The sequence below is a fragment of the Styela clava genome, chromosome 7 (assembly GCF_964204865.1).
Source record: "Styela clava chromosome 7, kaStyClav1.hap1.2, whole genome shotgun sequence".
Lineage (NCBI taxonomy): Eukaryota > Metazoa > Chordata > Ascidiacea > Stolidobranchia > Styelidae > Styela > Styela clava.
In genome coordinates, this window is record NC_135256.1 from 8,758,691 (window position 1) to 8,876,417 (window position 117,727).

General features: G+C 34.8%; 12 protein-coding genes and 2 long non-coding RNA genes across 21 annotated transcripts in view; 7 read left to right on the top strand and 7 right to left on the bottom strand.

Annotated features, from left to right (window-relative positions):
* LOC120327914 (uncharacterized) overlaps window positions 1-1,061 on the top strand; it is an 8,664-nt gene extending 7,603 nt beyond the window's left edge. Inside the window, exons 6-7 of the mRNA XM_039394285.2 lie at window positions 1-89; window positions 241-1,061. The exon at window positions 1-89 is cut by the window's left edge and continues 148 nt beyond it. Coding sequence (XP_039250219.2) covers window positions 1-89; window positions 241-484 — 333 coding nt within the window. The 3' untranslated portion in view covers window positions 485-1,061. The remainder of the gene's footprint in view (window positions 90-240) is intronic.
* Window positions 1,062-4,456: 3,395 nt separating this feature from the next.
* On the top strand, window positions 4,457-8,749 carry LOC120347269 (uncharacterized). Of its 3 annotated transcripts, XR_013477343.1 has the most exons (6): window positions 4,457-4,721; window positions 5,016-5,069; window positions 5,246-5,346; window positions 5,663-5,754; window positions 6,692-6,760; window positions 8,374-8,749. It is a non-coding gene; the product is annotated as an uncharacterized LOC120347269 (long non-coding RNA). The 3 variants fall into 3 exon arrangements; XR_013477344.1 differs by lacking the exon at window positions 5,016-5,069 and having other exon boundaries at window positions 5,246-5,350; XR_013477342.1 differs by lacking the exon at window positions 5,016-5,069.
* Window positions 8,750-12,789: 4,040 nt separating this feature from the next.
* On the bottom strand, window positions 12,790-48,811 carry LOC120327640 (condensin complex subunit 1-like). Of its 3 annotated transcripts, none has more exons than XM_078114160.1 (29): window positions 48,674-48,811; window positions 48,093-48,227; window positions 46,632-46,886; window positions 45,802-45,913; window positions 42,770-42,874; window positions 33,910-34,050; window positions 33,414-33,561; window positions 33,045-33,142; window positions 32,302-32,421; window positions 31,485-31,602; window positions 30,694-30,772; window positions 30,197-30,369; window positions 29,399-29,673; window positions 28,742-28,874; window positions 28,300-28,412; window positions 27,688-27,929; window positions 27,079-27,225; window positions 26,631-26,745; window positions 26,148-26,241; window positions 25,829-26,059; window positions 25,237-25,397; window positions 23,671-23,848; window positions 22,957-23,135; window positions 22,030-22,213; window positions 21,082-21,185; window positions 20,521-20,609; window positions 14,881-14,993; window positions 13,880-14,012; window positions 12,790-13,503 (listed from the first exon to the last, which is right to left on the bottom strand). In XM_078114160.1, exons 1-29 carry the CDS (start codon window positions 48,789-48,791, stop codon window positions 13,370-13,372), a joined length of 4,227 nt encoding a protein of 1,408 aa, XP_077970286.1. In that variant the 5' UTR covers window positions 48,792-48,811; the 3' UTR covers window positions 12,790-13,369. The 3 variants fall into 3 exon arrangements, with proteins under 3 accessions (XP_077970286.1, XP_077970285.1, XP_077970287.1); XM_078114159.1 differs by having other exon boundaries at window positions 30,197-30,372; XM_078114161.1 differs by lacking the exons at window positions 12,790-13,503; window positions 13,880-14,012; window positions 14,881-14,993 and adding exons at window positions 15,386-17,593; window positions 18,389-18,528; window positions 18,838-18,930 and having other exon boundaries at window positions 30,197-30,372.
* Window positions 35,568-42,737, top strand: LOC120325402 (uncharacterized). The gene is made up of 2 exons (XM_078114333.1): window positions 35,568-42,150; window positions 42,437-42,737. The coding sequence occupies exon 1, from the start codon at window positions 35,568-35,570 to the stop codon at window positions 41,847-41,849; it is 6,282 nt and encodes a 2,093-aa protein (XP_077970459.1). The 3' UTR covers window positions 41,850-42,150; window positions 42,437-42,737.
* Window positions 48,812-48,814: 3 nt separating the features above from the next.
* On the bottom strand, window positions 48,815-52,456 carry LOC144425034 (uncharacterized). The gene is made up of 2 exons (XM_078114162.1): window positions 51,072-52,456; window positions 48,815-50,489 (listed from the first exon to the last, which is right to left on the bottom strand). The coding sequence occupies exon 2, from the start codon at window positions 50,451-50,453 to the stop codon at window positions 49,527-49,529; it is 927 nt and encodes a 308-aa protein (XP_077970288.1). The 5' UTR covers window positions 50,454-50,489; window positions 51,072-52,456; the 3' UTR covers window positions 48,815-49,526.
* A 2,589-nt stretch (window positions 52,457-55,045) lies between these two features.
* On the top strand, window positions 55,046-58,392 carry LOC120327829 (DNA repair protein RAD51 homolog 4-like). 2 transcript variants are annotated; one of them, XM_039394190.2, is made up of 2 exons: window positions 55,046-55,409; window positions 57,110-58,392. In XM_039394190.2, exon 2 carries the CDS (start codon window positions 57,138-57,140, stop codon window positions 58,107-58,109), a length of 972 nt encoding a protein of 323 aa, XP_039250124.2. In that variant the 5' UTR covers window positions 55,046-55,409; window positions 57,110-57,137; the 3' UTR covers window positions 58,110-58,392. The 2 variants fall into 2 exon arrangements, with proteins under 2 accessions (XP_039250124.2, XP_077970298.1); XM_078114172.1 differs by having other exon boundaries at window positions 55,047-55,409; window positions 56,163-58,392.
* Window positions 58,393-58,539: 147 nt separating this feature from the next.
* LOC120327859 (dnaJ homolog subfamily C member 9-like) lies at window positions 58,540-59,938 on the top strand. Its single transcript, XM_078114174.1, has one exon. It carries the CDS (start codon window positions 58,817-58,819, stop codon window positions 59,603-59,605), a length of 789 nt encoding a protein of 262 aa, XP_077970300.1. The 5' UTR covers window positions 58,540-58,816; the 3' UTR covers window positions 59,606-59,938.
* Window positions 59,939-59,981: 43 nt separating this feature from the next.
* On the top strand, window positions 59,982-64,998 carry LOC120327827 (serine/threonine-protein kinase Chk1-like). Its single transcript, XM_039394187.2, has 9 exons — window positions 59,982-60,169; window positions 60,472-60,667; window positions 60,744-60,869; window positions 61,355-61,489; window positions 61,870-62,047; window positions 62,566-62,689; window positions 63,146-63,244; window positions 63,551-63,714; window positions 64,189-64,998. Exons 1-9 carry the CDS (start codon window positions 60,002-60,004, stop codon window positions 64,442-64,444), a joined length of 1,446 nt encoding a protein of 481 aa, XP_039250121.2. The 5' UTR covers window positions 59,982-60,001; the 3' UTR covers window positions 64,445-64,998.
* A 422-nt stretch (window positions 64,999-65,420) lies between these two features.
* On the bottom strand, window positions 65,421-66,870 carry LOC120327828 (store-operated calcium entry-associated regulatory factor-like). Its single transcript, XM_039394188.2, has one exon. It carries the CDS (start codon window positions 66,781-66,783, stop codon window positions 65,734-65,736), a length of 1,050 nt encoding a protein of 349 aa, XP_039250122.2. The 5' UTR covers window positions 66,784-66,870; the 3' UTR covers window positions 65,421-65,733.
* Window positions 66,871-70,777: 3,907 nt separating this feature from the next.
* Window positions 70,778-71,999, top strand: LOC144425038 (uncharacterized). Its single transcript, XM_078114173.1, has 2 exons — window positions 70,778-70,974; window positions 71,182-71,999. Exons 1-2 carry the CDS (start codon window positions 70,927-70,929, stop codon window positions 71,971-71,973), a joined length of 840 nt encoding a protein of 279 aa, XP_077970299.1. The 5' UTR covers window positions 70,778-70,926; the 3' UTR covers window positions 71,974-71,999.
* A 16-nt stretch (window positions 72,000-72,015) lies between these two features.
* Window positions 72,016-76,364, bottom strand: LOC144425037 (uncharacterized). Its single transcript, XM_078114171.1, has 10 exons — window positions 76,209-76,364; window positions 75,341-75,972; window positions 75,029-75,247; window positions 74,775-74,951; window positions 74,398-74,627; window positions 74,118-74,246; window positions 73,798-73,938; window positions 73,189-73,315; window positions 72,998-73,118; window positions 72,016-72,918 (listed from the first exon to the last, which is right to left on the bottom strand). The coding sequence occupies exons 1-8, from the start codon at window positions 76,362-76,364 to the stop codon at window positions 73,278-73,280; spliced, it is 1,722 nt and encodes a 573-aa protein (XP_077970297.1). The 3' UTR covers window positions 72,016-72,918; window positions 72,998-73,118; window positions 73,189-73,277.
* Window positions 76,365-86,714: 10,350 nt separating this feature from the next.
* LOC144425254 (uncharacterized) lies at window positions 86,715-88,815 on the bottom strand. Its single transcript, XR_013477407.1, has 3 exons — window positions 88,605-88,815; window positions 87,998-88,069; window positions 86,715-87,909 (listed from the first exon to the last, which is right to left on the bottom strand). It is a non-coding gene; the product is annotated as an uncharacterized LOC144425254 (long non-coding RNA).
* Window positions 88,816-92,242: 3,427 nt separating this feature from the next.
* LOC120328739 (proteasome subunit alpha type-3-like) lies at window positions 92,243-93,249 on the bottom strand. Its single transcript, XM_039395269.2, has one exon. It carries the CDS (start codon window positions 93,200-93,202, stop codon window positions 92,447-92,449), a length of 756 nt encoding a protein of 251 aa, XP_039251203.2. The 5' UTR covers window positions 93,203-93,249; the 3' UTR covers window positions 92,243-92,446.
* Window positions 93,250-97,855: 4,606 nt separating this feature from the next.
* LOC120327755 (SH2/SH3 adapter protein NCK1-like) lies at window positions 97,856-114,514 on the bottom strand. 3 transcript variants are annotated; one of them, XM_039394112.2, is made up of 5 exons: window positions 114,313-114,514; window positions 113,814-113,895; window positions 101,724-102,397; window positions 100,680-100,817; window positions 97,856-99,956 (listed from the first exon to the last, which is right to left on the bottom strand). In XM_039394112.2, the coding sequence occupies exons 1-5, from the start codon at window positions 114,436-114,438 to the stop codon at window positions 99,759-99,761; spliced, it is 1,218 nt and encodes a 405-aa protein (XP_039250046.1). In that variant the 5' UTR covers window positions 114,439-114,514; the 3' UTR covers window positions 97,856-99,758. The 3 variants fall into 3 exon arrangements, with proteins under 3 accessions (XP_039250046.1, XP_077970319.1, XP_039250045.2); XM_078114193.1 differs by lacking the exons at window positions 113,814-113,895; window positions 114,313-114,514 and adding an exon at window positions 111,061-111,196; XM_039394111.2 differs by lacking the exons at window positions 113,814-113,895; window positions 114,313-114,514 and adding an exon at window positions 109,099-109,429.
* Window positions 114,515-117,727: the final 3,213 nt, after the last annotated feature.

Sequence of the window (117,727 nt, forward strand, 5' to 3'; positions counted from 1 at the left end):
TCGTTTTTTAGTGGTGTTTACCATGCTCACCATGTTGTTGCTGGTGGTTTAGATCTCATACATCTCGACATCACTGATATTGAAACAAGGTGCTTTTCACATATTTGAATTAATATATATATATATTACTAAATTACCACTGTTATGTATAATTTTACAAGGATATTCTTTTAGCAAATGCTAAGTAGCAATTGTGTTCTCTGCGTAAACAACCAATAACTTCTCTTTTTTTTCTAACAGTCGATTGTTTCCCGCAGAAGGAATTTCTGAGCGATACATGTTTCAGTCGCCACAAAAAGAAGAATTGTATGTAGGTCATGACAGTCGGACTGTAAAACTGACTGCTAAAAGTCATGCTACCTGGTGGGAACCAAAATTAATGCGTATGTCATATGTGGGAAAAACCTTCCTCGTACATTATTACCCGCCGCTTCATAAAACAGATCTTCCATCTCATCCTCAACCATGCACCGTTAATATTTAACCCCCAATCAATTCATGTAATAGATAATACAAATTTTCAACCCTAGAGAAGCACGCTCACTCACATTGTTACCCCCATGATTTTTTCAAAATTTTAGCTGCATACAATTATGTATTTTATATTTAATGGACATGTATCTGAGTTCTAGCGCGCCATAGGCCACTGGTGGGATTCAAGGGGTTCACGCTAAACCGTTGGCGCTCCTGAAGTATGCTTATCGAAATGGCGGACACTGGAACGTAGTATGTGTACCAGGTTAGGGTTAGGCCATAATTTTAGATACAATTACTACGGGAGTCACTTGGCTAGTCCAAGAATTTGTAATAGAACTGAAATAAGGAAAATTGGAATAAAATTATGGCCCAACCCTAACCTGGTACACATACTACGTTCCGATGTCCGCCATCTTGATACGCATACTTCAGGAGTAATAAACCGTTCTTGAAATAATGTCATTATTGGCGAACCCGTTCCTGTTTTAGGCGTAGTTCGGCAGCAGAAAATGGGTAACGTGCTTTACAGCTGACGATTTATATTTATGTAAAGCGATTCATGTTAATGTAGCTTTCGTATAGTGACATATATATATATTTTTTTTTTTCCAAAATATGGAAACCCATTCTGAAAATATTTAATTCCAACGCTGATCATAGCCCAAGATGTGTTGCCCATCATTAAAAAAGTATGAAATTCAAAAAAAAAAAAAATTTGTGTTCCATCTGTGTTCTGATATTATGGGGATCTATCTTCGTCTCATATAGCGATTGCAGCACCGATGTACAAAGATAGCGTGTTATTCTAGTTAATGATAAAGAAGAGCGTGATAAAAATTTGATGGTATCAAAATTTCACCATTCGGCCAAAAGGGTTAGACCACCCTGCACTAAAGAATGCGTTTCACTTACTTAACATCTTCTGAATAGCGTTTCATCTCTTCAAGACATTCTCATAGAATTCGGTTCCTAACTAAAAGAATGAAAAACCAGTGTAAATTACATTCTAAAATGGGTATTCTTCCTGATATTTTACATAATTCTTGTAGACCTTATTCATACGAAAACATTTAAGCTCAATTTTGATATGATTGCTTTTTTATACCTACTCTGTTGCTTCGAACTTTAACACTCGAACAACTTAATTATTGCAATGACGTTTTAATGCCCCTATATAGACGTTACTTTGAGTCATCCACCATTTACATGTTTTAAGTAACCAATGCCATACACTCACATAAAAACTTTTTGTTGGTATTTTAGTCATCAATCAAAAATGTCAAGTTCGTTATTATCATCATCACATATCTTTTCACATCTAAAGCCCTTGTCTTTCACGTTATAAATATTAAGTGGTACTGGTAATTCAATTTTTAGGGAGCTCGTATTTGGAGCTTTTCAGTTTGTGAAAACCAGAGGGTGACAACATTCAGCGAATTGTGGGCCAAAAATCGAATCTACAACGCGGACAGAAATGATTTTCCTCAGAGAAACCTTTTCCATTTGGCATTGATAGAATGTTGCTACTCGACATATTGTCTCAATTATATTTTAAACATACGAACCCAATAACTAGGGGTGTGTGGCTTATCTAGGGTGTGGCAAGCATGGCTCGTGCCATAGTCACTGTTTGGACAGGGGCGCAAAAAGAGCGGAAAGTTTTAATCGTAAAATGTTTTAATAGAATAATTTCAAATAGGAAATAACTGAAACTCGTATTTCTACACAAATAATACCGCACATGTATCTCATTTAAATAACAGTCATTATAAATTGTCAACTAACTGTCAAGGGAGGCGCATTTTAAACTTTGCCATGGGCGCCATAGATTCGCCCTTGCTAGGGGTAGAAAAATTGCATTTTTTCATCGAATATTTTCAACGAATACGGAATAGTTCTAATCTACAATCGACCAGGACGTGGCGGGTCGATGATAGATCCAGAAATTAAACTTAATTAAAAGTAACTCATATCGTGGGGTATCTGTGGATGCTAGCGTATGGTCTTGTTTGAAGCGACAAGTATTGAATGGGGATCATTATGAAAAAAAATCGTCTGATTTTGTTATAATCGCTGTATATGTTTGGTCAGCGAGATTTTTTCTGCTGTCCACACCATAACGTCGGTAGAATATTTTTCTGCCAATTTTTTTTTTTTTTAAATGTAGCATATTAAATATTGTCTAGAATAAAATTTATCTAGAATATTATATGGCTGTAGTGGTGGAAGGTTAATGCGACAAACAGCATGTTCCATCATTTATTTGTTGTTTCGCTATTTTCTTACGTTGCCTAGACATGTGATTCCTATCAACGAATGAAAAAGCATCTTCATTTTGCGGTCTCCTTCACCCTCTTTGTTTCTTTATTATAATCACGCTTTTTTCTTGCCACGTCAAAATTTGTCTGCGCTCAGGCGGTCTTTTCAAAGTTGACGCCATCGGGTGAGCACTGATTTCATGTTTGTGAATTTTTAGGATTAATGGTTTATGTGCATAATTGTGTCGCTAATTTTTTCATAATTCAACACTTGTATCTTTAGCCATTTCTCATAGCTGTACTAATGCAGTTAAACTAAGCTTTGCCCTACAATTATTGATTCAAATGTCTACAAAGTGGAATTGTGATTACAAGATCTGAAATTGGTGAGATAATCTAAATCGGCAATGATTATTGGAGATAATTTTATTCTTTCAGTTAGTTAGCCCATGGCGTAATACTGAATGATTCCTAGTGTGTAATTATTGAATCAAAGACGACGGCATAAACAAATGGAGGCGATCGAGAACAATGAAATGTTCAAGTTAGAACATGTTAGAAACCCAAAACCTTATTCAAATGTACGCTTTAGATATATTCCATATATACAAATTGCCCTATTCTTGCTTTTAGTTTTTGTTATCTTTTTTTCAACCTATATAGTGCATCTTAGCCATGTTACATATTTCAGATCGTGTTTATGCAAACTGACTGAACGTAAATAAGCTGCGAAAACTGCTTGAGTGGAACAAAAACTACGGTTAAACAAATATTCATTATATTATGAATTACAGTTAGGCCATTTATATTATTATATTTAGCAATATTTATATTATTTCCGGTTTATAGCATCGGCGCAGTAATTAAGGTCAAATGTATTGTAAATATATAGCAAAATAGATTGGAATAGCATAGATTTCGTGGGAATGTCAATGATCTCATTGTTTTAGGAACATGAGATCATTGTTTTATGCAGGTGGAAAAATACCTGTGTTCCTTTAAAGGTTGAAGTCCACAATCAAAAATTAATTCTGCATATTCGATGATTTTTGCAAAGTAACAATTGAAAATTTGTTACAATTCAATTGTCTATCAAGTGGCAAGTGGGACTGTCGAAGTGGAATGAAAACGAAAGATACATGAACTAATAGCTAAAGATAAACTGAATAATAATACAGTTTGGCCATAACATAGTATTAAAGTGACGATGGTTGCAAAATTCCTGACTCGAAGACTCGCAGAAGTTTAGTTGAAGAGAGGCGATCAAGGATTAATAAGGTAACTGTTAATTTATTTACATTTATAAGTGCACAACCGCATGGCAATACAGTATACAATATTGGTCAAACCAAGTGTTAGGATTCCGTCAGTGTCATTGTATTGTCTTCTTATATTACCCTTAACGTGAATCTGATTACATATGGAGATTTTATACTACTGGGCTCTTGCGCTGAGAAACGTATATTTGGGGGGCTCCCGAAGTATGCGAACCAAGATGGCGGACATCGGAATGTAATATGTGTAGGGTTAGGCCATAGGTTAGGGTTAGGCCATAATTTTAGGTATAAATACTACGGGAGGCTCTTGGCTAGTCTTCGAACTGATAATAGGACTAAAATAAGGAAAACTGGAAAAAAATTATCGCCTAACCCCAACCTATTACCCATGTTACGTTCCGATGTCCGCCATCTTGGTTCGCATACTTCGGGAGCACCATATTTGGAATGGTCGTCCAATTATTTGTCGTTTCGGCTGTTTGACAAATTCGTTTATTCTAACGGCAATTATGAATGATTTGGCTTCATTTACAGCTTTCTCGTTTCTTTGCAGGCAATTTATATGTTTTTACAGATATATGTTTACTAATGCAGTTAGACTAATATTAGGCCTAAAATTATTGATCTGGGGTGGAATTGGATCACAAATTCTGGAATTGTTGGCATCGGGATCGGCTGGAGGAAATGCGGTTGAATGAACATTTATTCAGTTAAGTATGAATATAATTGATGACTGCGCATCTGCAGTCCGGCTTAAAGTCGTTTCATTCTTTGTAACTTTCGTATTTTGTAAAACCAATACCCTTGTAAGATTTCTGTCAACCATTGCGAGTGTTTTTGTTAATGAAGGCAATAAGTAGGATAAAAACCTGTCATACGCAATAAGTAATTCACCCTTTGTAAGAAGTATGCCAGGTCCTATTTTTTTTGTCTTGTATAGCAATTAAAATTGCGAAGTTTTCCACCACTGGACTACCCTTCCAATTTTCTTTTGCACATGCAGACAAAAGTGGATAGTAGACGGAATCTTCGGCATAGCTGTACATGGTAGCTACAAGTGAGTTTTTATCAACACAGTCATTAAATATAGCCCATGTGACGACTGATAGAGACGGGGTAATTACTTGTTATTGGACACAAACTGTACACATCGTTATGCTCTATTATGTTGTTGTTTTTTTGTTCATGTTCATTTCCTTGTTAGTATCTTCTTTCTGTTTATATATATTTCAGAAATTAGAAATCGGTGATTGAATTTCTTCAAACGAAAAAGGAAACGTTTTCATTTGGAAAGCAAAAGGAGTGACTTTCTGATACGTCTCAAATATAAGAAAGTATGTAAGTAAATATATTTTTTGCAATTCGAATCCTGATTTATTTTTAAAACAAACTTAAAGATTCAATTTTTTTAATAATACTTAACGGGCATAATCAGAATCCGATGTTTGTGTTACCGAAATTGTAGTGTGCAATTAGACGTTAATGTATTTAGTGGAAGCTGAAAACTGTTTATGAAATTTATGTAGTATTTCCACTGCGTCTGAGACAAAAACAAGTATGGATTAAACAATTTAATTAAAAGAAAATTGAAATTATCTTCAAAAATTTTCAACGTACAGTGTTTTCTACAGTGGTTTTATTTTGGTTCAGAAATTGGCAATCAGTGCTTGAAAGTATTGAATGTAAGTGAAAAACATGTGGAGCAATTTACGGCTTTCCGGCGTTTCTCAAGCATAAGCCGGGTAGGTTAACTTTTTATCATAGACTCTTTTGAATTTATTTCCCTCAGCGTTCCGGGACGAGGAGAATTTTGCTCAGTATTTGCCGAAATACAGCTACTAATACTCTGAATTTCTTTATTATTAATAATACTATATTGAATTATTATAACACAGTTAAATTGTACAAAAGTGTGAGTGCGCATGATCTTTAAGTCAAAAAATAATAAAAAAGTTCCAAAATAAGCGAAGGGAGTTTAATTTAACGATAAAGGTTGGAACACTGCTCTAAAATTACTCTTACTCTTTGCCAGTGGCCGTGTTTCATAAATTGCATTCAATTCACACTGAAATTAATTCCTATCATTATTCCAATCCGAAACATTCTATCTGTACCGTCATAGGCATACATGTGTTGAGTGAAATAAAAATGAATACAAAATAACATTGGCGGAGGTCATTACTTATCGATCTTAAGATCGGTAAGTATATTGATAGGTATTTGTCTGTATGTATGTCTGTCTGTCTGTCTGTCTGTCTGTCTGTCGGTGTGTCTGTTAGATGAACGCGATATCTCGCGAATGCGAGGTTGAATCTGCTCCAAATTTTGCATGTGCATTCATCTTATCTCGGACCAGAAACCTATTGATTTTGGGCGAATTATGTCGTATAATTAGCGAGTTATCAATCAATTATTGATATAGTGATCTAGATTTTTGTAAAGCGAGAGAATTTTGAGACCCGCCGAGTGTGTGTGTGCGATGCGCAGTGCGCAAGTTACAAGAGCGGATGAATCGAAACTGCAGTTTCTGTTTTGGGGGATCCCCTAACTATCGATCGATAAGTCTTCGGTTTCCAACCGATATTCTCGTTTCTTTTTTGCTAAAATCATAAAGGCGTTTTTAATTGAGCTGGAATATTTCGGATTCGATAGTTTCTTAACTTGTATTTTATCATGCAGGTTATGTCCCGATTACGAGGATAAGCGAATAAGGTGAAAGCGAATCTCACAAATCGAGAGATTGTTCAAGTAAGTGTAGATATATTTGTCTTTCCATATTTATCACAGTGGAGAGGAAATTCGTAAGACGACTTGATTACGGGGTCATTACGGCTTCTCGTCCGGTGATCAGTCCATATCGTCTATCGGGATTAGTTAGCTAGTTATTATTAGTCTTGGATGCATGAACTCAATGGTGGAGTTATGACGGAACAGTTGTACGTAAATCACCTCCAGGAGTCCAAGAGGGAAACCAGGAGTCCAACAATCCTCTTCCACATAATTTAACCCCACATGATTCAAACCTACACCAGAGTATTTAAAGATTCCCATGACTTACTCGTTATCATGTTGAAACCCTGCTGGAGACGCGCGCGTGCTTCAGCTTAAGGTCCACAATCATCAAATACTTCTTCCTTTTGCCTATTTCTTCTTGTTATGCGTAAACAACTCTGGTTTCAGTTTTCTTCAGGTTTATCAGATAGTTGCGCACAACTCGCTCTCTAGCGTTCAAGGTTTAAGTAGTTGTGTACTTTAATACCACGTACAATAACGCTAAATAAGTAAATTTTAAAGTAAGTACTATCCACATATAGAAGTTTCCTTCTCTGAAACAATAAAATAATAAAAAAACATTTATAGTGCTTATCAGTTACCAGCACGTTCTTAGTCAAATGCGTTCCTTATTTTGAGTATTATCGTTTGTGAGTCTCGTGACCAAATTCGGTTAGTGGTCCATATTATTGTGTAGATTTGAATATATATGCTTTATTTCAAGGGTTATCAAACTTTATTTTCTATTTCAGTCCTATTTTTTCCCAATTTTGTAAACTTGCCACAAGAACTTCAAGGTGCAGAATGTATTGAATGTAGAAATGTGCGATGTTTACATTAAAGCTCTTAGCTAGTTTGTAACCAAGAAACATGGTCTACCTCCGTAGTGAGAGCATAATAACTCGTATTACACAAATCCTAAAGCTCGGAAATGCCCGCGGTGACAGATTTTACCACCAAATAAACACTTGATGATAGCGTGTATAAAACTCAAATATATACGATTGTCAAAATAAGTTCTCTGTCAGCGCTGCTTCCTCTCGCTACTCGTTTTGTGTATCTTGGTGGGTTAAATCAAATTTTCGACGTTAAAATTCCTTGATTGCTAATTTACCCTGTTCACCCCCAGGGGCTAATTTTATACTATACTGAGAACCCCAGTTTTTATTTCATAACTAATCCACAAGATGGATTAGAGAAATTGAATTGCAAATCAGTAGTTACTCATTACCCAAGCATATAATATTCTTCAAACGAAACTCTATAGCAGTGGTTCTCAAACATTTTAAGCGGGGCCTTTTTTAGAAGTTTCGCGCCCACCTCAAAAATAACTTGCTAACAAACTACAAATAACGGATAGTTGAACGAAAGTGTGCTTTATTCAAATATACATGTTAAAATACGTAAAAAGAAAGTGAATATCCAAAATAAGACGGGAAAGATCAATCTAACAAATCTTTATATTTTTAATTAGCTAAACGCAATCTAAAAAATTGTCTACGCCCCGCTTGTGCGCGATCGCCACTGCTGTTTACGATCAGCAACTATTCCTATTGAAGACCGATATCTAACTTTATTTTATCATGCAGATTCTGTCCGGATTGCGGAACAAGTAGATCGAGGCGACAACGGACGCGGCAACTGTCTATTCAACATAGGTATTTTTATAATTGCGCATTGTTTCAGCTAGAATATTTGATAATATTGTTTTATAGTCTTTTATAGTTGTAGCTGTGAAGTCGGGACGTCGTTTCATTTAATAACCAGCCTTGTGTGCCTGAAAGTGTTAACTAGGGCGCATTTGTCATTGTTGGGCTAAAATCCAATTTAGTTAATTAGTGAGTTATTGATGAAACATGATTTTTATTGTGAGTGACGACTTAGCGAACTGACTGAATGATGGATTCTATGTTTTCAGTAATTTATATGCCTTGAGGACTTATTAAAATAAAAGTTTGCATACAATCATGTTTAAATATGAAAATATCTTAGTAATCAAGATTCGATTATTAAGTTATTAGGTATTCCCGGCTTTAGTATTTAATGCCAGTTTAGCAGGTGCTCCCAAAGTATGTGCACCAAGATGGCGCACAACCTGAACATAGTATGTGTACCAGATTAGGGTTTATCAGTTGTGCGCTATCTTGGTGCACATACTTCTGGAGCGCCGTTTAGAACGACCCAGCACGCATTGAAACGGATCTGTGGCCATTTGACGTAGTGGGCCGTTATTAGTGATGAACAGACGACTATTTTCTTCCCAGTGACTAGTGGAGTTATTGATAAAACCTGATTCATATTGCAATGACATCTCGGCGCGAACTGACTGAGTGACGAAATTAGCAAGTATTCAAAAATCCCCAGCTTTAGTAGTTAATGTCAGTTCGGCATCGGCATAGCAGTCTAGCATTATACTCAAACCTTTACAATTGTAATATGCAACAATATTGTGATGTAAAAAGTTAACAGAGATGTACACAACTACGTTAGCATAACCACAAAATCAGAACTTATTAAGGTATCATACGTGTGTTTATGTAGAACAAATTATGATCACAATCGTTCATTTAACTTTTAATTTATTTTTTACGGTAAGTGCATTCACATTTTGGTGAAAAATAAACTACTGACTGACCTTCCCCGTAAAACTGTAAACATCATTTTCTTGTAATTTGTGTTCGTGATTTTTTACTTGCTGAAAAATAAACTAAAATAATTCGTGAGCGACGTTAGTTCGTTATTTCGCAAAATTTCATACGGTCGGTAGTCGAGTCAATAACAGTAGTTTATAAATTCTGAAAATTTTAATTTTTAAATTCGATATTGGAATCTTGGAAGTCGCCGCTCGATAACCAGTTTCCTCAGTAAAACCGTAATTATCATTTTCCCGTTGTGTACTACGTTTTTTACTGTTTGGAAAAAATAAACTTGACAAAGAATGCGATGCACATATAATGTTATACAGTGTTTTGGTATCTTGGCTGATTGCGACTAGGGTTAGGATTTCGGGACCACTTTTTGAAATCCCGGTATCGGGATATCCGGGGATTGAGCCGTATAATCCCGGGATTTTTCGGGATCAAGTAAAGGATTGAAACAACTTGTGCATGACAATAAAATCACCTATTTATTTTATGTAATATCGGCGCAGAAATATTAAATCATCTATCAGTAATCAGTAGTTTATTTTTCACCATACTTACATACTTAATACGCACAAACATACAAATTGCAATAAATTATAAATAGGCCATATTTCAAGGTGAAGGAGACGCAGGAAAACAGTACTGGTTATCGAGCACCGGCACCCATTAAATAAGTCTGTTACTATATTTTAAAGAACAAAAAGTAAGTACCGGTAGATGTAAATTGAAAAAAATCTAGGTCGGTGGTTCCCAATCTTTTTATATCGCGGCACACTATTTAGTAACTAACAGTTGGGGTTTCGTGAAACTAACTACCGTTCCTTGCTCTATGTTATCGCGCTGGTGGATCCGTATGCGTAGAACGCAAGGATGCTGTAGCAAGAGTGAAAATGATATTTTATTCCATTCAAGAGTCTTGCTGTTAGTGTTAGTGTGCAGCAAGACTCTTGAATTGAAAAGAATAGTCTACTTTTTCATTAGGGCTGTTTTATTTTCGTATTTAAAGTCATTGCGTGAAGGCGTGAGTCTTGAATGCTATTTTGAGTTCATTCCCATAGCAAATATGCCTGTCCCATCGCATGGAGGATTCCATTGGATTAAAATTCAATAAAAATTGTTAAATTTAGGTTTAGCGTCTACTAAATAGGACTACATGTACGAATAGACATGCAAAACAACAAAATTAACGGTCTTGTTAACTTTATATTCATAACTATTATACACGTGTTTATAACCCCCTCACGGCGTATATATATTTTTAATGCTGAATATATTTTGCTTTTTATAACTAACAAGAGAGCTATGCTTGAATATATGAACTTGAAAGCCATAACAAAATGTTTTACCATCATTTCATACGAAATCATACGGTTTTCGTGTCCCATGTAGGGCTGCTAACCGTCCCGGAATGGCCGGGACAGTCCCTAAATTGACGTATGGCGTCCCGTGTCCCGCGCTGGGCTACGTGTGTCCCGGAATTTACTGACAACCACAGCGTTCTAAGATAGAAGGCTATGTAAGGTTGCTGACTTCGTTTAAAAGTGGAAACGGATGTAATTCACGCGAATATCTGTATGGGTCATCCAAATAGGACTGAGTTGAAACTTGTCGACAAGACATGTTTCGCCAACTGTGACTTCCTGGTGACATAACAATCAAATAATTAAAACAATTGCAAGATGGATTGCATATATACATAAGTCACCTTAATTTGAGAGCATCATTGCAATTGGGTATATCAATTGAAAAAAACGCAGGTAGTTTTAAAGCGGTTCTGTAGCTGTAAACGGTTGAAGGCAGGTAAAGAAGGAAAGTTGAAAGTAAAGGTGAACATAGGATTTGATAAGTGGTTCTCAAACGGTGATGCGCCCCGCAAGGGAGGCGTAGACAATTTTTTGAGGGGGCGTGAAGCTAATTAGCAATAAAAATATTCGTTAGATTTGATCTTGCCCGCCCTATTTTGGAAATTTACATTTCTTATTATGTCAGCCAAAAACAATTATTTACGTTCGCAGTACTATCTGTTATTTGTATCTTATTGTGAGCAAGTTATTTTCGAGGTGGGGCGCGAGACTTGCTAAATTATTATGAAGGGTCGCGGCTTAAAAAGTTCGAGATCTACTTGATTCGTTTGTATTTATGCCTCAACGATTCAACATTCAATTTTTTTGATCAAGGTAAAATTATTGAGAGGCTTCAAATCATGAAAATAACTCCGCGGGATGATCACTCTTCGACGCCCAGCGCTTCTTTTGATGTCTTTCGTGGTTCACAAGCTTTTGTTTCATCAGTTTTCAAATTCTAGTCCTTAAGGTGTCCCGGAATGTTTTAACACAAAGTTGGCAACCCTAGTCCCATGAGAAATACAAATGTGTGCTGTCCCATCACATGTACAAGCCTGCATATAACAATTCCTTGGTAAAATTTTGCACAATAATTCCACTTAGTCTGACTTACTAAAACTGTAAGCGTGGATGTTTTTTGTTTCTCAAAATAAGTATTAAATAAAATGGTATATATATATAATCCATTTGTATATGGGGATTTTTAGGAAATAATTGCGGAATCGGGATTGAGAAAATAACGGTCCAAATCCTGGGGTCCCAACCCCAATTGCGACGACGCGTGCATGTAACGGCTTATGTTACTCATTCACTTATTTAAATCACTTTTTAATATCGAGCTCTTTCTCCTTGCAATCTACTACCAGGTTTATAATATCACATAAACCATATCACTTACCGCTAAACGATGTTCAGACGAAAGTGAAATGCATATCATACTCGGATCAAAAGTACATTTTGCACAAATATATTTATTTACAACATAACTCTCAAAAAATCCATCAAAAGCAGTCCCACTTTAATAAACAGCCTTAACAATTGTTTTTTTTTTCGAAAATTCCTCTAGTTGAAAACTATTATAAATTATATTGTTCCAAAAAAGTTTGAAGTTGGCTATCACTCACTCCTACAAGACATTTTCAAAAGACTTAACTTTCATTTTTAACTACTACACCACAGAGGAGTCAAAGTCGTAATTTCAAATTTCGAGAGAATTTAAAATCTGTGAGTATCCGGGTAAAAATTTTATACAGAAACTCAAAATGCCAAAGTGTTTGTCAAAATCTCCACAGAGTTCGGCGCTGGAGTCAAAAATTTCCATCAACCTGGAGTCTTGAGTACCCAATTGGTGAGCTCAAGAGTTGAAGTTGATCATAAATTTTCCCAGAATCCACAGACCTGCACAAGACTAAAGAAACTGTATGGCATTGCATGTCAATTGAGAACAAGTGGGCAATAGAAGAGTTATTCAAATTGTTGTGACATTCTACAGATTTCTCAGCACTCTGAAGAGATGAATAAATCATTATCTGTGTAATACATTTAGAAAAACAAATGCACGAGTTTGGCGACTGATTGAAAAATGAAATACAAATTATAGATAAACAAGTAATATAAAGAAGGTATCAAATGCAGCTAATTGTGAAAAAATGAAAATGGCAGTGAATCAACAGCGCTCCAGAAGTATGTGTACCAATATGGAGGTAACTAATTTTGTTCGCCTACTTTACATCAGGTTGAGTAAAAGGACAGAAACCTATGGGCAGGGGGCCACTTGGCCAACAAAGACATTCCCCGTCACTCCCGAAGTATGTGCACCAAGATGGCACACAACCTGAACGCTGACCTGGTACACATACTACAGGAGTACCGAATCAACTAGGTTGGACTTAGGAATTTTCTCTATGCACCAGCAATAAGTTTATGATTGTCATAAGTAAACACATATGGTGAACAAAACCAATATACAGATAAATATTTTTTTTTTCAATTTCTACTTTCCATTAATTTCCTGATAATATCTATATACATTTACAGTTTAGTACAAATTTTAATTCTTCTTGATTTGAACGAAACCAACTGATTTTTCAACATTATTAAGCACGCAACATTGAGCGAGTCATTCTTCGCTTTGGTGTTTTCTTCCTTCTTATCGGAGTACTGTTTTGACTATCTATATCTGATGCTTCCTCCAGATCTACGGCAGGTGGTTCAACAACGGCAATATTTTCTGAAATAAAGAAGCAATGCACACATATATAGCATGGTTAGCCGTAGAAAAAGTTACCCAAGGTCAAGCTTATATAATCAGCATTTGGTTTTCAAAATAGATGAAATTTGGGTTAAAACAATGGCTAAGCTTACTTACATAGGAAATCTGCCAAACAACACAACTCTTTAACTTTCTAGATTTATGATTTTGTCTTTTGGTAATATCCTGAGTAATACGATGACAACTATTCAGCCTGATATCTTCAAGCAGTGTTTCTAATGGAAATATGTAGTTTGGTGGACATGTAGAGAACATTCGATTAAATTTAAATAGTTAAATACAGCAGATTAAAGTTAGAACTTAATATTAAAAATTTCATGTCTAGAAAAAATACCCTTGACATCATCTTCTATTTCCTCATTGTCATCATCAGCTTCATCATCGCTTGAAAAATTGATGACAACCCTCGTCTCAGTTCTTGTTGATCTTCTCACTGCTCTTCTTGTTACTCTAGCAGGTCGAGATTCCTATAAGAAACAATGATATATTTGAACGGACCTCCTGAATTATGCGCACCAAGATGGCGCACAACCTAAACTCAGGTTGTGTACCAGGTTAAGGTTCAGCCGTTCAGGTTGTGCGACATCTTGGTGCGCATACTTCAGGAGTACCATCTGAACTGCCATCACCGTAGCCTTGAGAGCCTCCACAATACCAAGGTTGATGAATATCGAGATAAAGTCTAAAGTAGCGTTTCTCAAACTGTGTAAAGTGAAAAATTCTCAGGTATGCCGTGGAGCTTTTCAGAATTTTAAAAAATAAGCTCGTATTACACAACGGGCAAGCTTGTGAGACTTTAGTGCGCACTATCCATTATTAGACTGATAATATTGTTGCATATTGTAATGTATTTGTAAACAAGACCTTCCACCATGTTAACCTACCACGTTTAGTTAGGCAACTCGGCCCCGCTGACTGTATCCAACCACACTCTGTAATGTGGTCCGACACAACATTCTTGAAAGTTGAAGGGTTGCCAATTGCCTTGGTGAACAAACAATTGCGTTAGCACACTTGTCAAACAAACAATATACGCTCAAAGCAGAGAGCGTTGTAAACATTCCCAACTACTGTTATCAGTTATATTTAGACTCTAAATATAAATACATTTTAGAAATTGATTATATATTAAGTTTTATCAAACATGGAATATCCCAAGAAACGTAAAGTTGACAGAGATTGGATACCGAAGTATATTTTGTAATAATCCGGCCCGCAGAGGACTTCATCTTCCCACATCTGGCCCGCAGACTAGAGAAGTTGCCCACCCCTGGGCCGTATGTTGTCCACCCTTGCTCTACTATGTACAACTGATGAATTTAATGCTTTACCCACCACATTTTGTTGAGTTTCCTGTTCATCTCCAGAACTTTTTGAATCATCAACAGACTCTTCTTCACTAGATGACCGAACTGTTCGTTTCTTGCGTCCAGTTTGAGCAGGTTTTGCTGAAATATTAATTTAAAGTTTATAAACGAGAAATAAGACTAGTAAGAAAGGGTAAACGTGATTGGATATGAGAAAACAGGAAATTATGTATTTGAGGCATATTATTTGATCATGTTCAAACAAAAGTTGGCAATATGAAGTAATTGAATAGGATTTTTTCTATTTTATGAGAGAGCTTGATCATGTAATTGGTCGAAAGTCGTTTCTTTTGTTCCGCTTGTATGAAAATCTCTATACCATTGCTTTTGAAATTCATTTTCAGTTGAATTTATGACTATAATTCACCATTGAAGTATGCTAGCCAACGCAAAAATATTTCTATATCTAAGTTGCCCTGATGAAGAAGTTAGTCTGGGCAGCATCCATCATAACACAGCAGACATCTACAATGTATATTTTTTACAATGTTTATTGAAATTCAAAGTGATCTGAGAATAGAATATCGTAAGAAATTGAAAGAAAACAGCAACAGCAAAATTGTACAAACAGAAAGAAATAAGTAAAAATCAGAACAACAATAAGCACAGTATCCAATATGTATTTAGAAAAGATTCAATGAGGGCCAAAGTTGTACCATTTTCAGTCATCAATATTTTCCATACATATATTAATCCATTTCCCAAAAACTACTTCCTATTGCCAAAAAATAATATGAAATTAACATTGAGAGAAGTATGAATGGTGATGTCGGACATTCAGCCATAAAATGATAGTTGCTCACAAAATAAGTTCGCATTGATTATTACACATAGTATAAATCTTTTTATTGCCGTACTTTAATTTTAATTTATTTTTCAATGCATTATTATTTGAATTACATAAACCATATGGTTGGGAGCTATTGGACTCGCTAACCAGGAAACCATACTAAAGTTATAGATACCTCCAAAAATCAAGATCATGTTCGCTGAATAGCATGACATTCCAAAAAGGGATTCGAGTGAACCACTTGAATACAACCACTGATTGGGGGTTTGTGAAATTTGGGATCCTCTGCTTTAGAGCTCAACAATTCATCAAATCAGACAAATTACAATAGATCACCATTAACCACTCATTTTGAAAGTGTTGATTTTACAATGATTAAATAATTGGGAAACTTGTGAGACTACATTTCACTTATGGTGTGCTCACAGGTACAAGATTGGTGATATTTTTAAAATGGCCAGTGACAATTAAACCAAGCAGTTTATCTTCATTAAATACAAATTAACACAGCAAGATGTCAGTAAGACACATCTGGTAATATAAACGCGTATTCTAATATTCTGAATACAGTCTAAAATAATACCTTCAAACATGGATTATATTTAAATTGGATGATGTTTAACATAAACAAGTAGAAGTCAGTATATTCAATCAAAGAGTTTTCAACTGAGAAATACAGAAGGGTTGGAACAAACTGTGATTTTATTGTCTCTGCCTTTTTAGAGTTTCAATAAAATGATTGAAAGGTATTTTTTGGTCGTCACCATTTTGATCATGAATTATTCCTAAAACCACAAATTTCAAAATTTGAATATAATTTCGTATTGATTTGGGATCTTTCGTAGACGCCTCTGCCACCGCTCAAAATAAAAAATTAGTAAATATCTAGTTAGGGCTGAAAATTCCAATTTTCAAATCATTCCTGATCGGATAATTGCCAATTCTTTATTTTGATTACTTGAAACGTGGCGAGCGCAATCTGCAGCACTCAAAATATGCTGGCGGGGTATTTTTCTCAAATCTGACATTTTCGCATTAGTGGCATGGGCTTTCTACACAAGGTACTTGATTTGTTCTGAACTGCTGAGAATCCCTGTTTTAATCATTCACGCATCAGAACCACCTTTTCGAAAGGAGTGGCTATCAGATTCGATATTATTTTTGCTAAATTTTTTCAGAAGTACAATTGAAAACTACAATTAACATAATATTATACTCTTAACCTTGTATGATATACATGAAACCAACAATGGCAACAACAAAGAAATTTTATGAGAAATAACACAAAAAAATTTCCAGATCCAAAATCTTTAAAAACATGTATTTATGTAAAACCTTATTTTAAAATTGTTATTCAATGTTTTCTGAATATTTGTAGCCAACGATTGGCAAGAAATACACGCTTGTTATTAATAAACGAAGTGAAAACGAATAAAAAATTGAGAAAATGATAAGGGCAACCTGCACCATTATTCCTAAAATGGTAGTGCCAAGTAATATCAATCACTAGGGTGTAGCACGTTCTTCTCCAGTACCAACTAGAATGCACAAATCGAAATAGATATATATTCTAGAATCGAATGATAACAAAAAATTCCGATTTTGAATACAATATTATATGATGTGCCAAATTTGGACAACATGACCCAAATCTGATATTTCCTAATTTTGATACAAACTGAGCAGTGTTGTTAATTACAGACCATGTACATTAATGCATAGTTCAAAAGAGTGTTTTTTGATAAAAACGAACTGAAAATCAAATTTTGCTGAAGAAAATGCAGAAAAGTAAGAATTCTTTATTGTTTTGTCGATATCAAATTCTAATCCATCTTGACTTGCAACAGAATCCTTCAGCATGACAGGTGCAACAGATATGGCCTGGTATATCCTAAAAAAAAATGAATAAATGAGTGGCAAATAAAATAGGATTTACATTTTAATCCTGGGGGAGCCGAAGTCACAAACCATACAAGCTACTGGTTAAGCAAATCTTAGCAATCGCTAGCCATGAGAAGCTGTTTGAAACAATGAAACAAAATGGCTATGCTCAAATATATAGAACGTAGGCCGAAACAGCGTTTCAAAGACATTTTTCACAACACCAATACAACAGAACAAACAAGAACAACAATTTCCACTTCGTGTGAAATGAAAAATGAAGTTTACTTATAATTTTGTAGATTCGTTTCCAGTGATCTTTTTACCAAGTTTCTGAAAATAGTTTTACAATAATTTCTATTTTTAATATAAGCTTCATTAGAATAATGAAAAAAAGAATATGACTAAAGTATACACATGGAATAGGGTTTTCATATTATCCTGGGGCAAGAAAAGCCGACGAGACAATCGTATGACGAAACACGGTCTCTCCTCCTGTTAACAGTCCATGTGCTGTATGAGAATAAATAGCCAGTCATTTGTTCGAGATGTATGAACTTGATAATCTAAGAAGCCGTAACTGACCTATGGTTACACAAACCACCCCCTGTGACAGTGCGAATCCAGCCATACATAATGATCCCCCATTCCCCCACAGGATTCAAGTCTGCGGAGCCATGCTAAGTAGCCAGAGGCTATGGCAAGCATGTCCCTAACGCTTAGAACCAGGTGCCATCAATTATCATTATTATTCCATTGAATTGACATAGTAGCTGTGAAAGATTAAATTTAACGACATTACTACCTGAATTTGACACGATGGTGTGTAGCCAAAAAATTCAGTTCTTTTGCACTTAATGGTTAAAGAAGAATTGGAATCCGTTGACATTGTACGTTTCCGTGGTGATGAAGGTGTGAACTGGCTAGATGCGGTTGATGAGATACCTGGATACATAAATTTGTTTTGATTTTTTCTGCTTTTTTTTAAAGGAAATAAAGTTATCTTAAAATCACATTTGAGGGATAACAATGGAGTGGGACGCATGCCTGCAGAGTTGAAAATGGGAAAAGGTCAACATTTATTACTGGGGTAATTACTGGTGACAGATATAAATCATCATGTTTATTCAATTTTGTTGTTTTATTTATTTAAACTTTCAAACAGCAAATCGATATCCAACTTTGAAACCAGCGTTGATAATTGTAAAATTTATATTCCATAAGTTCCAAGATAATTAAAACTAGAATATTTACCAGGTGACGGAGGTACAAAGTTCGAATATTTTGCTCTAATTACTTCTTGTAATGATGTTAAATCGAGAAGATCTTTCATTCCTGAAGTATGGCCTGGTATGGTTGAAGAATGTTTATAAAAAATATATTTTAAACAATAATTATAGTACAGTAAATTAAGTAAAGTAACATTACTTAAATTAATCCAGGGATGGACAAAATAGATAGACCCAACTCGAAAAATAGAAATAATAAATACAAAATGTGCAGCATCTGAAAATTTATTTTCAAATCAATGGTATTTGTCGAACCACAGATAATCAACTGATGAATTATAAACAACAGATATCCAACATCAAGATTTTTTGCATCGTCATAAGAATATTTATCATGTGATGTTGCAAGTGAATGAATCATCAAAAAACATTATTGAAATCATAATTTTCGAATGTGCAGCTACTAGAATTGAGAAAAATTTATATCAGGCAATCAGGAATATCTTTCATTTTATTTTTTATTACTTTTTTAATATTCATTACTTTTTAATTAAAATTGAAGCATTTTTTCTGAATATATTATGACAGAAACCTTATTGAGCACTCACATTTATATAACACACTTTAAAAATGGTTTGAAATCACACCCAGAACAATTTCCCCTTTATACTTACAAAAAGAAAAAAGTAATAAACTACACTAATAACTGCAATTGTGGTCTATCTACCCTGTCACATCCAAGCTACCGGTAGCAATAACAAAAAAAATCCACCAAAAAAAATTACCTACCCTAAATCAGCATCTATTGATCGGCGATTAGGATAAACTGAAAACGCGTAGCGATTCGTGAAACGAAATGCGGTATTCAGCGTAATGCGATAAAAAATATAAAAATATTGCGCAAGTATAACTAACTTAAACCTTACACTTATAAAATGACCATAGTGGTCAAAATCGAAACTAGGAATGCCCAAATTTCGAATTAACGTTAGTCAAAAATATCTATTTTGAGAAAATAAGAAATTTCAGATTTTAAGTAAAATGTCATTTTTGCAGTAAATTTCCGATGAAACAAGCCTAATTTTGAGTAAAAATAAAATATACAAAACAATATGTTAGCCATGCTGAATATTCAAATTCCAAATTAATTGTGAAATCAAATTTTCAGAACGAAACTAACGATATAAGGACATCCGTAGTTTAAACCGACAATCAGTCCCGGAAAAGTACGCAGCAGGTCGAACGAGACTTGCAATAACAGATCCAAATAGTCTTTGGATAATTGTTTTACACTTAATAAAGTTAGCTTAATCATTGAATAAGATGTATACGTACATGTCTAATCAAAAAAAGAAAATGAATAATTAAGATCATGCAAAGAAAACTCATGAAAAAATGAGCAATTTGCTGAGAAAAATACATGGCTTTGAAAATAGCGATGAAAATATAAGCAAGCAGAGAATGAGAATTTCCAACATTATGCATCATCCAAGATTTGGAGTTTCATACGACTCCCACTCAACAAGAGACAGTTAAAATTCAAACAGACAAAAAAATTATTCCTAAATGAAAGCAATCCAATAATTGAATTAAACATTTCAAAAATTAAAATAAAAACAAAAATCGTTATGTTGTATTATAAATATTAATATCGACTTTGCCCATCCCTGGGAAAGAGCATTAATGCTATTAATGCTATTTACTATACCTGCAACACCAGGAAACCCCTCTTTCGGCAATGGTGATTTTGCGGGCCATGCGATAACGTTTCTTGGCGATCGTATGCTTGAAATCCTCCTGTTAGAAACACAATGTATGTCGAATGTTTAAAATCAATTATACACAAAAATAATAAAAAAGATTTTTTATAAGAGCTCCCTAAAATCAAGAATGGAAATTTCAAGTTCCTAGGACTTCAAATGATGATAACCGAAGTTTCGACAGAAACCCAACTTAACGTCGAGTTCACTATGCATATTTAAAAAATGGGTGCGCAAAAGCTATTGTTATCAAAATTTGGAGCTGAAGTCAACGCCATAATGACCCATAACCTGGGGTTGGGGGCCATCGTCAGAGTCAAAATTTTTGTCAACCTCGAATTAGGAGTAGTTTGTTAAAAGGCTTAGAGTTAAGGGTGGGTTGAGTGTTTCCTTGACTACACAGCCTTACCTCAAAGCTACGAGTTAAAACTTTGTCTGTACAAAATAAATTAACCTGATAAACCAAAATAATGAAAAAATAGGACTTGAATAGTTAAAACTAAAAATACCTTGATTTCTTTACAACTGCTGCCGCTTTAGCAGCTGTTTGATCGTCGCTAACACCTTTCTGATGACATTCATCAATTAACACCTCTAACTCATCTACTTGAACCTGAGAGAAATAAATGGGTTAAATAAATTGAGGAATCCTAGTTTGATCAATTTAACTGGGTAATAATTATAAATTTAATAATAACTGCACTGTAAAAATATTGTTAATATAACAGGTTCAATATTGTATCAATAAAACACTACACAGATGTATATTTTCAAAAGCAGGCAGTTCGGAATAATTTTGTTCAGTTTATTACATTTTATAAGTTTTATGAAGTTATCTACCGTGCGGCAAAATCATGAGATATGATAAACATTACATTCTTCAATGATAGACAATTAGATTTTTTGCAAATCAAAATCAAAACGAGAATATCGGTCGGAGACCGAAATCCTATCGATCGAAAGTTAGGGAATCCCCCAAGACAGCGCTCTCACTCCATAGTGACACCGTTTGTCCCATCACTAATTAAATAATAACTCGCTAATTATACGACATAATTCATCCAAAATCAATAGGCTTCTGGTCCGAGCTATGGTGAATGCACATGCAAAATTTGGAGCAGATTCAATCTCGCTTTCGAGAGATATCGCGTGCATCTAACAGACAGACAAACAAACAAACAGACAAATACCTTACCTTAATAAATATCCGATCTTAAGATCGATAAGTAATGAACTTCAAATCAAAACTTCATAAATCATACATACCAAAATCGCTAAAACTAAACATTCCAGCCAGACATTACAATCAGTAGACTAGGGGTTCAGTCCGATTCACTATTAGCAGAATTCTATATATATATGAGTGGGCGTGGGTGACTTTGTGTGGCTTTGCTTCGATCAATTTTTTTTTTTCAAAAAAATTCCAGCTGATAACAAATTCAAGAATTAAAAATTACCTTTACTTCCGGTTTTGCGATTTTTTTGGACTTGTTTATAATTCCTGCAAAACATTGATAGACTTGTTCGTCAAATAATTTATCGGCAAAACAAGTGAAATTTTCTTGTAATTTTCGAATGGATTTTTCAGAATACGACAACAAAGACAAACAGAATGCAAGATCTTGCCACTGTCTTCGAGTCCTGTAACAATAAAAATTTGAAAAATTGATCAAGACATGATTTACTTATAAATGTGATATTCAACAACAATGAATTTTCACAAAAATATGTGATTTAAAATTTGTTGATATACAAGACTTCTTTTTTACATAGAATTCACACAAAGCAGCACCATAAAATAACAACACAAGATTTAAAGAAGATACAATCGGCAACGGCAATACGATCAGAAAAACAGATGCGAGTTAAAGAATCCAACATCACTGAAATTTTTGGAAAAGTGGGTATACTGACACGACAATAAACGAATAAAAAACAAAAGCTGAGAACATAAACAAATTCAGAAGTTCAGAAGAGCACTGTTCATTATGATAAAATGTATCTATGTTGAAATTGAAATGATATACAGAGAAATATATTTAATACAAAACTATTCAAATATGGGCATTGTCCATTTCCCTAGCATGATTGCAAAGAGATCAGCACCAGCAAATTTGGCTCATTGTTCGGCGCTCCAGAAGTATGTGTACCAATATGAAGGTGACTAATTTCGTTCGTCTACTCTATATCAAGCTGTGTAAATGGACTGGAACCTATGGGCAGTGGGCTCCCAAACTGTGACAAGTAAATGCTAAATAATTTTGAGTGTTCCAAGAAATATCAATCAATTTTGTAAAAAAAAATGCCAAATTGGACATTTAGATTGTGTTATGATTATGATTATGAAAGCAAGTTCACCAATCACTATAAATAAATGTGCCTACCTTGTTGCACTGAATCTATGACATAACTTCTCAACCAAACTTTCAGATTGTTTGTCTTTATGAATAAAGGAAAATAGAAATTTCATGATAGTTTGGAAATGTTCATCATCCGGTACACCGACATCTGGATCTGATAATCGACTGATTATATCGGGCATTACGTTGTATATAGAATTCCCCTGAAATCAGATATATAAATTGAATAACTTCTGCAAATTAGAGTTAAAAAGAGAATGTTTTAAAAAGAAATGGATATGACACAAGTCCCGCACCTAACCCAGCGTCTGATTAGAGGGGTAAGATAGATTCTTGTCCTTTCGAAGTTGTATTAGGTCCTAGATATCAGTGGCTGTTTGTATGGTTTTGTTTGAAGCAAAATAATGAATGAGCGTCGAATAAAAAAACTGATGGCCATGACCTGGGCTGCGGTAACGCAGTTTTGCATGCTTTTATTGATATTGGAGTTGAAATGCAGTCGTATTTTCAAACTCCCAAAGTCGAATATTTGAACTTTCCCAAGTTCAATGGTGATAATCGAAGTCAAAAATTTGGACAGAAACCGCCAAAGAATTTAGGTTGACGAAGCATTCCCAACAGACAATTCTCAATCTGGAGTCAAAGTCAAAATTCTTGTCAACCCAGGGTCGAAGGTCATATATTTTAAAAGTTAGAAGTCCGCTATAATCTTCTCAGAACTGGCAATATAACACATACCTTGGTTGAAAGTTCGTGGAAGAATTTTTTAACAAGCGACGAAATTCTTTCATTTTCATCAACAGTACATCTTGCCATCTCACTAACATGTCCTTTCACTTTCACCATGTCATTCAAGATCAAATTGGAGAGAACTTTCACAGCGTAGATTCGTACAAGTGGTGATTCATCTTTAAGTCTATAAATTCATGAAAAATAAAAAAAGAATTTATTCCTGAAAGTAGTCTTAATCGAATGTTCAAGAAATAAGTTAAAAGGGTATTTTTAAAGATAGAATTATAGTCTTATTGGAATATTCCTGCTTCAGACAATATGCTTTTGAAAGATCTTTTTTTGGTGTAATGATTTATATATTTCCTTTCAAAGAAGGCGATGTACCAGCTATAAGAGGGGCTATATATATATGGGGAAAAAGGTAAGAAATGAAAAGGGTAATCGGACAAATCAGGGCTTGAAACATTTTTTTCTAACATGGGGTATCGAGTGCTACTAGCAGCTGCGTTGGCCACAAATAGTTAGTTTATGAGTTAACCTGTTCCTAGCGAATCGGTGCATTAGCGCAATTTCAGACGCTGTGTGTAAACCATGAGGTCTGGAATGTTTGTTATGGTCTTGTTTGGAAGAATAGCTCATTTCCTACCCAGCAATATAAGAATGAACGTTATATGACATTTGGAAGTAATAAAATATAGCTTACATTTCACGAGTGTACTTCCCGCTGCGATAGAAAAACGTCGCACAACAAGAAAATAATTCAATAAACCTTGGCGTTGCGCGCTAACCAATAACAAAAGCTAGTATGATAAGGTCTTATTTTGAAGGTCATTTCATATGCTACATAACATAGGAGAGTGGACATCTCACAACGTCAGGAAGTTAAGTCAGCGGTTCTCAAAAGGTGTGCTGCGACGAGTTGCTATATGCGCCGTGAAAATTATCAGAATATGTTTAACTTAACTAAAATATGATTGAATATTTTACATATTGTATTTAATATAAATGTTTTATTGTTTCTTTTTTTAAATACTGTGTATATGAATCCACAAATCCATTTTGCCATCCTATGTCATTAACTTTCTGTTACGTAGTGTCTGCCTCTATTGTTATGTAACAACAGAGATAGACACTACTTGCTGCAATTTTGCGAGCTGCAGTTTATTTATCTGCTAAACCGAGTTTAGCGAACATGACTATTATTTTAGGATTTCCAAGAAAATCAGGCAGAGATGAAGAAGTTGACTTTTCGCCTTTATTTCTTAGGGGGCCAACATGTTTATAAATTTTGAAAAAGGAAAAAGTACACATTTACGATCACAAAAGTGTGCTTTATTTAAAAGCACATTTTTTTCGTTTGGGAACCGCTGAGTCAAGTCATGAATTAAGGTCACGAGAAGAATCAGAATCATTCAAGTACAATATGCCACTGTTGACACATTGTTTATTGGTTTTGAGTTATAATAATTGCTTACATCTGCTTCAGGGGTAATATTTTTCTTACATTATCATGAGTGCACTCAAAAAAGTCACACTATGTGAATCCTCACTTCACATACCCAATAACCTTACCTGGCGTACAAATGCGCAGTCCATGGTTCTAGAAGATTTGGAAACCTCACACATAAATCTCCTATTGGTATAACCAGATTAGCTCTGACAACTTCATGGGGACTTTTTTCAAGCAATGTAAACAGAAGCTGGAGATGATCTTCGCAAAATTTTGAGCTGACCTAAAACAAAGATGAAAAATTAAGAAACGTAGAGTTTGTGATATTCACCCAAGGGAAAGAAAAAGGCTGAGTCCACCACAACCCTTGTACAGTTACTAGTTTCAAGTCGAATAGGCTGCTGTGTAAGGCTGAAGAAAATGGCTGAGGCAGCATACGGTAAATGGTAACAAAGTGGATTGTTTTGCTAGCTCATTCATGTTAGTTTAGTTGGACCAATCGAGGTTGCCATGGAAAAGTCGCTTTTTTCTGCAACTAATAACTCAAATAATTTCAAATTTTCATTTATTTCACAAAATAAGGAGCCCAATATCTCCTACTATATTTATTTAAATTCTTGGGAACACTTTTTGTGACATATGGGAACACTGTCTTGCGGCACACTTGTCCACCCAGCTATCTTATCGATAAACTCTATGCTTATGTTTACTTACTTGCATGTATTTGGCTAAAGCAAGAGAAGCCGTAGCTTGAATTGCTACTTCTCCTTGTTGATCTGCATGAATCGGAGCAAGACAAGCACGAACGAGTGTTGGTGCAAGAAGTCCGAGTAAATTATCTTTGGCGAGTAATTCATTTTCTGTTATATTTCTGATAAATTCTTGCTCGACGTCATCTGCCGTGGCACCACCAACACCCATGTCTTCCTCTAAGTTTGACTCCGACTGAAAATGACAAGATTTAAACCAAGGATTGCCAATATGCTACACAAATTATTCTAACCCAGTTAAAAGTATATATGTTTTAACATACTTTAGCATCTCCTAAACTTTTCCTTTTATTTTTCTTCTTTTCTTGATTTTCTTTCTTCTTTTTCTCTGCGTGTTCTTTCTCGTCTTTCAGTTTTCTAAACAAATAAATGGAAGTAACAAATCACAAAGATAAAAATGGCAAACGAAAGAAGTCAGATCAGAAATATTTGCCAGTGTTTGATGAGTCTTAATTTTGACATAACTTAGTTTTCTCGCACTGTCTCATTTATGCAATTCATAGGATTCGGTCATGCAGAATAGAAAACTTTGTTTTGGTTGATACCAGATCGTCTAGTCTGGTGCCCTTTTTTCATAGTTCACTTCCAGCACACTGGAGTAGACTATCTACATGTAAATGTTACAGTTAAATGAATAAATTGAAAAGAGCTAAGTTAAACCCCTTACATTTACGGATTTTCTTCTTCCACACTAACAAGCATTTATATCATTTTTGAATTTATATTAATTATTAATTTGATCTTACCTTCTTTGCTTCAATTCAGATTGAACAGAAACCTCCAAATACACAAGTTGCTTAATTGTGATCTGTCCACAGATCAAGTAGAATCTGGTCATCAACATTTCTTTCTTCAATATTTCTGAGAATATGAAAAATATTAAAAGATAGTAAAAAATAACATTGGAATAACTCCATATGAAAATAAATTTACCTTTATTATGTATTCTAAAATAAGTGTACGTTTGCATAAATTGACATTGTCATATTAGTTTTGAAAGTGGAAACAAATCCTATTTTTGAAAATCGAAGCGAATAGCAGAAATTGGCATTTAATAATATCTTATAAATTAAGAATTCCATCTAGAAGCCAACGAAAACATGCCAACTTCGTATCCGCAGACCTGATTTTTTTCTCCATGAATGACATGATAATCGAATCAATGTAGTAAATAGTACATGAAAACATTCTCACCATCACAATTTGCATTCTCAGAAATAATACTCAGAACTTCATGTATGATCGTCTCGCATAACTTATCTGGATTTTCTGATAAATCATAGATCAAAGCTATTGTTTCTGAAGTAAAATGTTCCCAGTTGTCCGAATGAAACTTATATCCTGAAAAAGTTGAAATGAAGTATTAAATTACTGCTTCCAAAATCGGTTTCAGATGACAATTAGACAAAAAACTCTAAACTTTGAGCCTATCGCTCAATATACTCTGCGGCCTGCGGCATATGATATGGGTGATAATTTCACGAAAGAGGTACAAACCGTTCCTAAAGTATTCTAATCAAAAACTGACTCAGACTTCTATTATGATTAAAGGTGACTGGCAGATAAATATGTGCAAATTTCATTTTCATTATGTGTCTGTATATTAGAAAATGATCGGGAGTGACAGTTAACAAGTAAAATTGATTGTAGTAATGGTCAACTAACAAAATTCAGTTAACCGATTAGGCGATTACCCATTACCTACTCACATACCAACTTAATAAGAGTTTGTATAAATAATTCCAACGTATAATCCAACATGAGTACAGTAACGTATATTAGATGAAACAATTCTTATCCCACCTTTCACAATCATTTGTTGCAAGCATGTGAAGATATCATGAGACTGTGGCAACCTCATCGACTTTTTATATTTTCCTGCCAGAGCTTGTTTTGTACGAAGTTGTGCAAGAGTCCTCGTTGTATACAGAGCGAGAGAATAATCAATTGTATGAGAAATATCTTCAGGAAAATCAGATAAAACTTTTTTCAATCCATGAGTGACAAGAACATCGATGTTATTCTTCACGATTGATGGATTCGTTCTACATAATAAAATAATTTGATCCAACGACCTCGAATCTTTGTGAGAGTTCGTGGGTGTCAAAATTGTTTACTTTTTTCATTCAAATCTTATATAAAGATGGGTTCTTATATACCTTACAAACAAGAGAGGAATGCTCAAATATTAGACACAACAATTTGGTAAAACCATCCATAGAAGATCCACTTATGTCAAATGAAGTTTGGCGGAAAAGGAAAATAAAATGCCTCAAAACTTGAGCAAAATCAGTGTTCTTTTTTCTTTTTTGTAATGAAATCAATCAATTTAACTAACAAGGATAAGGAAATCCAATTCATCAGCACACGATCTGATAATAGTCCCCAGTTTTAATACGAAATGAAGACACCTACCCGGCCAAAAATCCGAGCAATTGAACAGCAAGTTTTTGTTGTTCGTATGAACCCAGAATATTGACAGATGAACTATTGTTCAATTCTGGTTTGGTGAATCGATCCCAAAGAATCTGAATAAAAGTTTTATTTATTTATTATACTTCATTATCGGCCTAGAAATAACCAAATTTATTACATATTTCTATATTTTTAACCAAAAATGAATCAAAACTATATTCATTTGATACTATTTTACTGATAGCAGGGGTTGAAATAAAAAAAATAATAATCAAGATATCATATACATGGGTTATCCAAATGAATTAAATATTCTAATTAGTTCAATATCAATTATATTAGGAATTTTAATTGTTGAATTTTGAAATAATTTTGAATAATTTAAAAAAAATAAATAATTAAAGTCAATTAGGATGTTTCTGATCATAAATAAGAAACTAACCTGTGCTACTCCATCTGGTATATCTCCGCTCTTACTCAGATGATTAAGTAATGCTTCGATTGATTTGATTTTACCTTCGGTTGACACCGACATCAAGGTCATCAGACTGTCCGTTATAAGACTTGCTCGAGCTCTGGAACATGAGAAAAATAATACTTAACAATGTGCATGAGACTGTTGAGCGGTGGATTTGGCATGTTTTCACAGAATACAAAGCCGGAGTGTAATTCTTAAATTCTCTCGAGTCAGAAGTCGAAACTTCGAGTATAGTGTCAAATTTTCACACTTTCAACGTTGATATAATGACTTCAATTTTTGTTTACCAAAGAATGCTTACATATGTCAAAGTTTTTTTTTATCAAAACTTAATTTTCTCTGAAATTGGAGTCAAGTCGGAACTTTTTACAACCATGAGTCGATTGTACATTTTCACTCCACAGATTGCAAAAAATATTGGAAAATTTCAATTATAAATGTGGCATGTCCATCAGAGAATATATAGAAAAAGTCAATATATATTCAACAATTTTGAATTTAATAATACAAGCATTTTAGTCATACTATAAGGCCCTTAGTGGGCCAACTATCACATACATGTTAGCTCATATGGCCTTATACACAGCAATCATACGAAAAAATTCCAGTGAAATGAAATACCTTGCAGTAGTTGCTTCTGGAGTAAAGTACAATTGTTTGTATGCAGAAACAACGGCTTCGCGAATTTTTGGTTCCTCATGCCAGATTTGCTGTAACATTGCAGTTACTCCTATGAATGCTGAACTGAGTTTAAATTGACAAGCAGCCGTGAAGAAACTGATTGTTTCGATAATATCAGAATGAACTCTTGACCTCAGTAACTCACAAAGGACAGGAATACAAGTGTGAAACTGACAAGCAAACCTCACAGAATTTGAGAGGTAGTTGACGATTTCCTGTAAAATAGTAGTAAAAACAATGCTTATTCCCGGCTTCTGCACCGAACGAACATAGATAAGTAGTTACTTTAATTCGGAAGGACTGAAATCTTTCTAGTCCAGCTATCCAATTCATTACAACGTGGGTGAGGTGGGGGGCATGGGATTTGAACCTGAGAAGTGTCAACTGCTATGCCAACAGCAGAACTGCCTTTTTGATCAACTATACCTTCCAATGTCGCCATTTTTTTCACAAAAAAGTTGTGATTGCTTTTTCCCAATTTAACTGAATGAACACTCTTAATCAAATGTACCCCCCAATCTCATATGAATCCACTTCTACTGCTTGTTTGGAAGCTACATATGGCTTGTTTGAGAGCTCATACCATTAGCTCAAAAATGTAGGGTTAAATTATGGTGCAAAAACAATGGCCGGAGCATGGGCAAAAGGTGTTATACAAGTTCTTCCAAATACATTATTTCTGCCCGTTAAATTGACTAGAGCCTCATGAGAGGACATGGCATACAAAAATCGAGCAACCTTTTGTTTTGTAATTTCAGGATTTTCGGTTTTATTTTCTTCTTGAGAATTGTTAGATTCAGGTACTTCATCCACAAACACATCATTTGTGTCTGTTTTCTCAGAATCCTCCTCATCATTCTTCTCAGTTTCATCATCTTGGCTTGTTTGAGCGTCACCGGATTTCTCTTTTCCTGCTGAAGTTAGAAAAAGTAGGATTCTTAGGTTTTAGTTCCCAAGTTCAAACCCCAACCATCACCAACATATTTATCAGGGTGTAATAAATAGGATCTATCCCGCACATTAAATTTAAATAATCCTTGTCAATTTCATACATAGTAGCTGCTTGAATATTAGTGGTTAATAATGTAGAGCCTTGTATAGCCACAATGGCTATATTTTAATGTGTTATTCACACTCTGGATAATGTTCAAATATAAATTGCCAGTCGACACACTTTGTGCAAGAGATGCAGGTTAAATCCCAAGAACCAAAAAAATCAACTTATTATTACATACTCGATTCTTCTTCTTTTATTAATTGTTCTAATTTAAGTTTTGCATCATTGTATCCAGCTTGTAGCACATCAATTGGAAGCTGAAAATATACCAGGTAATTAGAAACAAACCTAAATACTGGTCATAGTCAGACACAAGACGCATGAAATAATTCATGAAAAAGACTTCGATAACAAGCAATGGATTGGGCTGAGTCCACAAAGTTTCACCTATTCTATCAAATATAACTCTCGTAATTATTATCTATAAAATTGTATTTATTAAGTAAGATATGAGTTAGGATTGGCTACAGGCTAGTTTCTGTGATAGGGCAGATGCATCATAGATGGTATTCAGTAACACTAACACTCCAATACGGCTTTACTAAACCTGGATAGGATTGTAATGTTTATTCCAGGGGACAAGTAATCCGATAAGGAGACTCAATCATATGACGAGCAGTCCATCTCGAATACGGGAATAGCTAACCAGTTCTTCGTTTCAGATGCTCGAACTTGATGGTGGAGGAAGTCGTAACCGTCCAACAGTTAGTTGCAACCTCCCATGAACTCGGAGGCAAGCAGTGGCAGTGCCAGTGGTGGCAGGCATATTCCTCATGCTAAGCATGATGTGCCAACCGACGAACTCCATCATACTAGTCCTTACATGACTAAACTAGAATTGCTTTAAATTTACACTGATATTACTGTATTTCTCAAATAATTTTAGCATCAGACCTTTTCTATACAAACTATTCAGCCTTCCTGAGCATAATTATAATATTAACAAAGACAAATTAAACTCCAACAAACCTCAGACGCAAAGGGATTAAATCTCAAAATGGTTTCCAACAATTGAGTTGTGAATCTTCGAACTAAATTACTTTTGTCAAGAAGCAAGCTTGAGCACAACTCAACAAGATCAGGATACCTAAAAAGAATGCAAAAAAATGAAGTTCTTTTTGTGCAGACAAATCACCATATTAAAACATAGCAAACGAAATAATACAATACAATATTGACGTATGCAAGAATTCTTTTGCTGTTAAAAGAATGGTGAACCTAATGTGTTTCAAGTTTCAGTAAAAAAAGGATTCTTTCATCAACATTGAAAGTCTACAATTCCAACTGTGGGGAGTTTGAAATACAACTCTTGCTCAGACTCCAGTGAAAACTCTGACCGGCTTAGTGGGTATGGGAGTGGGTAGTGGGATAATTACGAGAGGGTAGCCAGCCCAAATTTAGGGGAGAGACAAATTTTTTTTGTATAATGACGACATGATACAACGCTCACATTGCCTTTTGCTTCGACAAAGCAAGAAAAGAGTAGCCACTGATATCTGACAGCGCATTTTTATTTATCTTGCTTGCTTCATTTGGTGAAAGGATTATTGTTAGCAAGCCAGAAAAGTCCAGCTTTCAGTAAATCATAAAAGAATAGAGCAAAATTATGTTGGAAAAGGCGTATAAATTTATGTCTTACTGCAAATGCCACAAAATCGAATTTAAAAAAAATGTTAAAAATTTTGGCTTATTAACAATAAACCTATGAAAAACCACATTATCCAGTATGGCTACCCGTATTAGGCATGGTTTTTCATATCATGTATTGTTTCCCGAATTTTCTTACCTCTTGATAGGTAATGCTTGTTCTTTAACGAGACTTATCCAAATTTGTAAAGATTTTGATCTTGTGAAAGCATTTGGATCCAAGTTAGCATGATCATACATGTAGTCTAGAAATTGATCCCTGAAATTATGAAGAAAAATGAAACAAAGGACTCTGAGTTTTCAAAAACATGAACATGTTGATGAAAAGTATCAGAAGTGGATTGAACAACAAACACCACAGATAGTTATCTAATTCTCTCCTCTTTAATCAAAATCAATTTATGTAAAGCAAATAAAATTAAGGTCAACGATCAATTTAATCGAAAATTCAAACTTGCTGTTTCTTCCACTTGCAGAATTTGTAAATTTGGCACAAATCTTAATTATAAAAATACATGACATAACTAGACATAGTCGGAATTACAATTAAAAATTCAAAAAGTGTTTAGAACCATTCATTGTCTTAAAATGCTATGTTTAAATTTGTAACCTTTCAGCACACTTGTCCAACTATTCTGATTGAAGGTAGATATATATATGGATTGGCAAAAGATTGAAGTGAGCATGTGAAGTGAGATTCATACAAGAGGACACAACATTTTAAGACACCCGATTATTATTGACTCTGAATTTGAAATTACCAACAAAGTGCATACTACATCCTATGAATGTCACAATAAAAAGCTCTTTAAAATTTTTTTTTTTCAAATTATTGACCCTTTTTTCGAAGAAGCTTTAAAATAAAACAAAGGCTAGCAGTACCTGACGGACTTGGCTTTCTCATCCAATTCTTCTCCAGTTAAATTTCTCAAAACTATTTCCCCCATCATACTCAGTACTGTGTTTCTCATGGCATATGACTGAAAACAAAATAAAAAACTTGTCTATGTAGACAATTGATTTAAAAAAAATAGTACTCCAATAATCAACCAAAACCCACAAAGTGCCTGATTTTAGAGCCAATTTTTTCGCGATAAATGGACTATTCTGGGGAATGGGAAATTTCCTCCATGGAATATTCCTCCTGAATAAAATGAAACTGTAACTCTAAATTCCATTTAAAAAGATTTTTTGGACGAATTTTTTTTTGGCAACACCCATGTGCAGAATTTTCCATACATCGATTCTCACCTCTTCATTCATGCGATCAAGCATCAGACTGAAATTAGCAAGCACAGCGGAAGGACTGCCTTTAGTTAAGTCTACAAGGAATGTGCCGATGTTTCTCGTACTGTCTGTATCTCGAAGAAATTCTTGGTCTGGTATATGACTGATCTCTCTAAAAACAAAAAATAAAATGATTTAATATAAAAATGTGAGCTTATAATGGTAAGAAAACTAATGATTACTACTTCCCAAAATAATTGTAATTAATTTAATTGTGTAAGTGAATTGGGTAACGAAATGTCAAAGAACATGTTTAGAGGAAAAGTGCATGGAAATATTTCATGAAAAATGTATATACACTTATTTTCATGAATAACTTTCTATATTGCGGAAGAATTTCAAAGAAACATAACAATCCTAAGTGATTCAAGAGTCTTGCTGCACACTAACACAAATATATTTCTGGAACGATTTGTCTGACCAAGGTCTATTTACCGTTACCATTTCTGAATTTACTTACCTTAGAACTCCTGAGACAATAGACTTGCATTTGAAAGTATTTTGCCATAAAGAAACTGCTTCAGCTAGAGGTGACGATAGATGTGGAAAATGTTGTAGAAGTTGAACCAACTTTAAACTTGCACTCATTGATTGATCAAATCTATGAAAAAGGGATTTTTTGAAAATAACAGGACTTTTTTATACTGTTCTATGGTATGAGGAAAGTCGACTAATATGACAGGCGATGTCTTTTTATCTAGTTGCCTTTAATAAAGGGAAGATGTGGGAACAGTTAGCAGGAAATTGTTACAAGTCCATGGACTTAAATCGTAGATGAAGCTTACAGCTTGGCACAATGTAACAAAGGACAATCAAATGAGGATTATTAGTGCAGTGCATATTTTGGCTTTGCAATTCTATTACCCAAATCTGAAACACTTTCACTTTAAATTTTACTTGTGAATATTGGATATAAATTTTGTTGCAGAGATTATCCATTTCTTGAAAGAATTAGTAATTACAAGTACTAAAAAACTTTTGATTCCCATTATTAATGTGGTTTTCATTTTATATGACAATTTGAGATTAGAGTACAATAACTGTAAATGATGGCTCAGCCGTCATTTTATTTATTGCCCTTTGTCGCCTCATTGTGGTACTTTAGATTGTTGCGCAAGTTTGTCTCGTGGTTGCGCCATTTTCAGGATTTTGTTGAACAGGCTGACAGGGTTTGTGCTTCTCTGATTTGGTCTAATATATTATTCTTTTTCCATACAGTTAAGATTGTTTAAATGTTAAATATTGAAGTACCTGCTTGTTTGTGATATTATTAGCCGAAAAAATCGGTAAGTCATATTTTATGTGAAGATATTTCTGTATTTAGGAATTCATTTGCTGAGTGTTCCTACTTGCTTAATATATGATTTTCATTCCAAATTCATATTAGTATAGAATAAGTAAAACACTGTGTGGACAAGTTATTGTCTGCTCTTTATTCACAAGTTATTCATGCCTTCTTTATCGTGTGATCAAGTACCGGTAGCCTATACTGTATTTTGCCAATGTCTCTGGTATTTTTAGATCATCACTGTTGTGTTTTGCTTATAAGTTTTACTCTTATTTTAATTGCAGTTTACACACTTCTTCAATTCATTGAGACTTTATATTGGAACATTTCATCAGTCCACTGAGACACTATTTTGGAACGCTTCATAACATCTAAGTTATTTCATTTGGTCATTTTTGAACACGATTTGGAAGTAACATCAAAACATTGTGTTGGACAGTTTCTTGGGGTTTCCAGGTTTCGGTGAGTGCAGCAGTGAGTTAAACGACGGTTATACCTACACGGCGGAACATACGACTGCGAGTCTGCGACAAAAGGGTTAAATAGACTGTTAGATTCGTAGCATCGTGAACAGCGGCCGTAATAGTAAACGATTTTGTCGATTGCTAACCAAGTTAGTAAACGATTTGGCTTTACTAACCAAGTTAGTAAACAATTTTACACTATTGCAAACAAGTTGGTAAAAGATTTCAAGATCTACTAAGCAAGTCAGTAGAACAATATCAGAATATTGATGAGCAATAAACATGTTATTGTAATTTTGCGAAACTTCACCCTATCAGTGAATACAAGATATTTATACCAAGAAAAGGGAATATACATTATTAACCATGGCTACAGCAAGATCTACAAATGCAAGTGATGACGTGGACTCTAATTCTGGTAATGATATGAGAGAAAATCCCAGAAGGTCTGAACGTAGCAGAACACTTACAGAAAAAGGACAAGAATATCAAGTTAAAATGCTTCTGGAAAGGTGTAAGTCGAAATTTGAATTGTTTTCAAAAATAAGAATGAAGCTCCTGAAAAGTATTGATGATGGTGTCTCATTGCGTACTATAAAAGACGATTTGAAAACCTTCGAATTATGTTTTCATGGCTATCGTACAGCACATAAGGAGTATGTAGCATTGTTAGTTGATGCCAATGCTATTAATGAAGAAAATGATATTTTCATAAATGCTCAACATTTGTTTGAAGAATTTCGTGCTAAAGCGATTGAAGAAATTAGAAGCATCGAGACTGATGAAGATGTCAGTTCTGTACATACCAGTCTTTCAAGATATTCTCATAGATCTTATTCTTCATCATCGAGTTCATCTGTGGCATTTAGGCTGGCTGAAATAGCTGCCAAGAAAGCCTCATTACAAGCAGAAGCTAGTTTTGCTGAAACTGAAGTAAAAATTGCACAAGAGGAGGCAAAATTGAAATCAGAATTAGCACAAGCAGATGCAAAATTAAAGTCAGAACTAGCACAAACAGAAGCAAAACTCAAAGCTGAAGCTGTAAGGCTTCAAGCAAACGTACAACAAGCTGAAATACAATTACAAGCTGACAAGAGAAGAATGAATCTGCAAAAGGAAATTGCTAAAGCAGAAGCAGAAGAGAATATTTTTGCTCAAATTGATTGTGAAAATGATAGCTTCAGTAGACGTGATGTGACACATTTTGCACCGAACGAACCTTTTGTAGTAAGTCCGCATCAATTCCATACTGCTGAACAAACTGCTTTAACGAATGAAAATTTGGTACCGGCACCTGAAAATACAGCTGTACCATTTGTTACAAATCATATGAATGCAAATCCTGCTTATTCGAACACTGCTGAAAACGAAGTTTCAAATCCATTGAATTTGTCTACTGCACCACAAAACCCATCGGCAGATGGCGCTAGTAGTTCAGAAATTAAAAGACTAGTTGAAACAGTTGTTGATATTCAACAAAGGGCTTCATTGCCAAATGAAGAACCAGAAGTTTTTGATGGTGATTTATTGAGATTTCCTATATGGCTTGGAGATTTTGAAGATCTTATTGAAAGAAATGTTCGAAACCCTAACAGGCGTCTTCGTTATCTTTTGAAGTATACGACTGGAGATGCAAGAAAGGCTATTGAAGGTTTCATGGGCATAGATGATGAAAACGCGTATAATGAAGCAAAAGCGACACTAATGGAGTGGTATGGCGACTCGGCTACAATATCCAGAGCTTACAAGCAAAGACTGAAGCAATGGCCTATCATACCTATGAATGATGGCGGAAAAGGAATGCGTGAGTTTTGTCATTTTCTTACTAGTTGTAAGCTATTGGTGAAAAATTCTACGTTACTGAAGAAATTGGATGATGAAGACTTAATCCAAGTTCTTGTTTTGAAATTGCCAAAGTCGGCAAGAGATAGATGGTCGTCAAATGCATGTGAATATCACAGAAAACATGGAAGCTTTCCACCATTTTCTGAATTCTGTGATCATGTCAAGAAAATATCTAAAGTAACTACACTTCCTCTGTATGGAACTGGAGTACTTGATGAACTTGTGGCTAACAATAAGAAAGCTGCAAATGTACCCGTTAGAAGAAGGACTTATAATAGAGGTTCTCACTCGTACTCTATTGATGCAAGCGAAGAAGTTCACAGTTCTCGACAAACAGCTAAGTCGAAAACTACCCATTTCTCAGATTCGTGTGTGTGTTGTAAAGGATCACATGATCTGAATGATTGTACAGCTTTTCTCAAGAAATCTTACAATGACCGAATCGAATTTATCAAGTCAAATGGCATATGTTTTGCATGTCTAAGAAAAGGTCATCGTTCGAAAGGATGCATCAAAAGAAAGACTTGCAAAACTTGTGGTAAAGGTCACCCTACTGCCATACATTCAGAAGAATTCGTTCGCAAGGTCAAGACGAAGATAGATTCAAATGAAGAAAATAGTTTAACGAATGCTGATTGTAAGAAAAGTATAATCTGTCATGCATCAGAAGCTCGAGAAGTTATTCGAACTACAAGGATTGTACCAATACAAATACTTTGTGCTGATCGACCAAGCAAGAAATTAAAAGTTTATGCAATTTTAGATGAACAATCTGATACCACATTCATTTCGGATGATGTCAGACGAAGCTTGGAATCAAATGGATTTAAGGTGAGATTGAACCTTTCTACTATGACCAGTTCGACTGTGGTGGATTCATACAAGATTATGGGCTTGCAAATTTTAGGTTGTAATGGCCACAAGATAAATTTGCCTCCATGTTACACAAGAGATTCCATCCCAGTAAATCGTAATCAAATTATAGACAAGAGGGTTCTGAACAAGTATACAAAGTTCCAAGATATTCTAGATGAAATCCCGGACTATGATCCTAATATTGATATTGGTATACTCATTGGCACTGATTGTATGCAAGCATTGCGTCCGTTGCAAATTATATCAGATGCCGACACAGAAAGTTATGCTATCAAAACAGCATTAGGATGGGGAGTTGTTGGAATGATTGATGCAGTATGTGTTGGTGGATATGCTACCAAAACTTGTAACAAAGTGATATCACATGACCTGTATCCACCTGTCATCATTTCTCCTCAATTTGTACCTATAAATCAAGTTAAAGAAGTCATTAACCCTTGCATGATTTTGAGAAGTTTCGAACAAGATTTCATTGAATGCATGCACAAGAATAATATCAAAAAGCAAGAAATTGATGGTACATCGAACAAACCTATTTCTATCGAAGATCGTAGATTTTTGCAGAAGTGTCAATCAAGTATTCACAGGACACAGGATGGTCATTATGAGATGTCTCTCCCTTTTCGAAACAAAGAAGTGAAGCTTTCAAACAACAAGCAATTAGCTCTCAGATGCTTACAAGGAATTAAGAAGCGTTTTGAGAAAGATGAAAGGTTTAAAGAGCTTTACTGTGCATTCATAAAAGATGCAATTGAAAAGGGATATGCTGAGAGATTGTCCGATGGTGACAATGGTAATCATGGATATGTATGGTATATTCCACATCATGGAGTGTTTCATCCTTGTAAGCCAAACAAGATCAGAGTTGTATTTAATTGCAGTTCTGAATTTGAAGGTCAAAGTTTAAATGGGCATTTGCTACAAGGACCAGATCTTACCAACTCACTGATATCAGTACTTGCTCGATTTCGTGAAAAGGAAATTGCGTTTATGGCAGACATCGAATCAATGTTTTATCAAGTTCGAATTAACGAAGAAGACAGAGATTTTGTCAGATTTCTGTGGTGGGACAATGGAGATTGCACGAAAAAACCTAGTTGTTACAGGATGCGAGTCATGGTGTTTGGTTCTACGTCGAGTCCATCGTGCTGTAATTTTGTCCTCAAGAAGACTGCAGATGACTATGAAAAGGAATTTGGTGAAGAAGCAGCTCAATTCTTGAGAAAGAATTTCTACGTTGATGATGGTTTAAAGTCAGTTGATAGTGTTGAAGAAGCAACATCGTTGATCAAAGCAAGTAAGAAAATGTGTGCTAAAGGTGGTTTCAATTTGACAAAATTTGTGTCTAATAATAATGAAGTTTTACAAGCTGTTGATGAGAATGATCGCTCGACAAAGTTCAAGAATTTAGATCTTGGAAGTAACCCAATACCAGTTGAAAGAGCACTGGGTGTTCAATGGTGTATTGTGGATGACAGTTTCACTTTTCGTATTACTTTGAAAGATCGTCCTTTCACAAGGCGTGGAATTCTGTCAACAGTATGTTCAATCTATGATCCGTTCGGATTTATTGCTCCTGTTGTCTTAGAAGGAAAACGCATTCTTCAGGAGTTGTGTCGTGATAAGTGCAAATGGGATGAACCCGTTCCAGATAATTTGAAACCAAGATGGGAGCGATGGAGAAATGATCTTCATCATCTTGCCGAATTAAAAATTCGACGATGTTTCAAGCCAAGTAATTTTGGTGAAATCAAGGAAACTGAATTACATCACTTTAGTGATGCCTCGACTCGTGGATATGGCCAGTGCACCTATTTAAGACTGACCAATCAGAAAAATCAAATTCATTGTTCATTCGTGATGGGAAAGTCTAGAGTAGCACCATTGAAACCTATCACGATACCTCGATTGGAATTGACTGCGGCACTTGTATCTGTTCGGGTTGGAGTCATGTTGAGACAAGAATTGAATTTTGTCAACATCAAGGAAACATATTGGACAGACAGTAAAGTTGTTCTTGGTTATGTTTCAAATGATTCTCGTCGATTTCACATATATGTGGCAAACCGTGTTCAAGAGATTCGTGATCATAGTGAGCCAAATCAATGGTTTTATGTGGATACAAAGAACAACCCAGCTGATGATGCCTCAAGAGGTTTGTGTCCAAAAGATCTACTGACCAAACATGATCGATATCTAAAGGGACCTGATTTTCTGTGGAAACCACTTACAGTGGAAAAAGAGTTTTCACATGAATTCGAAGAGCTTGATGCTTCGGATCCAGAAATACGTAATTCTGTAACATTTTTGACTGAAGTAAAAGAGCAATCCTTCCCAAGTCTTTTGGAGAGATTGTCAATGTTTTCAAGTTTATACAAAGCTCAGAGATTTGTTGTCATTTTATGCCGATGGCTGAAAATTCTTCAAAATCGTAGAAACAAGAATTTGACTTCATCTTTTGATTCAATAACTGTACAAGAGATGGAAGATGCTAAGAAGATAATTTTAAAACTTATGCAGTGTCAAGTGTATCCAGATGAAATCGAAATATTGAACAAACCTAAGAAATTCGATACTGTAAAGAAATCTTCATCATTATTCAAGCTTGATCCATGTATAAGATCTGATGGATTGTTGAGAATTGGGGGAAGATTGAAAGATTCAAGTTTGCCTGAAGAATTGAAGCATCCTGTCATATTGCCCAAGTCTCATCATATTACAACTCTGATAATCAAGCATTATCATGAAGTCGTGAAACATCAAGGACGTGGAATTACACTCAATGAAATAAGATCTGCTGGATTTTGGATAGTTTCTGGCATTGCTGCTGTCTCAAGTTTCATACATCACTGCACAAAATGTAGGAGACTTAGAGGAACATTTCAAGAACAGAAAATGGCTGATTTACCAAAAGACAGAATGGATGATAGTCCATGTTTTTCATTTTGTGCTACAGATTTATTTGGCCCCTTCATTATCAAAGAAAGGAGAAAAGAACTCAAGAGATATGGAGTTTTATTTACATGTATGGCATCGCGTGCTGTTCGTGTTGAAATCGCCCCAAGTTTAGAAACCGACAGCTTTATAAATGCTCTAAGAAGATTTATTTGCAGAAATGGGCCAATCAGACAACTGAGATGTGACCGTGGAACCAACATGGTTGGAGCATCAAGAGAATTAAAAGAGGGTCTACAGGCAATGAATCATTCAAAAATTCAAGAAGTTTTACTTAGAGAAAATTGTGATTATTTCCCATTCAAGTTCAATGTCAGCGCTGCAAGTTATCAGGGAGGTGTTTGGGAATGTCAAATTCGTAGTATTAGAGCAGTTCTTTCATCCATCCTGGAAAAGAATGGAAGGCAACTAGATGAGGATTCTCTTCGCACTCTGATGGCAGAGGCTGAAGCAGTTGTCAATGGACGTCCTCTAGTTGTGGATAATTTGTCATGTCCTGATTCACCACTGCCTCTGACGCCTAATCATTTGTTGACTGCGAAGACAAGACTTGTATTACCACCACCAGGTGTATTTGGAAGGGAAGATTTGTACTCGCGTAAAAGATGGAGGAGAGTACAGCATTTAGCCAATGAATTTTGGATTCGATTTCGTAAAGAATATTTACAATCACTCCAAGTTCGTCAAAAGTGGAACAAAGTTCAACGTGACCTCAAAATTGGTGATATTGTCATAGTCGTTGACGAAAATACACCAAGAAATCAGTGGAAGATGGCAAGAATTGTTGATGTCTATCCCGATGCAGATGGTCATGTTCGAAGAGTTCGAGTTCACATAGGAGATTCAACACTCGATGAGAGAGGAAAGCGTATAAGGGATGTTCTCTTTCTTGATCGTCCAATCCAAAAGTTGATTCTTTTCTTGGAGAGTGGAGATACGGGAGAAGATTCCCGACGAGGGAGCCAAAAATAGACATTGTGAAATTGTAATTTTATTTTAGTATAGAAATAGCATTTCTAGGGGAGCCATGTAAATGATGGCTCAGCCGTCATTTTATTTATTGCCCTTTGTCGCCTCATTGTGGTACTTTAGATTGTTGCGCAAGTTTGTCTCGTGGTTGCGCCATTTTCAGGATTTTGTTGAACAGGCTGACAGGGTTTGTGCTTCTCTGATTTGGTCTAATATATTATTCTTTTTCCATACAGTTAAGATTGTTTAAATGTTAAATATTGAAGTACCTGCTTGTTTGTGATATTATTAGCCGAAAAAATCGGTAAGTCATATTTTATGTGAAGATATTTCTGTATTTAGGAATTCATTTGCTGAGTGTTCCTACTTGCTTAATATATGATTTTCATTCCAAATTCATATTAGTATAGAATAAGTAAAACACTGTGTGGACAAGTTATTGTCTGCTCTTTATTCACAAGTTATTCATGCCTTCTTTATCGTGTGATCAAGTACCGGTAGCCTATACTGTATTTTGCCAATGTCTCTGGTATTTTTAGATCATCACTGTTGTGTTTTGCTTATAAGTTTTACTCTTATTTTAATTGCAGTTTACACACTTCTTCAATTCATTGAGACTTTATATTGGAACATTTCATCAGTCCACTGAGACACTATTTTGGAACGCTTCATAACATCTAAGTTATTTCATTTGGTCATTTTTGAACACGATTTGGAAGTAACATCAAAACATTGTGTTGGACAGTTTCTTGGGGTTTCCAGGTTTCGGTGAGTGCAGCAGTGAGTTAAACGACGGTTATACCTACACGGCGTAACATACGACTGCGAGTCTGCGACAAAAGGGTTAAATAGACTGTTAGATTCGTAGCATCGTGAACAGCGGCCGTAATAATAACAACTCACTCATATTCAAACATACTCACTTTTTGATGAGGCATCCGAGGACATGGAATATGGGAACTTTTACATCTCCAGTTTTAAACAACTCTTGGCTTTCCAGTATTTTATAGCAAATATTACAGATCAAACTAGAAAAAATGGCATTGAATATAATTCAAAACTAAACTAATTTGTTCCAGAATTTAGGAAGTTGATATAAACAGTGTAACACAGTGCATAAATAAACAAAAAAACGAAAGAGATATTCAATAAATCGTCAATTCAATTGTCATGCTTTTTCAGTCTCTTATAGGTATGGTCTGGTCACATAAGTTATTATGCAAAAATCTCAAAAAATTTTGTTTTCTATTGCTACACCACTTAGAACAGTGGTCGGCAACCTTTTTCAAGTGACGGACCGGTAAAGCCTGACCAAAATTTTGGCGGACCACCTTTATACAAACCAACTATGTCTATGCAATAAATTATACACATTAGGAAATTACTGTTGTCAATATACTAGAAACGACGGTGATGCTATTTTAGGCGATATTTCAATTTGTTTGTTGGCCATTAACTGTTCCCACATTGGAGATATGGTCGACATTGACACACGTTACGTGTTTCTTAGATCCAGCCTATTTTATATTTCGTTTTTGTAGTTATCAATATTGAAAACCAGGCCTTACATTAATAAGATTTCTGGGAAGGTAACAATCAATACCTGTTAACCTTTCTTTGCCAAAACTAATTATTTTACTCGATGTGCCAACTTTACGATTATCTTTATTCTGAAGTATGGAATTAGCACTGACTAGGTATGACCGGTTAGCTATGAGCCAGTAGTGGTGTAGTCACGTTTAGAGATGTATCGGCAATATCGGTCAATTTTTCGGTATCGGCTGAGTGTATACCGATATATTTTTCTTTTTAATATGATCCAAAATATTTCAAAAAATAAGTTAGAATCTTGAAATTATTTTATGCTTGGATTGATCGTGAACTATGAGCCATTCACATGTCGGGAATAGGATTCACCTTGTTTTAGCTATTTATCAGCCAAACTGGCTCAACTAATTTGGCTATTTTAGCTGCTAAATTTTCAATATTACATGGTAATTATGAAGAAATATATCAATCGAATATTAGTGGATGTTCCGATGTGTAAAATACAAAATACGACGTTATATTGACAGAAAATCCTGCGCACTTAACTCAATGTATCAGTTTGATAGGATAAATTGGTTGAACATTTATTTTTTTTACCACCAACACTAGCCAAACCCTACGCGTTTTCCAATTGAACATCGAGATTACTAGCGTTAGTACTCAACGCATCTGAACCAATTAACACTATTGATCCAAAAAATCAATTGTTTATTATGTGATATATCTCGTTTTCAATCTGAAATATTGTGCGCTATTAATAATTCTCAAAGACTATTGTTTTGACCCGTCTGTCCTGCACATCGGAGGTAATAATTATAGTATCAGAATATCGGCCGGCAATATCGGCATCACCGTTTTGAGCTAATATTGGATCGGTATCAGTGACAAAAGTGGTATTGGTGCATCTCTAGTCATGTTCTCCGCGAGAATCATCCGGCAATATCGGCATCGCCGTTTTGAGCTAATATCGGATCGGTATCAGTGACAAAAGTGGTATTGGTGCTAGAGATGTACCGATACCACTTTTTTTGCCGATACCGATCCGATACCAGCTAAAAACGCCGATACCGATACGTCGATACTTCAAAAATGCTGATACTACCGATATTATGTAATTATTACTTAATTAGGTGTGCTGTGTAGAGCAGACGTGTTAAAACAATGGTCTTAGAGCGTTGTTCATAGTACACAATATTTCAGATCGAAAAAAGGGATATATGACATAATATGAAATTGAAGTTTGGTATCCAGATGATTTAACTGATTAAGATACATCGTACAGTGACGCTAGTAATCTCGGTGTTCAATTAGAAAAATCATAAGCCGGGATGTCCAATTTGAATTTATTGTTAATATCGCGACCTTCGAATATCGTTATTCGTGTTTAAAAGAATATCGAATATCGCCAACACATTCTAGTCCATGTGTCGTTAATAAGGACTCCAATTCCACTGTATGATTTAAAACTGGGCGCCTAATTGCTTTCTGTTATGTGCTGTGTTGATATATTTCTTCATAATTACTATGTAATATTAAAAATGTCAATGTAAAAATTTGACAGCGAAAATAGCCAAATTTATTGAGCTAGTTTGGCTAATAAATAGCTAAAAACAGGTGAATCTTATTCCCTCGCAAGGGTGGGGACATGTATGGCTCATAGCTCACGATCTCTCCCGACAAAAAATATTTTTGAAAAGTAGCATTCCAACTTATCTTTTGAAACATTCTGGACCATATCAAAAAAGTAAATATATCGGAAATATCGGCCCTAATCTAACAGATACCGATACATGGCCGATACCGAAAAAATGGCCGATATTGCCGATACCGATACCCCGGTACATCTCTAATTGGTGCATCTCTAGTCACGTTCTCAGCGAAAATCATTTTGTTGGAGATGCCTTATTCGGATTGATGAGAGACATTCTTATACGGGCGTAGAGGAAACAATTGACCCAGCATGACATGGCAATTGTTTGTAAAGTCAGACATGCTGCTCAAAAGTGTTGCGTCTGTCTGGTTTTGGTTTGCTCTTGGATGCTGTTTTTAGTTGTAAGGTTAGTTGTATTGTAGGGGTTTTATTACGGCCTTGTCCATTTTTGTGTCACCTCTCTAAGTCTCTACGGACCGGCAGTAATCTTTCCGCGGACCGGCGATGGGCCGCGGCCCGGTGGTTGCCGACCACTGACTTAGAACATTGATAAATAAACTTCATAAATCAGGCTTTATTAAACTGCCAGTGAGGCCACAAAAATTTGTATCTTTCGAATACTGATTCTTATACTATATGGGGATCATCGCTGAGTCTCAATAACCAATGACTGCTTATTAAAGCAGCTCGATAAAAGCCAATTTTCTTTTCCACATTGACTTAGCTTGAGTTAAGAATAAAAATCATAAACCATACTTTATAAAATCATCTTCAACAAGTTCAGGATCCCATAATCTATGAATATCAAGATCAACAAAAGTCATCAGAAGTCGGACCAATTTTTCACATTCATTTGTCCACTGAATCTCTGGAAAGCACAGAGTAATAGATTTAGTTTTTATGACACTTTGGTGCAATCCTGATATTGCTACTACGCATTACCACTAATTTTCTGATCGTTTTTCTTTGATCCTGTTCATTTACTAGTTTGGTATAAGATGCTTCTCAAGTCTTCTACTCTGAACAAGGCATATATTACCAGCCAATGATATCTCACGAATCACGATATGTAAGGACAAAGGAGTTTTTATTTGGAAGGACTGGAGTCTTTCTGATTTGGCCTGGTATACCCAATTTAACGGATCCTGGATGAGGTGGAAAGAATGATATTTGAACCTCAGATGTGCAATTGATGATGCCAACACAGTTATGTATACGCTTTTAACTGCTGAGCCATTGTCCCACAATTAAGATGGAATAACGAAAGTACTGAACAACATAAGATAAACAACCTAACTAAATTCATCCTTGCCAAAGATAAAAATAATCGAAGATAATTAATGGCAAATAAGAAATGGATTCAATACCATTTATCCTTGGCCAATAGCTATTTTATTCCATTTGAAAAGCAAATTGGCATAATATTTAGTTTCAACAGTAGGATTTACTATGGTCTGGGTAAAGACTGTGGAAAGAAAACTATGAATGTGAATGATGTGATAAAATAATCAAATGATTGGACTTGGAGCCGCTAAAAATGGTTTGGCAATGTCTGTTACAAGATACTATAGCAAAATTTTACATACCTTGACTGGTACTTGTCTTATTTTTAGATCCTTTTCCACGCTTTTTGCCAGCATTTACAGAAGCTGAGGCCTCTGTTGATTGATTATATTTAGCTTGAAATAATTCTGTCATTTGTACCATCAGATAAATCAACATTTTCAACGCATTCTTGTGATTTAATCGAGCGTCAAGGTCAAGAGTTGGCGATGCAAGGTTATCTCCTGAGGATCCACTAGAGAGAATATTCCCCAAGAAGTTGCTGTAAGACTTGCAAGCTTAATGAGAAAATTTATTAGAAATTATGATTTCATAGAGAAAAAACACTAATTCATAGTAATAGCATCAGAATTCTTAATATAAACCAGCTTTATGAAATAGCATTTAATTTGAATTTTATTCTCTGGACACCCCTATACCCTACTGCAGGGATCGGCAAAGTTTTGTCGCTTGTGGAGTGTGAACCAAAAATAGGGGTTGCACTGGATATAGCCACTGGATGGATATCCAGCCCAAGATTAAACATTTTGAAAATGGGAATCACTCATCTGAGTTTTCCGCTTGTTCTTTGTAATGTTCATTTTCGAAAACAATTGTTCGCATGCATATGTAGGCTACTTCAAAACATCAATGTGAATTTTTTCACATGGTTGTCATATTTGGATACAGTTTTTCTTCAAGAAGATACTTTTTATAAAAATTGAGCAGTGATACATATCTCGAATAGAACATAGATTTATTTTCTCATTGCATTGCATCTCAAAAAATATCATTTGAATATTTTCTGCACAATTGAACCCATTGCACCTAGCATCAACTTTTCTGCGTTTCGTTGCCACTTGTCTACCACTATAATTAAATTATAGGCTCATTAAACGAGTAATTGTAAATTATATACCTGTTAAGTTAAAATATAATTCAGTCTACACGTATCTCACAATAATTTATGTTACGTAAAGAATATAATGTTTAAAACAGCCGTTTTGTTAATATAATTTAGTGGCCGTCGGGGGCCAGATCCGGCCCGTGTGCCGTAGGTAACCAACCCCTACCCTACTTCATACATGTACTTGTAACTTGAGCATATTGTCCAAATATCAGTTTTACAATGAATTCATAACTTCGGAAACACAACTACAAACTCTGAACAAATAGGTAGCAACAAAGTCACAAAAGGGGCTAATAACGACTACAAAATCTGTCTTCATGAAAAAAGTGTCTGAGACTGAGTGACTACTGACTACTAAAGTTTAACTGCTATATCACCTTTAACATTTTGCTGATAAGTCAATGTTACAGAAATAAACAATTCGATACTTGGGCAAACCTCTACTATTGCTAAGTAAATGAAAAAAAAGAATTTTAAATGAAATTAAAAAAACAAACATTTAGAGTGTATAAATTCCTTAACATTCGATAATATACAAAAATACTAAAAACCAAAATCCCACAATACTTTTAAAAAGATTACAAATATTTATTACTTTTGAGTAACATCTCCCAAGTCTGTTGTCTCACAACTGGATCTATTTCATTGAATTTTGAAACGACACTGTAGATCACATCAAAGTTCTCCAGTACTGCAAGTCCTCCATCTCTTGCAAAAGCAATTTTTGCATCTAAAAATAAGAATAATTAGTTTCTTCAAGGGTGGTTTTGGATTATTGGTAATCAATATTGATCAGAATAAAAGACCATTACACCATTACTACAAAACTTTTAACCGAATTTAATTAATAAAGCAATAAATTGCATAATTTAATTCATGAATTATTTGGAATATTGTTACTTGGAAACTTGTCATTTTGAGCCATAAACTCGCCAACTTGTCTACAAGTTGGTTAATTTCAATCACTTAAATATGATATTTACATGCAGGATAAAATAAAAACAGGCTTATTTGATATTCATACTTGACATGGTCATAAATCATAGTTGTTTTCATATGACACAATTAATAATATATTTAGTTCAATTTTGGTCAAACTAAATTTTCTTTTTTTATTATTCTTTTGTTTTCAATTCGATCAAACTCTTTTTACAAAATATAAAAAATGATATTCACTTTGTAGTTTTATCGGCAGCATACGACTGGAGAAAACTTCTTCAACGACATATTGTGTCGCAGACGGCGTTGAATTTTGTAAGTCTTGAAGATGAAACGGTATAACAAAATTTTTCATTTCCTATTATTATAAATATAAACCTAGAGAATAAAACAAATAAGATTGTAAAAAAAATGAAATTCAACATAAAAATGCTATGATATAATACTATTATGATGAGTAGTTTCATATAGGCAAAGTAACAGGCACAGACACGAGAAAAAAACATAATAAGCATGGCTGTATAGAATAAAAAGGCAAATAATAACCACTGGTAGATAGGAATAATGAGTGTTTATAGGAAAAACTTGCACAATACATCATGATATTGCTTTCAATGATTAAAATAAATATACAATTAGAAAAAGTACTGGAAATATGAATTGTGATATCGTGATCATGGTAAATCATATGAAGTCTGAATTCGGCAAATAAGATTCGAGCTTAATGTGGCCAGGTAATACAAAGGAATAAAATTCAAAAACAAAACAAGCTTTCATTATTAAATATGAAATATCAAAGATCAGTCATCCACTGAATGAGGATTCTCACAAGAAAAATCTATATAAAAAGACAATCATTTGATTTTGAAAGCACATCAGTTCAGATAAGTAGGGAGAGTCTGAAGACCTATAAATAAAGAGTAAGAAATCTATTGGATTTATAGCTTGTAACATATATGAAATCAGTGCAGATAAAGTTAAAATGTTTTTGTCTTAAAAAAACTTGTTCGTACGCATTTTTCCACTTACCTATATATCAATATTTTATAATATATTTTCAATATATTTCAATTTCCAAGGTAAAAAATAGTCAAGTTTCAAATTTTTGATGTTTAAATCTGTTGGATTCTGGAATATAATTTTTATCAAAATCAACTAAATCAGGAGATGATTTACGTTTGGGTGCAACATACTCCTTTTTTTGGAATTTATATGAATGCGATCTATGGGAGGATATCCCGGAGGGATAGTCAGCTTGGCGACGATGTTTTGTATTATTTACATCCTTGGATCCTATTTTTTTGTTCTTTTTTTCTAATTTTGTCGACAGTGAATCCATATTTGAATCTTCTTCTTCATCTGATGCAATAATGATAAAATCATGTTCATCTTCATTTTTATTTTCTGAAACGGTTTTTGTGACAATAACAGCACTTTTCGTTTCTGTTTCAATATCCTTCTTCGTTCGGAAAGAGTTTTGAAACTTAGTGAGTTGTGTTATGTATTGGGTACAACGAATTAATTGTCTATTACAATCCGATCTCAATAATTCATGGAAAATTTTAGTAAAATCCAGATTTCTTTCATCAGCAATGCTTCGCACAACTTTATAAAAAATTTCAACTTGGGATTCTTCGACAGGATCATGAATAGGAATAATACATAATCTTTTTTCGGCAAGTTCATTTGAGTCCGGATCGAGATACGATGCCGGCTCTGTTTCTAAATGCATATTTGTAATTCTTCTTATCCTTTCTGCAGTATCAGAATCAAAAGTAATCCAAATAACGGGACATCCAACTTTGAGATGTGCTTCAATGAGTACAATTCCTCTTGAAGGGATATTGAACTGTATTGCATTCTTATTATATCCTTTTTGTTCCAATACAGCACTGAAAGATATTGTTTCTTTTGAAAACTGAAGTGGAATATTTCGACGATCTCTTGGAGGAAATGTTTTCAATGTTCCAATTCTGACAGTGCGAAAAGGTATCATGAACACATGTTCACTTTCCATTTTCGATAAAAAAAACAGCTAAACTGATATAGCATTCTGAACAAGAAGTTTACCAATAGTAAATGAATTGACTATTAATAACCATGGTAAAATAATACTTGAGAAGCTCAAGTTTTGAAATTCGGGTTGATAGCAAACACGACCTACAGATAATTACCTGCTCAACGATCAAAGCAACTTCTTAGTAAGCCTTAGTAGCATTGCATCGCTTGTCATTGCATAACTACTGAACTAGCACAAGAATTACTGGGAGAGACACAAACTTATTTTAGGAACTATTGTTTTTACTGATTGATTTGTTGTAATCATAATCAGCTTGGCGATATCTTTTTATTCATTATTTTTCTTTACTGTTCACTCTTGTTTACAAAATCAATACTCAATTTGGCAACCATCAGAAAATTAATAATAATATGGTGTGGCAAGTAATTTTTATTTATTCATTTATTTTTTGTTTGCTATGTACAAGTATAAGCTTATTGTGATCCCATAATCAGCATTATAAACGATAAAACGTGCATGTGTTTGGTTGTTTTTATCAATTACTTTATCGTCTGTTATGATGATCATGCGGTCAAACTAAACTTATACTTGATGTACTTGAGAAACAATACTTACATGTTTCGAGCATAAAAAATTCGGAAATATTTTAAAATTATGGAGTTCAAATTATAAAACAGCGATGCCCTGTATAGAGATACAGGCTAGTCGGGCTACTGCAGTACATCAGTCAGGCAGTAGCGGTAGACTAAGACGAGTATTAAAGTTATTTCATAACCATGTGAATATCATATTAACAAAAAGTATTTCATCATTCACAAAATGATTATCTGTTTTTATACAAAATGATGTCTAAAATTACAGCAGAACATTCAGACATTGCCATATGTAAAACACAAAACAGACGACATACTGTGTTTCCCCGAAATTACAACAGGGTCACATTTCAATTTTCTTCTGCAAAATACCTCTAGGGCTTATTTTCGGGGGATTCCTTTTATTTTCATTTACCAAAAACAAAATTAAGTGTAGAGAATTACGAGATTTTCAAATATGAAAAAAAGATATCTATTTACTTATAAATAACACGTTTTTATTCAAAATGACAGCAGAACATAGATCATCATCAATTCAAACGTGTTCGCGTTATTGAATAAGTTAGGCCTTATTTAAAAGAGGTGGGCTTATATTAAAATAATTTTAAAATTCAGGCTAGGTTTTATTTTCGGGGAACACTGTAGTAGGCTTCATTCTGTCATTTGAAAATCTGGTATCGGTATAGACTACGTAAACATTATAAGCAAACGCCAAAATTCATCTCTGAAACTCATGAGACATTGAGAACTGGAGAAAGAAAGTCAAAAAAAATTCTGTCATACCGGTAGCAAAATGCAATTTTCAATATTTAAAATGACATCAAAAAATAATAACACCCTATTTTGAAAAAATGTTTTGGTTTTTTCTCACGTTGTGGATTATTCAATAATCAAAGAATGTATAAAAATAACAACCATCCAAAATTATTAACAGAAAAGATACATTAACAGCAGCCAGCAATTGATTGATTGTATTGTCCATTATATCCAAATTAAGTATCCATGTAGTTCCCACAGTAATTGGCAGTGCATTATTTTTTAATTAACATTTATTATCAAGAAAAAAATTAAATATGTATTAGTTTCAGTACTTTCACTGAGGTAAAAATTCATAAGTTATTATAACTCATATCAAGTTCTCTTGTGGGACTAGGATGTTGCCTAAACTTTTCTATATTTCTTCTTGCCATGAGTGACTTCTTAATTTTAATGATTACATTGTTTACAATTCTGCATTTGCAGATTTGGGTTAGCATCTGAAAAATTACGGCATTCCTTTCTAACCATATTTTGTGTCTAGCAGTGCAAAATAGCAATATTATATCATTGCGTTCAAGGCTGGACAAATGTGAATCCCATCCAAATTTGATTTGATCCCATTCCCAGAAATAAACATTTGCATAGAAAAATCATGAATGAATCAGTGCGGCGGTGTGGCTCAACGGGCTAAGCGTTAAGAATACGCTCGCCAACGCACCTCTGATTACTCTGCATGAGTTCGCAGGTTCGAATCCCATGCAGGGATGGTTATGTGCGAGAGGATTGCTGGACTCCTCGCCGTCGTTGGGTGGTTCACGTAACCGCTGGTCGGTTACGGCTTCCTCCACCACCAAGTCCATGCTTTCGAAAACAAACAATATAACTAATCCCATACCCGACTTGGAATGGTAACCGGACGAGAGGCCGTGGTTCGCCATATGGATAAGCCGTCTTATCGGCTTTCCTCTCCCCCGGGATAAATATGTAAATCCTATCCTATCCTATGAAGGCAAAAAAATTATACATCCACAATGATAAAAAAATAAATAAATACAAACACAAACATATTATCCAATACCCATTTTTACATCGCTAGTCCAATTTTAACATTCCATTTCGATTTCGATATTCCAAGTTATGTTGTCCATCGCAAGTCATTTTCCATGTTGTGATTTGTAGAATACCAATTAAAGATTAGATTTATTTTAGTTTATGGATTAGGCATACAGGCATGTAAACAAAACATTTTAAAATTAATTTTAAAATTAAAATTAACACGATCAATTCATTCATTCAAACACCTCCCAGAACGGCTAAATGTCTTTTTGATTCAACCCCAACAACAACCGCAGTAGACTGAAATATCCCGCCTTTTCTGCATTTTATTTCAGCCGAAAAGGATTTTTGTTCCTTATCGCCACCTTGTGCTGAATATAAAAAAAAAAAAAAAATCTTAGTACCGAATCTGTTCGAATTCCACTTTAGAATATTCATTGGAGAAAAATTTATGTATGAATATATATATGTATATTTATGAGAAAAAAAATCTCTTTCTCTCTCTCTTATTAAACAATTACGATATCCATGCTATACCAACTTCTAAAAAATTGTTGTACAAATTCACAGAAATAAAATAAATGTAGCACAGTTTTGACATCAATCTCCATGTCATCTACTTTATATAATAAATGATTTTCAGATATTTTTGGAAAAGCAAATTTAACATGAAAAAGCCGATCATTAAAATAGTTTTTCATATATAGGCCTACATACAGCACTTTAAACTTGAGCAAAAGAATAAACACTCGAAAGGGGAATCCCCAAAATATTTGCGCGGGCTTTTATTTTTCCCATGCAGTTATGTGTGAATTAGAATAATTAAATCAGTAAGTAAGTAAGTGTTTATTTCGATTTCCCAATATAACAAAACAATACATGGCAAAACAAACAAATGTACGGAAAATCAGGAAAGTGGGCAAAATCTAAAAAAGATTTAAGACGTGCTGGTGCACGTGCCGTGCCCACTTACCCCAAACAGCAAACAACACATTGAAGCAAATTGAAAAAAAAGGTAAAATTTTTGTATTTAAGATTAATATCTCCTGATGTGGAATCAAAAAAGGTAGTCCTTAATCAAAGATTTATTAATAATTTTGGAATTGAATACTCAAAAGTATCCTGGAATAAAATTAGATATTACGATTTACCAAGAAAAACCCAAGACTTTTGTTGGAAAGAGGCAAATTTAGCATTACCAGTAGGTAATTTTTTAAATCAGTGGTTCAGTGATGAGGGTGGGGGTTGTGTTTTGTGTGATGGAAATATGTGCGAAACAGTATATCATTTATTATGTGAATGTCCCTTTACAAAATGTTTTTGGAATTGGTGCCAACTTGACCGAACTGACACAAAATCTGTACTTCTTTTAGACAATATTGACAACGAATACTGTTTATTTTTAATTGGAATCGGTAAATATTGCATCTGGCTACATCGTAATAGTGTAAAGTATGATAGTTTGGAAAAAAATCAAATTAATTTGAGAATACAGTATAAAAGCATGATCCAAGGTCAAATTAATTGTTTTCAATCATACAAAAAAGAGAGATACATGCAAAGTATTGTTAGAACATTGCTTGAGAAATCTGTTTCAACTTGACTAAATTACCTCAACTATTTATAACTGTATTTAATAGTACTAACATTTATTACTTATCGATCTTAAGATTTTCTTAAGTTGAATCTGCTCCAAATTTTGCATGTGCATGCATCATATCTCGGACCAGAAACTATTGATTTTGGGTTGATTATGTCGTATAATTAGCGAGTTATTAATTATTTTTTTCGGTCGATCGATAAGTCTTCGGTCTCCGACCGATATTCTTGTTTTAAAATTGAAAAGTTTCATCCATTTAAACTTTCATGTTGGGTGGGTTGAATATCACCCCCTTCAACTGATCAAACATGATCGATAACCTATCTAATTAGTGCAGTAGTGTAAATGTTTTTCTATTTCCATGCATACCGTATTATAAAATTAATTATGTACTTACTTAAATGTGCTGAACGAATGGAATGTAATGGATTATTTGACTGGTGGATACATTGGATTGGGGTGAAATATATGAATAATTAAAATTCGGCCAAAATGTGGAAAAATAAAATCTTGGTGACTTCATGCAAATAAATTGAAATCACGTATTTGGATAACCAAAAAAAAAAAAAAAGGGAACGCGGAAGATAATTCGGGCGTAAATACTTGGGTGTGGATGTGGCAAACAACACATTGAAGTAAATTGAAAAAAAAGGAACACGAAAGATAATTCGGGCGTAAATACTTGGGTGTGGATGTGGAGTTTTAACATGGAGTGTAATTTCTAATAGGCTATATCTGTACATATAAATAACGAGAATTGTAGAACATAAACAAACAAGCAGTGCGCAATATGTGGTAAATAATTTGATTACAAACGCACTCAACTAAACAACAAGGATAAAAGCACCATGAAAGAAAACAACAACAAACGAAGTAAAATATGACAAGTGCATTGCCCTGGCGTTACAACTTCAGTTTTAATCAAAATTTGCTTAGTGCAGTAGTGTAAGTAGTCTTTTTTATGCAATCTACCTTCAAATATTCGTTACAATTGACTGTTCATGTTTTTCCCAGCTTCGACCAGTTTTCCATGATAAACTCCACGCAGGCCAGCAATGCTGGCCCAGCATGATCTGATGCGAACTGATCCATATCGTATCAGTACTGTATCCGACAACATCGTTTTGATTTAAGTTTGTATGTATCTTCTCAGTAGGGTTTATATTCGTCTAATTTCCAAGTTTTCGTCCAAATATTTCCTACTCCAGTATTCCATCGTTGATATTTTACCCGACGGCGGTCTCAACAAGAACAAATAATAGCAGAACAAATAATAGCACGTGTAAATTTATGCATGGGGCGGAGGCATTTGGGTGCATAAATGAGTAGTATGCTTGTATGCCTAATCTAATAATTACTAAAATAAATATATTGGTTGAACGGCCAATCACAACATGGGAATTAATTCTAAATGGACTATATGACATGGAATATCAAAATTGAACAAATGATGTAAATATGAGTAATATGGTTTTCTGTTGTTGTTGTAGCCTATAATCTTTTGTTTTTCTGAATTTTCTATGCAAATGTTTTTTTTTTCTTGGAAAATGGGTACTAATCTGGATCAAATTCGAACAATAATTGGCAAAAATTGAAATAATAGGCTACATTTGGATAAATCAAAACTATCCTATTCACAAATCCGAATTAGAAAAAAAAAATTATTTATTCATTGTCATTCATTTTTCACTCTTCCAGTCTTCAATTCTGCAGTTTCTTCAACACAACTAACTGATTTGATGAAATGTTTTTGTTTCCTTGGCCGAAAAGTTTGTTAGTCGGATTGCGATTAGCTCAATCTGTCAATACGCAATAATAGTCATCTGGTAGTACTGGCAGACCGGTAACGAAGTTTGCTATTCAACTGGTTCATGCCGATGACTGACGGCTAACAATAGTCTGGAAGTAGACAGGATAGGATTTACATAGTTCTGTATTTATCCTTGGGGAGAGGAAAGTTGGTAAGGTGGACCACGACCTCTTGTTTACTCTTGTGGCATAGAGCAGTACGGCACACTATACAGATCGGTTGACATTGTCTCGATTCAGGAAAATCCATTTTACCAATGATCAGACACCCCTCCTTTGGGAGACGTCTGGACGTTGTTGTCCCTCAATATCGGTAAAAATACAGTATAATGATATTGCGCAAAATACTACAAAGAAGCATAATCTAATAACGTCATCATTGAATTCTTCGGGAAAAAATAATCTGATTTACCCAAGAAAAAAAAGCTTGACTTAAGCTTGATAGAATTCTGGAATTGCTGAATTGTGACACACCTGCACACAGCAATGGAAATACAAACAATACAGTGATGAAGGCGGATACATGGAGATAAACTCTATTAACCTGGACATTCAAACATTCTTTGTTTTCAAAATCAAATTAATAAATGATGCACCATGCTTCAGCCTCATTTCATACGAAATATTGGTGTAATCTAAGAATCACATCAACACATATTGACATAGTGATTGATAAGGCAATACTGTTGTAATGCTTCATTTGCCAACCTACATTCTCAGAGTCAGTGGCTTTTCTCCTCTAAAGTCTGTATAGAAAATTCAATTGGTATGCATGGCATGTGAGTTTAACTTACATACCACACTAATCAAAAAAATTTAATCACCATTTTTTACAGATACAATTAGGTCTATATTAAGCAAACAATGCCTCTTCTTCAGGCTGGAATGTGTCCGTTACTGACTGAAAGTATAGTTGCAAAACTAGCTTCTAATGGAGTAAAAAGAGTATTGGATTTTATTTGTACGGAACCAAGTAAAATTACATCTCAGTGTGAGGTTCAATATAAAACTGTTTTATCGATACGACGTGTATTGCTTGCTGAATATTCATCATTTCCCTTGAATGGTTTGAATCTATATGAAGAATCAATTGCTACCCTTTCAATTCTTTCAACAAATTGTACAGAGTTGGATGATCTTTTATCATCTGGTATATTTACTGGAGAAGTGACTGAAATCTGCGGTTCATCTGCAGCTGGAAAAACACAATTATGCACGGGGCTTGCAATCAATATAGCTGCCTCGTTAAAGCAAAATGTGATATATATTGACTGCAGCTCTGGTTTTTCCCCAGAAAGGGCTGCTCAAATGATTAAAACAAATTTTGGTGAGACGTTATCACATATTAGAGTATGTAAATGCACATCAACTTATCATCTCCTTGACATATTATCAATGATTCGTGGAAATTTAAACTCACATGATACTGGCTTCACCTTAAGCTTGAAAGCAATTATCATTGATTCCTTATCAGCTGTTTTACTCTCTGATTTGAAAAATTTATCATATGTTGAAGGACAATCTCTGGCAACATCAATAAAAAAAGAAATTAATGCCATAGCGAAAGATTTTACTCTAGCTGTTGTAGTTACTACAAACACATATTTTAATATTGATTCTGACTCTTCTCCAAATGCTGGATTTGGTCATTCGTGGAATTCTGCTGTAGCGACGCGAATATATTTATCCAAATCTAATGTTTTGAAAAATGTAAATGATAATTCAATAGAACATGGAATTATACCTATTAAAGTTACTGTGTTCAAATCTCACCATGCAAAAATAGGTGCTAGTATTAACTTACAGTTAACTGAAAAAGGTTTTTGTCCACTATAGCAGGGCTGCATATGAAAATGTCCGCTATTTGAAATAAATTTAGCTGTAAAGGTTTCTGTCCCCTGTGGTAGTGTTGTATATTCAAATGTTTCATATTTAAAATGTTTTGTGTTGAAATTGTGTTATAATCTTTTTTTCATATTGTTTATATCTAAATTATTTTGGCGTAATGTTTAGTAAATGCATTGTCTCAACTTGTTTTTATTATGACCTTCACATACACATCATCTTCTGCGAAGTATTGAATTTTCTACTCCTCGATTATCAAGAAATGTTTTGCTTTCGTGTGACTGTTTTGTTCTGCTCATTAAGAGCCTTGTTAGAAGTAGCATGGATACTATTATAGCTTGAGGTTTACCGCTGCATTTTTCATTCCAAATATGTAACAATTATTCGGAACACTTTCTATGACTAATTTAGTGATGTATGACATGGATCTGATTCTAATCTTAACATGGTAGGTAGACCTCAGATATAGATTAGGTGACATATGACACTTGGCAGTGGACTTCATGCTATAGTAGCACCAATTCATGTTCCCAAAACAATCATATTAAATTGATTGATAAATTGACCGACTTTTATCTGAAAGACATATCTTTAAGTTGGTTCACCTCTCTAGAGACTTGGGGGGGTTATAATTTCTCTATTGCCTATTTTTGTAACTAATTGATTATTTTGTTCTTTGGTAGAATAGAAAACATAAAATGTCTTTTTTGGAGCAATGCGAGGAACAGTTTGGGTCAAAAGACTTGTATAATGTGTTGAATGTATCAAAGGATGCATCAGAAAAACAAATCAAAGCGGCTTATCGTAAAATGTCTTTGAAGGTTCATCCTGATAGGGTAACTGAAGAAGAGAAAGCACTTGCTACTGAAAAATTCCAAATTTTAGGAAAAGTCTATAGCGTACTTTCTGATGAAGAACGTCGGAAAGTTTATGATGAAAGTGGATGTGTAGATAATGAAATTGACAGCGACATTTTTAATTGGAAACAATTTTGGTCGTCAAGATTTGGAAATTTAAACGATGCCATTAAAGAGTTTACTGATGAATACTGGGGCTCGGAAAAGGAAAAAGATGACTTAAAAAAAGCTTATGAGGAATATAAAGGTGATATGAATAAAATAATACAAAATATGTATTGTAGAGCTTTAGATCATGAACAACGATATAGAGAACTGATTGAAGAATGGATCAAAGCTAAGGAATTGCCAAACTATGATAAATTCTCTAAAGAAACCAAAGCAAAACGTTTAGCACGAAAACGTAAATACGAGAAAGAAGCAAAGCATGCAGAAAAAAATGCGAAAGTTTTTGAAAAAGAAATGGGAGATTCCATATCTGACATAGCAAGTATCATTGCCCAAAGAAATGAGGATCGGATGAAGAAACAAGAAGCATTTCTAGACCAAATAGCTGCTAAATATGTGAAACCGAAAAAAGCAAACAGCAAAAAGAAAAAACCTGGCACCAGTAAAAAGAAATCCCCATGAAAATGGTTCATTCCAAAAGTCCCAAGTTCAAAATACTTAATAAAATGTTGAGCTGAATTAACAGTACAAAAATGATCCTATACTGTTTTCAGTAATTGAGAGCAAATTTCTACAGTTTATCAGTTCTACTGTACTATTGCTATAACTTACATACACTTGCATATTTATCTACGTATATTCATGCTTCACAGTGCATGCGTAACAGTGCTGCAGAGGAATTGAAACACTTTTCCTAGTATCATAAATTTATTTTGTCGTTATTAAGACCTAATAATAATACTCGTATTTGTTAATTTTCGTTATTTGAATTCTTCTTTTTGTTCTTTCATTTTTGCAGTAATTTCACTATCTAATCCATGAGATTTTTCAAGCTATTATTGTGTTTAAAAAAATAAGATGACTGCTGCAGCAGTGCCATTTGTAGATGGATGGGATTTCGTTCAAACACTCGGAGAAGGTGCGTATGGTGAGGTTAAACTCGCTATTAACTCAGGAAATGATGAAGCAGTTGCTGTCAAGATAATTGACCTAAAGAAAGCACAAGATGCAGCAGCAATGGATCTGGTAAGATTTTGATAGTAAGAGATTCTCGTGTAATTTTCTTCTAAATAAATATTCAGTTGACCCAAGAGGGTTCGTGCTGTTGCCATAGTCCGATTGGCTCATCATCATAGTATTTCTTTCATCAGGGCATTTCTTACACTCCTAATCGCTCCACATAGGATTTGATTATACTATTAATCTAAAAGGGTGAATACAATTGGAATAACAAGCAAATTTCTACCTTGTAGCACAATGTGTTAACCATCAGTAATTACGGTATGTTATTTAGCATACTGTAAAATTTTGTATCGTGAATTCATCAGATTCGTAAAGAAGTTGGAATACACAAAATGTTGGATCATAAACACATTGTGAAATGTTACGGTACAAGAAAAGAGACAACACATCAATATATATTTCTGGCATATGCAAGTGGTGGAGAATTATTTGATAAGATTGAACCAGATATTGGAATGCCTCCTTCACACGCGCAATCATATTTTAGGCAATTAATTTCAGGTATAAAATCATTTCTTTGAAAAATTATCTTTTCAACTAGTAATTAACATAATTAGTATTTATGTTAATCTTCCAGGTGTTGAATACCTGCATTCTCTTGGAGTGACACACCGTGATATCAAACCAGAAAATTTACTTCTCGATGGAAATAACATTCTTAAGATTGTTGATTTTGGTTTAGCAACAATATTCAGACACAAAGGTAATTTGAAATATATTGCATTAGCTATAGACAGCATTGTGGAATTGGTAGTGTTTTGGTCAAACAAGAACGGAATGAGAGTTCAAATAGCTTGGAATCTGGGGTGGTCTGCGTCAATAGTAAATAGTTCATAGACTCCTCTAAGCCTTGGTGGAACTTAGATACCCTCTGCACATGTTCCAAGAGCTGTTTTGAAATAGCAATGGCTCGTTTCTTCCATTCTTCGAGTTTGGCTCCCCGGTTCTCCCTGTTGTACCAACAATTAAGCTATGTGCTGTTAATGAATTTACAACAGAAAGCAATTGTGATGTACCATGGGATTGTGGTTCTCCCCCAGTAGTTGCCGTTATTCTGACTCGACTATTAATAATAGATAATATTTTAATCATGCTTCTTTTAGGCATGGGCCATATACATATTTTGTCAGAGCAAAATTATTTAAATAAATACCCTAAATTAAATTGTTTATAACTACTCACTCACAGGTAGAGAAAGATTAATCAATAGATGTTGTGGAACACCACCTTATGTCGCACCAGAAGTATTAGTACAAGAACCTTATCATGCCGAACCTGCAGATGTGTGGTCATGTGCAATAGTATTGGTCGCCATGTTAGCAGGTATGTAGGAGAAATATCTATATCAATGAATAGAATAAAAGATAAAGTGAGGTTGATATGTCAAATGTATATGGTGCATTTATTTGCCATAGAAGTTAACATTAGTACCAGATCACCTATATACGTCTTGTCATTTCCCAGCACATTTCATGTGATATGTCCTTGTTAGACATTCCGGGTTAGGATAGCATTTTCTAAATCATAGGCAAACTACAGCGTCTCATCCAGTTGCGTATGAGAATAGCATTGATAATCTTTAAATATACAATCTGAGTGATTCTAAATTACAAGCATCCAAGTACATCGTAGGATAATTTTTGCTGTTTGTTTTTTACATATTCTTGACAACTAAATTTTGGATTGGGAAATGTTTTCTTCAGGTGAACTGCCATGGGATGAACCAAGTGATGGATGCCAAGAATATTGTGATTGGTTAGACAGAAAAGTCCAATTATCACCTTGGAATAAAATTGATACAATACCTCTGGCCCTATTGAGGAGAGTATTGGTCGAATCTCCTGAAAAACGTGCAACTATTGCAACTGTGAAAAAGGACAGGTATGATTAAAATTTTCTTTTATAATTATCAAGAATAGCACGAAAATTTTTCTTAATTTGAGTATCAGTCAACTATATATAGTATTTACTGACTGTAAAAGTGATGATTCAGCACTTGTCCTTGCTTTACAATGGTTCGTGGAAGCTACATTAAAACTGAACTTCTCAATGTCGTCATTTTAAAGAAAATCGCCTAAACTAAACTGGTACACACATCTCCTATGTACTCCCAACAATTCATATCATTCATTTCACCATAATAATTCCCACTATTTGCTTGTTGATTTATATCTATGAAGCATAGGTGGCTGAAACCGAATTTTCCCTTATTTTGAATACTTTTGAAACAGTATTTTTAAATTTGGAATTTAGTTGGTCGAAATAGAGGTTTGCACTAATTAATTTAACATTATATTCAAAAAAATTAGATGTACATCATATTACTTATTGAGAATAGTAAATTATTTGGTACCCACTATGATTAATATGTGTGAAAGCTACATAACATATTCGAACAGATGGTTTGTGAAACCTCTACCATTCAAAAGAAGATCGTCATCATCATTTGACAATTCACCACTCGCAAAACGACTGCTGACTGAATCAGGATCAATCATTATTGCAGTGCAAGATAGGGATGCAGTAAGAACAAATATTTATGTGTACAAGTTAACATCACATGATTGCCTGCATTTGCAAAAGTACATTTTGCACTGCAAGTTCAAGATGTCAATCATTCACTAAAAGTTAAGGTTAATTGAAGTAGTGTGTAACTTTCTACTTCTTCCTCCTATCTGCCTTGTGTTAGTGATTAGTATGCTTCAAGGATATATTAGCAGGAATTAAAATGAGTATATCAAATGGTTCAAAGGGATTGATTCACAAATTTATTGCAATGCTGCATTTATTTCTAATTTACTTGTGCAAGAAAGAACAAAGCCCCGCCCCCGTACATCAAACTCCTGAAGAATAATCACATGTACATCTAGCTCTGAGGTCAACTCAGGGTTTACCAATCAAAATTCAGCGAAAACCTATTTATGGTATATTTGTCAACATCAACAGTATTGATTACTGAATATTTTTTTATTTTATTAGCTTTCTGTCACACAACCTGAACCTCAACTTAACAGCAGTTGCAATGAAATATCTACAGTATCAGTAGACAATTTACTAACTCATGCTTGCTTGTCACAGGTAAAATTCATTTTCTGTTAATTTCTTCAAGATTATATTTTTGTTGTTCGTCTGCATTCACAAATCGGGCTATAGCATGTGTTTGTAATGCACAAAATTTGGGGGCAAATCCCACTGCAAGCTCATGTCAAATATTTCTGTCCAAACAGGACATTCTTCTTGTTTAAAAATGAATCTGAGGCAGTAATACTATGAAAATTTCAACGATAAACTGGAAATCAAATAACTCCCTACTGGTAATCAGTTACGAAAGTTTTCTCGTGCTCATCTTATTGTGCTCAATCTTAAAAATTTTACCCATTTCAGCCTGTCGAAATGGATAATATGCTACTTAGTTCTCAATGGATGAATACACCAGCTACAACACAAAATATGTGGCAGAAACTTGTTAAACGTATGACCAGATTCTGGAGCAGTAAAACTACAGAAGAAACTATTAATGAGATTACGAAAGTTTGCAAAAAGTTTGGGTAAGCTTGGCAGCTAGATTTCGCAATCATTTCGTTTTTTGAATTTGAGTGCTCAGGATCAAACCAAATTTTTGTTAGAATGCTATTTTTTGAGGAGTTGTTGTTCGAATCTGGACTTAGATTATTCCTTAGATTTTAGGAATGGTATATCTGTTGTTTTATCTGTCATATTAAAATTCTAATCCACACTCAGTGGTCTGTCAAACTTTTCTCCTGTCCGGAACGCCGGGCAGTTCCTGTAATGTTATTATACCTAACTTCAAAAATAATTTGGGGGATATACAAATTATAGATGTTGTTGTACATGAGAATAATTAAATTAAAGATCAAGTAGTAGTAAAATGTTTGTAATATTATTAATCAAATCATCAAACTAAGCAAACTCATCCCTATAACGTGCTGCCCGGAGCGACTGCCCTTGAAATTAGGCACTGTGCCCTCCTAATGCTTACACCAGGTTCTCTTTATTCTCAGGCATTCTGTGAAGCAAATGTCACCTGGTATTCTGACGGTTTCTACTACGGACCGACGAAAAAACTCACTTGTTTTTAAAGTTTGTATTATTGAGAATAATTCCAGTGATAACCAGCGCTGTCTGGTGGATTTGCGCTTGTCGAAAGGAGATGGTCTCGAATTTAAACGACATTTCATGAAATTTAAGAAATCATTAAATGCAATTGTCACCAAACAACCATCAATATATGGGACCGAAGTGACGAAAGAAAATTGAGATATGCCGAGTAAAACTGTCTGAAAATGGATGTTATGCATATCTAACATGCTAAAGACAGGTATTAAGTGGGTTGAATGCAATACTTGACAAAGCATTTTGATATACGAAGCCATTGCAATACATTTGCGGTAAACTATGATCATGAACTGTTAGGTTGTGTACTATGGAGTTTTGACTGCGTTGGATTGTTCAAAGATGTGGAAATACAAGTCGTTTTGATTTGCAAAATTTTCATTGGAACTAGGATGCTGAAATTTTGTCATCATTGCCCTTGTTATGCTATTACATGAATCTGGGAATTTCAGCACCATACACATACTTGTGGCAATGAAGGACTATTTTAATTACACAAACATCAACCTGGTATGATTAATGCTGATTATTGAGAGGAAATAGTGACTTCTGTTTATGCTCCATTCAGCATGATGAGTCTGACTGACAACACTGCATTCTTCATACATGCCAATGTTTTTTGAATTTCGTATGAATTTATGATTCATGATATTTTCTTTCCATGTCTACAAAATGACAATAAAACATTTCGCACAATATTGACCATCAGTTGATTACTAGTACACATACAAAGTGTCTTGTCTCTCAGCCTGTTGAATTTATATATATAACAAGGCATTTTTCAATGAAGTAACAGATCATGAGGCAAAATAACAATTACTGCATGGGTTCGTGACTTCAGGGGTGAGGCTTTAGCTATAGACAGCTGGTCCTATGTAATGATGCGAGTAGGATAACATGCTGCATATACGCACAGAACACCAGTGACACTACACTTTGAATGTACCATCCATTTTCCCACATGTTATTTCTGTGAATGACAAATTTTGTGGTTGTGTATTTCGCGACGCGAATCGTAACCGGGAATACTTTTGTTTTGTTCGTTCAGTTGTTATGATAGCTATTCGCGGGCAAGGTTGATGTAATGCGGGGGTTTGTTTCTATACAGATGACAAACTGATAAACAACATTCGATTTTTTAAAAAAAATTGACACTGTAAAAGCAATATGCAACTACATACACCTATTATTTTAAATTATACATCATCAATTTTTCTCCCATCACTTTACTCAGATGATTGAAAGTGATTGCCTATAGTTACAAACACAGTTCAGTTTCTACAAAAGTGAATCTCATTAAACAAATTAACCATTGCAGTATTCATCCTTTTTGAATAACTAATATGGAATAATACAGAAAAAAAATCATGTGGAAGTGCAAAACATTACATATGTACAAACAAAATATGAAAGTAAAAGGAGCAAAGACAATGTTATCTTCTTGAGGTCCCCCCAAACCCAGATGCAGTCCTTGATGTTCCAGATGATGACGACCTGCTGCCTCTGTATGTGGTATGAGATGTTCCCGATTGCCAGGAGTTGCCCCATCCTCGATTTCCTCCCCACCCACTGCTACCCCATCCACGATTACCACCCCATCCGCTTCCACCCCACCCTCCATTGTATCCAGTGCCATAATTATTTCTTGGATACCCATATCCATAATTATTGCCTCTTCGTCCAAAAAGATAACCAAGTACACCTCCCCATCCCATGCCAGACCAAAAGCCACCAGCAGGTGATGAATTGTTTGTTGTCGTTGAAGAAGATGTACGTGTCCTGTCGCCGGTAGAATCAGAATACGCTGGTGGAGGTTCATAATTGCCACCAGTCTGTGAGTACTCTGGTTTGAAACCATAAGGAGGTGGTTGGTTACCAGGAGGTGATCTATGGTTAGAACTGGTACCTCTGGAATGGTTCGGTTGATTTTCACTTACAGCAGAACACATTTTATAAATTAGGAACACAATCGCCCCAACAACCAATAATCCCAGAAAACAAGATCCTGAAGACTCTTTATGCTGTAAGTTTGATTGTCCGTAACTATACCCACCCCAACTATTTTGGTTTCTGGATTTTCCTGCATCAGTTACATCAATTGTGTACTCCAAACCACAAGATCCTTTCAAAACATAGGGATCGTCTGGGTAGTCATAACCTTCACAAGTAACTTGTACTTTCCCAAAACGATACGAGTCATCCATATCAGTTTTGCATTCCCATTGAACATCATGGCCATCGAATCCCACATTTCTGCATTGGACTGTATGTGGAACAAAACCATGGCACCCCGCAACTCCTCCAACACATTTCAACTGTGGCACAGGAGATGACCTTCGCCCGGTTGTCATTTGACCTTGATGAAGTGTTATTGCAGAAATATCACGTAAAAGTACTCGATCCGAACCAAAACCAAATGTCCACATACATGGTGTACAACATAGTATAACAATTCCAAGTAGTATGGTTATTTTTAACCACATTGTTCCAGAAGTTATTCAATCACAAATTAATTTCAAGTCTACAACTGTTCAATATTAATTTCTGAAATGCAGTAAGCACTTCATTACTGGGTCTATGACTATATTTTATAAAACCAGGAAATAATTTCCAGTTGGCTGCTTTTTACATGACCAGACATGCAGAAACTGCGGCCTTGGTAAATGGCATTGTTGGACAAAAATAGGCTTAGCCTATGTATGTATTTCAGGTGTCATTTCATTGAAGTTGCAAAGCATAAATTTATGCTTGGTCACAAAACACAATGTAAAGTATTTTATGAATCATGGACAATATCACTGAAAACGTTGCTGACAATTTGCTCAATAAGACCCCGAGCAACCCAAGACTGTATCAGGTTTTACAATTAGGATATTTTCTATCAGTTTGGGTGATATTTGAATTTTCTCAAATTTCAACAAATTCCTTTCTACCCTCATAATATTTCATCAATATTAGCGGGGAATCAAAAAAAATTCTAATATGTGTGAAGCTACCTAAAGTTGTACCTCCTATTTATAATAAATATTAACTATGAATATGATTTTACCATATTACAAATGGCAACAGAGATTTATTTTCCACAAACAAAAATCAAAAACAGCTACTGCTGTACTGGGACAATATTATGATATTAGTTGGATGAAAGTATCATTTGAGGCCATCAACACTGCTGACCCAGAAATACAAGTGCAGTTTTAAGTATTCTGTGGCATCTGCAGCTGCCGCAAAACCATGGCAGTATTTCCATACCATGGCCGCTACGGCCAAACTCATGGCAACTGACTTTTTATCTGCCACAAACCAATGTCGAGCTGCCGTTACCGCGGCAGCAAATTGAAAATCAATGGCAGGTAAAATTTTGCTGCCGTAACCGCGGCAGGTGGGCCGTAAAGACAGGGCTGTCTATTATGGTGACAAATATTAGGTAAGTTGGAACGTTTTTCTTATGGATACAGTTTTGATTGATTTGGGGTTAGGGTTAGGGTTTAAGTCGATATAATTCCACATGATCAATTAAAATCTGGTACATTAATTTGTGAATATACCGTTAATACTGATTACTGAATAGCGATATAAAACCATGGCAAGAGCTGCCGCGGTTCGTTCGTGGCAGGAGCTGCCATGAAGTGGTAAGAACTGCGCCTCCAGAAATATATGCTGTATGAAAGCATTCATTCGATAGCATTAACAGTAGTCATGATTGCAGAATTTAAAATAAATAATAAAGAAATGAGTTGGCAATTACTATAATTCAATATAACAAATGAGAGGTGGGACTGTGTGAAGTTTTGAGCAAAGCACTCCGAGAAACTTGAGGAAATTAATCCAGTAATCAGTCAATATAGGCATTTGTAACATTAGTTCCCTAGAGCCTACGTACCAGGCTCAAATATGGAAAGTAAATATACCTGATTAAGCAGACACATTTTCAATGATTTAAATGTAAGAATACCATTGGAGTTACCATATCCACCACAGAAAACGTTTAAATATTGATGGATTTCTGGATTTTAAAACGTAGGAGTATTTGATCAAAATAACGAGTAAATTTGATTGGAAAAATCAATCATGAGCCACACATGAACTTTGGTCAATTGTGCCTCCCGCAGTTATGCTCGGAACCTACCGTAACTACCAAGGCAGGCGCTAAAAGAAATCGAATATAAACACTCATTCTTTACGATTCTCGGTACGGACACCAGTGTCGAAGACTAATCCTTATCAACAGACTGTCTGTTTCAATTACTTAAGCAAGGTACTATTTACGCTATTAGGTCGTAACTTACTCCGTTGAGATACAACTTACTAACAACTAGACCTAGCCTATAACAACTGCTTCGCACAGACGCGGAAGTGCTTTATAAAACATATTGGGCGAATGAAGGCGGGACACGCATCACACATACGTGTCCAGTGCATTTCGGTCCCATGACCACTCGCTCACCAGACTTGTTGCAATTCAAGCTTTCGACTTGCGTAGTAAGATTTTAATGTTTCACTCTCCTTTTACAGTTTACATAGTGTCATAATACAGTAATATAATGACACCCATACAAAAATTGGCGGAATTATAGCAATGCAACAAAGTGACAAAGTACCGAGTGTTGTATTGTATAAAAACGGTCGAGATCTTAGTCGAACTTCAAAACATGGCGTGCTTGATACTACTACCTTATAAACTTTGAATTAAAGCTGTGGTTTCCAACTTCATCGTGAAATTTCTACGTTCGCTCAATTAGATCGTTTTATTCTCCCTTGCTTTGCATGAAAACTCTGTTTCCGTGATTTGTTAGATCTTTAATGGATTCATATCTAGTGTTATGCACAAGTCAATCTCCCCCTTTTGTACAGTTAAAATAGTTTATAATATGTGCACGAATAAGTATTGTAGAAATAATAAAGGACTTAAGAATATAAATAATACTCCTCAAGAATGACAAAATTTCTCCCCAAGGTGAAATTCCTTCTCGACTAGGGAAACGTTGTATTAGAGTAGCCTACAGCAGGGCTACTCAACTATTTTTATCGAAGATCCGCATACAAAACTTCAAAATTATTTGGGTCCGGTGTTTTCACAAATTATATTTCGGCATCCTCAAACTACAGGAGTGGTGACTCCTCTACGGCCCATGGGCCGGGGCCACGGCCCATCTAATTGGGCCACATGGGCCGTGGCCCATAGCTTGATGGGCCGCGGCCCCATCAGGAAAAATTCAATTATCTTAACAAAATTTTAAATTTTTACCAAATTGTCAATATTCGAACCAAAAAAATATACTCCTGTAGTATGTGTACCAGGTTAGGGTTAGGACAAAAAAAATTCAGATTTTTTACATTATAGTTCTATTATGAGTTCGGGGACTGTCTGTGTTAGCCAAGTGAATAGTTTCTTTACACAACTTGATGGGCCGCGGCCCATAGCCTGATGGGCCGAGGCCCAATTCGATGGGCCGTGGCCCCGGCCCATGGGCCGCAGAGGAGTCACCACTCCCACTCTCCTCAAACGCACACTTCCTCGACCGGCTAATGATTATCAGCTAATCAAGCTTGTTTGTTATGGTGTTATAGTTTTTTTCATATATATTCGAAACAATAAAAGTCACTTTATAAAATGAAACTTTATAAGTGATGCTAATGGTCCAAAATAAAGAATTAGGTGCGGTCCGAATCAAATACTAGAAAGGTCCAGATTCGGACCGCGGGCTGAGTAGCCCAGGCCTACAGTACAGGAATAAGAAGATCTTCAATAATAACCATATATTTGCACGCTCTTCAGTTTAGAACAAAGCAACGACTAACATACCGGAAAATATAATATAAGTTTGGGAACTACAGTAAAAACAGAAACAAAAAAACGGAATTCATTCGAATAAAAATGGTATGTATTTTCCAATTAAGTTCATCGTGTTCGAACACATAAAGTCAACTACGGAGTACATGTAAAATGGCCATGGACAATGTTTGTGCAGTTGAACAATTTATAGTTACAGGCATATTTAAATTTATATATACAGATATTTAGCTCACATATGGGAAGAAAATTAACTATGTGGACTATTTTGAAAAATCCCACATTTACTGATTCGAACAACATTTCCTATTAAATGAAAAAATTACTTGCCCAAATGAAACTGTAGGATAGGTGTACGTTTGCGAGACGCAATAATTTATTTATTCGTATATTTCATACATCGGAAATGTGCATATCATAATTGTCAGTGACTCACTGCAGTGATATAGTCGTTGTGGTACCAAATTGTGTCTTCTAATGAAACGTTACTTCGATCACAAATAGATTGGTATAAAAAGACATTATTTGAGGCAGAGTGGTCCAAACCCAGGCCCGCGGGCCACATGTGGCCCGCCGCTCCATTTTCTGTGGCTCGCGCCGCATTCTGAGAGTAGTCAAAATATCGTATATTAAATTGCTTCTCATGAAATAAATCAGAAAAATTGTTGACATATTGTTGTTATATCATAGCCATTATATAACTAGTCTGGAAGGCCGTATACTGACCTGTTGTTCACAGCGTCATCTAGTGTTGGCGTGGGTAATCCAAAACCACGGCGTCGTCTGCTCTATATTTTTAGGCCGCTCGCTGCTAACGTTATTCAAAGTTCGAATGAAAATGGATTTATCTGAGGAAGAAATGCTTGAATTTTTTGATGACGTGAGTTATATAAAATTGGTTGCTATACTAAATTAGGATTTGGTCCTGAAATAATGAATAGTAGTTTAATATATGAATGCAGAAGCCGGCTTTGGTTTGACTAAAAATTTGGGCAGTATTTTTACATTACATTTAAATTTTGCTTTATATAAATACTTACGGCATATACTTTTTTAGACCAGAGTTTATACCTAAACTATTTTACAGCTTGATGACGAGATAGAAGAAAAATGGGGCATATCTGTAGTAGAAATTGACTACGGAAGCGTTGACTGCAAGAAGCAACTGCAGATTGCACTGAGTGATTTGAACATCCAGTTGAACCAGGAATCACCACTGTGGGAGGAAGTTTTGGCGGATTTGATGGAAATTTCTAGGGAAGAGTCCAGAATTAAAATGACAGCTGAATACATTAAAAAATTGCAGAAGCCATACTCTAACAATTCTGAAATACCTCATTTGGATGTAAAACGAATAATCAAAACTGCTGCACCGAAAATTATAAAAGAAGCATTTCAGGTAACCCTAACTGAGCCGTTCATGCAAATTTCTGTAACCGAAGACGATGAAAAGGTGATAGAGTACCTAGCTGGGGGATTGCTAAAATGGGGAATGAAGCGTCTAGGTGGAGAAGGTGCTTCATGGTGCGAAAGCCACGCTTCTGTGCGCGATCTTCCTGATTGCTTTCAAGAACGCAATAGAGGCGGTCTCATATCAGCATCCGAAACATTCGTTCGCTTCCTTATCTCTGTGGAACGTGAATTCCGGTCTCAAGTTTGCAAAAGGATAATAGATGAACGACGTATTATTGGAAATATTGACATGGACCCCTTCAGCCCCAGTGAATCCAGTATTCTGACAATTCTCGTGCGAAGATTTATTCGAACAAGGGCCCATATCCATTGCAATACTGAACTGCAGAATAACGTGTTAAAAAAAACAACTGGACCCAAATCATATGGACTTCGCGATGCTTTGAAGGATTGTTTTTCCAAGTAATCTCATCATTATACCAAAACAATAAAAATTAGCCAACGGAACTAGTTTCATTTTGTGTTTTTTTAGCATAAGAAATACCATAGGTAAACTGAACAGGAATTTTGACACTAATATGAAGAATTACACAGACCTGGTAGAGAGAAACAAAAAATACACAGGCCAATAATTGATAGCTATTTTTAAAACATGGATGAGGTTCCATAAAATTATACGGGGAAAGAGAAACTTTTTTTTTTGAATTCAGTCTCTCGAATAAGAGGCATTTTTGGCGATCCATCGATTAATATAAAAATACAATTTTGGATACATAAACTATTATTAAAAGCAGAGACGGGCCAGTCACTAAAATTAGAAACGATTTAAGAAAATGAACTAGTACTAGAATCCGGATGTATTCGAAGCAAAAAGTTCAGCTTCTGGAAATTTATCAATCATTTTTAATCGCAACATTAGAACCAAAAACACTATTAAAAGATTTTACAACATCTATTGATCTGGAGTTTGATGTGAACAAACTTAAGGTAGGGTTTCCAGTACGGGAACCTCGATCGCGTTGATGACCAAAATATGCCTCTAGAGGGTCTTGGTTAATACGCCGTGGTAAAACATAGCTCGCACCACTGCTCAGAACAATACGAATAATCGCAGCCATTGAAACGGATGCCATTCTCAAGCCATTTCTTGTGGCATCACTGAGCAGCATTTTCTGGCGATTAACATCTCCTACTAGTGGCCGACTGTACGCCTTTTCTTCCCAATCATCCAGGTATTTTAGAAAATCTTTCTCAAGCCATTCTATTCTTTTATCATAGATGTTGTAAAAAGGCTGGCGAGATGGTTTAGCATTTTTATTCTGGAATCCTGAGTTCATGCAGTCAAACCACTTGTCTGAATTTAGAATAAACTCTGCTAAAGCAGAAAAACCTCGATTTTCTATGGCTTTACCTAAAAAAAATTATGGGTTTGAAATAGAGGTGAATCAAATTCATGCTGTTTTTTAACCTTGAAGAAGTATATATCTTACCTACAGTATAAGACAAAGTTTGTGCTGCGATACGTACACTCATTTTTTCCCAGGGACTCGGATTAATATGTGATTCAGTGATTTTATGAAAGAGCCTCAACTCTCCCCGCTTTAGATCTTCCTAAAAAGAAATTTCATTTCATGATGAAAGTGTTAAGCAGAGGCTTTCACAGCGACATATAGATTCATACCCTTATTAGCTGCTTTACAGGTTCCATATAGATGTCTTCTCCGTTCCACAGATTTTTTTTCGTACTGAGCAAATTATTACGACAGGTTTTCAAAAGGTGAGGTGGATCCGGCAGCATGTAGATGTACCTTTGAATTTAAAATTTTTGCATTACAACCATGCCTTGAGACATATGAGTGCCATCACATACAAATGTTTTGTATACCGAGTAACATCAGCAGGGTTTCTCATTCTGTAAGGAATCCTGTCCTCTTTGGCTGCCATTAAATTTATAGCTGACCTATTTGCTGCAAGACCATCAACTTCAAAATGAAACCAAATCTTTATAATTCTGATACTGATATATTCAGGTGCTTAACTAGACTTAGCTGTAATATAACACACAAGAATGCAATGAATTATTACAACTTTTCTGTATCTTTCTCGTCTTTCTGTGTTTCTTTCACTAATATCTGTGTGACACCATTGTTACAAATTTTGTACAGAAATAGTTCTATGCTTGACTACATGCTTTTCCATGGCTAAATGCACACAACTTGAAAAAAATACCTATCTATGTCTGATCAAAATGATTCAACGTATAACAGAAACCACTGAAAAATTAACTTACAAACAATAGCAAGGATAACACAATGAGTCTGGTGAGGTATTTCCACCAAAAGGTCACATAATAATAGGACAAGATCCTCTGCATTGATTCCAGCCGTGGGATAATACGCAAGAACGCCATCCAATTTGTGATTTGTGATGCCTGTGAAATAATGATATAGTTTTAGGCGGCTATCATAACACCTCAAGCAAAGGAAGTAGTTACTGGTTGTTATATTCCAAGTGTGAACCGTGGAGTTGCACAATTGTACAGTGAAAAATGGAATGTGTGCACAGGCACTAAAATATAGGAGTGGCGTCTCTTATTGAAAATAACTTTACCTCGAACATATATCGCAAGGACATGATTGGCAATCCTGTTATACGATTTGGACAAATTGTTAATGCATTCATTTCCAAAATCGACATAACCTGTAACCTCCCCAGTGGATGATTTGAACACAAGATCTTCTGAAACAGAAAAAAAATTCTTTCTAAGCTGCGAAAATTCATGTATATTCTGGAGAAAAAATAGTAGATTTTGCATCAGGAGTTGCATAGCCAAATTAATAAAAAAAAAAATAAGCCTACTCATTCTACTGAAACGTATAATCTGAACTACCTTTTATAGACATTTCATCAACTGCAAGTACAACCATTTTGTCACATTCTTTCTCTGCAGAATCTGCTTCTAATTGTATACGCGCAGCAATGGATTTTTGAAATCCGTATTCACATGAACCACAGAAAGCATTTCTGCTATTTTGCAGTGTACGTGGAGCAGGCAAGACCATGATTCTTTGTATGAATTTATACGCAGATGGTGACTTTGCATACAACATGAGACAGTAACTAAAAGTAACAATTGATGTGAACTACAAACAATATCTCCCAGGTCTTTAAATAACTGGTCTATCAATATAACAAGCAAAAAGGTAGTCAAAATCGCCAGAGAGATGAATGAATTTAATAATAATAATCCGAAGTAGATTTACCAACCGAATAATAGATGGTGGATATCTCCTTCCAAATTTACTGTTAGATTTTTGCAAATGTTGCTGAACTTCCCACCAGTCTTTTAAAAACTCATCCTCTGACAATCCTTCAATCATGGAGGACATATTTGTTGAAACCATGATGCCAGCCTTTCGTACCTCATTTTCAAGATCACTTAAACTGCAAATAGTTTGTAAAACATGAAAGTAAATGAAAACAAAAGCCTTCGTCAATGGTCATTGCGTATAATAACTCACCGCTGTCTATTTATATTAGCTAGTGCGACCAATCTTTCTTTACTAGCTGTAGCATAAGTACACCGATTAGCAAGTGGAACATGTTTTAGTTTTTCGAATCTATTGGTTTTTCGCTTGTCACTGTCTTGATCATGCACATGGAGACGCATACAAGTAGAGCAGATGTTGGGTCTTGCACCAGCATAAGAATACGCTATTTCACATTGAGAGCTGATATATCTGTATTGATACAATACCAAAGATAAATTCAACAAAAATACAATTAATTATATATCTGTATAGTATATCTGACTGAACACAAATATATCTTACCTTAATTTCAAGGAAATTTCGCCAGTATCTTCTATTTCTGCAACACTTCTGGGAATCCATGAACTCTTTGTGGAAACAACATTATAACCAAAACAAGGAGTGAGATCAACCAAGTTTTTGAGTAAGATTGAAATTGAAATTCCTCTCAAACTTAGTGTCGATGATATAGTGGAAGAGTAAACTCCAGCAAAAGCGCAAGAAAAGTAAAATGGTTTTTGATCAAATTGGCAAATTAAAAGGCTTATTTCCGGTGTCGCATGTAAACTGTGATTAGAGTAGTATGTGAAATGAGCTTTGTGTGCATTAATTCGATGCATTCTCCAGTTTTTCAGGGTAATACTTTCAAAAGCTGTAATTATTTCATTGATGGAATTGTAAATCGAAGATTGAGATGATGAAGATGGACAGTCATTTGTGGATGAATATTTGGGAACAATCCTTCTTGGTGGGCAAAGAGATACTTCATGCGATTTTCTTGGCAAACATTTTGTAGGTAATGCTCCAAACTTAATCCAACTTCTTTTATTGGTCTTTTGGATATCTTCATCCTCGAAATGATCACCACAAATTCTGACCTTACCATCCTCAACTTTGCTTTTGAAATTAGGAGAGAAGCGATATTTGAACACAACCTGGGTGCAATAGAAAATTACTTAGCAATTAATATTGCAAAATAAGTGAGTTAATTAGAATACATAATATTAGAATGCATAAAGCACAAAATACACAGTGAAAACTCTTTAGGCTACTTCACATACATCAGTTGCATGCAGCATATTTCTGAAATGGAAGCATAAACTTCACCCATGCTTTTGATGGCCGAAATGAAATACGGAAGAAAGGGGAAAATTGTCGATACCAAACAAACCTGATGAAACTTTTGTGCCCATTCCTTTGAAGGCATTCCAAATTTCTTATTCTTACCATCCGGGACATGATACAAATGGTCACCATTCCCGGATGAACTTTTGCAACCAGGAATGCAGCAGTATGATCCAGACCATCGATGCTTGCTTGGAACCATAATTAAATCTGTAACTTACCTGAAAAGCAAATTACTGGCGTAAAAGTGATTAAAAATTGACAGCACCGGTACTACGGTACCGGTACCTGTATCGCAGTGGCTTACGATAGGATTCTGAACTGCCTTTCCTGCATATACGGTATATATTCATATTTTATAATAATATTATGCATTTTTATTTTCAGTTTTCTATATCTTGTCAACTTCGCGCAACTTCAAATCTGTAAACATACCCTGTAAAAAATCCAACAACGCCTGTATGATTCGATTGTCCAGCGGACGACAGAGGTGTAAAACCCACGCTAACACCAGATGTCGCTGTCAACAACTCGGTGTCATGCAAGAAAGCTAAAGCTTCCAGACTAGTTATATAATGGCTATGGTTATATCACTACTGTGACTGAATTGACTAGTATGATGGCTAGTTGAAGCAACTAGCGAAGTTGAAGATGTGATGGGCAGTCTAAATTGTTACCTGGATTCCGATCGTTTTGGTTGGGAATATATGCCGACAATATAGGCCTGATAGAAAACTAAAAATCAAATGCGAATTCGATTAGCCTAGTGTTTACACAATAGGCCATGGGCCGAAAGCCGTACGGTGTCGACTGTCGGTTGGTGGTGACTGTTTGGGGGGAATGTCAACTTTGTATCATTCGATTCAGAAATGATTCCTGATTACGGTAAACTAAAGTTGACATCCTCAAAGTGGAGCAATTACGCGCAAAAGGCGCCGAAACTTGCCTTGTCGCGCCACCTCAATCGGATTAATGACGTAAAAAAATCTTTCGTCACGCTTGGTTGGTTTGCGAATAAAAACGTAAAATAGACGTATTTTGTAATTCTTATTTTACATGTTTTAATATTTTTCAATTTATATAATTTTTTTGTGAACGTTTACGCGCAATTTTGTAATAAATCTCCGCTATCCGTCGCTATCGTTGCTAGGCTACGGGCGAAGCCGCCGACTGTCGTCTGCCAGTAGTTCGACTGCTATTATTTTTACGTTCCGTTTCAGGTTCAGTGTTCGGTGATTTCAATGAGATTCCGATAGATATTAAACTATGTCAGAAACCACATGCTGTATACACTACCACGACTGCGACGATGGCCTTTTGACTGAGATATCGGTCAAAAGTTGTAAAAGGATATGGTAGGCTATAGTTCATTAGCCTGGAAAGATTTGGAATGTGAGGTAGATAAAGAAATAGCAATAAATATTTTGAAGTTGGATGAAGATATTCTTAAAACTAAGCAATGCCACAAAAAATGTTATTCAAAGTTCACGAACATAACAAGAATTAACAAAGCTCGTTCTAAAAAGAAGCCCATAGACACCGAAAATAGATCTGAATTAGGAATCAAGCCAAAAAGAACTTCAAGCGAAATTTTTGCAGATATTGGTAACAAATTTGCAAGACGGAATAAGAATGTTCTTCCCAAAACATGCATTATATGCAGAAAAGAAAAATTTATTGAAAGACATAAAGCACATTCAAGAGAAAAACTGTCATGTTGCGAATATTCGTCTGGTAAGATTTTTTCAGATAATTCAGTATAGATGAGGGGGTCTGGCATGGATATATCATTTATTTTAACCAGGCCTTGGGTTGAACACCAATTCAATATTCTTGTTGCAAATTCATAAATAACGCTATAAGGTAATTTATATAATCCAGGCAGTTTATAATTGAGTGTCAGGATGACTAACATGTATGAGTTTGTTGTATAGCTGATTTTTAGGCACACATAATAGAATTCGAATAACATATCAGTTTAGTTATTGATGTTAAAGCATTTGTTTAGTATAGCAACGCACATGTATTACATGATTTTAATTTAAAAGTTCGAGAGAGATTTCTCATTTTAGTTCCATACTGATGTAGGCAATATTTTATTTCAGGTGGCCTTTTCTACGAAGCTGCCCTGGCAAGAAACGATGAGTCTGTATTGGTGCAAATCAGAAATAGAGACTTGGTAGCGATCGAAGTGCGATATCATCCGTCGTGCTATAAAGAATACATAAAAATACTAACAATCAAACCAATATCTTCGTCAAATATCAACAACGAAAATGTATACACCAAACATTTTAAAAATTTTTGCACATCTGTTGTTAATTCTATAATAATAGAAAATGGAAATCCAATTACACTCATTAAATTGAAGCAGTTGTTCGTAGAATTTGTTGCCAAGGATGGCCTGTACATAGATAGTGACCTACAAACGTCATATTTTAAACAAAAGCTGAAAACATGTTTACCAGCATTACTTTTTTTACGACCATCAATGCGCAGAAAAAGCGAAATTGTGTATTCACCGGAAAGCAAAAAACACATCGCAGACTATTTGGAAATAAATGGAAATGACTATCATTACGATGAAACATCTCAAGTAGATTTTATATCCGAAGTCAAACGAGACATGTATAGATCTGCCGTTTTCCTGAAGAATGTGATCAAAAATTACGAAGGATGTGAAAAGACCTGGCCACCAACATCATCGGATTTCGAACTTCGTAATTTACAGAAAAGCATCCCAGTAGAACTTTATAATTTTTTAGCATGGATAGTAGGAGCAAGTGAAGATATTAGCAACGAAGGATTCCTAAATGTCTCGGAATTCTACAACATAAGGTTAGTTTCGCTTGCCCAAAATGTCATCTATCTGGCTTCAAGGGGTAGAAAACAAACACCGAAACACTTAGCGTTAGGAATGACAGTTAGGCATTGGACCGGTTCTTCTCGACTTATAGAATTGCTCCACGGCCTTGGCCACTCGGCATCCCATTCTGTTGTGCTGGAGCATGATACTGCATTGACCGAATTGCAACTGCAAAAACACACGATTGTTCCCGATTAGGGTTAGTTCGGATACCTATAATTTTCACTATCCGGATAACGGATATATCCGGGTATTCCGTATTTTAAATATACGGTTAACCGGGTAGTTACTGCTGATTTTAGAGAACCGATTTCGCAGGATTTTCGCGGTGAATTGAACGAATAACACCACACAGTTCTGTTGTAAATACTCACATATGTATTATTTTTCTTGAATATGAATTATTGTGCATTTTAATATTGCATGTGTCAATAAATAATAATTTAAGCTCAGTAGTCGTACCGATGTACAGCGGAATAATAAAATGAAACATTTTTTGAAAATATTGTGTCCTAATTTTTTTTCCCCCAACTGCTAAGTTATTTTCCCTATTATGTAAAGATTTATATTATTTTTACTTTATTGTAAAGTTTTTTAAAAGTTTCTTTTTGTGTCTAGAGCCTCTTTTCTTTAAATTTTGACTCGTACTAAATTTTAGTGTCGCAGACTCACAATGATCATTTTTGATCATCCGCACCTTCCTATCAATTGCAATGAAATTTAATATTGTCATGTATAGTATTTTGTTTTCTATAATATTTGGTGATTTCTTGCACGACGAAATAAACTTTGTTAATATATACCACAAGAGCATGCATATAAATGAAATCATGAACACAAAAAATCGTGCATTTCGAACATTTTATTTCGGTGAGAGAAGTATTCAAAAAATAGAATATAGGGGGAACAAATTCCGTGAAGTGTATAGGAAAATATAAGTCATTTGAACAAAAATTTTAATAACAAAGCAAATTGATGATTATGAAAAAACCGAAGTGGTCAGAAATTTCTTCTAATTTGAAAACTTCACTTATTTAACATGTCACTGTAAATATTCTCACGTTTGTACTAATTAGGCCACAACTTTAAATCTATTTCCATTCGAATACCTTTTAAACTAAATTAACAGAGCCAAAACAATGCTGCGCCAGTTTTTGAACAACTTTACTTACCACCCTAAATGAGTAAACAAAAAACATGACACGATACAGAGTCTGTCACATTAAACTTTTCTGAAATATTATAGACCATTTTGCAAACAAATTTGTTTGTGAAAGTTCCATGAAAACCATAAATGTAATAACAGCCTTTCCTCCTCATTTTGAAATTTTCGAAAACGTCACTAATAAAGGCGGTCGAATTTTACAGGCTAATTGTATTATCATCGCCGATCGTTTTCTTCCGCATCGCGTTATTATTTGGGGAATTAACATCGGCATTATGCCAGTTTTAATTTGAAAAGAAGTTACATCCCGTGAAAAGTTACCCTTGTTGTAAATTCAGTAAATACGATTATTACGAAATTTTGGCGATTCAACAGCGCCTAAAATAGAGTCTTGTTTTATCTATCACTGGCTCATAATTCAAGAGTCGTGGTATTTTCGTTAGCATTCAATTCCTTATTGTCAGTCAAAAATGTGTGTTTCAGATCTACTCTCTTAACGATAGATAGATACGACGATAGATAACATACTGCGGCCATTTCAGTTCCGGGCGAAATAAAACAATTATCGGCGTTATATACCGACGAAACTGAACCCGACTTTTCTCCCGAAAATGTTGATATATAACTATAAGCTAATTAATATCTGCATTTATTGTACTAAATAAATTATACTCATTGGAATTGCAATAATAGCTCAAATTTGATGAATTTTCAAGATAGCAAAATAGGAAATTGGATTTGTTCGTGCAGCTTACCATTTATTTTCATATCTAGAGTAGAAATGATTTTATTTTAAGGTAAGTCGGGCTCTTCTATACCGCAAATACGCAATAATCACATTTTTCTGCGTGTTTTGTGATGTAATACTATAGTCAAGTTCACTCCAGCATTACACGGATGACTAAAATATGCAGAGTGGTGTGGATATAAGTGAATATTATATGCTCTGAGAGATGTCATTGGCCACTCAACAAAAAATATAAAAATCACTAATGCGCATATGCATTATTTATACTGCTCTATTATCCGGTTAACCGTTACAATAATATCCGGTTATCAGATAGGAAAATACCTCTTGGTTAATCGGTTATCCGGTTAACCGCTATCCGGATAATCCAACCCTATTCCCGATGGGTTTCTACCGCGCATTCCGTCAACAATTGTTTGGGATAATAATGATTTCAATGAAGAGACAAAATCTGGAGAAGGAACGACACATAATACAAATGGAATTTTAATACAGGTCAGAGAAACTGTTGTTGCCTCTCAATCACGAGAAAAACTAAGCGACGTTCTGTTCCAACTCGATCGGAATTCATAACCTCGTACCGGGGTTCAAAGACTTCCGAACCTGCTAAGATTTCAAAAGAAATTATGTATTCCACTGCCTGTTCTTCGATAACTTCCAAATATTTGAACATAGATCTTGCATACGTACTTCTTAAACTCCCAGAAGTTTCAAAAACAGTTGTTCCGGGCTGGACTGCTTTTAATACCATTCTTCATAAAAGTACTGCCCGTGTGTCAACAATATATCAACAATTAACACAGTACTCGAAAAAAGTGTTGCTATTGCTGATGAACTTGACTTACACTCTGTTGTGGTGGTATTTGATCAGGCCATATACGCTAAGGCCCAAAAAATACGTTGGAGCAATCCACTTTTCTACAAAAGATTGGTTTTGCGACTTGGAGAGTTCCATACATGCATGTCATTCCTCTCTGTAATTAGAAAACGATACGAAAGCTCTGGTCTATCGGATATATTAATAGAGTCCCGTGTCGTTGCTCCAGGTTCCATTAATAGTATAATGCATGGTCGCCATTACATTAGGAGTATTCGAGCCCACAAACTCGTGTTTGAGGCGTTGCATAGGATGCGGTGGAACGTATTCATCAAAAACCAATCATTGCAAAGCAAAGCCAAGGTTTCCGATTTGGCATCAAAGCTGAATAATGCTTATACAGACCCTCAACTATTCAAACAAATATGTGAAAGCAAAGAAGTGAGGAGTCTAATGGTGGATTATCAGCTTTTTATAGAGCATCAGAGCAAGATGAATAAAACATTTAGTTTATGGAGTTCTTATATCGATATGGTTGAACTTCTGCTGCAATTTATTCGTGCTACTAGAGACGGCTTATGGGATCTCCATCTTGCTACACTTCATAAAATGCTACCCTGGTTTTTTGCATATGATCATATCAATTATGCGAGATATGTCTCAGTCTATTTGTCTGAAATGGAAAATTTGTCATCAAGTCATCCTGAAATATATCAGTATTTAAAGCAGGGAAATTTTTCTGTACAGCGTCATGCTCAATATGGTTTCAGCCAAATTGCCTGCGATCAATTAATTGAGCAAACTTTGAACAGAGATTCTAAAACCCGAGGAGGAATTCGTGGGCTATCTTTAATTAAACAAAAATGCTGTAAATAGATAGCTTCTATCACACCATCAACGCGCTCTTATTTCTATGGCATGCAGGGAAATGGCTGGAAAAGATGCTACTAGACGACAACGCAAAGACCTTGATTCTGCTAACTCAATCAGAGATGAACAAAACGTGCAATCAATAGTCGATACGGTGACCTTCATGACCGACCCGTTTGATTTAGAATGCGACTCTCTGATGAACCTTTCTTCGGGGTCCGTTGCATCAGATGCTATTAAAATGGATATGGAAGACGCATTTAGACTGGGAAAAAACAACGCAGATTTATTTTGCCAAAACCGAATTCTTGCTAATTCAACTATAAGTATATTTACTCCGATAAAACAGCTAAAATTAAAAACATTTGCTTCGGGTAGCGCCAAAATTAACGAAAAAGTACCACACTTCTCTAAAAAATCAGAAGATAATTTCTATAGGCTTCTACTTATTGGAAAAACGAAAAATATAGAACTGCAAGAAATGCTAGAATATCCATTAACTGATATCCCCGCATCTATTGGATCACCAAACGGAACGCCGGTGAGAACTAATAAAGCCAGGCTCTTGCACGAATTGGAAAATAGTGTGCCAGAAGTATTAGTCAAATCATATCCATTGAATGCAGCTCTTGTAATAGATGGTATGGCTTTATTGCAATCTTTGAATAATATTCCGGAAACTTTTGGAAGACTCTTAAATATGATTTTCGACAGAATAATTAATATGGCAAAGTCTTACAATTGTAACAGGGTTGACTTTGTGTGTGATACTTATCCAGATATTAGCATAAAAAATTTTGAAAGGTGTCGAAGATCATCGAATGAAAGCGAAATCATCAAAATAGTAGGATTGGAACAAAAAACGCCTAAACAGTTTAAAAAGTTTTTGTTTTCCGGCAAGAATAAGGAGGCTCTTGTAGAATTTTTAATTTCGTTTGCTCCGAGTTATCAACCTTCATGTTCTGTAGGGAAAATGAAAATTTTTATCGGCCACGGTGCTGAGTGTCACTGCATCAATTTCAGGCAATTCCAGCTTTGCGTATCGGGCGAGCCTTCTTTGGTCAACGATCACGAAGAAGCAGATACCAAGCTTTTATTACACGCAAAGCATTGTTCATCGGAATTTAACGACGTAATTATTAACAGTCCTGATACCGATGTATTGATATTGTCATTGGCACATTCTTCCTATATTGGATGTAATTTGTATTTTTTAACGGGAAGTGGTTCGCAGTCCAGGATGTTATCAATCAGAAAAATGGTTAACTACTTCGGAAATGTCTTTTGCAAAGCTATTCTGGGTCTACATGTATTTAGCGGATGTGACACCATTAGCGCTTTCCGTGGAAAGGGAAAAGTGAAGGGTATGCGACATTTATTGAAATCAAAAGAATTCATACAAGCTTTTTCAAAGTTAGGAGATCAGTGGTACATTCCAGAAAATATTTATATTCAACTTTCAAAGTTTGTTTGCACTCTTTATGGTTATTCTGATGAGATGTCTGTTAACAAAGTACGTTTTGAAATATTTCAAAATAAATCGTTAGACGAACCCTGTATGCCCCCATCTGATGATGCTATCGTACTCCATTCAGCACGTGCAAACTACCAATGTGCCATACACAGAAGAGCACTGCAAAATTTTATATCTGCTCCAAATCCTGATGACCACGGATGGATAGTAAATGATAGCAATATAAATATTAAATGGATTTCAAAACAAATTGCCCCAAACTCAGTGCTAAACCATTCTAAATGCAGATGCGCCAAATTAAATTGCAAGAGCAGCAAATGCCCTTGTGTGAAGTCAGGGTTTTCATGCTCCAGTTTGTGCAGCTGCAACGATTGTAGCAACGCGGATGTCATACGTGAGGAAGACGATGATATTAATATCGAAATAGGGTTTTAACTTTCATGAAGTCCATCCCAAACAACTAAAATAGTGACATACATTCATTATACGAGATGAAGAGCACGAATTATTTCAATTTAAACATATTCAATAGTGATTATGCACCATATTAGCCGCTTGCTTGTTCATTTTTTATATTTTAATTGCTTTTTTTTGCAATTCTTACAATTGTCATAGTAAATTTTATAGCAGGTGGGACATGAGAAATATTTTGCCTTTTGTTTTTTTATTATTTCTGGCCAAACGCGCTCTTGCTCTCTCTGTACTCGTTTTGTGTTCTTTTCATAGCATAGTGTTTTTTAATGTTTAGTTTTGCCATAATTAGTTTTGTTACTTTTACGGAAGAATATGCCATAAAAAACTAGTTTTGAAATATCCGTTTCTGTGTGTATCGATAGGAAACAGCAGGTATGGTCATTGCAGATTACTTAGTCTCCGCACAATAACAGAAAAAAAATGTTGAAAAGCAGTTATGACGTCACATTTGACCAATGACATTAAACAACATGATAGGCAACTCTGACGTCACTCCATAAGACTACAGGCGAAAGATTGTATCTCATGATACGCTCCAATGCACATATTTCTCGTCGCCTTTCGCGTCTGTTTTCCGCTCGCTTTTGCTACTTGGCGTCTTTTTTACGTGTAGTACCTGCCTTTTTGCGCCTATAACGAAACAAAATAATCTCTATATCTATGAAGTTTTGATCACTTGGAAAGCTGGAATGGCAGGCAAGCTGTAAAGAGCAATTCTGGACATCATAGACGTTTTTTTTATCAGAGAAGATTACAAACGCGATAGCGGAAAAATTTGTGTGGAACATTTTGCAGATAATGACAAAGTTCAAAGTTAGTAATTTTAATGTTTGCGCTTAATCATTGAAATTTTATTTAAAGAGGGTGTCATACAAAACTGTGCTGTGATACAATTCCATAACACAAAGTTTGCACCTATCGAACTTGCTTTTGTAGGTGAATTTATTAGACATATTACATATTCAGTTAATCGTAGGTAACATTGCTGGTACATAATGCATCGTAGATAGATTTGTTTAAATTTAGCTCATAGCTCACTAATTAATATTATCTTCTATGCTGGAGGTCGCAGGGCTGAATTCAACTTGCAGCCTTACCGACCACCTGGCAATGCTCATTTAGTTTGGCTCGAGCCAGTCTTCTTGAAATGCTTGTGTGGATGGAAACTACCTATATTTTTTGCCTTCCTCTGATTTTAAACAAATTTATTCTGAGGGATTTCGCATATAATTCTCATTGGTTGTTGGCTGTTTATACTTCCTATTGATTGTGAATTCTGATTATAACAAAGAGTTAATTTTTTTTATCTAATTTACTGGCACCTTTTTCTTGTCAATACTCCAAGCTGAGGTAATAAACAAGACAATACTTTTATGTCATCTGGAAGCAAAATATGCACATTAATTAATAGTTTGGCACATTGAGATAATACACCATGACAGAAAATACAAGTTAAAGATATGTATGACCATCACATGGTAATTAAAATTAAAAAAACTAATAGGGGCTGTGGAGTATGAAAAGTTCAAGACAAAGAAAAGAACAAATGTTCATAGCTCATGAACAATTTTGCCTCCATTGCTTTGTGAAGGCCAATATATTTCGAGTGGCTGAATTGGTTTACCTTTATGATAGCAAGGATTTTGTATTTAATATAGCGAGATTATTTCAATTTAATTGAAGTGATATTATTACCCAAAGCAATGCTTGAATCGTCTAGAATAGATCAGTGGTGTCAAACTTATGGGTTTTCGAGAGCCGCATTGCATTTTGGAAATTGTAAAAAGAGCCGCAAACAGTTTTTGATAATGTATACTTAAAAGATATTTTTAAGATAGTTTTAGTTTGTGACATATATTGTGGAGCAACTAAACAGTTGGATTAAGTTTTATTATTTTCCTCAATTTCAAATGCAATTACATATTAATATTTGCATTCCACTATTATTGCAACATTTGCAAGTTACTGTATTTATTATAAAAAATCATAAAATAATATGTACAACCATCAAAATCATTTTTGAACAAGCTTTGAATAAGGAAAGAATAATACATACACTAAAACTAACTTAATCTAAATATATGAACCTAAAATTAACAAAAACACTACAGTATAAACTAAATGTTTTAATAATTATATTTGTCCTGACGTTTGACATCTTTTTTGTGTCACCAGCATACTAAGGCCAGACTGAAATGATTTTATAGTACCAACGCTAACTAACGAGGCCACATGATCATGGGTTAATCTGGATCTTTGCGAATGTTTAATTAATTCCAGTAATGCAAAAAAGTTACTTTTATCATTTCATGTTAAGATCAGTAAAAAAACAAATGACAGATTTTTTCGACAAGACATTTCGCACCACATTGCGTGGCATAGGATTGCTTGAATTATTATTGATATTGATTTTTAGTAACTAAGTCGTTGTATAATTATATTAATATACAAACACATGAAAATTTTCTGTTCGAAGTTGGTCTTCGAATTTGTCATATTGACTGCTGAGCTTATTGTGTTTTTTCATTGTATTGATGGAAATATGACAAATTAAACAATGTGCTTCAGAATTTTGTGAAAAGCAGAAATGTTACAACTCCCATTTTCTTCGAAAATGCCACCTTCTTCATGTACTTTACGTTTAATTTAATCACTCAAGTGTTTTATTCAAGTATTCTTTTGCAAGCTTGATGTGTATTCTTAATTGGGTCAAAATGTGGAAAAAAAAAATTAATATTCCAAAACTACTTTCAGTAAATTGTTTTCTGTGTGAATAATCAATTTCACTTTAGAAGGTTTGAAAAATCTATTACATTTAGATGAAAAAAAAACTTCCAAAATACTATTACAATTATTGTTAAGCGTTCGAGGGCCGCACTGGAAGTTCTCTGGGACCGCGAGTTTGAGATCCCTGGTCTAGATTGAAGTTGTCCAAAAAATATATGATAGTATTTTATCATGAATGATGATTATACCCCTTCCGGAATTTCTTCTATAGTACTACCAAAAGTTGATGAACCAAATATAACACGGGTGAAGTGAGTTACCCGTAATCCTCATTTTCCAAAGCTGTTTTAAGTATGTCTGGCGTGTTTTGTGCCTTTTTACAAATAAGACCGAGTATGCAATTTTACGCTTTGGAATTTTTAGTTATTTTCCTCAAGCCCTGCAGGATGTGGGGGCCATACACAACTCTACCGGAGGGTCAAATGTCTTTGCATGCCTCCATAGGTTGTTTTTCTATTGCAGAGTACTCTAATTATATTTCTTGGAATCACACTGTCACTGATATGTCGCCAGACTTTTAATATCTCCCCTTCTGCTATAGTTGTCCTGTGAATAAATAATAGGAAATTGAGATTAGACGAATAGTTGAAAGTTTTGCTTTATGTCGGCTTAATTTCTTGATTGATATACTTACTACTTCTGCTATTGCCTCTTGTGCTGCAGGAGTCTCACAATGCTTAGACAGGTTTGTCCACAACTTTCACATCTGAAGAAAGAGAGGAGATTTATTAATTTCCGTTAAGAATAAATGAAGCAGTCTATATGATTTAGAATGGAAAAGCTAATAAATCCAATATCTCATGTTTCATGTAAAAAATATTTTACTGAATTTTGTATATAAACCAACTAATAAAAGGGTTAAGTCAGAAAATTACAAGCATTCGTGGCTCCAAATACTTGAGAGATCAGACTATACAATATAGACCGTTATGAGTGAAATGTTAGGTGAACTTGTTAACACTTTGATTCAATACGCAAATAAAAGTGAATGCGCAATAGTATGTTACAATGAGCAGCAATCAACAATGAATATATATCCTCACTGATTAAAAAAATCTAACTGGAGGTGCATGAACTATTTGAAACCATAAGGGGTAAGTAAATATGTAATTTCCGCAAATGGGCAACTACGTACCGTACTGAATTAATAACTTCGTAGTATTTGACAAAGGCTGGCTTTCCCACATGTACTTAACAGTGCGATGCCCGGGTGTGATATACAACAATAGTATTTACCTTACCTTTTTCCGATTTCTTTTTACCTTAACTTTCCAAAATATCAATAAAATCGACAACAACTGTCGAAGCAGGCACGAACACCATTCGTGCTACGCCTTGAAAGCAGCACACATCCGCTCGTTTTCGTCTCGTCAAGTATGTGCATTGGAGCGTGCTATCGAATACGATCTTCGGACAAAAATGCCGGAGTTGCGCATCATGTTGTTTAATGTCATTGATTTGACCAAAGAGCAAATTGTGACGTCACCTGTACCAAAACTCACCCCTCAAAAATTTTATTTTACGAATCCGTCAAAGGTTTCGGTATTGGACGTACAAATCTCAGGTTTAAGTAGAATATTATATGGTATATATGGGTTGAGAGGGCATGTGACGTCATCGTTAATTGTGACGTAATGCTCCACTTTGGAGATGTCAACTTTTTATATTTAGTAAATTAGGCTTTTAGCTTTTTGACCCACCAAAATTTAGGTTCCCCCTCGAGGGTCACCACGAACTCGATTTTTAAGCGCTTTACAGATTTCGGCCCATGGCCTACAATAGAAGTGCTTGTTTTGTGTTGCACTGTTTATCTATTTTTGGTACTATTGTGGCCCGCGACCAATGCCAAAATAATTTTGTGGCCCGCGGAGCCCACAACCTTGGACCACCCTGATTTAAGGTATAAATCTCATATCAGGATATCATGCGATGATAGGAAATGGCCAAGTATATATATTGACACATAACAGGCTTCATCCACAGGAAGTCGAAAGAGGATTAAGGGTTTGAATACCGTTTTTCTTCGAAAATAAGACAGGGTCTTATTTCAATTTTCTTCCGAAAAATAACACTAGGGCTTATTTTCGGGGAGATGTCTTATATTTTCATTTATCAAAAACAAAATTACAAAGTGGAAAATTACGAGATTTACAAATATACAAAATATTAAAACCGATATCCATTTACTTATAACATGTTTTTATTCAAAATAAATGCAAAACATAGATTATTAATCATTTTAAACGTGTAGGAGAGATTTCCTGCTATCGACTTGTTCGAAAAAAAATTCGCGTTATTGACTAGGTCTTATTTTAATAGGAGGGATTATATTAAAATCAGTTTTAAAATTCAGGCTAGGTCTTCTTTTCGGAGAAACACGGTATTACAATCGAATTATTTGATGGTGAAAAAATAAGAGTTCTGATCAACAGATGCTGATATTTTAGAAAAAGTCACCAATAACGGTGCGATATTCACAGTTCTAAAGTGCTAAAATTGGCAATTGTTTTTGTCAGCTTGCCGTAGTTGTTTGGGCCGTAAACATCGCGATTATGTTGGTAAATTGTATTTATTTTGTCCGGAACTTTGCGTTCAGTGTGATAAACTCGTTATTAAGCGATCATCGGTGGCGATGGGGTTATGTATAAATAAATGAGTAATACTCAACTCATTTCCGACTGAAATCAGGAAGTAAGCATACTAAATATAAAAACAAAACAAAAAAGATGCCCGTGACAGATAAAAACGCTGTTTTATGCACTGCCCTATCACCAAAATTATATATCAGAAAAACTATAGTCTACCGTGATGATAAACTGTAATGTATCAAATTAAACTGTACTCTATGTATCGCAGATGTCTAGATTTTTCTAAGGGTGACAACGAATTCGCAAGATCGCAAAAATACGAATCAAAACTAAATATAATTAGGCATTTAACGAGCTACTTTTTGCTATGATAGTCTAACTATCCCTTCTAACGTTGGCAGTCTTCTTTTCTCTCTCTCGTTGAACTTCAAACACATAATATGATACATTGGATGGATTCCATCGCAATTGACTGAAAGTCGCGAAGAACCAGAGCCCTACTACACGAAGATTTAATACGGTTCAAAATTAAAATGAAAAACAAAGCGCAACGTACACAAAGAGGAACTTGCTTTATATTGAATGAATCAATTATAATTAAACAAATTCTGTAATTATGATGAAGTATTATTCTCACAGATAGGTTTTGACCAAATCCCGGCCCCGCCACTATCATTTTCGTGTCGATCGAATCCTGGCGTGCTCGCGATTATTTATTTAACACTGAACCTGTTGAATCATTTTATATTCTACCATTACTAATAATATAATTTGGGGGGGGGGGGGGGGGGGGCGGTAACAGACTTCGATGGTCCCAATATGTCGTACCGTTGCCTCCCAGTCATACAGCTAAGCATCTGTCTATTTATTATTTTCAGTCATTCCACGCGGAAAAATTAAATGTGAATATTAATAACAATAGTCACGGTACGTTGGGAACACTGACATGCATCAGTGTTTTGAGAAGCAGCTGGTCGTTCAAGCTCAGGCTGTGAAGTCGTGTTGACGGTTTGGTGCTCATTGTATGGGTTTTTAACTTGGATATGAACTTAAGTCGCAGCGTTTGGTCGTTAGGAACCAGAGTTTCTAATTTGGGACTAAGCAGTTTTAGCACCTGGACGAGTTCTATAGCCAGAGGATTATGTTCTGTCTTGCAAAAGCAGCCTTCAAATGAGAGATTTATTGACGGAAACCAACCTAATCTCTTAATTCAAATACTGAGACATAATAAAAGAGGTAATCTATGGTAGTATGGTGATTCTAATATACTCACACATAGGTTTGGTTGATTCATTGAGGGTTTTCTCGAATTCCAATTATTTCCATATAAATATGCATATATTTGAGGGGGATTGGAGTACCAAACTCTGGCTGATAATATCGCGTTTCATCTTTAGTAATCCCTACTATTTGCTTGCATCTGCAAGTATCCCTGTATCTGACTAATTTGCATGGGTTTACAGGTTTGAAATCAGGAGGATAATTACAGAATTATGTGAGTGCAGATCAGTCTGCCACATTGTTGCCTGCAATATGATTAATCATCCTAACCCAGAATAATTATGAAATATCCATAAATTTGGTTTCAATTCCCACTGTGTTTCGACTTGAAATGAAGCATTGGGATGATCAGATATAGCAATATTGAAAAATTTACTATATCAAATATAACTAAAAATAGTTATGGATCTTATCATCAATTGTGTCTTCAATAGAGAACATACATATACACAGATCAAATATTTTAGAGATTGAATATTATGATGCAATGTTTTGTGTAAGATATCAAAAGCTAGTGATTGACTGATTTGAGATTTGATTTGCTCCAAGAACCAACCTCTGCGTTGATGAAACTATTAGGCTGTACAGCTCAATGACTAAACAAAACAGCTTTGAATCGTACTACTCCAGGTATTATGATAGTGATGTGCAGACCAGCATTGTCATATTTTGAATCTCAAATTCCAGATAATTATTGATATAATCACTATTTCTGCAGTTCCAAGCGGCAACTTCGCATGGAGGCATAAGATTATTAGGGTTTTCAGAGATTTGGAAAATTATTGTTTTTCCTGCTATGGTCTGAATCGCAAATAACAAGAACTGAAATTTGTCACTTAACAGACACAAAATAACAAATTTAAAATGAATCAAGTTGCGATAGTTTCATAAGTTAAATGGCATTGTGTATTTCTGACTGAGTTTTTATTTCTTTTTCCAGGTATGGACTACCGACCAAACAATCTCAAAAGAATAAAGCGGCATGGCAGAAAAAAAAGATTGAGCACAACTTCAGGAAAAATTATTTTAATCAGACGAATGATGAAAAACGTTAACCCAAGAGTTTTAACACATTGAACAATGTTGCTGTCTGAATTTTATCTCAAAACAGCATATCTGGTATAGGCCATTGGTATATAAGCAGGAACAGTGGTTCCTGTTTGTTACATTAGCCAGTGTATCACTGTCAACGTTTGCTATTAAATTAAATACATTCAATCTTCGTCAGAATCGCTGTCTTCCATTGACTGTTTAGCGAAATCTTCAGCATCTTTTTTTAACCCGGAGGGTACCATAGAATGTTTTTTCTCTGTGTCCATACCAACCCAGCTCAGTTGAAGATCGAAATCTTTATCTTTCACTTCATCATGGACAATATATATAATTTTTGCTGCCTCTTTCAACGCCTCCTTGCAGGTTATATTTTTAAAATCAATTTTCTCTATCTCTGTTTTCGCTGCTTGTTTTGCTTTTCCAATAGCACAGCCATTGTAACCCCAAGACACACCAGAAGGATCTATCATATGTAGTTCTGGTTCGTCCTCATTGAATGATGACATTAGAACACTTGCTCCAAATGGTCGATAAGCTCCATATAATGTGTAAAGATGCATGTACATTGCGACTCTGCGAGTAAGGTATTTGAGAGGGATTGGGCCACCAAACTCTGAACGATAGTAAGCCGCTTCATCTCTAGCAATTTCTACTATTTGTCTTGCATCTGCAAGTAGACCAGCAATCGCCATTCCCACGTGCTTATCGATGTTGAAGATTCTTAGGTTTGAATCGTCTTCGTGCAATTTAGATATAATTAGTTTTTCAACTGCCATAACCACGCCATCTTTACACTTGATGGCTATTGCAGTGCTGCTGTTTTCCACAGCCTTCTGTGCATATTCAACTTGAAAAATCCTGCCATCTGGAGAGAATTGATCAGCACTCAGATCGTATCCCGTTCCAATCGAACTCATAGCTAGCAAGGTATATTAACTGAAATGTGGCACAAATAAATTACACAGGGCAATTACTAATTAGCAATGTCGTACCAAAAACACAGGTAAATTGTGGCTTATTGACTACATGATGTAGTCTATATCTAATATTTTACTGCATGTCTGCAGGCCATTGTTTCAATCTAGATAAATCTCTCGATGGGAATTTGGGTAAAAAGGGTCATATTTCACTGAATTTACAATTTTGGTGTAAAATAATAGATATCTCCCAAGGACTTGCACGATAAATGCCCTATCTGGTTGAAAAGTCTTCTTGAGGAAGTGAATGGAACAAAGGGTTCATTGAAAAATGAGTAATAATAAATGTCTGTTAAAAAGGAGTAATATGTTTAAAATGGAGCAGTCAAGTGGCTCATCTTAAAGCATGATAGCCTATGAGGTACCGTAACCTAGTAAGTAAGCCTACTGCTACACTTTGCAGCATGGGGGACTCAAAGTTACTGCTGGAACATAGTAAAAACCACTGCCTAGTTCTGTAGTACCGGTACCTATATTAACTCGTCTCCATTTCATAATCAGCATAGGCCTAGCAGACTTTTTCAATGTGCGTTGAAACAATTCAAACATATAATTGTCCGCGAACCTAACTAGACTATAAATACATGAAATATTACCAATGAAACAAGCATCCAAGTCTCTGTCCATTTTTACCTATATGTCAGAGCACCAATTCATTGTTACCGTACGTTATCTATATTGAGCTTTTTATTATATAAATGTTACCGGTAGCCAAGCTGTTGTAAATAACCTTTTTTTTATTAAAGTTTTAAGCCTCCGACCCAGTATCGGTACCGGTACGTACGGTACCGGTAACCAAGTTTATTTTATTTTTTTAAATTATTTTTGTGGTTATTATCTGTAACTGGCTTTCTCATAAAAGTAATTGCTCACAAACGTCTGCCTGATCTAGTTGCAGTAAAGTAATTCCATAAGCAAGGTACGAAAATTAACAAACTGCCGAGTCATTTTTTTTCTGTCTACGTCACGATACGCTTATGGTTTCAGATTCGGATTATAAGTGTGCTTGCTCCAAAACAGAGGCGACCCATGTCTAAGACAAATTCAATAGTTACGAGATGCTAAAGTTTAACGACTTATTCTACTGCTGACACTATTTAATAATTATGTTTACAAAACGTTTTGTTTAGGCCAGCGGTTCCCAAATGATGTGCCGTGAGTGTAAAACATAACTAAAATATGATTGAATATCTACATATGGTATTTATTTTAAATGTTTCATTGTTTCTTAAATGCTGAGTATATATCAATAAAAATATTTTACCTTTATATGCCGTTCACTTTCTTTTACGTATTGTATGTCTCTATTTACTGCAAATTTGTGAGCTGCAGTTCATTTATTTTTGGTATTTCAAAGAAAAATCAAGAAGACAGAGATCAGAAAGAAAAGTTAACCTTTTGCTGATCGTAAGAATGGTAGTTCACAATCAACCCCAAATGTAAAATATTTTTCAGAATCAAATTCTGAATACGTCGCCATGAATTTCACGGCAGATAATAGAAAATTGTTTAAAAACTGGTTGAATGTGAAAAATGAAGTTACAATCACGAACGAAATTTTATAAAACACCAACAATACACGGAAGCACAATATGAGTTCACGGCATCGCTAAAAGCCAAAACATTCAGACACGTTTTTTAGCTCTTTCCACGTACGCTGGAAGGGTCGGCAACAGTTTGTTGCTCGCAGGGCCAAATTGAATAATACGTGCATTCATGGCTCAATGGAAGCCGTTCATCCAATAATCGCTAGATCTTTGTCCAAATAAAGTGATATCTCATTTTTTTTTGTTGAGGTTCAATATATTTGCTTATACAATGTTCCCAACATATCTGTACTTATTACACTGAATATTACTTAACAATAAATTGAATTATTATTGTACTGTAAGATAACTAAACGATCGCGCAATCGTCTGAGAGTGAGGTATTACCACCCAATTCGTACAGTATTAATCCAATTGTTTATACAGCACAAGTCGCAATTGAAATGAAATATTGGACTACCACATTTGGCGGCAAGTTTCATATTTAGGGCAGCAAGACATGTACTGCCAATCAAATGCAATGCTATGTTATTAATTTAATTGTTCTTTAAATATGTTTATCTTTCGGAGAGAATTAATCGGCACTCAGATCGTATCCTGTTTCAATCGAACTCATGGCTAGCAGGTTATATTAACTGTAAATGTGGCACAACTGAACATTAAGTTCACACAAGGTAATTACTAATTAGCAATGTCATACCAAAAACACAAGTAAATTGTGGCGTATCTGCGTGTTGACTACATGATGTAGTCTACATCTAACATTTTACTGCATATCTGCAGTTCAATCTAAATAAATCTATTGATGGGAATTGCACGTAAAAAGGGTTATATGCCACTGTAACTGAGTTTACAATTTGGGGGTAAAATAAGAGATATCTCCCAAAGACTTGCATATAATATGCCCTATTACGCTGATTGAAAAGTCTTCTTGGGTAAGTGAATAAAACAAAGCGTTGAATCGAAAATTGGTAATAAATGTGCCAAGAACTGTGTAAATTTTGTTATAAAAATTGCAGAACTCAAATTCAGCTTTAGTTATAAAATGGCTATGTCCTATTTTTGTAGGGACGTAGCCATTTTAGTAGGGACATAGTCATTTTATAACAACCCGTACTGAGAACTCGTCTGCGTAATTTTGCTATTGCCCATGTAAAACAAGAGAGCTAAGCTCAAATATATGGACACGTCACAAGTCCACAAATTTTTTTGAAAAAAGTAAAAGTAATAGCCTTCTGGCGACAAAATCAATCTTTAACGGCATCAATCTTTATTTTCTGGTCTATGACATTTCACCAATCGATTACGAAATTTTTAATGGAAGGAAATTAATTCATGCCGAAAAATGTTTTCTCAAGAATCTCCATTAATGGATGCTCCCTCGTGTTATAATCAGTATTTATTTCATCACCTTAAAGAAAATACACTTTATTCGAACAATCGAAAGAAGACACTTGAATATGGCAAACGATACGTTCAGAGGTTGGTGACACTTGGGCTGTTGTTAACAGCAGTGTGAACTGAAAAACCTATACAAATAAATTGATAGACTGCTCCATAAACATGCCAAATCATTATTTGGATTCAACGTTCACCAGGTATCACTCTCTTGGTAAATTGTTAACGCCACCATTGACATACTGATGCTAGCCAATGCTACGAAAGTATCAAAGTGTGTCGATGCTCGGAGAAACCAATATTTCAACGCTTATTATGAGAGAGATGGCGCTTACCAACTGCCTCACATGTACAAAATCATCATTTTATTCAATACATTAAATCAAGAGCTAATTTTGAGCTAGTCTGTCACAGCGTCTGTGATATAAATTCAAGATTAATGCAACTAAACTAAAGGTTCTCGAAAGACATGACGAACTATATGTGGAAACACAACTGAAAACTTGAATATCTGTCTGAGCGACCGCGCTAATTGCAATTGTTACGTAATTGCCGATTGGTCGCTGTTAAGAAAATAAACAAGTAAATCGATGCTCGAGGAAACATCCATAGCTATACTCAGGGTTACCAAATTTTTTTGACTTCAAAGCGGGACGCCTCCAAAGCCACGACCACTTAGCTGTAATCATGTAGCTGTAACTTTACTGTTCCTGATTTTACTACATTGGCCTACATTTGAAGCCATCCCAGCTGTCTTCATTGACAATATTGTCATCGAGAGTTCATGTGCAAATATTCGCTGTCTAAATGTCTGTCTCGGTCTAAAATTGATTTTACATGTGATACGTTCGCTGACAATGTTAGCGGGAAACAACGAAACAAACAAAATAACAAAAATTTGGCTGACTTGTCGGGACGGTGGGACAAGACGCTAAAAAGCGGGACTTATGGTAAGAACAGCCATACTGTACAATTTTATTTTTTTATTTCTTTCAAAAAATGAGGGCATTATTACCATGAAAACTGGTCGTATCGGGGTACACGCCTTTGTAATTTAAAAACGACTTGAAAATGAATAATAGTTGATGGTGAATAGACGACGATTTTAAACAGCCGAGATGGTCGCGGATAAAAAATCGAGATTTTAAGGGTCTTGTAAAATAGTGCAGTTCGTCTTAGTTCGACCAGTTTTAGCCAGACCGAGGGCCCCATTTTCAATTTCGAATCCGGAGCCAGAATATTCATTAACAAATTTGTATTTTCGGTAAATTCGAAGTCGTACGTATATAATTGAGAAGGCACATATAAAAGTAAAAATACAGAGCTTTAGTAATTTTCCTGAAAGTTGCGCACTTTTTAAAATAAACCAAGTCATCTGTGAACAGCGCCCTTGCTTGATGATTAACTTTGGTTCCCCAGTGGCTTTCCTTTCCCAGTAAAATTATTTTATCGTCTTTTATGCGGATTACGGAGTCAAAACAAACTTATATGGAGAGCGGGGACTCTGCGTCTACTAGGTTTCTCTCGCAAATTTGAATCGGTACAGACCCAACTTAAAAAAAATCTATTTTTAGCGTCACTTGTACCTTCGTCATTCAATGCGATTGAGACTTTATTCCTATTGTGGCCATCAGTCTTCTGCTACGAATAATAATCCTTATATTTATTTACAAAAAATTACATTGCGTTAAACATGGAAACTCAAAACATAGCAGCCGTGTGCAAAACACGCTTATAATTTCATTGGAAATACAAAAAAATAGTACATAATTCAAATAATAAACTGCAGTGTCGGTAAGGGGATAATGGCATCCAAGATATATCATGTTATTTGGAAATTCAGAACAGTTTAGCTTGACTTTAGTTATGAAATAGCTTTGCAGGCAAGTATTCAACAATGACTCTAGTCAAATATAGCTAAAAACAAATGGCCAATAATGCAATTGAGGCATCATTGCTATCAGCATTCAAACAGACAAAATCACACAAGATTTTGGAGGTGACTTCCATTCCATAATGTAATTTACTAAATAGCTCTTGTAATATGGAAACTATCAGTATGTCATAAGTATATATATATCTGTTTGAAAATTGCAGAGTGGAAGAATATTTTTGTAAATATGTGAAAATTCTTGTATGCAACAAAACAAAACCATACTTATTGGTCAACGAGAAAAAGTGGAGAACCTAATAATTGAATGGAGCCAATTTCCACTCATTCATATGCTTACTCAGCATACTCCAGTTCACTTGGCAAGGACGAAAAATTTATCATCCAAGATTTGAGGTTCTACAACAAATTGGCAACAGCAGAGGTCAAGCATACCATCATCTGATAGCATGGATTTGAAGTACAGAATTTAGTGAAATTAGGCATTGTTGGTGCTCAATTAGAATACATAGTATTAGTCATAATAATATGTGATATGATAAAAACGAAAAGCGTAAAATGGCACCAGACACAAAATTTTCCATTTATTACACAGACCTTGAATATCCATAGATTATCATAATCATTTAGTTCAATATGAATACAATTGAGTATTATTTCGAAACTTTGCTGGAAATCATACCAGTCATACATAATTGTTTTTCAAGAAAGAGCAAAGAGCTGAGGTATAGTCTACTGTAAACATTTTTTCTATTTTTCTAAAGGGAGGAAAAAAAACTCCGTGGTGAAATTCTTTGCACAACAGGCAGTAATCTGATTAATAACTACATATATAATAGGAAGCAAGCAAGGCCGAAATAATTAGATTTTTACCCACGCCAAAACAACAACCTCCATGGCTATTTTTTTTTTCACTTGGTCGAACAAATCATGGATCAGGATTTACCAATACAGGACTATACAAAATAATATCCACATATTCCAGATAGAATAAGTAAATGGCTGGACTTGTTTCATTATACTTACTACAGATTTTTAGGTGAATTTCGCGCAGCGCGTACATACCAACATGTTAAAACTAAAGTGCAGTGGTATGACTTATGTGAATTGAATCAAAACAGTATGTGTATTCTAGCATTAAGTATATTTCGCCCATGGCCTGCATCTGCAAAGCTAAGAATTCAATAAACCAGGAGATCTGACAACACTCGCTTCAAGTTGTTAACAGTCCAATGTGTGTGATAGTCTCCGAGTTCGAAATTTCTTTCCATTCTCAGTGTTGGATGATATTAAGAGACACCAGAATGATAGGTGGATAAAATTCTTCTTGTACTGTAAATTTTGTATATAACCCTTATAATACTACCAGCAATGTTTGTCGTGACATGAATATTCCTCTATTAAACTAAGTTATTATGGCAAGAATTCATTTTCTTTATATTAAGGATAAAACCTTTCACACCCTCTCTGGTGAAATTCTCAAGGAAGTGTTTGTATGCTAAGTCAGGTAAACAACAGAATTGACAATGCAAAAGTTTATCTTCTATAATGCAGATCATCAAGTATTCGTTCTTGAATCTTATGGTGAACAACACTGAACTTTATTTCGTGAATCCTATTTTCAATAGGAATTATTCTGATGACAAATTACAGAGAACAATCATCTTGGCAATGGTTGGCCAAGATATATTTTTCCAATATCAGGCGCAGTATAAATAGGTGCTTTTCTGTAGTGTTCAATTAATTCGTCAACGGAATCAAACTTTCTTTGTCCTATGCAGTATTTCCCACTTCTTAGTGACACTTTGAAATGTTTGATTCTGTCTGGTGCTTTCATTGATACTGAAAGATCCCCGACCTAAATGGACAGAACATTAATATGAAACTGACAATGGAAATACATTAGAATAAGGACTAATGGACTATTATTTCATCACTATCAGGAAATGAAAATTATACAAAGCATAAAACATCTTTACCAAACAATAGTGACCCACCCATCAAGTTAATCTGAACAAAATAGCATCCTTTTTCGAACCAAGTGAACCGAACCACAAACCAATGCGAATAATTTATAAATAATTTCCTCTAGTTGCCCTATGTTTCAATCAACCTCCTGGTAGCATGGATATACAAAATACAACACTATTCTTAATGATCTGATGGTAAAAAACTAATTCCAAAACCACAGTAAAAACCATGGATTGTTCAATTGAGCAATGAGTCACATGACTTTTGTGACCTAGTGACAAATTAATTTACTGATGAATTATCTTCCCTGCATGTGCTTGACCAAATATGACTTTATAAAGATATTGTTGGCATGGATACATACCAGACTGAATTTGTGAGTATCTTGGTTGAAAATATACAAAGGCTTGCGTGAATAAGTGGTTCAAAATAACTTTAGGTTTGGACTAGACCTGCATTTCTGACAACCAGGACTCAAGAGCAATTGAATATATATAAAAAGGGGCTTTAAATGTTACAAAATTGATGTTCGGGAATCTGAATAATAGTCAATTATTACATTAATTATGGAGACAAAAGTAAAATATCGAAAAAAATATTAGGCACTCACTGTTGATTCGCTATCTCGAACAATAAATTCAGAATTGCCGGCACGATGAAGCATACTTTCGGCTACAGCTCGTCGCACTGATCCAAAGTACCACGGTTTTGCAGACATGTTATATGAGCCATCACCATTACCAGCATTCTAAAACAATATGATAGAAAGAAAAATTCAAATACTAAGGCAGCATGAATAATTTCAATATAGATTATAATACACACAAGTACAATAGAGTTACTGCATATTATTTTAGAGCACAAACAAAATGTAAAGGTAATTTCAACAAGTCGTGGGCGCACATAAACATTTTTTAACAATGCAACACCCACACCAGAAACTGTGCATGAGTTGGTGGATGAGTCAGGTACTAACACCATTCAAGCGGATGGAGATTCAAGTCACCATTAACCAACAGCTTGTTACACAATATCTGCCACGAAACCCATTATAATGTAATAATATTGATGTTATAATGTGCTGAACATAAAATTCGCAAAATAAAATGTAGTTTCAAATTATAACTTGTATATAAAATTGGGTGAATATAAGTTTGACAGATAATGAAATAAATAAGTAGTGATTTGAATATCAGTATTTAGTATTAACAATACATATGTAACACACTAGGCATTGTTCAATAAAAAAAGATTGAATTTGTAATACTGGTAATCAGCGGTCAGCAGGTTCATCTGTAATATAGCCATTGCACAAGAGAATATGAAAAATTAACTAAGCGTTCACTCCTTTCAGTTTTTACAGAACTTGAAAATAAGGAATATTTGCATTGGGAACTTCGCAAAATTTAGTATAATATATTCAATCTGGGATTCTTAACAGAATGGTAACATGTTTATATCAAAAATATTGAATAGGCAATCACATCAACGCATATCAAAATTGTATATAAAATTTTTGAAATTAATATCACCGGTTCAGCTAAATAACAATTTACAGTAAGCAAATTTCTTCCCAACTCTTAAAATTGCAATTATTGAGTAATCAATAAATTGGTTTTATGTTTTGTTATAGATATTACAATTAATGTCTCACCACAGAAGGAGAATTCCCAGATGATAGGTCTTGTGAAACGTCATCATAATTAGTTACTTCTGGTAAAAAGACAGAAGGAGCACCAGGAACAGCTTCAATATAATTCCGCGGTACGAGACCAGTTCGACCTTCAGCATTTCGTGCCTCGTACCATTCCGGATCACTTTCTGGTTTGCTTATGATGTCAAACATATCTCCTGCTTCAAAGGGCAGCTCTTCATCATTACCAGAATTAAAAGGATAAAGGGCTCTGGCAACTTCTAATACTGGTTTTGCAGCACTTACAACTGTGTTTCCTGATACATGATTATTATGCATGTCCCCACCGCTAGGCTCCATACTCTCTTCAACATAGTTCGAAGGGAACCAACCAACATCACCATCTGTATTTTTACCTTGCCACCAACCATCATTTTCTTTTGAAATTACGATTACACTCATTCCCTTGATAAGACTGAGTTCGTCTTGACGAGTGGAACTATAGTTATATTTAGCGACATATGTTTCGTCCATTGTTCTATCGTGAACCGCTGTATTTGAAAATTTCCTTATTCCATCACCTTCTGAATTATTTGTGCTATTTAACCCTAAGGGAGGACGAGATGATGGCACTGAACTTCCAGTTGGTGCTGCTCCTCCACCTTTTCCTTTTCTCGTGCCAGGAAATCTATTTGCTGAAACAATGAGATTAGATTAAAAATTAGAAAGCAAAAGGTGAAGTTGGAGGAATGTTTGCATTGAAAAAACTTTCCTCTCTTAGATACAAAATTTTTTTGAAGAAAGTAGCAGAGAACTCCCGGATTATTCTGGTTTAATGTAATACCAAAGAATTAAAGTGATGAGCCTTCAACATTTGAAAACAAAAAATTATATTCATATATTCAAGTAAGCTAAGTTTAGACATATGTATCCAACAACATATGTATTTGGTCACCACATTTAACAAATGAAACTTGCAGTTTTTAAGTTTATAATACATAACCATGCTTCTTAAGTGTTAAACCAGCTGTGCCAATGTTAATATTATGTGGGATATTCTATATATGATTCAATTTACATTTTAGGCATAATCTGTATTCTGTATGTAGAATACTATTGCAAACATTTCATATATGCCTTTCTGTTTTTTGTGGCCCTTTGAACTTTAGAACAGCATATTTACCAATCCTCCCACATTCATTTTATAGGGGTATTACAAAATATTCCAATTCATTGTTTCATGTACTTATGTTTTTGAAAGAGATTGGGGATGCTATTTGAGGATTCTTGGTGGATTGTGATGCAATAATAATTATGGGGCTAATAGTTCACAGGTTTTATTATGAATCACATACTGAATAAGGAGAAGTAAATCTGCAATAAGGTTTCAGTAATAGCAGCCAACGGACACATTCAAAGCAATCTGCTATATGTATATGGCCATACCTTATCTAAAAAAAACAGAACAACAAAGCCTAAATTACACTAATATCTGCTCAAATTAACTCCACAAATATTGCTCATAAAACCATTATAAATGAACACCAATATACATATATCTAAATCGAACAACATATCAGATATTGAGATTAATCGATAGCAATAATATTTAGTCGAATTTAATATGTGTACACTTATTAATGGGCTTATGTCAAAATGTTAATTATTGACAGAAAGGTTAATTTAAAGGGTACTCGCATTACCAAAAAATACCCTTAAGATGGGCCAATGGCTCACAAATCCCTCATTCCAAAATACTCACAAACGTTCAAATGGTGATGTCTAGTACTGTCTAATCTATGCAGCAGCAGTGCAGCAGTGTGCAGTGCCTATTGCATATGTAGCATTCAAGGGTATGAAATTTTGTAAACAAACAATGATCGTTTGTACATAGTTTTCATGGACTGGCATTTCTAATTCATTTAAAATTCCCATTAACTTTGCATGGAAAATCTTTTCATTCAAGCCATTGATTATAGGATACAAATTCAAGTTTGCAAATCAGTTTAAGCATTTATATATGATAAAACCATTGCCATTGGGTTAACCAAAAAGCAGGCTTCAATTAAACACAAATATGTAATTATGCATGAATGGAATTATTTTGTTCATCCTCTGGTGCTAGGTAACCGTTCTTCAAATGCCATTTACATATAGCAAATGCTTAGGCGTAAGAGAAAACAGATGTTTAATCATCCAATTACGCTATAATATAGTATGCATATCAATAAACTTTATGTCATAGGAAAACATATCTAATATGTCTCAGACAGACTATAAAACCGCAAAACGAACGCTGTGTAATAGTCCTATCGATCGAAAATTAGAGTCCCTGACTTTGCATGACCCCAATCAAGCTATATGAGCAACAACCTTCATGAAATGGTATCGATATGCGCATTAATTTTAAGCCCAGTGCAATAGGGAAAATAATTACTGTAATGGTACATTGAATGGGCATCTTATATAAAATTCTGAAGAATCGAGTAAAAGCAACGGGCATAGGGGCATTCAAAAGTCTATTTACAACCGGCTATTACCGCATGTAACATATATAAAACATCATACAAGCACTCCAATTTAATTTACAAAAGCAATCTAGCCTCGGCAATAGTATAATAATGCTCCTAACTAATGATACAAAGGCGAACATTTTTATTGACGAAACCACCAATCAAATAAAATATTATGGAAGACTTTCACAATGTTTTAACCTCAATTTTGGAAAATACAATTTAAATGACCAGCTGTAGTACAGCAATGCATACTAAAATACGATTCAATTGTTTCAAGGAACCAATATCACCATAGTTCAGGATGTTAGAAATATGCATTGCGCAGTGGCTAAAGGTAACATCCGAATATGCACCTTACATCTCATAAGCCTACTAAACCTGTCGTTAGGTCTAATGGCTTCCTGTTTTTATTCATAAACAGAGGCGCGCAAAAAAATTGATGCTTGCCGTTAAAACCAATAATTGTTCCACGCGGGTTAAAGTGGCTCTTTTGTTGTTCGCGCTTATTATTTCTGACAATGCTTGCGAATCAATCAACCGTTTCTTAATAACAATACAGTGAAAATCTCAATTTCAATATACAACGATACAAACAAAGTTTAAATGTTCTAGCCAGATACCATTATTGTTATTATTATCACACCAATACGCAGATACTTCAAAATATTAAGTTACGATGGCCGACTGATTACATCATGTCTACACATTTATAACGCTACATAACTGGCGTCAGAATATGAAATCATCAAACTTAGGAAAAATCAAAATATATTTCAATAATGATTTTTTTATAGTATTGTTTCAATTTACTCTCGGTAAGATTATCGATAATATTTATATTGAAAGTTTCCATATTTATTATTTATATTTATAACGTTTCATGATATTGGTAAAATCGACAGTCAAAACAACCCGCCGAGACAAAATTGTCAAAACAGCCACATAATAGGTGTCTGATAGTCATACTAAGAAGCAAAGAGAAACAACGTCTATCCTCGTTTTATCAATGTAACCCCTTTACGAATCTGTCCTCATTAACAAAACAGCAATATAATAATATGATGAATAATAATTAACGACTATATGCCTAAACATGTGTCGTTTTTACACTAACAGAAGCATAAAAACCAATTACTGCGGACCCAAACTGTACGACGATAGTGAATCGTATCAACGAAATTATTTCTGGGCTAAGATATCGAATGATAAGCCGCCCATCACAAATTAACAGTGTAGCTACTAGCATTACCAAAGCCTGTAGATTGGGCCACTGAATCATTAGGTCATATTTCAGGAAGAAGGCGTTGCATTGTTGCATCATAGCACGCATGATGCGGTACTTCCTCGACCAAAAAGTTGATTATAAATTGACATAGTCGATATAAATAATAACCCGAACAAGGCACCGCAATTCAGAGAACTCTGCCACAAAAAAGGATGCAGAAATAGCCTAAACCGTGGTCGCGAGTATGGGAGGATTTCATCTTCTATATGCTAAATAAGGACAAAAAGACACAATAATAGTACAACTTCAACACGAGCATTAACTTAAGTATAGTTTCAGAGTATTTACGTTCGCTGGTCATATTCTGATTATCGATACCCCAAATTTGACAAGTATGACGCCAAAACATCGCCAACAGATATATCGTACAATATTTTTTGTTGATTTAATCAGCGTCATTATTAGTGTATAAAGTATAAACCATGACACACGCTCATCAGCCTTCACTCGATGGCGCCGTGTATATATATGTACGTAAACACATCATGAAGTGGAAGCATTAGACTGAATTGACGGACTTTCCAGAGCGATGGAGGATGAAAGCCCCACTCATAACGTCTTGCACTTCGCCATGGTCATGAATGATATTGAAAAAAAAAATCGTTTTCGTAAGACACGTTAAAATTCACTTTTATTCTAATATTATAATATTATTGCGTTAATCAACATAGCGCGATTACAAGCTCGCGTGCCGCAATTCAGGGCAATTAGAATAATTGAGCGCAATGCAACAATGCATTGCGATGGTGGACAACCATATTCGTCGATTTTGATTTCACAACCCTCGTACTTGTTCCAGCTTGATGCAGGTCGGTGACACATTGTGAATAGTATGTGGCAATGTCAGCCAGAAAAAGGCTTCGGCGTATACATGCCAGATACTAATGCCTTTATGTAGTAGTGACGTACATGGCAACAGTTCAAAATTAGATGTAGACAAATATTTACAAATCAAAAGTCGTGCAATAACACGATACTACTGTATTGCAATTTATATCTTGTCCTGGGCCACATCTGGCCAAGCATGAAATTTAATCTTAAACGCTGTTGTAAGACATCTCTAGCGGTCCCACGTGACAGAAGTAATTAGGACGCGTCCCTAGCGTCTACGTTATACATTTTCTATTCTTTTCATACTTACGACACCAATACCGATACAATTCAGGCTTGAGAAACATGAAACGGCGGACATATCAAATTGCTCTCGGAGATCATATTTGGTCGGATTTGTGATCACCTTACGCTACATGACCACAACCATTGAACTATACCGACAACAAACGTTTGGCTAGCAAATCATATCAGAAATTAATTAGCATTTCAGCTTCATTTTCAAAAGTAGAACTTCTTCGATCTGGCTGGTAAATCACATTCTCAAACATTAATAATTTATTTCGAAAGATGTCTGTTAAATCATTGTTTTAATTTTTGGTGTATAATAAAGTGTTTGGAATTGACGCACTTATATCTAATGAATACTATAAAAGTATGGAAAACGAAATGATTAATTTCAATTTGTTATTTGATTAAAAATTTAGGCGAAATATCGGGCGGGTTCGAAAAAGCAGAAGCAAGACTTCTTCACTATACTATCGTTTCTGAATGTTACAAAACGGGATGGAATTTGGCAACAATACAGACTAAAAAAACAGAGCGACTTTATTACCAAAACAAAAGGGTATGTAAAAGCAATGAAACGAAAACCACTTAGTTGATAGCCAAACGAATTACACATATATGACATCGAATCGACTGAATAATTTTAATAAGCGTGCTGAAATGAATCGATTTTGATATGATACAGACACATTAATGGTATTGAAGCATAAGAACTTGCATATTTTCGAGAATAAGTAATGTGATGAGATTCAACGACGCGCCTCGGGCTGTAATTGCTTGACATTCGATTTATCTACAGAATTCGCACGTTCGAAAAATAACTCAACTTTGTATGACTCCGTATAATGCGCAAGGAGCGTATATGAGACCGGTATGGTTTGGTTGGCAACCTGTTGTTTATTATTAAAAGACGAATTTCACACGAATAGTATAAAATGCACTCTAATTCAATACATTGCAACTGGCTTTCTGCGGACCGGACTACGCAGGATTCATGCATTTCAAATAAATCTTAAGAATATTCAATGCCCATCCACGCGGATGCGGCTCCAGTTTCTATATATTAATAGGAAATTAAAATCGGGAATAAAATCTGAAATGAAGGGAGTAAGTAGCCTTGTTATCCCAAACATCGGGTTATAACAATCTCAAGTTATTGTCATTTCATTCTGATATCCGACAAATGCGCACCAACTCATGAACGACATGGGAAATAGAGTGTTTATGATTGAACAAATATTTCTGCAATAAATATAAGTTTGTTTGCTGAAGTTGTTTGATGTGTCTGCGTGTCGGAGCCTGAAGTAATTCCGTTACAATCCCTTATTTAAATAGTAAGTAAATGAGTTGGATATTACCGACATTGAGACAAAAGTTTTGCTTATACTGCTGTGTACTATATTGTAGGTGTGGCAATATAACGCTTTACATTTAAAATAAAACTCCGCTCCATCTAGAATCTTATCTCGGTGAGTACAAGTCCGCGAAAAAAGTTTGTAAAATCCTTTAATAGTTGAGCAACGAATTCAGTTACATTTTGCTTGCGCGCCAAAGGTGCGCTCAAACACATTAGCAAATTCTCAACATAAACACAATCTACAACGACGGCTTCAGCTAGCAGTCTCCGGTGACCAGCTCAGTGTTATGAGAATAATTGAATTGCTGTAAAAAATCTCTGTCTGGCCAAGTTTAAGAATAGACGATTTGGCCATGAAAAAACTCAATCCTCTTAACCATACTATCAATGAACACTAAGCGACCGTGGACCACCGTTCCTCTTATGCCATACCTCAACATACACAATGTATATATTACTGGGATCCAGGAAGCCCAAAGAAAAATCGACAATGATGTTCGCCTTTTCTGCATATTGTATTGTAGAGGCTCCTTAGTAACATATGAAAGGATGACTCAGACATAAATTCCAGGCCTAAGTAAACTACTTGGCAATGTTTGTTAGGCAATTTGTTTTTACATTGTATCTCGGGGAAAACAATATCAACGTTGGAAAAGGAAACTAACGTGAATGCCATATATTGCAGTTTCGCAATATGACCAGACGAATCCAACCGCGAATTGAAATATATAACTTGTCGCATATTCTGCGATAAATTACGACAACGACTAAACTGATATAGATCGGGAACAGAACTTCGTTGCGTTGTTACTAAAAAAATCTAAGGCGTCATTTTATTTGAAAATAAGCTGAAGATCACGGACTATCCTTTAGGTTTGGCGTAAACTATATTTCATCGCCCCGTCAAAAAATAAGCACCACACGACGATAGAATATGATATAAGAAACATTTCCTTCTATAAAATCCATTGAAATTACTCCAAGTAAACTTTGATTCGTCCACTCAACCAGAATCAGAAGTCATGGTACAATGGCCAGTTGTATAAACGCCGTTTCACAAAATGAACATGGAAATCTTCAAGTAGGCTATCACACCGCTCAAAACGACCACCATCATACCTTTTGCTTTCCTTCTATGATGCTTATACCTTCTTGAATTTCTTAGTCGACAGTCAGCGGTGCGTTTTTCCAGGGGTATTTTGCGTCTACCAGCAAGAGTACAATGTGCAGCTGCTAGGTGACAGCTCGGAAGTCGGGACACCCCGAGAATAATCTTGCAAGGAGCGTCCATAAGGCTCATCGTCGCCATGTCCGTCTGACAATCATATCCACACAGACAAATGAAACCCCCCAATGGCATTAATATTCACATAGTAGTCGCCCAGGAGCGAAAAGATCAATCCCTATACTTTAACGCTTATCTCCGCCTAAGAAGATCTCGTGAAAGATAATTTCAAAAGCTAAAGTTTAAAATACTGATGATTATGTATATTTATCCATATGCAAATGAACTCACCATAAGAAATAAAATACATTAAGTATAGAAATGTAATTAATTCGCATGTAGAATATTTAATACCGTAGACATGAAAATTTAAAATTACATTACTGTTTCAAATATATTTTTTTCACATTCGATTCATCGGAATTACATGTACGGTAAATATTTAGCTTTTGAAATAATGTGCAGTTAATTCAATTGTTATCGAAACGACAATATAAAAAATTCCGAAAGACGAAACCACGTTCTACAAACAATTCCATAACCACACAGAACGTCCTCCTCGATACTAATCGCGACACGTGCTAAATATAGAACATAAATGTCTGATATTAGTTTGCTTAGGGTATCTTCCCTATCCTTGAAATCCAGAGAAAACAAGAGAATTTATTAGGAGACTTTGAACTTTACTCAGGAATTATTGCTATTTTTATTTTGCTCCATGTCACCTTATCCTAATGTCTGAATAGATGTCCGCCTGATTGCTAATTTCCACAGAAACTTACAAAGAACATCGAGAAATCTTCAATTAACTCCTATTCTGAATTTGAAATATACCAACACGCCTGAGGTGATATGCTCCAATACGCAAACATTTGCCATTTTATTGTCTTGCTCACCAGCCCTACATGTTGGAAAGTACTACGAAGTGAAAGACTAATTGCTACATTCTCACTGTTAAATTGCCATTCAAGACAATAAACATACATTTCCGGATCGCTAATTTTCGTTAAATTTTATTGCTCGCGTACAACATTCGGTTTTGCTTTTACTAATAAAGATTAGGCTTGTCTGCGAATGTCCATTGAATAACACACGGCTGAATATGGACAATAAAATAAGTGCTATTTACAGCGGAATACATTTGTGACTAATCTTCCACATGCAATAAACGTGAGAAGCTTTCAGCATTGTGAAAATTTTAGCGTCGAGAACAGGCGCCATCTAATAAATAGGTTTATACATTTAACAAGATATATTAGAAAAATTGGGGCCATGCTAAAACGGAACTAGAGACCGTACGGAGAAACGCGAGCGTAAAAGGGATACGATTGTAAACACACAACAATTCTAATGATTTTAAATAATAGTTTTTAATTATAACCGGCATTACTTTAAATACATTTGTCGATATTAAAGTTGAAAAATCAAAAAGTATTAAATATTTATTTTGATTGATTTCACGTCTGGAAGCATTGGAGTTGGCTTCTATCGATAAAATTTCCTGGCTAATATATTCCTTCAATAATAATTTATTTTCAAAAAAACCCTTTACAACTAATTTATCGAATTCGGAATAAATCCAAAATACAATTTTCAATGATACCAACCATCTGTAATTTCTAAAGCTTAGTATCAGGAAGTTTTCCACTAACTTGAATAACGACTATCTATTTTATTGAATCATCATCAGTAGTTGAACATCTATATATTTAAAACAGCGCCTATTTGATTTTTCCTTGAAAATATCACAAAGCTGTTTACACTCAAACATGTCTTTCTAAATGACCTCATCTGTGAACCTGGCAGTGGATTCTGAGACCTTGGCTTAATTTTCAAATTTAAATAATTGTACTCACCAAATTTATGAATAAAAGACATTCTTCTATCTTCTTATGATATAATGTCCAAGTGATTGTGTTGACAATAATACAATTTAATATATAATTCTGATGGTTTAATCCAAATATGACAAAAGCTTAGCGCATTTTATACTAACAAAAGCAAACAAGAAAATAATACAATAACAATTGTTCAGACAGAAAGTGGGCCATTTCAAACCAGATTTTTCATGTTTGGCAAATCAATTTGGAGCATAAAACAAATTGCACCTGAAAGTAGTAAACTATATCTCTATATTATGCTATGTTTAACTGAATTCAATTGATTAATTGTTAATATTTCATATAGCTATATTCATTTTATGGGTATTTGTTGTGTTATAGATGTCATGGCCAAACAGAGTACTAAAATAGTGTCAATACAAATTGGAATCTTCACAGTGAACATGCACCATGTATTCTTATTGGTGTATTCATATAAATTTGCTTATGCTATTAATTAAACCTTAACAATGGATTGTTCATTAGTTAAATATTGCGCTATAAATCTGCACATCTGTCATAACCTGGAATAATCATACAATTCATATATAGATTTTGCACAATTTCAATAGTTCTATCAATCCTAACAAATCTGCCTATAAATCCTCTAAACTTAAATAATAGCCCGGCAAACTTGAAACTAAAGATTTGGTCCATTTAGGCCCTCCACAAAAACGGAAAAGAAATAGCTTTAGACAAGCCCGTATCACATTCAAGTACGATAGTTACAGAAGGTTCTGTATAATTGCCAAACATAACATGAATATGGCATTAAACATTCTCAGTTTGTGTTTCTATGATCCAAGATGAGTTGACCGCTTGTTATATACCGGTAAGTACTGTTTCATATAAGTACCCATAAAAATATAAAATTATGAAGTACAATATATTTCATATAAAATGAAAAAGAGCTTATGAACTTGGAAAAATCTCACATTACCTAAAAAGGCCCATATGCTCAAAATTTGATCAAACTGGCATCATTTTCATACACTACGATTTTGAAAATCTCCACTTCTAGTCTAGCTTTATCCTCATTATTTTTTTTGAAAAAATCAATCAACAAAATGAACAGCACACTACAATGTCTAGCTGAAATGGTTCTATAAATTAAGATGCTGCTGAGCTGCCTTTGAGGAAATCTAGGCTATTTAATTTAATACTAATAGTTGAACGTTCCTGCAATAGCAATTCTAATAGTCTCTGAACAATGTCCGGTATATGTCACTGCGATATCACAAAGCAAAGGAAGTAATATTGGAAGGCTGTACTGCTTGAGACGGTCAATTAGTCAGAAACTGAGTCACCTATAAACCGGTTTTAGACTAAAAAGGAGTATTGAGAAGAAATTGCATGGTGTCATTTTATAATGAGTTATCTTTATTGAAATGTGTCATGTCGAAGTGACGAACGCCTATTATTTTGAAGAGACATGGTGGAAAATAGAAAGCAAAATAACAGAATAAACTGCAATATGTCTCTTTTTATCATCTATAAAAGCATTCAACTTGTTGCTTATACAATTCAGTCAGGTTAGACAGTTTTTTGAATATGTCGATAGTTGTGATGCATGAGGGTATATGCATGATACCATAAGTGCGTACTACTGAAAAACTGATAGAGTTACGATTATCTGAAATTGTACACAATCTAAATATTGCAATATGATTGCAGTAATAACATAATAGATCCTTCAGTAAAGCAGAAAAAATGTTATCTAGTCACTCTCACTAGTCAAGATTTTTCTAGATACAATAAATTTATTTATTAAATCAGCCTAACAAATTACTAATTTGTCCTGTCCTTTCAATAAACGCCTGCATACTAGTCTGCTAAAATAAACAATAAATACTGATACGAAATAAATAGTTGATCGAGATTGCTTCTGACGCATAACTTGTGATCTCTCAGTGCTTGATCAATTGGCAGACACGCACACACACACTACCAACCAATCTAATAATATAAAATTACTTTTCTCAAGAAATTTTGATGGTGACAATTTAATTTATATTGATTTTAATTGGTTTGAAAAGTTCAACCATGACTGGTATATATTCTATTTTAGTGAATAACTAACATATAAAAAGCTAATGAATTATGACAGGTTATTATTTTTCAGAAAGACCTCATTCTACAGTTAGACTATATTTAAAAATTGATATGAATTTTGTTAGTCAGTGAAATGTTATGATAATAGTAGGATTTAAAACCCTTTTCTCTGCATTCTATCAAATATATTTCAGATGAATAATATGTTTTGTGACTGGCGGAATTGCGTTGTAGTCCAAGTAATACTAAGTCATATGGGGTAAACCTATCTGATATATCTATTGATTTATCTTTATACACTATCCTTAAAATCAATAATATATTCAATTAATACTTATCTTGTTTATACATCTAAACACAGAAAATTGGTAGATAAGAGCATCAATTATTTCTGAGATAAGTATGGATATGTTATGTTAGTATTGGTAATTTTGGAAAATAATGGTTTTTAATAAAAATAAAGCATCACATAAGCAATACAAAAAATGCTGGCTTATGATATTTCAATACATATATTCTAATATAATATTAACAGTATTAGTCAAATTGCAGGTTTCTATGGAATGGCCGCATTTGAAAGCTATTTAATTGTTTTTGATTATAATTAATCAACTTGACACAACTGGGAGACAGAATATGTTTGACAATGAACAATGAAAAGTAAAAAATAAATGTACCTATTCTATTGACGAAAGATTCTCCTTTGCATTTTACATAGTTTGATGGTACTAGTCCAACAGTCATCATCTTATTTCGGACCTGAAAAGTGAAATAAAAAACTCAGTCACGACAAGCAATGGAACACTTTTCAGAACTACATTACATTCATCTCAATTTTTGAATGTGGACTCGGATCATGCCCAACAGTTATAGAGGTGAATTAGATGTTTCTTATTTCACATAGCGAATAATCAAAAGATTGCTGTAAAAATTAATATTAGCATATAGCTGAGTGATAAAGAAATATCGCAACTCAGCATTCTGACATATTACGGCAGTTAGTCAGTGATTATAATAAAATTGACGTCTTCAACCCTGTTTTAAAAAAGAATGATCGATCACATCAACAACACAAGGCTTTTTGGTGCTTTCAGTCAATGATCATGAATAGAAAATTTATCAAAAACGGACACATGGATACAATGTGCCCATTTCATACAAATCTAAAAATCCCACCTTGTACCAGGGTCCAGTGTTATCCAGAAGGGTGAGTTGTTCATTTTTTCTAATGCTCAGTTCTTCTTGATCTTTTGCCTGATAGTCATATAATGCAATTACCATATCTTCATTTGGAGCACTCATAATGCATGTGTTTAATGTTGCCTTAATGCACTCAGTGCCAAAACATATACAACTACATAAAACCTACATCGAAGACCTTAAAAATTCAAAGCAGAAATTTTAATTTCACTCTTTTGTACTAATGTGATTACTGGCATGAGTGCATTTCCAGATTTCTAGTAAAAATTCGATCAAAAAAGTCAATTTGTTGGGACTCGTGTAGTTTTGTACCTAACTTACTTCTAGTGGGCGTAGCACAATAATTTTTTGATATGTCAATCCTAACCCCCATCTGACTAAGCCATCCAAAAATTATGTCATTACAATGTCACAATCACGTCATAGAGCTTGTCGAACATACGTACGTTCGCCCAAAATGGCATCAGCGCCAACGATAAAAGACTGACTGACGTCATTGATTTCTCTCCTATTGGGATCGTTGCAATGAGAAAACGAGAGAAATAGCTGTTCGTTTTCTGGTGCTTGTCTTGGTTGGCAGTTCGTATAGTTTGAAAGGCTCTATTACGTCACTGTGATGTCGTAGTGACGTAATTTTTGGATGGCGTCAGGTGGGGGTTAGGATTGACAAAAAATTGTTATGCTACGCCCTCTAGAAGTAGGTACGAAAGTACAAAACTACATGAGAACCAATTTGTATATACCTGTTTAATAAGCAAACATTTTAAAAGCATAACATAAAAATGACATAAATCTTAGCCAATAAGTAGGTCTAGTTAAATATACTCAAAAGAACAACATTCTGACATTCACGAGAAACATACATCACTAGATGAATATTTAAAATTGTTAAATGTGGATTTTTATATGGTAATCGCTAATGAATAGAAACAGGTGAACACTGCTAACACAGTAACAAGACTCATTAGTTCAGTAGTTCCTGCACATCAACAGATTACTAAAACCTGCATGACAGGGATCCCTATTTTTGATCTTTTAGCCTGGACAGCCTGGAAGCATACCGTATAGAGAATTGAAATGTATTCGAATAATTAATTTCTCAAGCCCTACAATACCTGAATACAGCAATACAAGTCTGCAAGTATCTATTTGAAATACCACAAGAAGGCTTTATACAAGGTTATACAGAATTGGGCTCAAGATTTATTAGCATTTGAATGCTGAGCTGAAAAAGAGAAGTAAAGTATTCGTCCTTTCAGTATGCAACTATTCGTCACTTGAACTCAAATATATCAAACACATTTTAAAAACAATTAGGTAAACATATTTGCTAATTAATACAGTAATATTACTGTATTGTGGAACCTGTTTCTGTTTGGAACCGGGAAAGTGAACTAGTATGAGCATTAAAGAACAGTAAACCAATCCATCAATTCGGCCGTTACGGTACTGATGCCCATCAGAACTAATTACACTTTAGGTCCTCAGACATTTTGTGCCGCTTACCAGCGCACCTCCACTTACCGGTACCCTTTCTTTAAACTTTGACAACGAAAGTCAATTGTTCTGTCCAAAATGTTAGACTCAAAATTTGGTTACGACAATTCATTTTTTATATTTATTACCAAGGAAAGACGACTCAATCACGTGACGAAAACCCCTGCCTCCTAATCAGATAATCATAAACCACGGCACCGTACCAATAGCAGAATAGTGGAAATAGTGCTGGAGGAAACCGTCACTGACCCATGTTTACTCAAGCCATGAACAAATATTAATAATAAAAAATAACTTTGCCGCAACCTCCAAATCCAATAGTATAGCAAAGCCTCACGATATAAACTCTTTTTGACAGTGAATGGACCTATCTAAGGAACTGCGTTTCGATGCGGACGCGATTGATGCGAGCTGAAGATTCGTTCGTGTACAAGAAGAAATCGCGGCTTCCGTGATTGAAAACAAACAACGGATTACAGAATTAGCGAATTTTTGACCGCAGAACTAGAAGAGCACAATGGGGATGCAAAAATATATGATATTTTAACCAAATGACTGCATGCAAGCCAGAAGATAAGGTTGTTCGAAATTAAGCTTGGACAACTCTTCTAAATGGGGCTGGGTCACTTCAGTGGGCTGGGTATACACATTTTTGTGTGGGCATTTTTATTGGATATGTCGATAATCGCCCATAGTTTTGTGATATTTAAGAACGAAACGGCGTTAAATGCTTGCATATTTTAATCTATAAATAATTTTCTCGTTCGTATACACGCCGCCTTGACTTATCACGTGCACAGCGGCTTTTAGTTAACTGTTTTGTAAGTGAGTAAATGACACGCAATCTGATCACAAATTGAGACGCCTGAATACTAAACCACCATGTTGTAATTTTCTTTCTTCTTCGTGTGTGGATGTTTTACTTTTATTTTCAGAGTTCGTTCACTTCTCAGATTCTTCGAATTAACTTTAGGCCTATTGTTCTATTTTTGCAAATGAATCGAAGTAAAATCTATCTAATATGTTGTCCTAGTTTCGTCACTCAATTATTTTAGACATTGTATCTGAAATTTAAAGATCACCTCAAACTTTTGCACTCGCAATTCCTACCTAAAGTTAGATAACAAATATAAACGCTAAGATTATACATTATCATTCGTACAATCTTTCTCTAAAGAATTGGCTAATTCCATCAGACAATTTAATGAAAAATAGAGAATCGTTTGATATAAGTTCTTCATAATCGTAGAAAAGCACATCAGAATGTTGCAATAACTCGGGTGTGTTCGAGTATTGTTGGGCGAACCTTGCATGGTTTTATCATGTGGCAAATTCAAGCACAACAAATGATCTTAGGCGAAAGTATTTTATCATATCTTTTCATGAGTGTAATCTTGATTTATTTAATATTCCGAAAAATGCGTGTCTCAATTTTTTGTACTCGACAGTTTTATTTTCTATTTAGATTTTTTATTTTTAAATTATATCGAAAGATATATTTTCAATATTCCAGGAACTGTTCATACTTCATTGTTATATTTTTAGAAAGTTTAAGATCACTTTTGAGTCTATATTTTTTATTTCTCATTAGACTTATTTCTATTTTGTCGCAGACTTATGATAACCAGTTCGGGTCCTTCTCGATTATCAGTCAACTGGAATCTGGTATCATGATGTAAACCGCTTTATCTTCAAGATGTTTATGATTCTTGCATGCTGAAATAAAGGTATTATCTAGGATCGGGAAACAACATCGGGCGTGAGGATAGATTCGAAATGTATCTGCTCAGATGCAACACCTGTGGCTTTGTCAACTGTCTGCGCTATTTCATAGCCACAGATTAAACACACGGGAACGCCCGATTCGCCATGAGACTAAGGAAAATTTTTCAGC

Excerpts from the sequence above, each read along its gene's own strand:
- LOC144425034 (XM_078114162.1), bottom strand. The coding sequence starts at position 50,453 with ATGGAAAGTGAACATGTGTTCATGATACCTTTTCGCACTGTCAGAATT.
- LOC120327640 (XM_078114159.1), bottom strand. The coding sequence starts at position 48,791 with ATGAAAAATTTTGTTATACCGTTTCATCTTCAAGACTTACAAAATTCA. Across the intron at positions 30,773-31,484 it reads TTAATCCCTTTGCGTCTGAG|CTTCCAATTGATGTGCTACA; the intron begins GTTTGTTGGAGT and ends GTATATTTTCAG. Across the intron at positions 29,674-30,196 it reads CTGAAATTACAAAACAAAAG|GAAATCGTCAACTACCTCTC; the intron begins GTTGCTCGATTT and ends ACTATTTTACAG.
- LOC144425038 (XM_078114173.1), top strand. The coding sequence starts at position 70,927 with ATGAAAATGGATTTATCTGAGGAAGAAATGCTTGAATTTTTTGATGAC. Across the intron at positions 70,975-71,181 it reads TGCTTGAATTTTTTGATGAC|CTTGATGACGAGATAGAAGA; the intron begins GTGAGTTATATA and ends ACTATTTTACAG.
- LOC120327829 (XM_039394190.2), top strand. The coding sequence starts at position 57,138 with ATGCCTCTTCTTCAGGCTGGAATGTGTCCGTTACTGACTGAAAGTATA.
- LOC120327828 (XM_039394188.2), bottom strand. The coding sequence starts at position 66,783 with ATGTGGTTAAAAATAACCATACTACTTGGAATTGTTATACTATGTTGT.
- LOC120327755 (XM_039394111.2), bottom strand. The coding sequence starts at position 109,339 with ATGCCATTGGGGGGTTTCATTTGTCTGTGTGGATATGATTGTCAGACG. Across the intron at positions 102,398-109,098 it reads TCATAGAAGGAAAGCAAAAG|CAAATAGATTTCCTGGCACG; the intron begins GTATGATGGTGG and ends TCATTGTTTCAG. Across the intron at positions 99,957-100,679 it reads TTCGAGATAGCGAATCAACA|GTCGGGGATCTTTCAGTATC; the intron begins GTGAGTGCCTAA and ends CTGTCCATTTAG.
- LOC120327827 (XM_039394187.2), top strand. The coding sequence starts at position 60,002 with ATGACTGCTGCAGCAGTGCCATTTGTAGATGGATGGGATTTCGTTCAA. Across the intron at positions 61,490-61,869 it reads ATTGGTCGCCATGTTAGCAG|GTGAACTGCCATGGGATGAA; the intron begins GTATGTAGGAGA and ends TGTTTTCTTCAG. Across the intron at positions 63,715-64,188 it reads AAAGTTTGCAAAAAGTTTGG|GCATTCTGTGAAGCAAATGT; the intron begins GTAAGCTTGGCA and ends CTTTATTCTCAG.
- LOC120327859 (XM_078114174.1), top strand. The coding sequence starts at position 58,817 with ATGTCTTTTTTGGAGCAATGCGAGGAACAGTTTGGGTCAAAAGACTTG.
- LOC120328739 (XM_039395269.2), bottom strand. The coding sequence starts at position 93,202 with ATGAGTTCGATTGGAACGGGATACGATCTGAGTGCTGATCAATTCTCT.
- LOC144425037 (XM_078114171.1), bottom strand. The coding sequence starts at position 76,364 with ATGGTTCCAAGCAAGCATCGATGGTCTGGATCATACTGCTGCATTCCT. Across the intron at positions 75,248-75,340 it reads GAAATTTCCTTGAAATTAAG|ATATATCAGCTCTCAATGTG; the intron begins GTAAGATATATT and ends GTATCAATACAG. Across the intron at positions 74,628-74,774 it reads TATCCACCATCTATTATTCG|TTACTGTCTCATGTTGTATG; the intron begins GTTGGTAAATCT and ends TGTTACTTTTAG.
- LOC120325402 (XM_078114333.1), top strand. The coding sequence starts at position 35,568 with ATGGCTACAGCAAGATCTACAAATGCAAGTGATGACGTGGACTCTAAT.